Raw genomic sequence first — 141,212 nt, 5'->3', positions numbered from 1 at the left:
CTATGATTGGGACACGGGGGTTCTCCTCCTTGTTGTACATACCAGGGAGTTGGACACAAGTTGGGTTATCAGCAATGTTCATGAGTGTGGCGTTAACCATTTGGTTGTTAACTGTGTACTGGGTGGTGCCACCCATACGACCAGCTCCTGCATCAAGATCATTGATCATGAGGCAGCACATTTTTCCCTTCTTGATAATGTCAGCTGCCTCACGGTACCTCTGCCTGATCAACTTAGCGGGTTCTCCAGCATTGCCACTTTCCAATTCTCCGGCACTCATCATAATTGGGCTGAAAAATCATTATCATAACATCACAGAGTAAGTACGCACCAAAAATATCCTCAAACCCAAAAAAATGACAAGAGAGCATGGACTCACTTGATGCCCATCTTGGCGAAAACAAGCTCACATTGGAATGATTTTCCTTGTCCTTTGCCTCCCCAAATACCCAAGATGAGAGGAACCTGTAAAAATGTAAGTTTTGAAAAATTATTAATCACATTTCCCTAAATGTATTCATCACTACAGAAACTATAAGTAAATATACCTTGATGTTGGGCAGGGACATGAAGTTCTTGGTGATGTGAACAACAAGCTTGTCCATGAAAGCAGGGGCAATGTAGAGACCGTCCATCGTGTTGTCCAAGTTGTATCTAAATCATCAAATCAAATCAATCCATGATCGAAGCCAGGCACTGATAATAATCGATTAACGATTGATGAATAAGCATCATATATACTTACGTGCGGAGACCTTGGCTGATGTAGTCATAAGAACTCATGACAGCATAGTGAGTTCCGGTTCCCATGGGGGCTTGGAACAGAGAGTCCACAGCACCTTTTCCTCTGGTGATGTCTTGTTGGTCATCAGATTCGTCGTAGGCAAGGCCCTTCCATCTGTCCTTCTTGGTCTGCTTGTTCTCATCGACTTCAGCAGTAATCTTGAAGCTCGCAGAAGGGACCTTGGATGGGGGGATCCTTGAGCTTACCTTCTTCAAGCTGGTGCCAAAGAAAGATGAGCTTGGGACAGAGGTTGCAGCACCAGAGCCATTGAAGCTCAACTGTTCCCAAAAATGAACTTAGCCCGTAAGATTTAACCATCCAATATGAACACCAATCTCTACTTCTTCAATTTCTAGACAAATTAAGCTACTTTTAGTAAGATTAGCCCATGCAGACACAAAATCAGATACAGACTTTCCCTACAATTATATATACATGCAAAAATACTAAGATATACATGAACTTAGGTTCGTACTAATCAACAAGTTCCTAATCTCTAGTCAGTTAAGAGCAAAAGCACAAGCTTCTTTCATTAACTAATGATAAGAATACAGTCCAAATTAAACAAATGAAGCTAAATAGGCTAATTAATAAATAGTAACGAAGAAGCAAGCTAAGCCATGGAAAGATGGCGGGAAAAAGAAATATAACAGTACCGGTACAGCAGCAGCCATTAGGCTAGCGAGAATTGGACGGCTGTGATTGAAGTAGCTAAAGGGTCACGCTGCAATGCAGGCAAAGGAAAGCGAAGCAATGCGCTGGGTGCGTGTTGTGCTCTTTGAGGAGAGAATTGAAGATCAGAGTGAAAACTTATAGTGGTTTCTTTGAGTGTACCAAAATGGATCAAGCTTGAAGATTAGTGTATCCGTTATTAACGGCCACACAATGAAGATTGCATAGATGACACGTGGCAAACGACGAGTTGCTTAGCTATTGAGTCCGCGTATGGGTGGTTTGCTTTGGCTCCTCACCGCTTAAATTCAGCTTATTTTGTCACCACACAACCAGCTTAATTTGGAAACTTATTTTGTGCTTTGAAATTTTTTGTTGTGTAATTTTGTGGGAAAAAAAAAGGATAAAAAATGACACTTGAGGTGCAAAATTGTTCTGGGTTACGTATAATTTCTTAATCTGCTTGTTGTTATTGTTAAGAGGCCGGATGTGTTTTGTCCTAGTGAGCGATTTCTGGTCCCCCGCTGACACATTCCCTCGGTCACTTTCGGAAGCTACAATAATTTCTTAAAACATATCCGTTGGAAAAATAAAATTGCTGCCATATAATTTGATTGAAATTATGATAAGTTACAGATAATGTGGTTGATTGGGCCACGTGTCCAATATGACATGGAGTGGGCTCCACCATGGCTCAATGCAATGGATGGAGATGGGAGAACATAAAAACTAGGCCACTAATCACCATATAAACATAATAATCTCATTATTTTTTCTTTTTTCTCGTTCAAAGATCTCTTTGGGAAACTTTATTAAAAAAAAAAATTATAACAAGATCAAAGTCCTTACAATTATGGTACAGTATTACAATTACTTTCAATCATTGAATCTAATAAATATAATTATATAATTGTAGATTTAATAATTAATTATAACTGTAATACCATACTATAATTGTAACATAATTTTACCCAAAATTGATACACGTAATTTGATAACGGCAGCAATCAGAAAAAAAATGTAGAAACCAACTCAAAATTCAGTTTTTTTTTTTTAAAAAAAAAAACTTGTCTCTGGGATATTCCTTCAGGTTGATGTGCACATGAGCATCATCTTAATTTCTAAATATCTCTCCATCCACCAATTGCGTTGGTTCTTTCGATTGAGAAACATATAAATTAATAAATCTGCATAAACCGACAATTTAGAGGCCAAAATATCTAAAATCCAAGAGCTTTTAAACCCAAGAAAAAAAATTCAGAAATCATAAAAAATAGATAAGACATAAATGTAAAAGTATTAATTTTTAAATATTTTTTAATTAAAAAGATAAATTACTTTACATTGATATTCAGATATTTAAAAGAAAAAAAAATTTAAACATCACCTTTAGTTTTTCTTGGAAGGTAAATATTTGAATAATAGTTGAAAAATTAAACCCAAAAATTATAGCTTCAACATATTGAATCCCTTCAAACAAGGTCTGGGTAGATATTTGAATAATAGTTTCTCTCAAATATTAAGCATTTTTTTTCTTGGACGGAAAATATTGTGCATTAAACTAAAATGTAAACTCACTTCCATCCATTTCACGTTGATAAGAGCACATCATAAGGCCAAGAAATTTGAAAATTATATATCTACATATCATTCTGAGAAGATTTTGGGCTAATGCATGAAAATATAAAGCAACTAGTACAGAAATTTTGAGAAATCATTGTCCTCACATGGTTAAAAATCTATTATCTACTGATAAATTAAGTTGCATCTGCTATAAGAGTTGTAATGAATTGGAGTTGATGACAGCTCAAATCTGCACAAGTAAATATAAATGCATAAGAAATTAACCTAGCCATCGGTCTTAGACTGGTTTCTGTAGAAACCATACGTAGCATCAACAGGAGCTATATGTGAACACCTTAGCAAGAACTAGCTAGCAAGCAAGCAAACCCTAGCTAGCATTTATAGATGTTAATGGAAGAGGAATGATAATTGATCCATGATAGAGAAAGGCACTTTCATCGTTAAACTCGAAAGTGGGAAAGTTCTTCACTCATGCACATATCATTTTCATTCAAAAACAAAAGATTATACAGTTTCCGAAAAGACACAAAGTGGGAATGATCATGCTCATGTGAATGTAAAGGCACCATTCTGTTTCCCCTTCTCCTTTTGTTTTGATTTGCCAATTCCCACTTTACTTCTAGACCCAAGAAGCATATAATTAAGCACAAGTGATAAGCACTTGCAAGTTATAACTGTGGGTGATGGATATGTGACTTCTGCTTTTGCCTTTCCAGAGAATGGAACGACTCCCATTTGAAGTCTTTCACCATTTGTAAAGTGGCCAACAGCACAACCTGATTAAGTGCAAGAATAAAATATGCATAATAATGGAGGAAAATTAACACAACTAAGCTAATTAAGTATTAAAATTGCTTGATTCCGGGGAATTATCAGAAACCAGACAAATAGCCGTCATGAGTCATGCAGTCTATGTCCAATCTTTAAGCTCTAGAGTGTGCACGTAAAACAGCATAGATTTGTCTTCATTAGCTAAATGAGCAAGTTCTGAGCCGTAATGCACCAATCCCTGTAACTCGATTTTGACCTGAAAGCATAAAACTTTACACAAATTCCATCATTATTATTCCTTCATGCAACTACTGGACTTGATCTTGGATTCACTAAAGCAACAGCGAACTTGTGGAAACAATGAGAATAGATACTCGATATAATATAAGTCATCAAGCCTTCAAACTATGAAAAGAATACAGTACTTGCACAGAACAAAAGACGGATCGCTGTGTCATTTATAATTTGGTTCCTGGTGTTCAAAACCTATCCAAAGAGTTAAAAGATAACTATTCTTTCGTCATTTACTCCTTAGAAGCATTTTCAACTTTTGATAATTCCCTAGTGTTAGTGATGAAACCGCTAAAATTCAAGACAAACATCGCATATAGACCTGAAAGACGAGTCCAAAAATTAGTTTAAGAAATAGAATGATTTGAACAGAATTTACACATAGAGGGAATCGCTTAATGCAAAAACTAAAGCTAATAAGTAAGAGCACAATAATCATAATTAAAATGTCTTCTTACACAAGTAAAGGGAAAATTCAGACTGTACTCGTCTACCCATCAATAATATTATAAACTCAAAATATATTATTTAAGGCAAGTGTATCTCTCTTTTAGAGCCCAACTTTATGATAATGATGATTAGCTCTTTCTAGCAACTGTCTTATTTTATGAAGAATTTTTATTTTAAAAAATAAATTAAAAAAAAAAACCTTTTATGGCATAAATTAAGAAGCCTTACCAAATTTGAGAATGACAATGTACGCCACAAAGGAGACCCAAAAGAAACTAACTTTTTCAACTAAAGTGAGAATTGTCCCTTGCTCACAACAAAAAGTACTTTTAACCCTTTTACTCATTGTTATAAAGAGTAAATTTCTGACTTCTTATCCTAAACAAAGCAATTCAAAGTTTCCAGTACTAGTGAAATAACGTTCCCAAAGATAAGTAAAAGATCAGGACAATGACAGGGCTTGGCTCTTCATGTGGTGCATGCAAGTTCCTGAGAAGAAGGTGCACAAATGATTGCATCTTTGCTCCCTACTTCTGCTATGACCAGGCTGCAGCTCATTTTGCAGCGGTGCATAAAGTGTTTGGTGCAAGCAATGTCTCAAAGCTATTACTACACCTTCCAGTTCACAACCGCAGTGATGCTGCTATCACCATATCTTACGAGGCGTTAGCTCGCATGCACGATCCCATCTACGGTTGTGTCGCTCATATCTTTGCACTCCAACAACAGGTTTGCCATTTCAATGCTGCAGTGCAAAATTATGACATGACTAAATGAGTTTGAATCAACATGAACTCTCATATGTTGCCTTGCAGGTAGCAAACTTACAAGAAGAAATAGAGATGCTCGAAAATCACATGGCCAATAACTTGGTTGGAGCCGTTTTCAGTGGAGGTTCTCAAACACCTAATGAGCCTTGTAGTCAGTCATACTTTTCTCCACAACTTGAAGCCATGAACACACTTTACTATCCAAACCAACAGGCAGAACTGCTGCAGAACCATGCAGCAAACATAAACATTAACCAAGCTTTTGAAAGCCAAACGAACGCAGAGATCCATTGCTTGCAGGGCTGGGAAGACCAAAACTTTCTAACTGAGTCCAATCCAAATCATTTACTTGGAAACCTTGATGCAGTGGAGCAAGAGAATTTTGCAAATTATCCATCATTTGATATCAATGGCAATGCCATAAATTTACAGGGTCCAAGCTGGCAGTGAGAATTGCTCTAGCAATAAAGTATACAAAGAGCTTCTGCAAGATGGGATGTCCTTCAGCTTTCAAATGAAAACAAGCATCGTTATACCTATTTTGTCATATCAAGTATGTGTATAACCATGATTTTCAAGACTAAAACATAGGCATATTCTAGCTCCAGTTAAACTCCTGCAACCATACGTACAGCCTTTACCTTCTAAAATAACTTAACCATGCACCTGCATTAACTTTGATAATATTCAGTATCTAAAAAATACGCTTCATTTTAGCCAAAGTCAATATCTTACTTGGTTTGTAGAGAGATTACATATCAATATTTACAGCAATCTCAGATTATCTATAATTGAATCCTTTTGGGCAATTATCACCTACTTGTATTTTCTCCCCAAACCAAAAAAAAATCATGGCACAGGATATGGAATATTGAAACTTGTACAACCTAGACCCTTGCTTTTGAACCACAACCAATGAGCATGACCAAGACTTTTTTAAGTTTAAAGATGCGGCGACAGGGGCATCCAACATTGCCATTCATTATTATTGCCAGCCACTATATTCAATTACTGAGATTTTGATTAAAAAAACAAAGATCAAAACTGTCACAGTCAAGGTCTTAATTATTACACAAACCATATCATGGAAGAAGGTATCAAGTTCCGCAAAGCCAGTATAGCAAGATCCAGCTCAAGTTGATTCTGCAGTTAATGATCAGCATTTGATTGACAAGAGACAAGACACAGTTATGCAATGCCATATCAAATAGCAGCCTTGTTAATCCAGAACAGAGTAATAATATGAGGGCCAATATTCCTTTATGTGCAGGCTGCATTTATGCCCTTATAACAAAGAACTTATGCAACCAAAAATGTATAATTTTCATTTAAAAGTAGTTAAGTATCCTATATGATGAAATATGTCCATTTTTCAGTTATTGTTTGACGTAATTCTTGCAAATAAAATTATCAAAAGAAATTAACACATCGGATGTCTTCTAAAATTGGCCTAAATCAGAAGCCAAATACAACTCACTTCAAAATGTCTGCAGATTTTTTTTGTAGCAATCAGAGCCCTGGTTTCCCGGCATCAAACATACCATACATCAGCACAGAAATGAATCAGCGAGCAATTAGAGGCAGCAACCTTCCTGAAGGGAAAATGGAAAGGGGGAGTTACTAACCCATCTCAAGAACACCATTCTCTGGCATTTTGGAACATCTTTAACCATGGGCTAGGGCCCTTTTTGTCCACATTCCAGTTCTTGGGGTACCACGGGTACTGCCACATTAAGAAGCAACGCTCTGGATGAGGCATCATAGCAAGATGTCTTCCATCGGGTGAACAAATTGCTGCCACTCCTAAGGGAGAGCCATTCACATTAAAAGGGTAAACTTCTGTAGGATTTCCATCATCATCACAATATCTTACTGGAGCCAAATGTGAATGAAGGATACGATCAAGAACACCATCATCAGGGAAATACGCTCTACCCTCACCATGGGCAGCCCAGACACCTAATGTGCTGCCTTCCATTCCTTTCAACATTATAGCAGGTGAGTCCTCTATTGTTACACTCGAGAAGCGGCATTCAAACCGACCTGACTCATTGTGAACAAACCTTGGCTGTGATGGGTCCCCACCAGCGCCATGCACACCCCCGACTTGAGGCCCTGGGATCCACCCCAATAGAGCCATAAGCTGACACCCATTGCAAACACCAAGACTGAATGTGTCTGGACGCTTGTAAAACTCCTGAAATTGGTTTAGAAGAGGTTGATTGAACCGTATGGAAGCAGACCAACCTTTTGCAGAATCAAGAACATCAGCATAACTAAAACCTCCAACAAACACAATTCCACGGAACTCATCTAGAGAGATCGCTCCGTTAATAAGGTCCGACATTGTAACATCCCATGGTTCAAAACCAGCAGCATAAAATGCTGCAGACATTTCTCTGTCTCCGTTGCTGCCTTCCTCTCGAATCACAGCTACTTTTGGTTTTGAAGTTGCATTCATATACTTTTCATCTGTTAGGGAAGGAGTAAAGGACAATTTCCATAAAGGTTCACACCTTGACTTCAACCCTTCTTTCTCTGATTCCACACAAGAAGCCAACCTTTGGAACTTTTCCAGCTCAAAACTAGTTTCCTCCCACATGTCTCTAAGGAGAGAAGTTTTCTCGTTCAAATGGGTTAATCCATCGACCTTTATTTCTACTGAGTGTGAACTGTTCACTTGTCCAATGATCTCGGCAGAAACGCCTGCATCATGGAGTTTTTTGGATACAGTGTCCAAGTTTGACTTGCTTACCTCAAGAACAAGGCCAAGTTCTTCCGCAAATAGTGTCTGGAAGAGGCTATTACCTTCTGAATTCAAGTCCAAGGTAATCCCATAATTCCCAGCAAATGCCATCTCCAGGGTACACACCAACAGCCCACCATCACTAATATCATGACCAGTGGACACAAGTTCATCACCTACAAGGTCTTGAACAGTTTCAAATACTCTTTTCAAGTAAGGAACATCTTCTAGATCTGGGCTCTCATTCCCCACTTGGTCAAAAACCTGTGCAAGAGCAGATCCACCTAACCGGCGTTTCCCCTTTGCCAAATCAATGTGAAGCAAAATACCATCATCCCCCAGTTTCAAGTCCGGAGTCACAGTTTTTGTTATGTCAGGACATGTGACGTAGACACTAATTACAAGATTACCAGGAGCCTTAACAACCTCTCCACCTGAATACGCAGCCATGGAAAGGCTGTCCTTTCCCCCATCAATAGCAATTCCAAGTTCTATCATAGCTTCCGCAAGAGCTGTTGCAGCATCATACATGGCTGCTCCTTCTCCATCAAGCTTGGCAGCATACATCCAATTACCACTTGCTTTCACATGAGAAAGAGAAGTGACCTTTGCCCACACCAGATTTGTCAGTGCTTCTCCAACTGCTAATCTGGCCATTGCTTTTGGATTCAGCAAACCTTTGATTGGCTGCTCACCAATGGCACATGCTCCTCCAGTCAAATCAGTATAAGTTTGAGCAATGACAGCAACATCTGCAAGAGTAATCTGCAATGGACCAACAGTTTGCTGCTGAGCTACAAGTCCTGTCACACACCTATCCACCTTTGTTGTTAAAAAGCGTTTTGAACAGACTGATGGAAGTCTCAATACCCTCTTCAAAGAATCCATCACAGTAATCCCAGGAGCAATAGCAAGTGGCTCTCGAGCCTGGTCCACATGATGGAATTCAAAGGTTTTTTGAGGCATGTCTCCAAGAACTCTCTGAAGCTCAAGATCTACAGCGGCAGGAGGAGGAGGGAGTCCACTTGACTGACATTTTTGAACAGCTGCACTATCAACTAAAACAACACGCCCCTCGCCACTAATGGTTCCAATAACAGCCATCGAGACCCTTTCTCTTTCACAGATTGATTGTAAAAGATCACGGCTTTCCGGTTTCACCAAAATTGCATCCTGCTCCTGGTATTCAGCTCCCCATATCTCTAAAACAGACAGAGTATGATCACCAACTATAATCGCCCGGATATCAATCTCAGCACCCTTTGGGTATATGATTTCCTTGACAACATTACAATTCCCACCAGCTCCTTGATCATGAATGCTGATAATTGGGTTAGTTTCCCCCATCTCAATGCAGGCACGAACTACACGATACAACTTTTGTGCCATCTCAGCATCCCCACGCTGTACAGCATTAAAATCAAGATCTGCATCATTCTGCCCACTAACCATACTAGATGCTGCTCCACCTCCCATTCCAATACGATATGCAGGACCTCCAATCTTCACAACCAACATCCCGATGTCAGGCTCGCCTTTTGATATATGGTTGTGATCAATTTGCCCAATGCCCCCACTAAACATGATTGGCTTCAACCATTCTCGTCTTTCCCCACTTGGGAGTCTCATTCCAAATGTCCGCGTATAGCCCTGAATCAAAGGCTCTCCAAATTTGTTTCCATAGTCAGATGCACCATTGCTAGCATCAATAAGAATTTGGAGAGGGGAAGCCAAATTTAATGGATATGTAAAAGACGGATCTTCCCAGGGAGCATAAGACCCTTCTACATTCAGATTCCCAACACAGTAACCAGCTGTAGATGCCACTACAAAAGACCCCCTTCCAGTCGCATGGGTATCCCTGATTCGGCCACCTGCACCCGTCTCTGCTCCTGGGTACGGTGCCACTGCACATGGGAAATTATGGGTCTCTGCAGTAAATAAAACATCAAGGTCCTGAGAACTTTCACTTAGTGGACATGTTGAACCAGGCTGAACTGGTCGCAATTGCTTCACAGGGAAGCCCTTGATTGCGCTTGAGTTATCCTTGAAGCCGATGACGGAATTATTAGGGTTTGCCTGCAGGGTGCTCTTCACAATCTGCATGAGAGTCCTATCCATAGGTTTTCCATCAATCACAATCTTCCCAGTAAAAAACCAATGCCGGCTGTGCTCACTATTGGATTGTGCAATATCAAACAATTCAACTGTAGTTGGATTCCGCTTGATGTCCTCTTTGAAGAGCCGGGTGTAGTACTGCAAATCTTGCTCATCAAAAGCCAGACCCATCTCCTGATTGATTTCCTCCAACGCCTTTCTGCCATTCTCCATAACTGGCAAAAATCTAACTTCCTCTGGGACCACACTGGTCTCAAATGATGTCAGCTTCTCAGTATAAACACTCTCGGTCATCCGATCATGAACCATTGCAGCAAAATCATTAATTTGATTATCTTGTAGTGCACCTTTACTGAACAACAAGTATCTTCTTGACCTCTCCAACCGAGTCACCTCTGTTAACCCACACACACGACAAATAGATACACCATTAGCAGACCATGCAGTAGTAAAAGACAATCTAGGCCCAACCTCCACAATCACAGCTTTCAGTCCTTTTTGCTTTTTCTTCTCAAGAAAGCTCTCAGTGCCCAAATTCTCTGGCTCATATGTTTCTTGAAGAAGCCACTTCAACACTTCAAGTTTCTCAGTCAAAATCCTAGAATCAAGACCAATATTAAAACACTGCTCTGTTTTCAACCCAACAATCTGATTTGAAATCTTTGTCTGAACAGACTTGAGAAGCTCAGCAGCGGCACTGTCCTGAAGTAACGGAATCCGATAAAAATGAATAACCTCTTGAGCAGGCTTCTCAATCAAGTTTGGTTGCTCATCCACTGAAGTGGCCTTATCCCCAGAGACAACGGCTCTAGGCTTTGATTGAGCACAACATTTCAACGAAACACTTTTTCTACTAGAGATACCAAATTTCGAATTTTGATTGCTCAGCGCCCCCCATAGCAAATTCTTCCGCTTGATAGCAGAATTTCCATTCAGGAACAGAGTGTTCCTGTGGGTACCCTATAATCGAAATTCCAAGAAGAACAAAACGTCATCAAATTTGTGCTATTTTCGTTTTAGTAGATTAATCATAATAGTAACAGAAGAGAATCAAAACTACTTACTTGCAAAAAATCTGCTGCTGTAATTGCTGTAATTTCTTTTAAGCCCGACATTCTCCCAATCCACCTGCAAAACCAAAAAAAAAAAAAAACCAGAATTAACCAACCCGTAATCCATATTTTCGCATTAAAGGAGAAAAGTAAAAGCGTTTCAGCAAAACAGCAAAAACCCTACAAATTTAATCAAATTACAGCAGAGACGTGAACTGTCATTAAGTGTTAGATAAAAAAAAAAACCTAATAATACATGGAGAAAGAGAATGAAGAATGAAGAATGAAGGAAACCTTGTGAATTTCGTAACTCAAATCAAAAGCAAGTGGTTTTGTTTTGTAACCAAAACTCGGAGGCCGAGAGTGACAGCCGAAACCGAACTGGGCTTCGTTGGCCTTTCGTTCTGTTTCTGTACGGCAAAAGAACAAAACCCTACTTCTACTTCGTGGGTGATGACTAACGTGAGTGAGACTGTCTTTTCCCTTTTATTTTTTTTTTTACTATATTATTATTATTATTTACTTTTTGTAACCCCCTTTTTTTTTTTATAAGTAATCCCATTGCCTTAAATTAATTCTTGTTTAATTAGAAAATCTAAGTGGGAGATATGTTTTGGACCAAAGCGAGATTCTCGGACTTCTTATCAGCGGGGTCCCGCGTGCAATAACGTGGCAAGATCAAAATTTTGATTTCTCACATTTTTGCTATTTTATCTGGAAAATTAGAATCAAAATCCAAATATTTGCTATGGTATGAATGAATATTAATCATTTAATTTTTGGGTTGTATTTTCTTAATTTAAGTGTTTCTTACTCAATACGCTGCCCCCACTCACCATCACTTAATTGCATACCAATTATTTAAAGTAACTTTAGAACATATTCCATTGAAATTATTGAGCACGAGTTCACAATTTCATTTAGATCAGCTTTGTTTGAGTGAATTTAATTAGAAGAAACAATTTTATTCCTAATTTTCACAATTAATAGAAATCGAAGGAGGCAAACGAGGAGAGGATTGAAATGAGACATGTATCATCTTGAACGAATGTAACATGTTGAGGTGCACGTGTGGAGGATATATTGTTGTTTTGCATGTCTGGTTGTCTCTGTAATACTAATAATATCTTCGTGTGACAAATAAATTGAAATGCTTAGTGCGGTTCTTGTTGTTTGCTTTGTAAGGGCACGTGATGATTACTTTTGCTCTTTCAATTAGAGGAGATGATTTTGACAATTTTACTAAATCAAATCAATCTTTGGTGTCTCATGTTGAAGAATTTACGATGTTGGCAATGAAGCATATTATTCCCTTAATGACTCAAACATATCTGCAAAATAAGATTAATTTAGCTCCTCCAAGATTCATATACTCAATAACGACTACCTAACATAAAACTATAATGAGTGTGGCTAAGCCTAACCTATCTTCTTAAACATAAATATGTTTTCGGAGCCAGGACTCAGCACATGAGGAGTTAAAAAGAGGTGGATGCATCGGGTATTCAATGGGGTTATAATGCAGAAACTACAGAAGTAAACTGGGAAAAACATAAAATTAGTATAATTAAGAGGGTCAATATGACCTATAATCAACAAAACATAGGCATGATGAAAAATTGAACAAGATAAATCACAAAAAAAATAATAATTGATGGTTTGATTTATCAAATAGTCTCTCCTGCGAATAGTTAATTAGTTGTGCGGTCATGTTCCATTTGAAAGTTGACTTGCTGCCTACAAATAGGACTGTACTTGTCCGACTAACCCTAGAATAGACACCCCGACAACAAGGAATAAGACTGTAAAACAGGATTCTGAAGTAGAAAGAATTCAGCTGATTTATATATCCTATATGTGATAAGAATTAATTAATATTTATTTGTTGGTACATAGCCTCTGACTCAAATGAAATCCCTTAATTTGCTTAAAAGAAATAATTGATTGATTAATATGGGTGATCATATTCATCGTCATCGTCATGTTGAATTGAGCGATGATATCATTCTTGAAATCTTCCTTCAATTGCCTGTAAAATACATATTCCAATATAGATCATTGTCAAAAACATCGAACCGTTTACTCTTTGACCCCTCATTCTATGCCCAATACCAGCGCCGGCGCAGGCTCAATAGAGAATCACAACAGTTGCAATTGCTAGGATTTTTCCAGGGCTGCAAGTCCTGATACTGGACTACAATCGAACAAGAAGGGGCCCCTAAGCTCTCCTTCTTACCAGTCTGCAAACAAGGCATGCCTTTAACATCTCGTCCTTTTTTTTGAAAAGGATTGGTTTCATCTTGGGTTTCTTCAGTGGTTTGACCCTTTGCGGCCGCCATCCCGTGACATACTTTGTGTGCAATCCTGTTACTGACCAATGCTTCCTTCTCCCTCGTCCTAACAGGGGGTGCAATCCCATAAATCTTGTTATTGGTTTCCATTATCATCCCGAATCTCATGGTGGTTCGAATCGAAAGTAGGGGTGGTGCTTACAACAACTCTATGTACAGCAGAGTCGCAATCGATACCTATTCATTGCAAACTTTCGTTGCATACGACCCCAACACGGCCGCGGATAACTTGTGGTTGATCAGAATGCTACTTGCACGTATGACTGGTAGAGCTGTTCCGATTCTCACAAAAACTGAAATCGATGAGTTGCTTCAAAGTGGCTACCATAACGTTTTCGTGGGGTTTTGATCTTTTGTTCTTCGAAAGAAACTCACTAATTACAATAATTCTTTGGTGGTTCCTGAAACGGAATGGAGGCAGTGTTATGTGATAGATTTTAAACCAAGTGTTCCCTATTATTTTCTGGCACCTTTGGATTATCCAACAGTTATACCATTTCACTCGGAGAAGGATTATCCAACACTTATAGTATTTTTCCCAGAGAATTCACAAATTGTGTTTTTCAGAAAGGATATGAATATCTTCTATTATGTTATGTTGGTCATGCCTTCATGTGGAAGTACTGCCATTTGTTCCCTTACTTCAACCGCGAGTGCCGCCTTCTCCATTTCCTATCGCTTGATCTTCTTCTAAGTGTATCCAGTTTCAGTTTTTTATAGCCTTTGAATTGATACAACAACAAACGGTTGCATTAGTTGGACAAATTTTCAGGAATTTTGTCTCTTTTATAATCTTTTAGTCGAATGTGGTTGATGCAATAGGACAATTAGTTTCTACGATGATTGTTGGCAAATTTTTGAATATTTTTAGACAATTAAGTGTCCATGAGGGCTGCTGTCCTCGTAAACAGCCCTCACAGCATTTTAGAACTTAAAATTCCACTCAATTATTGTAGAAGCAGTTCGAGCCCCACACAATATTTCAGGAGTTAAAATTTATTCTCAATTATTGTAGGAGTTAACAAATAATTGAGTGGAGATAATTTTCTTTTTTATGAAATGTGAATCTCAAATAATATGAGTATAGTCTAATTGTAATCTTATATAATATGAATTATAATCGGTGTAAAAAAAATGACCATAAACCTTTGCCAGCAAATCATGACTCAAAAGTAACTTAATTCTTAATTAATCTACCAAACCGATGTTAGTCTATCATTTGCAGATACGTTTAAGAGCAGGTGCGTGTTTTGTGCGGTTTCTCTTACATCCACTTGTCATTCATCAAGAGTAAACAAACGCTGTTGTTATGTGTGAAAGTGCTGATTCACCCTCTTCATCGCAGCCGATCGAACGGCTCATCAATTTTGGCTTCGGTAAGAATTGGAACTGCTATGCCATCAGCCAGCAAGCGATCGAGCGTGTGTGGCATTCTTATTTTGATCCACCGTAACTTATTCCGAGTGTCGGATGATGAAAATTAGGTCTCGACTGGGGGCTCTCTCTGTTTATGCATGCCGTTGTAGAAAATCAGCTTCAACCAGCAAGTAATTGATGTTGAAATTCCTCACCATAATAGAGACCAATAACAACTCTTCAGAGAAAGAGGGAACGGTTGGTGTTCAATAAATGAAATCCTCATATCTATCTAGCTGTCCCAAACCGTGGAATAAAAACACACATCAAGTCATCAATCAATTAGATTACGACAAAATTAACCAATGAGATGTTTCAATCTGGCAAGAAATAACAAAAGCAAATTATTTCCAATTACAATCACGTTGGCACGAATTATTGGTTTAGACAATTGACCTTGAAAACCAATTATTAAGTGACATTCAACTCATGACATAACGTTATCAAATTGATTACTAATTCATTATAATTATAGTCAATTATTTTGTGTATATTTAGTGGAAATGGGTCCATCACGAATCCAAAATTCTATCTTTATGAAAGCGAAATCTGATCAGGGAGAATTTAATAGTAAGCCCCGACCTTTCAAAAATAAAAGAAGGTCTTATTACGGTCGCGAGTCTGATTACTGATGAGACAGGAGTTGAATGTTCTTAATCTTCTTATAATTTCTCAACAGGGAAGAAATCCTGATGAGAGTGGTTAAATGGCTAAATTATCTTAATGGTAATATTATGCTCCCAAAAGTTTGTATTTCATACATAAAGTGATAATTTGGCACCTCAAAACATCATTTTATATCACTTTATGAGTAGACATGATGATATATAAGATTTATAAGTATATGTTTACTCATGTGTGTTGTGTCTAAATAAATAAAATGAGATGTATCATATTTTGGGGGTTGGTTATATGAGTGTCCATTTAGTTTAATTAATAATAAAATCTCTCAAAATATACCCGATCTGCCTCTATTACATTATTTATTAATCGATAGTTAAAGAACACCTGTGTATTTAGTATTTACCAACTAATGTTATGCTTGGGTGTGAACCAAACGGATATTAATTTTTATAAACTTGCTGCCGAGTCATTAAATCTTGTTTACTCACACACACGCGCGCACAAAATATGTCATTTGATGAAACCAATTACACCCACACCCACATCACATCCCTTGAATTATGAATTGTGCTTTCCGCATTTGTGCATGTATGTCTCCTTTTTAAATTTCAATTGGTTTGAATAGAATATAATTTTTATATATTCTCTCGATGTCGATCCATGGAGGAATGACGAGAGAACATTTTCATTTGAAATTTTGAGGACCACGGTGTCGTGTAGAGGAATGAGGAGAGAATCTTTTTCTTTTATTTAAAAATAAAAAATGGAATTTGCCCTATCTACATATTCAACTTTGATATGTGTGAGGCATTGATCTGTATTTATCAGTATTTGTATAATTATTAAAAAAAAAACAACAAGAAGAAGAAACGAAATAAAACAAATGTATACATATATAACAAAAATTCAGACCAAACCCTCTATTTATAAAAGAGGATACATATTTATTTATCCTTATATCTTGAATTAAAATATGTGTTTGGTCCCTATATCTAAAAACATACTTCAAGATATTCATGTGGTTAAATATGTATCCTTAAAGACATTAATTAAAAGAAGAAAATAATAATCTATCAAATCAACCTTAAAAGTAATATAAAAATTTAAACAAATATTTTTATTATTATTTTACTTGTAGAATTAATTTAATAAATTATTTTTTATAAAATAATTATTAACAAGAATATTAAATATTACTTAAAGTTAGTTTATATTAATTATTTACAAATAGTTATTAACAAGATTGTTGCACAAGTACCAAATTACTACTTCTTTCACTCTATTATTTATTGATTAATTTGTTAATAAATAATTATTAATTAATCAATTAATATTAAGATTATGATTGCAAAGGGTATTACTGTAAGATAGGCTTGGCAAAATTCCGGGTCCGGTCCGAGTTTGGTGCAACCCGGGACCGGACCGGGCGCAAAAAATTGAAACCCAGACCCGGACAAAACCCGGCTTTTGCATGTCCGGTCCGAGCTTGAGCCCGGCGTGTCCCGAGTCCGGGTTTTGTCTTCCGGACTTCTATGCCCGCAAACAATTATTTCGAAAAGAAGACAAAAGGCACAGGGCTGCTAGCAGTGGCAGAACATGAAGATGAAGAGATGAAATGAAATGGCTGTCACAAAAACATGCATGGTGATGGTTACATCACTGCGTCTTAAACAAACAAAAGCACAAAAACAAAAGAACACAAAACACAGCCTTTTTTTTTCTTTTTTCTTTTTTTCCTTGAATCTTATTTTTGTTTCTTTCTTTCCTTCACCCCATTCCCATATATCTTTAATCAACAATGACGGTGATGGAAACAGTTCAATCGGAGCAACTAAAACAGCTCAAAGACATATTCATGCGTTTCGACATGGACTCGGACGGCAGCCTCACGCAGCTGGAACTGGCCGCACTCCTGCGCGCCCTGGGGCTCAAGCCAACCGGCGACCAGCTGCACATTTTGTTGGCCGACATGGATTCCAACAGCAACGGCCTTGTCGAATTCGACGAATTGGTTGCTCTAATACTCCCCGACATCAGCGAGCAAGTCTTGGTCAACCAAGAACAACTCATGGAGGCCTTTCGGTCCTTCGATTGCGATGGCAACGGCTACATCACTGCGGCCGAGCTAGCGGGCTCCATGGCCATTATTGGTAACTGGTTTTAGTTTTAGTTTTTTTTTTTTTAGTTTATTCTAAAAATGGGTCCGGGTCCGGGTTCCGGGTTTTGGTGCTGAACCCGGACCGTGGCCGGAAATGTCTGGGTTTTAAATTCGGAAACCCGGATCCGCTTTTTCAGTATATGCAGTCCGGGTTTTGCCCGGACCGGATTGGCCGGATCCGGTCCGGGCGGGTTTTTTTGACACCCCTACTGTAAGAGGAAAGAAAAAGATAAGAAAAAAATATAACATATTTAATTACAGAAATATTTCAATATATATTTTTAAATATAAAGAATAAATAAATAGTTAAATCAAAATATAAGAACAAAACAAATATTTATCCTTTATAAAAATTTAATCTAGGCCAAATTAAGTTGGTCCTGAGTATGGTTTCTATTATGGATCAAGGTTCTATCATAATTTAAATTCCTTCTGGACAATATTCACATGGGTATGGGTAATAGGTGGTTAATACATATATATATATATATTAACTACGTACAATTACGTGACACAAGATCTTAAAAAAAAAATCATAATCCTTCTATTATTTTATTTATTTACTACATTGGCTTAAAGTGTTTCAAACCCGAAATTTAGGCAAACTTGGGTTTAGGAATTAGGGTTTAAGCCTGAAAATGAATCAAGAGTGAAGAAAGACCGCATTTTTTCTATTCACGAAAATTCCAATGAACATCAACATTTTCTTAGTACAAAAATAAATGCAAAATAATCTAAGAAAATTAGGAGACTGCCCCATCTCTCCATCTTCTTCAACCAAATCCGAAAATGAAAATAATCAAATTAAAAAGAGCAAGCAATTACAGCTGCAGTACTGTAATTCTAATCATAAAAGCAAAAACATCCTGGCAAATGTCAAAGCAATAAAAACATATGCACGAGTCAAAAGTCCGCATGTAACTGCTGGGAATGCTAACTCCACAGATAAGAAATGAGGGATTACCCAGATGCAAAATTAAATTTATTCCAGTGTATACTACTACTTCATGCACAAGTTTAAAGGTGTAAAAACAATTAAGCAGCTCAGATGAATAGCCAAGAAATGACACAATCTGATTGCACCAACCATCTTATATCTAATATGAGGTAATATGGGATTCCTGTATGATTACCTAGCAGTTAAGATTTCATAGACATAAATGCCATCCAATCCAAAAAAAGAAAAACTTGGCTAAGGCTAATGAAAACCGATAGATCTTCCTTTTCGTATCACCCTGCGTTCTTCTTCTAATGCATATATCACGCTAATTATCTCAGCTCAAGCACACACGTTGAATAACAAGTGTCATTAATTTATATATAACAATTCTACTGATCATCAAGTCCCAAGTTTAAGTAGTACATACAATTACAACCAACATTCTTGCCAACAACCAAAGCTAAGATAAAATATTGTTCTTGAAACACACATTCGCGGAACATCAAGATATGGACACAAGTGCAAGCTCAAAGACAAACACTCTCAAATGAATCTGCAAGAGATGGACTTATACCAGTTTGGTAGATTAGGAATTGACTTTTAGACATGATTCACTATCAAAGGTTAAAGTGCAAACTCAAAAGATTGATGACACGAACAATACATATCAACTACCATTGACTAAAAGAGTGTAGAAGAGACAAAATTTCCTTACAATTTGTCAAACTAATGCAATCATTTGGTGTTGTATATGACTTACGCATCTTCTCAGCACAATCTATAAGAGTATGATGGATGAAGTTACAGCCTTCAAAAGAACTCATCCTTCTAAGTTGCAGATTAAAGAAAAAGCCCAAACTACGATATGAAATAGATAAAACTTAAGTCATCATATCATAACAAGTTAGCTTAACTGTTCACAAGACGAAGGTGTTGAATAGAGACTTTAAAATGAAAGGAAGAGATAAAATAAACAAGGCGAGTTCTTATTGCAAACAACAATAATTCCCACCAACAATTGGAAGTCCACTTGAATCGATTTGCCATTTTACTAAACAACCATAACTTCACTAATAGAGATGTAAACAATCAAGTATAAAAGCGAAATACCATAGCAAGCATGAATTGTTGAATCGGTCTTGGTCCGATGACAATTAGAGCTGTAAATAAATTTAACACAATAATTAAACTAGGTAGCCTATATCAACCTGTAAATGGACTAATGGAGATAAGGGTGATTCAATGGAATCTGCCCAAAAAGTGAGCATGCTTTACATGTACTGAGAAAGGCCAAGTACATCCTAGATGTTACCAGAAAGGTTTCCATATATATGCCAAATATCAAATAGCTATTCTTGGGCGTGGATTTCCGTTCATGTCTAATGTAGCTAGATCCCACACAAGCCCTAAAAGACCCAACATGTGTAAACTTTCCAATTCAACTTGCAGGGACACAAATCAAGTTGGGAACCAACCATTGCTTTTGTCTACCAGAAATAATGATGCAAATGCATGCACCATAATTTTAACTTGAAGTGAAAAGGGGACTTTTGAGAGAAAATGCCAATGAATCAAACCCCAACCATATCTGCCTTTCCCTGTCAGTAACAGCCCCGCGCCTCTCCCCCCCCCCCCCCCCCCCAACACCATGCTTAATTCAACTAGGTAGTTAATTATTAATTCAACTTCAATCATTACAAAAAAAAAAATTCAAATTCATTTCATATATTTTTTACCCTCACCACAGTAAGGGCATAAAATCACATAAACTTCTGAAAAGCTTACCGTTTATACAAGAAAGTGATTTCATTGATCCATCAAAAAAATTTCGGTATAGCAAGAACTGCATTTTGCTTGACTATTGCTTCTTTAATTTCCTATATCATCAGAAACTAAAGTCTACAACATAAAAAGTTGATTAGAGAGCAAAACAAGAACAATCCACAAGTTCCAAAACATTAATTAACAATAGAGAGAACTTGGTCAAGATTCACAAAAGATTAAAAAGGAACCTACCTTCCATAATTGCTAGCTATGCTTACAATAGATTATGATGATCAGTACATTTTTGGACAAAACCGGTCAGCAAAATGCATGCACTTTTGACCCAACTCTCTTCCCATTAGTTAAACGGAGGTGGTCGAGGCGGCGGCCCCCAAAATACGTCATGTGGCATTTGTCCATTGGGCATCAAATTTGGAGGCAAATTGTATATTGGCATTGGCATTGTTGTTGTACCACCACCTTGATGATCACCACCACCCAGAACCTGAGACTGGCCCCCACCAGCACCGCTACCTCCGCCGCCACTATTAGTCCCTCCATTTCCATTTCCTTGCTGCTGCAAACTCTGAGACTGACCCATATCTTCTTCATCCTCCATAGGGAGCCTCTCATATGTAGCATTAGTAAATGTAGCTGCTATCACCATAACCGGCCCTGATGCCATTAATGCCCCCATTACCGTCCCGCCAACCACCTGCCCCTGACCGCCCGCTAAGTACACTGTTAGCCCCGTGGCCCCCGGGGGGGATGGAGCGGGCAAAAACGCACCTGATAACGATAAAATCTCAAATCTTCCATGCAAAGTTATGAGTCCACCGGGTGCTGCCGGTTGCCGAAGACTCACATTGGTCACAATTCCACTCCCACTCAATATAGACACCCCACGGTGGCGTCGCTGAGCAAAATTGGCAATGCTCTCGACGATATCGGTGCCGCTGGTGATTTCAAGCACGTGGCTGCGGAGAGAGTTGGGGCTTTCTTTGGTGATGACAATAGGGGGTTTCGGTTTGTTCTTTGAACCGGGTGGCCGGCCTCTGGGTCGACGAGAGATTGAGCCGGAGCCGCCGCCGCCGCTGGAACCCGGTTCGACAGTTTCAAGGGTCAACCCTTGTTCTTCGGCTTCTTGGTTGTTGTTGTCACCTCCAAGATTTTCTTCTTGATCTTCTTGATTTTGGTGAGTGGCGGTAGGGGTATTTGTGTTGTTATTATTTGTGTCAACGAGGAGTTCTTGCTCTCTTTGGTGTGAACCGAGACGGCCGGTTAGACCGGAACGGTCATCTTCAGCCGGGTTTCTCAGATGAAGCGTTGGAGCTCCTCTCATTGCTATATTTCCAGCCCACCATCGATTAGCCATGCTTTTTGTTTGTTTCTTGGGAAAAGAAAATTTGAGAGATATACGTCTAGCACTAGCTAACTACGAATATGGCAAGAGAAGAGAAACTCAAATCCAACAGATACAGGCCAAATCCAAAACCTTATCTTCCCTTCATGTTGTTGTTGTTGTTGCTGCATGAAAAATACATTTGAGATATGGGTTCCTCTTGTTTTGCATGGAAGAAACCCTAGACCGCTAAATCAGATCCAACAAAACCCACTCCACATATACAGCTAAACCCTAGCTCAAATATCCAAAGATTTAAACTTGTACTATGAAAGCAGAGCAACAAAGTTGGCACAATTGTGGTACCTCTTCTGGTTCAGACAATAATCTGCAGTTTAAGCTTCTTTTCTGTTGGGTAGATAAGTACGGCGAGCTTTGGTCTGCTGCAGGTAGCTTGGCTAGAGATGCCAGTTAGTTAATTTCCTTTTTTGTGTGGGAGCGTACGATAACTCAAAAAAGCACTCGAGACTGGCGTACGATAAGGATTCGTGTATCATCTTGAAGCCAAGTTAGCGGTTTTACAGACTTTGGTTTTGGCTTGTCTCCCTGGTTTTGGTTTTGGTTTTTCAGTCTTGTGCTGAACAAGTTTCAAGCCCCCAAGTTGAATGAACTTTATTACTCTACGCTTGGGGACACATCACTTGGAAAAATGCACCAATAGTATGACATTGGTTTCTTATTGCAAAAAATTCATGAAAATAACCCAAAATTTTTAATTACTTGATAAAAAAAAACTCATGTGCTAAAATTGAACAATTGGACAATAATGCCCATAGATTACATGACCAACTGTCTGCGCCTGTCTCATCCTAATCTTATATAATTTCAATTACAGCCGTGTCTAATGTACGCAGGAAGGGTAACAGGGCGACTGGTGAGGAATGTCATTATCGACATTACTTAAAAATAAGTTCGAATTGGACAAGCATTATGGGTGGGTTTCGAACAATTATGTCATTTCTTGTTCTATTGATGACAACGATCTAAAACCCCAACCTCTGCTTTAAAAACAAATGTGAAAACTGAAAAGTTAGATCTCTCGCTCGATTAACATTAGGTGACAAGTACTTTCGGTTTCGATTCGGTTTGAATGGGAAGCCTCTCGTGACTCGTATACAAGTCCAGAACTGTAGAAAATTCTATCATCCGATGCCGGTAGTCTATATGCTTGTTGATCATGATAGATATAGCGCGATAAATATATTGTAACTTTTAAGGCATGGTTGGTGTATAAAAATAATAATTATGAAATAAAAATTAATAATATATAATAAATATAATTTTTAAATAATAATTTTAATAAATTTATTAAAAATATAATAGCTTTCAATTTATAATATCTAGTATTTACTAAACACTCAGAGATGACTAATGGGCCGGATGGCATATGGTACGGCACGGGCATCGGCACAACACGTGTCCATACAGCACGGCAAGACACGAGCACGTTTCGGTGGGACACGTGGCACGGCACGGCACGGCACAGCACAACACACACGTGGGCTGAGCTGGACTTAAAACTTTAGGCACGCGAGCCTTAAAAGCACGGCACGATTAGAGATGGGCTAAGCATGACACGATTAAAAAATCTACAATAAATACTTTTTATTTTTTGAAAGTAAACTAAATTTTATGATTTTACAAATAACTTGAAACTTGAAATTGAATTTGTTTAACTTCAGTTAATTCTTAGTTAAAAAATATTATAATTGATTTATATTTATAATTTATTAAATAAATAATTGATATCATGATTTTAATGAATAAAATTATAAATATGCATTAATATTATTGTAAACTGTGATTTATGACTCTATGTAAGTCCAAGTTAGCAAGTAAGTTAACCCTTAAGAAAATTTATTATTATTATTGTTGTTGTCGTCGTCGTCGTCGTCGTCGTTAAGTATTAAAAAAAATTATAATACTATAAAATCAAAATTAGTAATTAATATTACATTATCTTACTATTATTAGTTTATTATTATTAAATATAGACTTGAGTTTTGAATTTTCGATTTTATTAAATTTGAATAAAGGTATAAACCTAAAAAAAATACATAAACTTTAAAAAAAGCAAACCAACAGTTTGACATGTGCTCTTAAAATTTTTTTTTTTAAAAAGAAAAAAATTTATTGAATTTTTTTCTTAGGCACGGCACGACAAGACCCACAACACGACATGTGTGGGCACAACACAAGTGAACACAACACATGTATCGGGTCAGGCCTAAGCAAAAAAAAAAAAGATACGGTACGAGTACACATGAGCCTTACTTTGATGCCGATCTCGGCCCATTGTCCATCTCTGTAAATACTTTAGTGTTGTATCTTTTAAAATATAGTTGCACAACCTCATTCCTAAACACACCTATAATATCAATCAATCATAATAAATATAGTGTGTATGGTGATATTTCCTTACACTCTTACTCAACTATTATTGTCGAAAATATTTTCTTTTTCTAGTCATTTAAATGATAAAAATAGTAAGTTTTCTTTTTTAATAAATTAACGTATCTTTGGGCTATTTTCATGGGATAATGATGTATATTCAAAACTTAGTATAAGAACTAGTATAAATTTATAAAAGACAAAAAAAAAATGGAAAGAAAATTGTTCTCCTGTAAAATGTTTTTAGGGTTATTCTGTAACAATGGTGTGCCAACCATAACATTAAGTACAGCAAGCAAAGCATTCTTGATTTTGATAAGGTTGCCATGTCCTTCTTATCAAGTAATCAGAATGACCTAATTACCCTCGTGTTGATGACGTGGGTAGTTGTGGTTGGTGAAGACGGCGGAAACTTGGAGTGAATTGGCAAGCAATTTGGTGGTCTAAATTTCTCAATCTTTGAATTGTGTTGGGTAACGTGCGCATGAAATGGAGGGAGAGACAGAGAGAGGGAGAGGGAGTGGGTAGTCATGACTCATGAAAACACGTCGCTGTCTCAAGTCCCGACAAGGTTTTGAATGCCAAGGTCTGCAACATGTCACCATCTTCCAAAAACCGAGACCGAGCCCCCCATTCATACCATTTTTCAGAGCTAGCAGATTAGCTTTGCGATGCTGCTTTCTAAGAGAGTCCCATTTTCGGTGTGCAGCAGCCACCTTTATCAACTTTTTTGAATGGGAAAAACTTTTGTGTTACCAAAGCCACCGACTGAATTAGACCGCTGCCGCCTGTGGCCTTTTGCTCTGGGGCCTTGGCCTTGGCTTAGCTCCTGGGATTGTGACATTTATCTCTCTTGCTCTCTTCTTCTTTTCCTTTACTTGCCGCAATGGAAAGAACTAGTGCTGCTTTAGTACTTTTACCCCTAATAATAATAAATAACTAACTAGATATGTAACGATTCTGCAGTTTCAACTTTCAATGAGTAAGTACTGTGGAAAATTACAAGACATCTAGAAAATTACAAGCACGTGAGTTGGCCTCGTCAGAAGATATAAAAATTAAACAGAATATGCATATGTATAGGCAAAAAAACAAAAAAGACTAAAATCAAATGAATTGGACAATATTAGATTTTTCTTTAAAATTCTCATTAGATATTAATTGTCAAAAGCTTTGATTCCGTCAATTCAAATCACAATCGATAATTGGATTTTGTTGAAGGCTAAGTATGACAGAGGGGATGTATGCAAAGCCAATGGGCGTGAAGAAAAAGGGGGAGGCAAGACTGAAGATGATAACGATTACAATCTTTGTTTGATTACTCTTTATAATAATTAAAAAGTAGATGAGAAAACAGTTAACTTCCGTTGTGGTTTGTTAGTTCTATTTTAGTCAGCAACAAAGGGAGTTGTTTTTTCTTTAATAACGACAAATAAAATAAACTTTGAACATTATCCATAGGATTAATTAAAATAGCTGGTGTCAAAATCTCATTGAAACGTTAAGAAATGTTAGATTATGAGAGAATCTAATCTAAGGAGACATTTATTACTAATTGGCCATTCATAATTCATCATCTCCCTTAACACATGCAATAGATATTCGGGTCTTTTTATGTGTTTCTTATACAAACATTTTTTTTCTTATTTTGTTTTCCTTGCATATTTAAAGATAGATCTAGGTTGTTCTATACGAGTATACATGGTTATTTTGATTAAAGTAAGATTTACTTTTTTAATTGAAATCTGAAAAGGTATAAATACAAATGTGTGATATGATTATTTTTTTTTAAAGGGTAAAAGCTTGTTTAGTCCTTATATTATGAGGTTAGTGTCTATTTAGTCTCTGTATTTTTTAAAACACCTCAAAATGTCTCTGCTACTAAATATTGACACTTATGCCATTATTTTTTTTTTTAACTTACTTTTACAATATTACATTTTTACAATAATGTTTCTTTTTTGGATACTAATAAAAAATTAAATTATCAAATTAAACTCAAAAATAAAATAAAAACAAAAAAGGTATATATTAATTTTTGTGGAAGCTCACGTATGTCTAAAAAATTAATATCGTAAAAAATTACATTATCAATTTTTTTAGAAAAATTAATATTTTAACTCAAGAGTATGTTCCACAAAAATTAATATATTTTTTTTTATTTTTTTTTATTTTTTGGTGTTAAACTGGTAATTTATTTTTTTCTTTTTAATAATGTCTAAAAAAATTATTATAATAGGGTTATTTTTTTCTTTTTAATAATGTCTAAAAAATTATTATAATAGGGCAATATTATAAAAATAAGTTAAAAAGAACAAAAGATAATGGTAAAAGTGTCAATAATTTAATGGTAGGGATGGTTTAAGGTATTTTTAAAAATATAGGGACTAAACGGGCACTAACTTCAAAATATAGGGACTAAACGAGCTTTTAGCCTTTTTTAAAAAAATATTTGAATACAAGTGACATCTTATTTCTTTGTATCAATACAAAATATCTTAAACATGAATTTCATGTCTTTATAAATTATAAGCCAAAATGAATAAAGGAAATTGGGTTTTCTAATTTAGGAAATAAACATATTTAATAGAGATATTTTTCAATATAATTTTTATTTATCATTCAAACATTTCCCACTCACGTAGAAGTTATAAAAGTTTATTTTTATTATTTAAATGTAAATATATAAAGATTATATATAAGTTAAAAAAAATAAAATATATAAATCGTAAAAAAATCAAAATTAATGAAATTTCAAATTTTAAACATTTAACAAACAAAACCTTATATTTACTTTTGTCATAATTTTTTTTTTTCATAAGACAAATCTAGCTAGTTTTGTTCCGAGGCATTCGAATTACTCCATCAAAAAAATCAATTGCCATTTTTTTAATGTAAAAAAATATATATAAATTTATGCATTAAAAAAATCAAGAAAAAGGAATACACACAAATTCCACGATTAGAAATGTAAAGTAAAATGGACGGTGATAGCGACTTAAATTAACCGGAGTCGTGGTTCTCGTGGATCATTTTGCGTTAAGAGTCAAACAAAATTTGTTCTAAGTGGTTAAATTCTAGTCAGCTGTAATCATAACGTAACGACATTGTCTTATTGTTAATCAAATCTGTCCTAACAACTTTCACTCTTTTCTTTATTGAAATTTGTTTTTTTTTTCACAAAAGAGCTTCCTCACACTAAAAAAAATTAAAAAAATTAATTATAGTGTTAATATTCTAAAATTTTATCTTAAAATACCATATTGAAGGAAATGGTGCTTAATAAGATAATAATAAGATAATATAATGAATTGGGTGAGGTTATTTGAACCCACCAAAATAGTCATTAAACCTAATATTCAATAATTTTTTTAATTACTAAAATGTTCACATAAAAAATTACGATAATAGACAGGACTATATAATTAAATTAAATAAAAAAATTACAAATTTTCTCTTATATTCTTTATTATTCAATATATTGTTTTCACAATGTCTATGATTTTTTTAACCCACATATTAAATTTATTTTTCCTTATTTACACTTTTGACTTTTTTTAATGGAACGAAGTTTCAATGAATTTTTAATGTATTTGGATGAAAGCTTACTGTTAGTACAATTCCTCTTGACTTCCACCATCTAATTTCATCATTTTCAATTTCCTTGAATAAGACAACGAATCATCTTCCCATTTAGTAAGATTTCTTCTATGTAAGAAAATGACCAAAAAAAAAAAAAAAATTGCTACTTTGGCGCCCCCACGTACCCTATTTCAGAATAAAGACAATATAAATCGTTAATTAATAGAGCTTTCGACTGCATAATCCTAAAATAACAAAGAGTATTAGCATCAAATTAAAAAAAAAAGTATAACACCGATAACATGACATTTACTATCGAAGAATGAACAATATGGTTTAAGGAAAAGAGGGTAGTAAAATAATTCTTATATTTTACGACACATCTCAACTAAAAATATATTTATTTCAAGAACTTATGAAATCATTTTTTTAGTCACGAGTTTATGGTTCTTTAGATAGCCCAATACATTCATGCCCGACCCAACATAAAACCCAAAAACAGCCCATAAAATCAATACCGTCCACGTGTCATAACCCTACTCCTAAAGCACACAATATCAAATGTAAGGAGCAACTCACAAACGCTACCCCAGCTTGCTGGTTGCTCCGACAATCAGATTACGCATTACGCACTTTCATTATCCATTCACATTACACGAAAATAATGGCGCCTCTGAACGTCTCCATGTCTTCCAAATTCACGCAAATACCTCCAATTTCTTCCACCAAACCCCTCTTCACATTGACAAACCCACTTGTCTCCTTCCCAGGCCACTCTTCGCCTCAGGTTTCCACTAATTGTAATCTTTCGTTGCATACACAGATACGATCACATTGTTAATTCTCACTTGTTAGCTTAGCCAATGCAGTGCTCTTACTTTTGGTCTTATGTTTCGACTGCAGTTGCTGAAGTGTCAGATAAAGTCTCAGGAGAATTTTCTCTTTTCTTTATGTGAGTCGGTGACTAAAACCAGCTTTCTAGCTCTTGTTTCTGCTTCTTTGTTCTTCGTTGATCCTGCTCTGGCATTTAAGGTACAATATAACCAAAATCTAATCCCTTCTAAACCCGTGTGTGTGTGTGTGTCTATTCTTCTTGTTTTTGTAATTTTACTACTCTTTGATTTAATTTTTTTTATGGTGATGTTGTTAATTTTGAAGGGGGGAGGTCCATATGGATCTGAAGTGACAAGGGGTCAAGATCTTACAGGGAAGGACTTTAGCGGCAAGACTTTGATCAAGCAAGACTTCAAAACGGTCTTAATTAATCAAATTTTGTTTATAATGCATGTGCATTTTGCCATAATATGATGATTGATAAAATAATTTGCTTTGTTTGTTTCAGTCTATATTGAGACAAGCCAATTTTAAGGGTGCCAAGTTACTGGGTGCTAGCTTCTTTGATGCTGATTTAACAGGTGTATATATGTGCATTAACTTTTTATTTGTTTTATTGATGATTACTTGTATGCTCTGTCTAAAGAAAGAAATCTTCTTTAGTTGACTCTTGGAGTTCAAGTTGTGTTCCAATAAACGCCTTCTGGTCCTCTTGTTCAGGAGCTATTGTCCCACATAAGTTTCTGAATTCCATAATGATCTAGTAATGAAATGTAGGAAAACACACGTAGTGACCTCAGTAATTAAACAGTACAAAAGATTCGAATTATTATTACACTCTTTCTATGGTGGTAATTGTCACTAAATACGGCGTAGCAACTTTCATTTCTCCTTTTGGGGCTTCTACTCTCACATAAAGTTCTTGTTTTGCCAATTCAAAGGTAGGAGAAGGCTTTTTACTAATGAATCGACTTTCAAAATCATTCCGTTCTGGATATTAAACCAATGTTATATAGGGGGAAAATGAAAAAGGCAGCTGGCTTATAGCACACAACTCCAAATGAGCTTTCCACATGAGGGTTGTTGCATATATTACTCAGTTGCCTGTAGCTGCCAAATGGGGGAATATCTCGTATATCCACTGTTTATTGCTTTTTCCTTTATCAGGGGCTGATCTTTCAGATGCTGATCTCAGAAGTGCAGACTTCTCATTGGCAAATGTGACAAAGGTGATCTTTTTTTATTTTTTTTCCTATTTGTTTGATGTCCAATTCATGTTTAAAAACACATTTACATTTTTCCCTTTGTGTGTCAGTTTCATGGGAAAAGATTTCTTGGTGACTGGTAATCGTTTCTTACAGATTACATTAGTGGTAGACTGCGGTTCCTTTACTTTCATGATGAGATTAGGGAGGAGCATGTGTTATCAATAACAATTGCTTATGTTCGTATGTGACCACCAATATTTTTAAAACCAAAATGCTCTTAAATATAGTTTGCAGTTACTGTTTATGAGACAGACCAGGCCACAGATTTTGTACGTTCCATCTAGTATTAGCTTTTTGAGGTTTAAACTTGTTGTATCCTTTGTTGAGTTTCACTCTTACTATGCCAATATATAATATTAGAGGCCACTCTGAGGTTGCAATGTATGTATGTACTTTCAAATTTGGACAGGCAAACTTGAGTAATGCTAACTTGGAAGGTGCTCTTGCTACTGGCAACACCTCTTTCAGGGGATCGAATATAACCGGAGCTGGTATGTAGAAACTCCATTTTGTAACGATTTCTTTTGGTTACTAAAGCCTTTGTTTTAGGGTTCACGATTGCAAAATGCTTCATTCCAAATTATGTTTTGGAAGTGGTAGAAGCCAACTCCATTCTCATATTCATAAAATGCATGATCCTGCAACCACTCATTACATACATCTTATGGGTTCTCAGAGGTCCTAAGTATTCTTTTTCAGTAATATTTTAAAGGATGACTCATTTTAATCCCTTTAGTAGCTTGAATTTATTGGCCATAGCAGAGCTCTCTTTCTTGATTTTGATAATTGTATTTGAGATTTCATATGCTACTGAAAGCTACTGGCTGATTGCCCTAATATTGTCAGACTTCACCGACGTGCCTTTGAGAGATGATCAACGGGGATATCTGTGCAAAGTTGCAGATGGGTAAGACAAATTTTATTATATAAGTTGCTTTTGATACATCATTCATCTGTAATCGACGCAATGTTCTCTCATTAGGGTAAATCCGACAACCGGAAATGCAACCCGGGACACATTGCTCTGCAACTAGAATTTGATTTCCTTGGTACTTCCCCATCTGGCAAAGAGGAGAGCAACGTCCTTACTTTTGCTACATCAACAGCATCAATTTTCATTTGAGTTGAGTGACACAGTTCTTGTGCTGCATCTAATGTAAAACATGAATTTACCCATAAATAGTGGCATTGAGTCATTATTCAATTTCTACACAATTTAAAGAAGCTTATTTGTAATTTGCATGATGTAGTAAGCGGTAAACATGTATTACATAAGAAAAATAATTCTCAATTTCCTAAAACTTGGTTGATATACAATGAATAATTGCATTAGTGGAAAATTTCAAAGGATTAACCTAGTAAGTAAAATCGACTTCTAAACAGCCATAGTTTCCTTGGGTCTGCATTTTCTAACCCTAATCCTCATTGTGCCATCGGTTATGCTTCCACCGTCCATAATTTCACAGCATTGTCTCTGTGTTGCCTGCTCACACAATTATATACAGAAAAATTAACCCCAAAGTTAGTTCTACTTGACAAGATATTTGCTCTTATAACAAAAAAGGGGTCGAATTATTGCACCCACCTTTTGCCAATATTTGGGGTCCAATTTCAAGGAAGACACAATAATGGTCTTCACTTCCATGGCCTTAACAAAGCCTGGTTTATCACAGCTCTTGCCAAGCAAGGGCCCGTACTTGGTGTAAGTGGTCCGGGTTCCAGTCAGACCCACATTTTCCACGCTGTCAAGGAAATAAACGACCGGGTGATCACACGGGTCAGGACTAACAGATCGGGTGTTGAATATAAAAGGACCGTCTCTCCAGCTGCGCCAGGTCTTGAACGTTTGCAACGGCATGGCCAAGTTGTTCGCGGATAGAAACAACGGGTATATTTGAATGGTGTAGCCCCATGAGATGGAAATGGACCATTCTCGCTTGGTGTCGTAGCATAAACTTTGTTGTAGGATCCGGTTTGGGTCGATCCGGTATGCATGAATAAGGGTCTCTAATGAGTCTAATTGGGTCCGGTTGGGAAACAAGGAGTTCAAATAATCAATGTGGTGGAGTGTTACAAGTGGCGCGATAGGATGGGCTCCTAAAAGACCATAAGGATCCCCTCTAATGTCCAACTGCAAAAAGAAATTAAGACCATGAAACTTATTTAGTCTTATCAATACAAGTTCAACCACCATAAAGAATGAACATAAAATCTTATAAACAACACAAAGATGTCAATAATTCATAAAGAAATTTCGGGCACTACAAAAGTTGTCAACATATGACACATTATAATTTACAAAATCCTAGGAACAAAAGGCTTCATATTATATTAACCATTAAGGCTAACTTTGCATTCTCAAATGACTATGCCATCATGCATATAATTTTACGATTGCAAGAAATTCCCTTTTCAATTTTCACGATTGACCATCGATCCACGCATATAATTTTCTACAAACCAATCTCAAACATCTAAATATATTATTTATCACTCAATGGAATAAAACACATACATCTAAGATTTACTTCAACAAATAGCTAAACCCCACTGTCAGAAATTAACATTTAGATCTCATTTCGTTAGTAAATATCATCTATTTGGAAGAATATAAGAGCATCAATGAACTATATAATACCTAATAAGATGAATATATTATAATGTCCACTGAAGTTGATTATAATGCCCTTATCTTCATCCAAATAGATGAAACTTAATAACGGAAAAGGAGTATAAATATTAATTTTTCAACAATGAAGATTTAAGTTTAATTGTCTATTTTTAAAAAGTGGATTGAAGGAAATCAATGGAATATTTACTTATCTAGTTTCGTGGCTAAACTACATTCACAAGAATCATAAATAATATTTTTGGCCAGAGGTCTTTCTCAAATAAAGAAGTGCATTTCTGCATTATAACCAAAAAAAAAAAAAGGTTAAAACTTATATATCAAATAAAAACATTGTCACTAAAGTACTTGCTTTTATGCTAAGCAAAACATGCAATTAATTTCTTCTAATTTCCTTCACCTAACATGTTCTTCAATATCTAATTTCAGAAATAAAATATTCAATATCAATTCCCAACCAACCCAACAAAGGACCACGTAAAGGTTTTGGCCTGTGCTGCACGTTTCTGAGGTACGTGTCGTTTTTCCATGCAAAGACTCCGCAACGTTGCAGGCTTGCAGTACAAAGTAACGAAAAAGACGGGCAAAAGCGGACGGAAAAAGTGAATATGTCTATTGCATTGAGCAGGCAGCTATTAGACTTTTGTTTTCTTTTCTTGTGAAACTTTATCTCAAGCCACGAGAAGCATTGGCGCGTGGCCACAAATAATTCTTATTCAAAAAGGACTTCTGGGAAAGTGCTTAGTGCTTAGGATCCCTCTAAGTTACATGCATGTACCTTATAATTCTCTCACATGAATAGTAAGTGGACCCACATCATTCACTATTCATGTGAGAGGGGTGTAAGGTACATGCATGTAACTTAACATTAGCCTAGTGCTTAAGGTTACTAAGGTAAGATTACTTGTCACTTGTCACCAGAATGAATGTATGAAACTCTTTACCTCGATGCGGTGGGGCGGCAAGAGTACGTATAATATATCGAATGAAACCAAAGGCAAACTCACACTTAAACCTTAAGGATTTGCCCTAATCTACGTATAGACTTTCAATGGTTCAAAAATAAACACAAACACCCTCTTTTAGGTCGATGTTGTGTATTCATTTCTTAAGAAGTAGGAGTTTACTTGTACATTAGAACCAACTTCGGGGTCTTGAATGTCATTTTCCCGTCCAAGAATAACTTCTAGGGAAGTAGTTAGGGAAGGCAACTAAACTAATCGAATCCTGATTAAGAAATAGTTTTGAACTATTGACGGGGACAAAACTAGATGCCTTGATGATACGTGTATACCAATACCATAACAATGTATTTAAGTCCTACGGTTAGCTAGCTAGCCGCCGCTTTGTTGGTGGTCCTTGCTTGGAAGTTCACGATGCCAAATGATAAAATTTTGTCGTGTACACGTTGTGGGTTTCTTAGGACAGATCGCAGATGCTTCGTAAATTTCAAGCGGTGTTTGTTGAGCAGGTTCGCTTTCTAATCCGAAGCCGGCGTCAGAAACCCTAATTATCTGGAAGTGCTCCGTCATTTTAATCTAAATTTCAAATTCACTTCTCGAACTCATGCCACATGGCTTTCGTGTCCAAATCGATATATACGAACCAAAACGAGAAAGGGCCAAAAAAGAAAAAAATTGACCTAAGTCAACGACGGTGATCCACAGATTCAAAAATAAACGAACAAATAAACACGTGGCTCGTATACAGAACGCCACCAGATCTAAGTTTAAATAACATGCAACGTGGCAGAACAGAAAGAGATCAAATTGGAAACAAAGGTAAGTACCTGGTGGAACCCTCGTTCTGGGGTCAAGGACACGCCAATTTCGCTGATGCAAGCCCAGATCCTCTGATCAGAGCCGTAGAAATAATAGTACCGCTCAAGGCAACCGTCCAATGCGTTGACCAACTTCTCGGCCAAAGGATAGCTGACCGCGAATCCACCGCCACCAAACGCCATGTCGTACGCGTGCATCACATTTTGTTCCACGCTCTCGCTGTTACAACCAATATACCACATCTGATTGTGATCATACCTCGTTAACACCGAAAGTAAGTTGTCAGTGAAGAACACCGTATCGTCATCTCCCATAACAAACCATCTCACATTTGGCAAGTTCAGTTTAAAGCTGTCCCAAATAATCCGCGCAATCCGAACCGCCGATCTCGAACTCGAGTACCTGAACCGGGTCCAACCCGGATCTGACACCCTATACGGTATCGTATTAGCGATAGTACTACTCGCCCTGTTTTTTTCTCTGGGTTCCTCGTCCAGCCAGACAAAGCCACGCGTCCTGTTGGGTTTCCACCAGAGGTTGATGTAACGAGTCCGGTCGTGCCACGTGGCCGCGGAGCCACTGATGGAGAATAGAATGTGGGAGATGTTGGTGGGTTCCCGGTCGGGTGTGGACTCGGATTTGAGCCGAGGTAAGAAAATATGGTTGCCCCGAGAGTGATTCGAGAAGGCCGAGTAAAGAACGAAACAAATGGAGGCGATCAAGCAAACGATGACAGGAATTCTCGCAAGAAGAAAGAAGAAACGGCGGGGTTTGCTCGGGAAAGAAGATTTTAACGGGTTATGACTCGGGTCCTGAACTCGAGCTTGACTCATCTTCACCAAAACCAAAACAGGAAAACTATGTATCCTTGAATAATTCGAATTTTATGAGCTTACCCCAGATAGTTCAAGGCGTTTGCCTTTACACATCTGGATTCTCCGAAATCCTTCTTCTTCTTCATCATCAACCATCAACCCAGAAAATAAGCAAAACCCCACGAAGAAGAGATTCTAATGGCTGAACACACAGAGAGGCTTTTCAATGGAGCTCAGAAGAATTGAAACCGAATATGAAACAGTGAATACAATAAGGAAAATTTTTTGTTATTATTATTATTATTATTTTTTGGGAAGTTTTAACAAAAGAAGAAACTTTTTTTAAACCAGGGTAAAATGAGAGAGAAATCCCCTGGCAGCACATTTGCTTTCGAAGAAGATACTGTTGCCCTTTTGTTAATTATGGTCCTAGTTTAACGGGTGGCCACATGAGGCTAAAGAGCGAGTGATAATCATTACTGTAATTTTATAGTACGATAAATATTTAAATGAAAGAGGAAACCCCTTGACCAATGAAATTTCGCCACCTTGACCTTGATGGACATTTCACTTAGGTAATGCTTCCATTAGATATTTTCCCTCCCAAAAAAAAAATTATTTTTTCTTTAATTATTATGACTACGATTACGATATATGGCTACTTATGTTCCTCATAAACGAATATTTATTTCCCTATTAAATTATCTTAACGCGTCTCATTATAAGGATGGCAATCGATCGGATCTGATCCAAGATCCATGTGATTCAAATTCAATTGAATTGGATTTGGGTCGGATTAAAATGAATTTAGATCAGATTTAGATATTGATACGTGGATCTAAGGTAGATTTGGAGCAAATTTAGTTTTATCTTAATATCTAGATCCAAATCCATATCCACTCACCATTTAATGTAATTTTATTTAAAAAAATTCTTAACAATTATGTAATTATAAATGATGATAAAATTTATTCATTGTATTTAAGAATCTTAAAACTTAAAGGTACTTAATTGATAATAAGACAAAAATTTATTAAGTGTAAAATAAAATTAGGATAGTCTGCCCTCATTTTTTTTTAAGTTTTTCACTTTACAATTTAGTCTATTTTTTCCTCTTTAGTCTACTCTCACTTCTCCACTTTATTTAAATGCTTGAATAAGTTCTTTAATTGTTAGGAAAATCCATATGCTTGAGTTTATTTTTCTATCATTTTCTCATAATCTTATTTATTTTGTATAATCACTAATCAATGGTGGCTATCAACTATAAAATAATTATGTTAATCATATATTTAGTTAATATATGATCATAATAAAAATAATAACGCACGAAATATAATAAATCATTTTTAACTTATATGTTATTATTTAATGATATTAGAATGATAATGGTGTGCAGTGGATATCAAGATGGTAAATGAGACATTAGAATCTTTTAATGATTTTATTTCTACAATTACTTTTGATCGATATTTTATTATCTTTCTTATTTGTATATTTTGGTGTAAAAGTAGAAGCTACAATACTTATTAGATTTTTTTTATACAAAATATATAATTTAATTATTACCAATGCATTTTAATCTTAAATTTTCTTTCTAAAAAAAGATTGATCGCTTATTATTGAGATTTAGAATTCATGATGGATTTAGAGCATATTTGAATTTGAATTTTTCTTTTTAGATTTGAAATAGATATAAATCTTTATTTTTTGTTTCGGATCTAGATATAAAGCGAAAAATATAGATTCATGACGGATCTAAAGCAGATACGAATCTTAATTTTTATTACGGATCTAAATCTAAAGTAATATATATCCAATTCATATCTGCTCAATTGTCATCCCTACCTCTCAAATTTTTCATTGCACAAAATCGAATGTGATTAAAACGGGGAAAAAAAAAAGCAATATTCAAAATGAGTGGACCATAAATAAATAGTGGAAAATGGAACGCAATTTAGTGGCGTGGGTCATTCATTATTTAACATGTCCTTTTACGGAATATGGGACAATATCACGTGGGGTGTCGCACTCTTGCATTGACTTGGACGTGTCACAGTTTGTGTGTGTGTGTGTGACCAAGTCGAGCTTTTTTTCTGTTTCTAAAGAAGTTGGGGCTGGGCTTGAACCGGAAAGACACAGAGTTAAATAAATGGGCCAAGCCCAAAAGGGCAAAAAATAGGAGTGGCCCTTCAAACACCCTTTAAAATTTTTAAGAAACTCAATTTTTATTTTTTATATCTATTTTTTTATGAAATTATAAAAAGGATATAAGATTACAATGGAGTTCTATTTAAATTTTACTGTTAGTTATAAGAAATTAAATAATTATAAACATACCTTTTTCGTAATAAAATTATTTATTATTAGGTAATTTGCTTCTTTATTGTTTCAAAATTATTTTGATTTTATCAGCAAAGTTAATTATATTATATATGAGGGGTTCATGGTTTGTATATACATTTTAGTTTAATTAAATTGATATTTATCCTTTAACGCAATTCAAGTAATAATAGAACTATGTATGATTACAAAGAAATGGGGTACTGCAAGGATATTAAGGGGGTGCAAAGAAATATCAAACGAGGATAAGGGTTATCATAAGGAATTAATGGGCCTAAAATCCAAATCATTTCAACTCTTTCTATTTGTCTACTCATGATGCAAGTGTTTTTCCTTTTGTTTTTGATATTTTTGGAGCTTAAAATTCAAATCATGAACGTCGATTAATAAAGAATAATGTAAAGACAATAAATTTCAATCATACGCTTTTATTAATACACCCATGCATGCTTTTCCTGCTATTTCCCTCTTCCACATATGTTTATATATCAGTAAAAAGAATAAATTAAGCTAGGCTTTAACCACAACCAAGTTCTTCATCATCAAAATCAAAATCATAACCAAATTAATGATGTAGAGATGGTAAACAGAATATTATCAAAACTATAAAAAGGGTGAGTAGCAAAAATGCAAAAATTAGAGGACTTGTCAAAGAAAACTAGCAATACGAATTTAATAAGTGCATGATTTCAACGTATTATCAAGCCATGTATTCCAAATTCCTTTCTCATTTTAATACACAACAAGAAGTTTAAAAAATCTATGTATATAATATAATATGATCCATCGAGTCATTGAGTGTCATGTCACATACCTAACATCACATTTGTCGACTCAACCTCTCAGGCTGCAAAATCTTTAATTAATTCCGTAAACTCCTCCATTATCAGTTCACAAGAAACCTGAATAAGACTTTTAATTTTTTTTTAAATCTATACATTTGTTGGTTTGCATTGCAATCAAGTCGTAAATGTCTAGATGTTCCTTTTCACATTTCTTCTGCTACAAGTTGAGATTATTGAATGCATTTGAGGGTAGAATCTAAACAGTATAAAGACAATTTTAGCAGTATTTTTAAAGATGATTAAAGTCTTTAGTAGTCAATTATCTTCATATTTTAAGTATTATATGTGTCTTCTCTTCTCTTTCTTATTTATTAAGCTTTTGGAATTATGCAAAATCTCGACCTAATACAAAATATAAACAAATCACAACGTCTTGATTTATTACTTGAGCCAGTAAAGTTTGATCGGACTGTAGATCCCATAAATCTCCTTGATTGAATCCCATTTCATTATATATAAAATAAAAAGAGTAATAATATAGCCACAAACTCTTGTATAATTTTATTTTGTACAAACTGATGTGACATTAATTCATTGGTTAAATTAAATATCTCTTGGCCCACATGATTTATTTATACTATTTTATATTTTCATTCAACCAATGAATTAATGTCATATCAGTTTGTACAAGATAAGTTTGTACAAGAATTTGTGGTTGTATCATCACTCAAATAAAAATATGAATATCGATTAAATTTTCACTTTTTAACAGTAGGATCTTTTAGCATACAAATTCATGATTAGATTTAATTTTTTCACATGTCATATTGTTAATAATTTTTTTAAATCTAATATCAATTCCTAGGTTCAATTACATATAACGTTTAATCTTCATCAACGTGTTTTTTAAGTTGACCGTTTAATGTTAGGAACAAAAGAAGGAATTAGAAATTTATAAAGCATCTAACTTGCTTATTTAAAAAAAAAAAAATGAAGAAACGAAAGAATTCTTCTCCCTAAATTTCTACACATCCCACCTGCCTCCGATTAAAAAAGCTCATATTACAAATGTTGGAATTGATTAATTATTCAACAACGTAAATATAAATTAACTATCTTTAAATAATAATAATAAGAACAAGTGAACAACGACGACGACTATAATGATGCTCATGATATTGCCAATTTTGTGAGGATTCATCTTCTTAGAGTGAAATATATTTCATATAGTTGAATAGGTGTAGACTTTGATATATATTTTAAAGAGAGATGCTTGCCATTGCATACGTATTTGAAAAACAATTACTTTGATTGGAAGTGTTATGGAAGAAGCTGCATGTGCTTACAATGACATGTACAGTCAATAGAAGTATTGGTGAAAGTGATCAAGAATCGAATATGACATTTGTTTGCCTACAAAAAGGAATCATTAGATTTATGTCTTATCGATAATTTTAAGGAAATTTTCTTGTATAGCCACTTTCAAAAACTCAATATTAAAACTAGTCATAGAATAAAAATTCTTACAATAATAACCACACGCATTTTATGAACTAAATTACCCTCTCTCCAAAGACTATTGTCAAAATCGCTTAACTCACGCATCGCCCATCATCGCTCGTTATCTCGAAATTTCTTTCTACAGCCTCATCATCACAATCTCACCATCACAGCCCCTATTTGCACAACCTCCGTCAGCAAAAGGTTGTACATTGTCAACAGCATTAGGATTCGACCTAAAGGTATGCCTCCCTTACACTTTTACAGTAAGTTTTAATTGATTGGTGGATTATTAGTGATAGAAAAACACATTATGATATGTATTGGCATGAACAATTCAAATATTTTTAAAAATTAATGTTTGTAAAATATAAGCACATTATGTGTTCGTTAAAATGTCTCTAAGAAAAAAATTTCATTTATCTCAATAAATTTGCTAAACTAGTTCCTAGTAATCCACTCTTTAATACCAAAGCTACTTACTAGTATGAAGTTTACATTTATTTCATAAGTTTTTTTAAAAATTTTTTAAAATTTTTTTATTTATGTTGGGTTTAGGCACCCATCGCCCACAACATGGGCGGGCACTGGGAGCCATTGCTCGCAAATGTTGCGGGAGATGGGAGCCATCGCCACCTTCGCCCGCGCTTCTTGCTGGTATCGCCCGCGAGAAGTGGGGGCGAAGGGTGCCATTGACTGGGCGATGCATGCCTTCGCCCGCAATCAACCTTCGCCCGTACTTCCGGCCGGTATCGCCCACGAGAAGTGCGAGCAAAGGTTTCCATTGACCGGGCAATGCATGCCTTCGCCCGCACTGAGCCCACAAGAAGGGCAGGCGATGGCAACCATCGCCCACGATCAGATTTTCTTCTACAAGTCATAGAAATACATAATTTATTAGACTTTTTTCTAATTTTGGGATTCACACAAGCAAATATCTACTCACATTTTAATAAAAATTAATAAAGATATCTATTTCTTCAAATTTCTACAAAACCCATAGATAAAACTTAATTAATCTTACAATCTAAATTTCAAAAAACACTAACCTTAATGAGCTTTTTTTTGTTTTGTTTTTGGCTTGATTGATTTTGTCTTTAGTGCTAATTAAAAATTGTTGTTTGATGCATATGAAATCGGAGTAGTTTTGTGTTTACTTGTAAGAGGGAGTTTGAGAAGTGAAATAAGAGTAGTTTTCTAGAATTTATGTTTAATTGTTGAGGTGAAATAAGAGAGGAACTTTGTTGGGAGGGGGGGGGAGGGGGGGGGGGGGAATCAATGCAGTAAAAAATGAATTGATTATGAGCGTAAAGTTACACAGTAACTGGAAACTGCACTTAATTACTCGAAAGAAACAATAAATTCTATTTGTATTTTTCATAATGGATACTTCAAGTTTGAACGAGAAGCGTGTTGAAAATTATCTGGCCATTCAAACATGTTGCATGAAAAAAATATTTTAGCTAATTAAATCATAATGTAATGAAGTTTACTGAATATATAATGACAACATAGCTGGATACCTAAATTATCCAAGAACTAATTTCAACCGTTAGATTCTTTACGTCGAAGGATATTTCAGAATAGAAACAAAAAGCGTTGTATAGTATGGTATCACAGTTGTAATATAACTGGATCCGAATATATAATATAGGATACGAGTTCTTAGTTATTAATTTTCCTGTATATTTATAATGGATTTTCATTTCATATCATAAATAGCCATATATAGCTATTTCGTATCATATCATATCATAAATTTCATTTCACATCATAAATAGCTTGCATGGGCTTTGTATAAATTAAATTAATGCAGTAGTTCGGGCTTGGTCTTCATCAGTTTCCTGTGTTTGTTTTCGTTTTTAACAAAACTGAACTGATTCTGATCAATTAAAAACTCCAGACCAAACCGATGTCGGGACGGTTTATTGCAAAATGAGCACCTGCAACTCCTACGAATATCTTTGATTTATGCCTAAAGCTGCAATTTTTTTTAATACGAATATATTGTTGAGTGGTCTAATAAAATTATTTTTTAACACACTATAAAATTATACGATTTAATAATATTAAAATTTAATTCTATTAAACCGTACAATTTAAAAATGTGTTCACATGAAAAAAAATAAGGACGTCCCCACTAAAAAAATAAAATTATATATATATATAACCCTAAAAATTAACATGGGAATGAATGAGAGGAGAGAGAGATTAACCATTTGGCAATATATTAATAAATATTAATGCTTCATTTGACTTATCGTGATACAGAAGGAAAAACCTAAAGATTCTGAACACATTCACTAAACACACAAAATGAAAATATAATACTTTAATTTGAAGTGATCAAATCAAAGGTCAATTTTTTATCATAAAAATGTTTTTTAATTTTTTCTTTTGAATGGTTATAATAAACATGTATGATGACTATCAAAAAGGATATTGACAAGATTAAGTTAACAATTGATAAAGCATTACGTTTTTTGAATGAGATAGAAGATTGAAGAAAAGACAATTAGCATTTGGCAGCAATTATTATATCCTTTATTTAATAAAACAATTCGTTTTATCAATCTTCACCAGCTGCTTGTCTTTTCCAATAATAGTCTTCGTATGGTTCTCCACTTTTCCACATCTTACGCCATGTCTTTCAAAGCTAGAGCCAGAAGAAGATGAATATGTTTTCATCATTAGTTTAATCATATAATTAAATTATAGCCTTTTAATCAAAATATATATAGTTTTTCTCTTATGACTACACACTCATTTTTAACAAATTAAGAATGACACTAAATTTTTTAAAAGACACATATTTAAATATATTAGAAACAATATTGTTTAATTTGTTAATGTATTGAAAATTATATATGTATATTATAGTCCTTATATATTGATCAATATCAATGGATTCCTTCATGTATCTGAATATTAAGTAGAGCCTCCAATAAAAAATATGTGTTTCAAAATGGGAATTTGAGATGAGAATATTATTTTCTGCAACAATATGATCTAACTCAAATTTTTGTATATCCTGATATCCATTATTAACACTCTTAGAGGATATCATATGTATGAGAATTGACTAATTTTAAAAGGGTCTTATCAAAATCAAATCATATTCTTAATTACAATGTGAATATTTACACATTTTAATGTACAAATTTGAGACGGGATCTCAGTCTAATTCTAATAGAAAGTGGTCTCATTTCAAATATGTATTATAAGAGATGCATATATTTTCCCGCAATAATTTTATGTGTATATCATATAGATGTGTATGATAATTGCTTCAATGGGGCCTCTCTTCAGAAATTGCCAAAATAGTACCGATAACATTGACTGTCTATATCCGTCAAACCCCAGCTACAAAACATTGAAAGAGCCAAAGGAGAGAGAGCAAATTGATCATCACACCAAAAAAAGCTAGTGAGGAGACTTATCCATCTGAGCTCTTTCCCTTCCTCTTAGATTCTCAAGTAGCTTTCATGCATTCAATAAGAATTTATACAGAGCTGCTTCAGCATTACTCGTCTCTCTATATTAATAAACTGTCTTACATTTCTCTTTATTCTTGCTAAATTAAAGATATAGCTAGCACAATGGAGGCACAAGCTCAGTATTGGATGTGGATGAAGAGGCAAAGAGATCAGATTTTGAAGTACTCTTTTAGCGACTCATCATCATCATCATCATGGGAAGAAAAAGCTTTTGCAGAAGATGCAGCAGCACGGTCACTTGGTGGATGCATATGGCCACCGAGATCTTATTCTTGTAGCTTTTGCAGAAGAGAATTTAAGTCTGCTCAAGCCCTGGGTGGGCATATGAATGTCCATCGAAGGGATAGAGCTAGGCTTAAAAATTCTCTCAATAAATCAACACACCATAAATGTCCATCTGATCATTCTAGTCCTAGCAATAATGTTGTTGTTGTTGCATCATCACCTACTCTTTTAAATACTCGGGTTACAGCAGCTTTACTCACCACTGCTAAAGAAAATTCTTCTTCTTCTTTTGTCACCATAAATCACGAAGATGATTTTGTTGAAACCAACTTGTCTGTGGGATTGAAACCAGATATTTGGTGTGATAAGACAATTAGCTGCAAAAGAGCAAAGACAAGTGCTGCTGTTTCAAAATCAACTCAGCCTTTCTTCATGTCTAGCGATAAATTCAGTCTCCAAAAGGACAATTTGGATCTTGAACTCAGGCTTGGTGATCCATCAAAGATGAAGTAGAACCACTATAAAGCTCCAATGGACTCTACAGCAAGCTAGCTCTTAGAGAAATTGTATTTCTTTTTTCTTTTTTTTTCTTTTTTTAGTTTCCTTTTATGCCATCCCTCTAATGAAAAGCAGGCAAAATCAAATGCCTCTTGTTCACATTTTAACATATGAGTAGAATGAAAGAAGTATGAAAATGCTCTCTTATTTTGTTTTGATCAGTCTATACTTCTTGCTATTAATTTTTTACTTGTTCCATATGATTCAAATGTATATATTGAAAAAAAATTCAACTATTTTCTTTAGATGATTCATAATTAATCTCCAAATATATGTCAATGTAGCATGAACATATGATCGAAGATTGAAAGTAGCTAAGAATATTATTGTTAAATGGAGATTCAAGTTGTGCATACATTATACATTCTCCTTTCAAAAAAACGAAAACAGCCGGATATATTCATTAATGAGTAGTATATTTTGCATAGTGGAATTTTTTTGCTGAAACAGTAAGAAAAATGTTTTCTTTGGATTTTGCACAGAGAGTACAATTATTTTTTTCTTTAAGAATACAATTGGTTAACTACGAGTACAGACATAAATCAAATAGAGAGAAGGAATTTGACTCTAGGTTCATAAATGGGTTGAAAGAACTGACAGTGAGTCACTTCATACGAAATATTATAAGAAGATCTAATTAATAGCTTGTCATCTCACATCACAACATGTATCGCCTTTTTGACTACCTGCATAAAATCCGCTAGTTGCCTCCTTATAATTCCAATATATCACTGCTTCCTTTCACTCTTCAGCCATCCAATAATTCCACCCATTGCGTGATTACTGTGAGTTCGTGAAGTCGATATTGTTCATATTGACTAGCTTTTTTTTTAGATCAAGATTTGTTCAGACGTCTAATTTAGACTATGTATGATAAATTTAAATCGAATATTAATATGATATCTTGTGTGGGTCTTTTTATAAAGCTATGATTAATGGTTACTAAATTAGAAGTGTATTTACACCTATTACCAAATTTTAAAAAGCAAACACAAACTTAGATAATCACGGGATTAAATTCATGCTTAGAATACTTTGAACTACTCTAAAACTATATAAACTACTGCATTATCTAGTTATAATTTCAATCGATTGTAACATAATTTTCTTTGAAAAAAAAAAAGAAGGAAAGAAAGAAAAACATGCCATAACTCACCAACTCCATTGGAACTAGAATGAATTTAATTGAATAAACTATAATTTACTATGCTTTTGACATAATATATCACATCAATGCCACTATTTACGCGTTTACACTCTACAAAGCTATAGCTATTAAACCTTCAACAACCAAACCCTAAAAGCCTAAAATTAAAAATTCCAAAACCCTAGACCATGTCTGGTTTTAGTACACATGGGCATTCGTAGCTTTACAGTAAATTCCGAATAGGTAACCTTTGATACCGACGGTTCCTCCATAAAACACGGCGAGGTCTCAGTGTTTTATAGCTGTGCTTTTCAACGTTTCTTTATGAGGAAATTTGATGAAACATCGCCAATATTAATTTTGACTTAATGTATGTTTAAAATCTAACGCAAATGTATACTGTTGTGCCTACAAAGAATTTCTGTTGCACCAAGCAACTTTTTTAGCCATTTAAAGGATGTGAAATGAAGAATGCTTGCGTGGGTACTTAATTTTCTACGTGGGTTCTTGGAGATTGTGAGGGAAATTGAAGTTGGTTGCTTAGGGTTTCATGAAGTTTCCAATTTTGTGTAAAAAGCATTTAGAAGTGAGACTGACTCATCATCAAGAGACTCAGTGGGGTTTTAAGTGCATTAGTAGTGGCTGTATTGCTGAGCCACAGTGTGCACATGGTCATGCGGGGCTAATTGATGTGTCTGTAGTCTGTTTCTATGTTGCTTTCATGGATTGATTGTAGAATTATGAGAGGGAAGGATGTTATTATTCTTTAAGTTTTTGTGGGTTTCTTTGCAAAAATAGAAAAATGGATAGTGAGAGTTCATATATGTAGGATAAGTCTTGATAGAATGATAGGTTAATGGAAAGTTTAAAATGGAACTGTAAAACTATTACTATGAAGACAGTATAATTTCATAGAGATGTAGTAACATAACTTATTATTTTAACTTAGTTTTCCTTCGTGCAAGTTATAAAGTATGCACTATATTAATAGTTTGTTGATGGAGTAATTCAAATCTAATGTATAGATATTGATAAAAGAGATAGAAATAGTTCTAAAAAATTATTATATTCTTCTATACAATACTAGAAATATGCAGAGTTATCTTAAAATTATCTAAATTTTTGCATTCTCTTTAATTTTTCTCTCCTCATTATTTTACTGATTTTATGAGGAGGTATGTTCCTTGCGTAACATAACATTTATTTTTGCAATATATAAATAATTATTACTATGTAGAGGTAAGTTCCTTAAGACATGACCTAAAAAATTTATAACTCATTAAAATGTGAAATCTATTCTTATTTATAACTAGCCTAAATTGGGACCATTATTTTTTATGACTAGATAGAAGTTATTCCTATATAGAGTATCACTATTAAAAGATTTTACTTAATTATATGTTGCATGTTCATTTCTCCAGTATTTATTAGAGTAATTTTCTCATTTTCAAGAACGCGATCATGCTTTGATCATAACAAATTTCTAATATTGTAATATTTAAAAAAAATGAATAGTTTTCAATCAATTTGTTCGGTAACAAACATTTAAATCAATTTACAACCAATATACAAATAGGTGCCTAAATTATTGTAATCATACTATTCGAGCATAAGAGAAAGAAACTCTGTATGTGAGGTACTTGAAAAAGATACCATCACTCAACATGCATACAACACATAAAGCTTCTCAAATAATAATTCTTAGTAAAATAAAATGTAAAGAAATAAAAACCTTCATCAGTTATTAATTTTACCAACTACAACACAATAAGATATCTCTGAGGATCAAGTATCAACCCAGAACTTGTAATTTAATTCTGTAACTTGAAAGCCTCAATTCTAGCTTGCAAACATATTTCAGCGTACCCGGAAAAAATTAAATAAATAACGATGTGTAAGTCACATCATGGTTAGGAAAATGAAGCCGATCAACCCATCGGACCAAATATTGGGCCCAGGCCTAACGAATGAAAAATATTGGATTAGCTTAGTTTAATGTGGGTCCATTGGAGGTGATTCTTTTTAGATATTGAGAGGTGCTTTTCACACCCCTTCAATATACCGATAAAACCCTCTTCCAATATGATGCCCATTAATATTTTCTCTCTTCCGCCTCCCGCCCCCCCCCCCGGGCCCGGGGGGCGCTGTAAATTCCTTTTTTTTTTCCCCAATTTTGATTTTTATTTATTATTGAGAAGCTGGTATTTTTTAGTTTTGTAAAGAGAGAAAGTTTAAAGAAATAATAGGAATTTAAGAGTGAGAAAACTAATAAAAAAATTTTAAAAAATCAAATAAAAAAATTTCAATCAGAAATTAACATCTAAATTTCTAACCTTATAAGTGAATTTAATTTATTTAGACCGTGACAAGAAAATTAACGCACTACATAATACTTTTATTTCTATCTAAATCATATAAAAAAAATTCACTAATATAATTAAACTGCATGGGGGTCTTTATGTCTTTTAACCTTAAACCGAGGTTTTTGCTAAAAAAAATTTCACTTACCGACACTTCTGTTATTGAGAGCATTCCAAAATAGGACTAGAATTTTTCCATTGACCATATCGGGTTTATAAAACAAATCCCTCCACACAGAGTGAAGTAGAACAAAGCGGCCATGGCAAATGCAGAGAGCAGTTTCAAGAGCTCAAGATGGTCGCTCAAAGGAATGACTGCTCTTGTCACCGGTGGCACTCGTGGAATTGGGTCCTTAACAAAACGCTCTTTTTTATAATTAATTTAATCACTGAATTAAGCAAAACTCTTTTGGCTAAATGGCTTATTGGGTTTTATTTATTTATTTATGTAATTTTATAAATGTGTTTAGGCAAGCTACTGTGGAGGAACTGGCTGGGTTGGGTGCTGTGGTACACACATGTTCGAGAAACGAAGTTGAGCTTAATAAGTGCTTAAAAGAATGGCAAAGCAAAGGCTTCGTTGTTAGTGGGTCAGTTTGTGATGCTGCATCTCCTGATCAGAGGGAGAAGCTGATTCAAGAAGTGGGTTCCAAGTTCAATGGCAAACTCAACATTTTGGTGAGTGTTTGCATCAGAAGTGTTATTTTTGAAGGGTTAATTAGTAGTATTTGCCCATGTGCTTAAGTTTTATATTGATGCATAAAAACTTGAATTTTTCACTTTTACTGTTGGAATTGCAATTAGTTGATTAGTTTTAAGCTCTCTATTGATGATTTCATTTGGTTCCATTTAGGCCTTCTATTTTGGTTATCTGTTAGCACCTTGTAAGGCCTGCACTTTGTTATCAAACCAAATTGAAAATTTCATGTTTTGGTCTCTTACACAATTGACAAGAGTTCCCATGTTTGAGCATGCTCATATGGGTGGGGAGAGAATTTAGTTTTCTGTTATGTTTATACCTAAAATCGTTAAAAAAAATTTAATCATTTATGATATTTGGGAATTTAAGCATGTATTTATGTTGTATGACATAGATATTTTTCGTTTTAGAATAATTCAAATCCATGGTTGGATCAATAATACAAGTCTAGTTCATGTTGCCCTAGGTGATTGATTGACAAACTCATACAAAAATGGACTTTGATATGTAATTTTTGAGTTATCAGAATATGGACTTAGCCGTTTTAACTGTTGGCCAGCTTTCTTATGATTTTGATATAGCCTTGTAAAACCTGAAGTCATTCTGGATTTCACTACAATGGGACATTGTAAATTGGCTTTTGTTTGCAGGAGAAGTAGAACTTGATATGGTCCAAGAGCCGCTATTGTTCTCATTGTTATGCTACTTTATTTTATTTTCTATGTAGTGCTCTATGAATTTTTATCGGTTATAGGGGGTGGGAGGTGGCTAGGATACTTTACTCGTTACAACAATTTTTGTTGATACAAAGTTGGAGCCAAATTTTACAGTATTGGAATAAACTCGTGGCTACTTAATGGACTAATGCTTTGCAACAATACTTTAGCCATTCTTGAAATCAATCATGAAACGATGTTGGTTTTCTAAATCTATAATGGGGAATGTTTTCTTTCGTTTTTGGACCCAAACTTTAGATCATACTATTTCTTCTTTTTTTCTTTTTTTCTTTTTTAACAGTCCCCTTACCTTTGAGGGACATTTACATGATCTTATTGGTTTTTTAGGTAAACAACGTTGGAACTAATATCAGGAAGCCGACTATTGAGTACTCTGCTGAAGAATATTCGAAAATAATGACTACCAACTTTGAATCCACATACCATTTGTGCCAACTTGTATATCCTCTTCTTAAAGCATCTGGAGTTGGAAGCATCGTGTTCATTTCCTCTGTTGGTGGTCTCTCACATATAGGGAGCGGATCAATTTATGGAGCAACTAAAGGTCAGTTACTGATCTGGTGATAATAATATATAGGCATGAGTATCATGTGTGAAGATGTTGAAAGGCTTTTATTTACCACTTGTTATCCGCAGCTGCAATGAATCAACTTACAAGAAATCTGGCTTGTGAATGGGCAAAAGACAATATCAGGACAAATTCTGTTGCACCGTGGTATACCAAGACCTCACTAGTAGAGCATGTAATGTTCTCTAATCTTCTTGTGACTATTATCTTGAAATTTTGATTTACGGTAACACTTCTTTTCATCAGCTTCTCTTCTTTCCATTGATATTCTGAAAAGTATATTGAGAAAATTGTTCAAAACTTTGTATTTTGCTGTAGATCTTTGGTAGGAGTAACACTTGTCTTCTTTTATTCATGGACTAATCGAACCTCAGTTGCCCTGAATTTAAATCTAGAACAAGTTGAGGTCTTTTATTTGATTACTAGAATCGACTGAAGTTAGGATGCAGGCAGCAAGTACCAATTACTAATTGGCCAAAATTTACGAATTTAATATAATATCTTGTGCTGATTACCCTAAGGTGCTTAGGGGTTTCATCTTTCATGGTTTCACCTGATTGCAGTTCGTGAATATCAACAGTTATATTAAAAAAAATAAAAATATAAACCACCTTCATTGCCTGCATATTTCTCTTTCATGCAGTTGCTTGAAAACAAAGAATTTGTGGACAAGGTAATAGCTCGGACTCCTCTTCAACGTGTTGGAGAACCTGAGGAAGTTGCATCTCTGGTGGCATACCTTTGCCTTCCTGCCGCTTCTTATATCACGGGACAGATTATTTCTGTTGATGGAGGATTTACTGCGAATGGTTTTAACCCTGGGATTAGACTGGATTTCTAAAGATTAGCTGATTTTTTTTTTTTTTTCCGCACAATGAACTCAGAACTTGTGTTGATTGTTCATGCCCCTAAGGCCTTGTGGCCATTTTGGCATTTTTTAAACTTGTAGCTTCTTTAGTTTATTCTTATGTTGAATGTTGAGAAATTTAATAGAAATCCTCCTGTTGCTGCAGTTTCAATGATGAGAAATGAGCTATTGGTGACACATATACTCATGAGGCCGTAACACTCCCCACAAATTGTCATGCAAATATCAATTGCTTCGATAACATTATCGGAGCAACTGAGCATGAAACTGCAAGAGAAACATCCCCTCTGCCTCTGCCTCTGCTTCTGCGAAGAAAAAATATCGTTGAAAAAAATATTTAAAAATATTAATGATTGCATCCCGAGACAGAGTTTGCCAACTATATATACTGCAACCTTCCAAAAACCTGCAGAAAATATCCAGACTTTTTTCTTGAAATATTGATATATTACAATAGAACTTTATTGATACTTATAACTAAAAAGCAATCGGAACTCTTTTTCATGATGTTAGTATGGTACAATTCGAACAACGAATCTCACTTAATATTGAAGAGAAATATATTCTATCCCAAGCAGGAAGCCAAATAGTCGAGTCCCAACAACTGTTGAGACTCGAACTCATGCACAGAAAATATCTAAACTTGCAAAAGTTTTGGTGCATAACTTTTAAGGGAGATTGTTAATTTCCCCCTTACAGTAATCAATATATATTATTTTTTCTCCTATTGTTTTTATAATGGTAAAAAACCCCCTAATAGTATAAATTTACAATATTATCCTTATTTTCAACTACTCTTTTATTTATATTTATTATAAACTAAATAAATCACATGAATAGAAACTAAATAAAAAATTAAGCATTAAAAATAAGAAATATATGTTTTGATATGAACAAAAAAATTAATAATAAATTTTTTTTATACTTATTTATTTTGTGAAAATTTTCTTATAATAAATATATAAGAAAATTATTAGTAAAATGATAAAAAAATTATTATAAGAAAACTTGAACGACAAATAAAAATTTATTATAAGATAAATAATAAAATATTTTGGCTATACTTTTTATATTTAATTTTAAAATATTACAAAATGTTTATTATAAGAAAATGTTCACAAAATAAATAATTACAAGAAAAAATTTTATTATTTTTTTTGCTCATATCAAAACATATATTTCTTGTTTTTAATACTTAATTTTTTTATTTAATTTCTATTCATGTAATTTATTTAATTTATAATAATGTAAATAAAAAAGTAGTTAAAAATAATGATAATATTATAAACTTATGCTGTCATGGGGGGTTTTGGCTATTATAAAAACAAAAAGGGAGTAAATAGTATATGTTAATTACTGTTGGGAAAAAAGTGGCAATCCCCCTAACTTTTAATTACCTCGTAACATTTCTCTTTAGAGATGCTTCTTATTACTCTCACGTGGCATGCTAATCCTCGCACGTTTCATCTTCGGTAACTGGCGACTTGTACATCTCTATTTTTCGTTTTAAATTAAAGGGTTAATTATCATTTCGACGCATAACTATTATAAAATAATAAATCACTATATCAATTATTGAAATATAATATTTTTATTAAATTTCCGTTATTGTTATTAGTATAATGACGGTGCCACACTGACGTCATATGGACAACCAAAATTATATTTTCATCAAAGAAAAATTAAATTTATAATTAAATCTTATGGTTATTATCCTTTCAACTGTCGCATTTATTGTGAAATAATAAATAATTACAAAATTATTGAAAGATAATATTTCACAATATTAACTTTTTAAAAAATAACAATTTATTACATATCCATCAATTTACAATTGATCACGCCACAAATCAATTGTAGGGGCAATATTTTCATAATTATCGTTGTAAATATAAGCGACAATGATGTGTGTGTTTTATAAGTGAACTAACGAGTCAACTAATAAAAGTAGTGAAAATACAATAATTTTTTATTTATAAAAAGTTAATATAATACAATGTTACCTTTTAATAATCCATATAGTAATTTACTATTTTATAATACTTAGAGTATTGTGAAATAATAACCCTAAGGGTGCGTTTAGGATTGAAGTGTTGTTACTTTTAAACTGCAGCTGCTGTAGAAAAAAAATTGTAACTATAAAATAAAAGTTAATAATATGTAATAAATATAAATTTAAAATAATAATTTGACAAAATTATTAAAGATACAATAAATTTTTCATTAAACAAGTGAAAAATTATATTAATATTCCTTCCAAACTACAGCAGATAGTGTATAGTGTTTACCAAACACTTTAGTACTGTAACTTTTAAGTTACAGCCCAACCTCAATCCCAAACACACCCTAAATTTTAAAAAACCCAAATAATAACAATGTAAAAGAAGTGTAATATACATATATGTATCTATATGTATGTATGTGTGTGTGTGTATCGCTAGGAATATTAATAAATCAAGACCAGGGCCGAAGCTTTGAGGGGGCTAATCTGGGCTGTAGCCCAGGTTAGTTTCTTGAAAAAAAATTAATTATTTTAGATTATTTTTACTTGTCTAGTGTATTTTAATAATTTTATTTGTACAGAAAAAAAGTTTTGAGAAGTAATTGAATTTTTAAAAAAATCTAGCCCACCCCAAAAAATAGTGTTAGCTTCGCTACTGATCAAGACAAATGAAAAACAAAAAATCAAAGGGAGAAAAAGGCCTAAGCACTATTTGATTGTCCAAGTTCAACGATTTTGAGTTCCATTCAAAAATTTTTTTTTTACCTTAAATGCATTTACTTAGTTAAAAAATAATAATATTTATAACAAAAATGATATATGTAGTAAAAAATTTGTTACCGTTACTGGCTTTATGTAGAAAATGAATCCTGAAATTGGGCTCAGTATAAAAAAAATCTTTTAGAAGCACACATACCTCCAAGGACCGAATCTATTAAAATTTTTTTTTTACTGATTTTACCCCAAAAAAAATTAATTTATTAGTTTTGACTGTGGATTTTTGGTCCATACATTAATGTTGTATTTATTAAATCTCTAATGCTCACTTTCAGTCATTGGCGAAGTAATAGATATTTAATAAATATCACTAACTATCAATTTATAAGTTACTTGTGACTATTTTAAAGTTAAGAAATGAGATCAAGTTATGGTATAATTATGGTACCGTACTATAATTACATTCAGTTATTAAATGTAATTAAATTATTAGGGTCCATTGACATTTAATAATTGAATATAACTGTAACACAATATTACAATTATACCACAAGTTTTTCATAAAAAATAATATAGTTAGTTATGGTGCCAAAGTAACAATGCAACAATAATAATATTAATCAAACGCCTTGGCAATTAAGTTATAAAAGCTAAAATAAATGGAGCCAGGTGTCAAAAATGAAAATTAACAGGTCTTAGCTGGTGCAATTTGGCAACTAGCAATGTTGTTTGATTTGTGTCAAGCAACGAGGAGTGTAGTGTGTAAATTACCTTTTACCATTTACGCTGCCGAAAAAACAAAACTGTGGGGTTGGGTCAGCGACGGACGACGGGACTCGCTGACAGTAGCCTCCTCAGTCACGTGGCCTTTTTGTTGCGTCACATCATGGAGTACAGCCTTTGCTTTACAGCTTGCACCTCCAACGTGGCGGATGCACAGGACAGGCAGGGACTTAATTGAATTCCTTTTCTGTCCCACCTTTCGGATAATTGATTATTCATAGAGTTTGTGCGTGAATGCCCTTGGTAATTAAATTGTGACCCTACACGTGTACTTTTTAGTTCCCATCTCGTTTTGTCGTCAACTTTGAGGATTTTTAGCAAAGTACTCCTACACGTACTTCATTAATTTGAACTCCAGTTCTATTATATTCATTTATTCGTGACCTATAAATTTTATTTTTAAAACTTCTTCAAGGATGTTAAGAGATAATAAAAATAAAAAATAAAATAAAGAAGTTATGATCGTTTAATGAGAAACGCACCGTTAATTATGATTTTACAATAAAGGAAGTGTTGCAACAATTAATGCAGTAATTGAATTTACCTGTTCGGTTTTCAAAAATTGATGCCATAAGAAAAAAAAAACAATAGTATTAAATATTAAAAACGCTATACTTGCTAAATTAACATATGGTGGAGCAAGCATCTCACCAAATTGTCGCATGCTAAGAGATTAATTAACTCATAATCTCTCAAACTCTATGATTAATAATTGTAGAGGTGATAGAATTTGATGTGATTTTGATATAAATAACTAGGTTTGGGGTAAATGGATTGTGTCCATGTCATCCCCATCAATACTTGTATCAGATTAGAGTTTCAAGTTTTGACACATGAAAATGATGACATTTTTGCATATTTACCAAAACATCGAAAGATATATGTGACATTTCATTGTTTGAGCTAACATTATATGAGTTTGGATGTTATTAATTATTTGAATAAGTATAATTTTATCATTTCAATAGGTTTGATATAATGTATAAAATCTTATATAATATTGTTGATACATACAAATAAGTTAATGAATGGGTGATATTCATGTAAATTAAGATAAATAAATATTATGTGGGTTAGTGTCTCGTGTTACATGTGTAGCAATATTAGCTAGTTATTAAATAAAACATAATGTGTTATTTGTATATACTTTATTTCAAGTTTTTATTTATTTATTTTTTTCGTATGATTAATAAATAGATTGTGTCTGTATAAAACATAAATCTCACACGATCCAAATACAACTGTTAACACAATTTGCTTTCTTTTATTAAAGTATATAAGGGTCGCATGATTATAATTAGAGGTGTTCGAAATCCAATCCGATTTACTCAATCCGTCTGATCGGTAAAAATTTGATCTATAGATTGGTAAATTGGATTGGATTAAAATTTTAAAAATCCGTAGTCAGTGGATTGTATATGAATTTGCTTTTGTAAATTCATAAAAATCCGCGAATCAAAAAAAAAAGAAATACTTATTTAATAAAAAAATTAAACTTGTAAATGTGGCATTAGTACTTATTCATAAATAAATAAGTTAAAATATATTTGCATTAACAGAATATTATATTTTATCCGATAATAATATAAAATAAAATAATAAAATAAACGAATATAGTTTCTTAAACAGTTAATTTTCATGTATAGATAGATTTTTTCTTTTTGGTGTGTTATATTTTAAAATTTTGAATGTATTTTCAAGCTTTATTTAAGTAAATAATTTATTTAAATCTTATTTAATCTTGAATTTGATCGGTATGAAAATTATTTTTATATTAATTTTTTTATTTAGTTAGTTTGTGTTTAGGACGGAATTAAAGATTTTTAACCCACAAACTAATCTGTAAAATAATGAATTGGATATACATTGGGTCATATCTGCATTCGATTCGCAAACATATAGATTGGATTTGTATTGAATTTCACCAATCCGTATATTAGATTGGATTAAAAATTTATAATCCCAAAATCATAGATCAGATATAGATCAGTGTCCAATCTGTAAAATTCAATCCGCTAACACCCCTAATTATAATAACATCAATTAACATCAAATTTTGTGCGCCAATATTCTCATCGATTTATATATTTTATGTAAAGGGTAAGGGAGTAACGAGAAATAATAGAAGGGGTCACAATGTGAAAATAAGTTTAATTGGGGTAAAATAGAAATACAGAAGCTTATAAAGGTCGTTAAGCAAATTGTCAAAAACAGGGTCTCCTGTACAACAACTTTCTAATTTGTGGAAGAGGGGCGGTGAAATTTTATAATTTCTGGAGCAAGCAGTGGTTGAAACGTGTAAGAGCGCGAGGAACGATAGGCGCACATTCAGATCCACGTCAGAAGAAGACACGTGGCTAGTGAACAGCTACCGAACCTCAGATATTCTGCAACGGGGTATCGACTTTGACATGCGGTCCCACACGCGTCAAAATCACCTCGTTACGCTTACGTAGACGCCTTCATTACACAACTGGTAGCGACCAGAATAAAGCGGCAAACACTATTTCTCTTCCCGCCACACAACTATTGCGCGTCTTCTCACGCTCCACTAATGCCACTCACAAATAATATTTGTCCTTTATTTACTTTGGTGTTGCATAAAATGATTATCCTATTTATAAAGAGTAATATTATAATCATAAATTATTGTATAAATTTTATTAATAAAGATGGTATGATTCAATAAGTCAGATTAAATATTTTTAATTTATATAATTTATTTTTATTATTTAATATTTTTATTTAACTAATGCGAAATCAATTTATATAAAAATTTATGGTTGTATCATTACTCATTTATAAAATATTAAAAATTTTATTAGACTTAAAATGTGACAAGCATCAATCTGTGTCAAATTTTTTGAAAAACTATAAAAATATAAAAATCTACCAAACTTTAAAAATTTGATTTAGTATTTAAAAGTGTTAAATTATTTAGAAAATAAATTTGTGTATTTACAGGCTCAACATTAAGAATATCATATATAATTTAATAAAATGTAAAAAATTTCACAAGTCTTACAACAACAGTTTTTAAATCTTGAAATAATTTGTAGTTTTTTTATTGTATTGTCATTTAAAAAGGAGGATAAATGAAAAAAAAAATATTAGCAAAGCTAGTAATGACAAATATTTTTTCACTTCATTAATGAAATTAAAAATTTAAGTTTTTTTATGTATATTATGAAGTTTTTTCGGGCACAAATATGTGAAAATATATACAATTGATTATGAACTCACATATTTATATTGGAAACTATAGGATCACAAAATCAAATTACGAGGTCCTCCTAGATTTACGAATTATAATTTCCAAACAAAAAACAAATTGTGTTGCTACCACTCGCAACAGAAGCGTTTGGAGAGAAGAATCAAGGCCGAATCTCGTATTCCACGATTGCGCCACGTGGTGATATCGTATGCAACAGCTGCTTATTTTATGGACACAAAAATACGAACAATGAATACGGGGCCTTTTCTCTTCGACACAGAGCGAGGGCACTGAAAAGAGGAGCGAGAGATGACCACATGCGTGTCAGAAAAGGCCGGTCGTTTCAAGCCGGTCGTGTCCAAACCTCATTGGCTAACGTAAACAGAGCCCTAAAATGCCAATACACGTGTTGAGATGAAGGAAGAGAGAGAAAAATCGTGTGCTAAATGGACGGTTAAGATAGTATATTTCATTCAGTAAATCGACGTCACGACAACTGTACATGTCTGATACCTGCCCGTGACGGTGACGGGTAGGCTGCCCGCAATTACGTGGTGGGCCCCAGGTGAATTAGAGAGAGAGAAAGAGAGGGTCGGCTTCTATAGAAAGGCTTTTTAACGGGACCTCTCCAATTCAGCAAGAGATCTCTCATTTATCTTTTGTCTCATCTTTGTCTACGCCAAGGTATTATTCAGTAGCAGCTCTCTTTGATAGATAGCTACTTAGCGCTAAGGAAATTAGAATTGATTGAAGTTTTTTCATTTTTTTGGTCGATCATTTTTCTCGGAGCTCTTCACTTTAATGGCGGGGATTTGCTGTGGAGTAGGTTGTGAGAGTGAACCAGCGGTATCAGTTGAGCAAAGCTCACGAGCTTCTAGACGGAGGAGGCTAGAGCTCCGTCCGTTTAACTTGGTTGCAGACGTGGCAGTTTTGCCGCCGTCAGAAAACGATCGGAAACGAAAGAAGCTTGAACTTTACACTGCCTTAACAGCTGCACATGCTCGAGAAAACACCGAACAGAATTGTGAAGCGAAAGATTCAGAGCGAGGTCGTACCGTAAACAAGGAAGAATTAGTCGGGAATAATGAAGCGGCTGATGATTTGGTAAATGATAACCCCAAGTTCGGGATGACTTCAGTTTGCGGTAGAAGACGAGATATGGAGGATACTGTGTCAATTCACCCGTCGTTTTGCAAGCAAAATCGCGCTCACTTCTACGGCGTGTTCGACGGTCATGGTTGCTCACATGTAAGCACTTGGCGCTTAATAAATTAATATGCTCGAATCATTTTTACGTGTTATTGTTGTTATTATTATTATTATTACAACGTTTCTAATTTTGCTTGTTTTATATTTTCGTTTGTAGGTGGCGATGAAGTGTAAAGATCGGTTGCATGATATACTTAGGGAGGAGATTGAATCTTGTAACGTTGTTGAAGAATCGGTGAAGTGGAAGCAGACAATGCAGGCGAGCTTTGGGAAGATGGATAAGGAGGTGCAAGATTGGAGTGTGAGTTCCAAGATCTCTAACTGCCGCTGCGAGTTACAGACTCCGCAGTGCGACGCTGTTGGATCTACTGCCGTCGTTGCTGTCGTCACTCCTGAAAAGCTTATCGTCTCTAACTGCGGCGACTCTCGTGCTGTGCTCTGCCGAAACGGCGTCGCGGTTCCTCTGTCCAACGATCATAAAGTGAGTCAACTATTTGATAAAAGCTGAATAGTTATCCAATGAAATTATGACGCGTGGATTTGTTCTCTAACTAGTGTGCTACTTCTCTCTGTTTGTCCCAGCCTGATCGCCCGGATGAGTTGCTTAGAATCGAAGCCGCCGGCGGCCGTGTGATTTACTGGGACGGCCCGAGAGTGCTTGGCGTTCTGGCGATGTCGAGAGCGATCGGAGACAATTACTTAAAGCCGTATGTGATATCGGAGCCGGAGGTGACCGTGACTGAGCGTACGGCGGAGGATGAGTGTTTGATTTTGGCGAGCGATGGGTTATGGGACGTGGTGTCGAACGAGACGGCGTGCAGCGTGGTGCGCACGTGCTTCCGAGCTCAGAAGGCGGCGGCTGCAGCTTCACCACCCGGATCGCCGGGGAGCGAGGTGGCAGTGTCTGGTCAAAGCTCTGACAAAGCTTGCTTGGACGCGTCAATTTTGTTGACCAAGCTGGCCTTGGCTAGGCGTAGTTCGGATAATGTCAGCGTTGTGGTGGTCGATTTAAGGAGGAATCAAAAGTCAAAAGCAGGGATTAAGTAGTTAATTAAAATGAGTTATATATATATATAATACGCAAAATTAAGTGACTGATTTTCCTCGAGAAAGTTAAATCTTTAATATAGTTGTGTAACTTGCAGGGGTTGAAAAATAGTGTGATTGATTTGATGATGCGCAAGGCTTCTAATTTTTGTTTTTTTTTTCTTTTTTGGGGGGTTTCCTGTTTTTCGCTGGTTGTGGTTGTGGAGAAATGTTCACAAAGCTGCAAGAAGATTTGCAGAAATGGGGACACACTAGTAGTACTTAGATTGGTGAATACTCTTGTACAAATTACTTTAAATCCAAAATAGGATTGAATCTTAGTTTGTCAATTTTTGCCCAAATGATTTGGATTTGTTCTCCTGTATGCAATTTCTAGCCTGGTTAATCAACAAATCGGTGATCTAACTGACGATATTATGCCAACTAGCTTAACAAAATTGGTGTCTATTGTAAATTAAAATTTGTAATGCGCACTCGAAATAATCTTTCATTGCAAAGACAACCTTTTAGGTATCGATGTGCAGACTTAAATAGGCTGGTTTTTGGGTGAAAAATCTTTAAAAAACTGTGGGTGGAAAGGGAGATCGGGTGGTTTACTTACCGGTTTTTGCAGGTGTTTTGTCTGTTCACTTCACCTAGTGTTGACGTTTAAATAGGATGATGTGACAAAAATGAATTGTACAGTAAAATTTGTATGATGATATTTTCTATACAAGAATAAATCCTAAGTGGGCACAAAAAATTATGGTTATAACTTAGGCTAATTATCAATAACAATAAATTATATATTGTAATAGATAATAGTTTCTTTACATCATATTTTTGGAAACTTGCGTTTTATGTCGTAATAATTTTCTGAATTTTTTTTTTAAAAGGATATGTTACTTTTTTAAAATTATATTTATTCCTTTTATTACTATAACACTTGTATTAAAAGTAATTAACTTAAAATAATAATTTAGGATGTTAAAGGAAAGAGGATGAAATAATTATTAATATTGTAATATCACATAATATTGTATAATAGTTCATTCTATTAATACTCCGTTAGTCTTTTTTTTTTTTTTTAAACAAGAAAGGAGTTTTTTTTTTTCCTAATAAATGGATATTACATTAATTTTAGGTTATTTGAAGAATTTCAAAAGTTGATAATTTTTGCAACAAATCCCACGTGGTGCGTGTCCTTTTGGTTTCCCAATTTCGTAAAAGATGATGAGATGAAAGAAAAGAGTGAGGGGAAAAGAAAAGAAAGATAATCCAATTAAAAGAAAGAGGAGAGGTCAAGTTGACGATTATGAAGAACAAGAATAGAAGTCGTGAGATTGATAACTGATTAAATTACATGATCCGACCGAATTTGATTCTGACAACATGTGTAGGATTGTCAATATGTAATCGACACGTTGCGTTTTGGTCCCTACTTGCCTTCGCTGGACTCGATTTTGTAAGATTTTTGATGTTGATTGGGGGGGCGGTGGTGTCATCAATTTGCCAGTTGCATTTGCTTTTTGCATTTTGCCCATTTGCTTCGAAATTTTAATGATGAAGATTACTAGGATCACTGTTTTTGTGGCAATTATTGCTTGGTACGATTCGGCCAATGTGGCTAGTAAATTGACCCTTCGCTGGTCGGCCATTTTGCTCTCCCTTTCTGCTGCAGCTGCACTGCCCACCTTTTTTTTTGGTTCATTGCGTGGTGTGCCCCCTAGTACTTCTCCCATCATAAGTTTTATAGATCCCTTTTTTATTATTATTTTTATTATTTATTATTATTACGTGCTATGTTTTATTTGCAATACGTACAAAAAAATATTTGAAAGGTATGTACACAAGTTGGAGAAGGTTTTGGGAGATGGCCGTCGGAAAGATTTGTACCCAACTCTTTGAAAAGTGTATTATTCAATCAAAATATCTACATATGGCTGCACATAAATTATTCAATCGAAATTCAATTCAACAGTGGACTTTTTATTTGATTCAGTTCATTGTGGTAATTCAAGTCATTATCAGTTCAATTTTTTATTAAATCAAATCGTTATTTGACCATCGCTGGTCAGGAGACAAAGACATAACAATAATTGAATGAATAAATTGGAGAATATCATGCACAACAGAGGGATGATTAATTTAATTTAATCAGATGCTCATTTGTTTTGGGGGTCCGGCTATGGTAACCATACCATAATTGCTTTCAATCGTTGCATCTAGTTTATGGTAACAACTGTAGCTGAATCTAATAGTTAGATGTAATTGTGGTATGGTACTACGGTTGCACCGTAATTTTATCCTTGTTTTGGAGCCAAATTGAGACAGCAATCTTAGGGCCTGTTTTCAAACCTCTATTTTTATTCTTGCTTTATAAATACAATTGAAAAATACATTTGGTGGGCTAAACTCATAAATAGATTATAAAACAAAAAATTCGGATTCAGTTTCCCAGTTGTAAAGTTGAAAACGTGTTTAATGTGTTTTCAAATGAATTTACAGTTTACACTAAAGAACAAACTACATAACAAATCTCAAACATCTCTGGCTCGTATTCTCTTCGTCATCAGCTCCCAAAGTCCCCGATCTAAACTCTCCGCTCTCATTATCACTCTCTTCTTCCTCTTTCTCTAGATCTACAGCACATATCTCTCTCTCTAACTCGATCTGCCAGTCCGTTGTTGCTGCTGTCTTCAATTGGTATTTGCTCCAGCTACTTCCAGTCCATCGCTGCTGCTGCTGCTCTTCCAGTTCGTTGCATGTTGCGCTTTGTTTAATTATAGACATTCATCATTACGTAATGTAATTGAGCGATGCTTTGGTGTTTTAAAAGCGTGATTTTTAATTTTAAGGGACATGCATAATTATAGTTTATGTAAGCAACATCTAATTCCAATTGCATGTTGCGCTTTGCATAATTTTATTCGACGAGAAAATGCAAGTGATAGGTTATTTGGGGACTTTGATGTGCAAGATTTGGTTACCAACGATGAAGGAGACACTAGTAGGCCACTTACTAATATTGATTTATCTCCAACAAGTGTCGCAGAGATGAATGCTACAAGAGATGGAATTGCAGCTTTTATGTGGCATGATTACATATGTAATGCATAATGTGTATCATGTGTTTTTTTATAATTATTTTATTTAAATCATGTGTTGTAATATATATCTTAATTATATGGTGTAAAAACAATGACAATGTCAAACTTTTTTTTAATTAATGTTAATTCTTAAACTTTATTATCATGTAATTTTTTATATTAAATTTGATTAAATTATTTTGTTGTATTTGTGTGTATTAGCTAAATAATTATTTTATGACTATAAATATAATGTAAATGATTATTAAAAATTGTTTTTGAAAAAAACATTACCAAACGCATATTTTCTGTTTTTGTTATTTTCAACTGTGTCTATCAAACGCATATTACTGTTTTCAGTTTTAAAATATAAGATACAGAAAATGATACTAGACGCATATTTAAATTCAAAATACAGCAACTGCAAAACACCATTTTCATTTTCATTTTTATTTTCAAAAAATACAAATTAAAAAATAATACCAAACAAGTCCTAATGTTCTAAAAAGATTTCAAATTTCAAAACACCCGCAGTCTCTTCTGTGTTGTATAAATCTTAAGCCCAATTAAATTGCAGCCCACCCCAAATTGCAATCTTGTCTATGCTGCTCCTGTCATATTTTCAACGAATATCATTTCACGATGCAATTAGTTTTCAAATTTTCTCGTGCTGCATTTACTTTTCCAATACAAATGGGTCGTATTCCTCTATCCTGAGAAATGACCACAAGTAGGAGCTTTTACTAATTTAGAATGTGTTTGACATTGAAGTTGGATAATTGTAATTAGGGGTGGGAGCCAACTCGTTCAACCCGTGAAACCGACCCAACCCATATGATTTTTTACGGTTTAGGTTGAATTGATAAAACATACGGATTGGATTGAGTTGTTAAATTTTTCAACCCAACCAGTCAACCCATATATATATATATATGTAGTGTTTTGTATTAAATAAGATTTTAAATTTATGAACTTGTTTATTTCATTAATTATGTACTAATAATTTGATTGTTAAACTTTAAAATGTGGATTTGTTGTAAGAATTTTAATATTGTATTTTTTTATTTTTTTATTAATTTATTTATTTTTGCTCAATATTAAATTACACTATAAAAATGAGTTTTTTCAAAAGTCTAACTTAATCGACCCAACCCGCAGAACTGCGAGTTAGGTTGGGTTGAGATATATAATAGGTTGGGTCGGGTTGAATTTTGTCAACCCGTTCTATATGCGGGTTGGGTTGGGTTGTTTATCAACCTGACCCGTGTCCACCTTTAGCTGTAACTTTTAAACTACATTATTAAAGTGTTTAATAAATACTATCAACTGTAGTTTAGAAGTTATATTGATATGATTTTTCAGTTATACGATGGAAAATCTATTATATTTTTGTCAAAATTTCTTTTTAAAATTTATATTTATTACGTATTATTAACTTTTATTTTATAATTATAGATTTTTTTTTTCACAACAGTTGTGGCTTAAAAATTACAGTACTTCACTCCCAAAGAAAACCTTACTTGCTCTCCTTATCAAATTCAAAAAGATTTTGACACATAATTTTGGAACTCTAATTTTCTGACTTCCAATTCACTCGTGAATACCAAAACCGTAAGGGGACTGAATTTGAATGAGGTTCTTCCGGAATTAATTAAACCAATTTTTTTTTAATTTCTCATCTTAAAGTTATTTAGGCATCGATCATGTTTTTCATATTAATCAAAAGTAGGCAAAAAACTAAAGCAAAAGATAAAGACGAGTACACTTGTCATGTTTCTAAACAATCCACCAATGGCAATTGCTAAATAACCCCCCCCCCCCAAAACCCAAATTAAAAAAAAAAGACCACATTATCCAATGAAATTAACCCTAGCTACGCTTTAGTTTGTCTTTTTAATTTTAAAAACTTTACTTTAAAAAACCAAATAACAACAAAAGTTTTGATTATAAAATTAAATAAACATTTATAACCATAATATAAGTCATACAAAAAAAAACAACTTACTCAAAGAACTTTTATCTTAGTATTATTATTATTATTTGTTATTTGATATCTTTAGTTTTTTTTTTTTTTTTTGGGAAAAAATCTGGAGTAGTTTGCTGATCAACAAGCATGCGGTTCTTGCATTGGATCAATCAATCTTATAGGTATTCAACAATAACCAAGTAAATTTTCAAGGACATCATCTAGTTCTATATAAAACATTTAGATTAATCAAAATCTCACATAATGCCGGCCTTAAAGCATTAAAGTTTAATTAATTTGACATAAACTATGTATTCTTTGTTAATCTGAATCACCATACTTGATGTTGTACACATAGCACTACTTTACAGTATTTGTAGCGTGCCTAACCTTGAATGGTTTCTAATTGTGAAATAATCAAATAACGCTGTACAACAAGATTAGTTGAAATAAATTGTACATATATATGGATTATAATATTAGCATGCGACAATGTATAAAATTTCTATTAAATTAAGGGAGGGTAACTTACGGCCCTCTCACTATAACAATATCACTAATAAGACTAGATACTGTTGCTGTGAGAGGCGCGAGTTACGTTCAGCATTAAATCAATTCTCAACTTCAGCCCTCAAATTTATGATGCTTTGCTTTAGCTTTTTCCCGCTTCCTGTACGGTGTATTTATTTTGAGCAACGAGCAGTCCAGTCCGCGCACAAAAATACAACTACAATAAAAATATTAAAAGCGAAAGTGGAAAACCCTTCCCGCTAAGCAAAAAGCCCAATTTGTACGCCAACACACATTCTCTCTGGTCTTCATTCACACACCGTGTGCTCAAATCAATGCGACTATAGACTGTCGTTGACTCGATTTTACACTCCTTCTGCGCTCGAGATTCGTGAAGGCTTTCAATTGTGTTATTACATCCGGTAACGTTAAATATTTACAATTTCGGATGATTTTATTTATTTTTGGTTGATCTGGTTTCTTTCTTGATTATTTCTTTTGTGGGTTTGCTTCTGAATGTAATTTTGGGATTTGGGTTTGCGTGAAGTTCCACATTTTGTTTGATTTTGAGCGGTAGAGTTTGTGGTTTTTGTATGATGTTTTGATTAATCTTAACTGGGTCTTTGTAAATTTTAATTGAGAATTGTGAATTAGCAAGCTTTACCAGAAATTCTCGTTTCTGAATTCTGACTTGTTTAACTGCCTACTCCAACTTCTTTCAGTGAATAAAAATGGGCTCTTATAATGTGTTGGAGCCCATTCTTAAGGATATACTTGGCATGCTCAATCCTTTACGGGAGGATTGGGAGACACGAATGAAAGTCATCAGTGATTTAAGAGAAGTTGTTGAATCTGTGGAAAGTTTGAGAGGTAATTGTGTGTTTCATGTTTGCGTTTATTTGTTATACAATGTTCAGAGAATATGAATATTATGGTGCATTTCTTTTAGCTAAAATCCTTTATGTATGAATTACTTAAATTTCTTATCGTGGATGTTCAAATTATTTTCAGCTGTGATGGGGCTACAGTTCTTATGATTGTTGATAAATCCATAGAATTTCCAGTGATTTACCTCAGTCAAAGGAGTTTTGCCACCAAGGTTGATTTTGGGACACGTTCTGTAGGTTTTATAACGAAATGAATCTTTTACACTATTTTCTGCCCCTATATGCCTTGATTTATTTCCTAGGAGGGTAGAGAAGGGTGGGTTTTCTTTTTCTACCCCCATCTTTGTTGAGTCATTATAAAATTGTACTTCCTTTTTACATGATTTATTTATTTTTATTAGAAGTTTCTATGATTAGCATTATAAATGCAGTGTTTAATTGGTACAAATAGGTGCAACTGTGGAGCCATTTGGATCGTTTGTGTCAAATCTCTTCTCACGCTGGGGAGACCTGGATATCTCCATTGAGTTATCCAATGGTTCGTGCATCTCATCTACTGGAAAGAAGTTGAAACAAAGTTTACTAGGAGATTTACTGAGAGCTTTGAGGCAAAAAGGTCTTTTTGTTTTCTGTTATCTCCCTTGCACACATATTTTAAGAACAATCCATCCTGTACATCCATGTACTTTTTTGCACTTTCCTCGTTTTTATGCTTTTTATTGCATGTAACACCGTCTTGTCGCTAATGAAACAATATCTTTTAATTGAAAAAGGCAATACTGCATTAGCAGCAAGGAGCGTGACACCAGTGTTCGCATCATTTTTCCATTTATTCTTTCATGTGGAGAAGAGGGGTGGCTTTATGTTGCTTCTCTTTATGGCTTAGTTCTATCTTATAAGAATACCTCCTTAATTGTGTACTGACAGCTCTGAGCTGCAGGTGGATACCGCAGGTTGCAGTTTGTCGCTCATGCAAGAGTTCCCATTTTAAAATTTGAGACCATCCACCAGAACATCTCATGTGATATTTCAATTGATAACCTGTGTGGTCAAATCAAATCAAAATTCTTGTTTTGGATCAGTCAGATAGATGGACGTTTTCGTGATATGGTTCTATTGGTACGTTCTTAGGGTGCAGCAACAGTTGCTGCATTGGGCGGCGCTGATCTTCTGTCTCATCTATACCTTCTTGCTTATGTAGGTCAAGGAATGGGCCAAAGCTCATGACATCAATAATCCTAAGACTGGGACATTCAACTCATACTCTCTCAGCTTGCTCGTTCTCTTCCATTTTCAGGTGATGATTACTATCTTTATGTCTGATATCAATAGAAAGAATTTTTAAATCCAGGGGGTTTTCTGTTTAAGCTCTTCCATGCTATACATCTTTGTAAAATGTTTTATGTGGATTTTTTTTGCTGGAGGAACCATGATTGGTTATAACCAGAACTTCCATTTTCTTTCTTTTCTTTCCTTTTTTATTTTTTACCTTCTCTGGCAGACATGTGTACCTGCCATTTTACCTCCCCTAAAAGATATATATCCGGGAAATCTTGTTGATGATCTTAAAGGTACGTTCCGTCTTTATGTACTTATTTGAAATCTAAGCTAAAGCTTCTGATCGATCACTTCTCTCTTTGTTGGTTACAAAAGTAATCCTTAGAAGGTTATTCAGGTTTAAGGAACTAAAGATTCATCTGCTAAAAGGGGAAATGATGATTTAAGGTTTATAATACTTATGTCTATATGCTCAGGCTAAAATGCATATTTTCATATTACATTTCATGGTTACAATAGCTACATTTTGTTAGAAACAGCATTTGCAAACAAGCATAGTCTCCAGGCCTTTTTAGCATATTTGCATCCAACCACAGCATGAAAGCCATCCTGAGAATATATTTGAAATTTAAAAAAAAAGAAGAAATGATTGTGAAATACTGAATGTACTATTTCAAGGGATTCATTGCTAATAGGAATGATTCTTCCTATGTTCTTCATGCAGGAGTGAGGGCTAATGTAGAGAGACAAATTGCCGAAATATGTGCCTTTAACATAGCCAGGTTTAGCTCTGACAAATACAGAAAAATCAATCGAAGTTCCTTAGCCCATCTTTTTGTTTCTTTTCTTGAAAAGGTATTCATTCCTGTCATGTTCTTTCTTTTGATCTTTGCGGGTAATGCTAAGTGCTCACTGGATGAGTCGAGGATGTTATTGTATTCTTTAATGTTTCTATGATTTTGCAGTTTTCTGGGTTGAGTTTGAAGTCTTCCGAGCTAGGTATCTGCCCCTTCACAGGTCAATGGGAGCACATCAGAAGTAATACGAGATGGCTGCCCAATAATCACCCATTATTTGTAAACTCTCCCTTTCCTTTTCGATTGCTTCTTATCTTCTGTCTTCCCTTAACGATAATCACAACTCTCCCTTCTTACTGATTTAGTTATTTGCTGATTCTAATGGTTGGTTAGATTGAGGATCCTTTTGAGCAGCCAGAAAATAGTGCTCGAGCTGTAAGTGAAAAAAATTTGGCAAAGATATCCAATGCCTTTGAGATGACCCACTTCAGGCTCACCTCAACGAATCAGACTCGTTATGCTCTCCTTTCCTCATTAGCCAGGCCATACATATTACAGTTCTTTGGAGAATCACCGGTTAGGTACGCGAACTACAACAATGGGCACCGCAGAGCTCGCCCTCAGAGTCACAAGTCAGTGAATTCACCGTTGCAAGCTCAACATCAATCTCACAATGCAAGGAGAGAAAATCGTCCCAACCGACCCATGTCCCAACAGTCTGTGCAACAACATCAAAGCCAACCCGTGCGTCAGAATAACGGCCAAGTCCAGCGAATATGGAGGCCGAAATCCGATGGATCGCAACAGCCAAGTCCAGCAAATTTGGAGGCTGAAATCTGATAAATAGATGGCTTTTGCTGACGGTTTTTGCTGCATAAACACTTGTTAAACGCCTGTATTTGACATCCACAGGGAGAGATGAAAGTTTATTGAGACAAGGGCAGTGTATGCTCTGGACATGAAATTTAAGTTACATATGAAATTAGTATGTGCGTGTAAGCACGCGAGTGAAATTTTTTCTGGCAGGGGTAAAGTACTTGGAAAACCTAGCTTGGTGTGTTTTGTTTCTAGCAAGTCCAGCAGCGGTGAACATTCGCATTATGGCCCATAAACTCTTAACAAATGTAAGGCTTTTCACGAGTTTTCGCAGTATTTTGACATGAAATGGTGTTGTTGCTCACAGCAAGAAGAAGAGTAATTTCTCTGTACTGAAAACAAAAATGGAAATTAAATTTCACCGGATCCAATTAAGTTACAGCTGACTGCAACTTACTCCTCTTACGTGAATAATAATACAGGGGTAAGATTTGCATAATTTTTGTGAGAGAAATAAATTACGGTTTATTATAACTGAGCATTTGCCAATTTTAACAATTAAGTTGTTTATTTTTATCCACGTCAATAATAAAATCCTTTTAATACAGATTTTTTTTATTATTATAGACGTGTGTGAGTATAAATAAATGTACTACTTACATTATTATTTTCAACAATAGATCAACGAATGAAGAAAGATCATGGAATCACCGCCAAAAACCTCACTCACCCACACCACACTCCAAGGCAACGCTAACGATCCTTGAACAGCTCGCAATCACATGGCTTGGCCATCGTAATTGTAATTGCGAAACACCGTGCAATCTCTGCTGAGATCTATCGAACGAACAATGAAGAATCCGCTCTCGAACACGGATCTCTTCAAGCTCTCGGCTTTGCTCTTCGTCTCCTTTACGTTCTTCTACCTCGGAAAGCGTTGGTCCGATGGCAACCAACGGATCCTCTTCTTCTCCTCCTACACTTCATCACGCACCTCCCAACAGAACGGCTACGTTTCGCACTCCGCCAACCTCAACAAATCCTTCGACATTTCCTCTCTCATTTCGCAAAACCAGTCGCTAGCCTCACCGTATATAGTTCCCTCTCCTGCTACCGTCGATCCTCTTCCTCCGCCTCCTCCGCCGGAGAGATTTGGGATTGTGAATGAGGACGGAACGATGTCCGATGACTTTGAGATCGGAGAGTACGATCCGGATTTGGTGGAAACGGAGTGGAATGGGGACAGGAACGGGACGGAGGCGACCAAGAGCTTTAAGATTACAAGGTATGAGATGTGTCCGGGGAGTATGAGGGAGTATATACCTTGTTTGGATAATGTGGAGGCGATTAAGCAGTTGAAGTCGACCGACAAAGGGGAGAGATTTGAGCGACACTGTCCTCTAAACGGTACCGGATTGAATTGCTTAGTCCCTGCACCTAAAGGTTATAAGACGCCCATTCCCTGGCCCAGAAGTCGTAATGAGGTATTAAATTTGAAAATCGAAACTTTCTAGTGATTAATTACTTAATAATCGATCAATTAGAATGGGAAATTTAACTGCCTGCTTTACTTTAACATCTTCTCAAATTTTCCTTAATGTATGATTCTAGATATATAAATATCAAGTAAATTGTTTTGAATTTTCTGGATATGGTAGCCCTTGTAAGCATGGATAAATATGCACTTATATCAGATTGCAGATAAATTTTAAGAATATTTATACAAAAGCTAAATTTGGTGATTGGTATTTGAGATCTGGTTTGTTGATTACCTAATCTGTTTGCGTGGAGGTTGCTTAATTGGAATGCCACTTTTTGTAGGTATGGTACAACAATGTTCCCCATTCGCGACTAGTTGAAGATAAGGGGGGTCAAAACTGGATTTCTAAACAGAAGGATAAGTTTAAGTTTCCCGGAGGTGGTACACAGTTTATACATGGGGCAGATCAATACTTGGATCAGATTGCTAAGGTATTGAACTTTGAAATTTCATTTTTCTTGAGGAAAAATTACTGATTGGCTTAGTATATTGCTTGTTGAATTTCATTTTCTCATCTTTTATTTGTAGATGGTCCCTGATATTACTTGGGGTCATCATATCAGAGTTGTCATGGACGTCGGATGTGGCGTGGCAAGTTTTGGTGCCTATCTGTTGCCACGAAATGTGATAACTATGTCCATAGCTCCAAAAGATGTTCATGAGAACCAAATTCAATTTGCTCTTGAGCGTGGAGTGCCTGCAATGGTAGCAGCATTTGCAACCCGTCGATTACCGTATCCAAGTCAAGCTTTTGACTTGATACATTGTTCAAGATGTAGAATCAACTGGACTCGTGATGGTATGCATTTCCTTATGAACTTTTTTTTTTTTCCCCTAGTCATTAATTACCTTAGAACCGCTGCTTTCCTTTTGGCATAAAAATTCCCATTGGGCCATGTGAAGGTTGCTGGCAGCTTAACTATTGAATTCATGGTGAAACTGTTGATTTAGAATGTTGTTTTATCTTGTTTTTCTGTTAAGAACTTAAGAGAATGCCCCCCGACATTTAACCTTTGGTATGTACCGGTAAAAGTGTCTCTGTTGTGTCAAGTTCTTCATTTTTTTGACCCCACATGAGAAGGTTATTTGTTTCTTTTTATTTTTTGTTTTGTTTGTTTGCATGATGAAATTATGTTTCTTCTATAGATTGTATAACTAAGTTATTTGTACTTTATTACTGTGATATTTGTACTTATGCCATATCTTCTGATTCTACTTTGTGGTGAAGATGGGATTTTGCTTCTTGAGGTCAATCGGATGCTTCGAGCAGGAGGATATTTTGCTTGGGCGGCACAGCCAGTTTACAAACATGAAGAAGCCCAAGAGGAACACTGGAAAGGTTATCACCATTTGAAATCTCAATTTGTATTAAAATTGCTGGCCTGTTCTGGTGAATGAATAACTCAATAGGGTATTGCAAGCTCCAAAAGTTTTATGTTCACTGTTGTAATCTTTGCTTTCTTAAGGGACTGGAATCACCTTAATTCATAAGTTGTTCAGATGAAGCGTCGGTCATAGTCTCAGACGCTAAATTTTTCTTGCCCAATCTGGCTGCCAAGAAATTGGCAAGCCAAACTAAACAACCATCTGTCACTTTTCACTTTCTACAATCTGCAGTTTGTTTCCAAAGTTGAGCACTTTTGAGGAGTTGGAGATTAGGAAGAGTGTGAGTAATGTTTCTAAGTGTTATGCTAAATATCTTTTATTAGAAAAGAATATGCCGTGTGTCTTTTTCCTTACTAATGTTTTGTTGCCATAATCAGTTTTGCCAAGGTCAAACTCTGAAGCTTTTGCATTAGTTGGCCTGAGCACATAATTGTCCATACTATGAATACCAGTAATAGACAATTATCCAGGTGTTTGGAGTACCTAATTGTGTTTTCTCTTTTATTATTTTCAGAGATGCTTGATCTAACCACTCGGCTTTGCTGGGAGCTTGTGAAGAAGGAGGGATATATTGCAATATGGAAGAAGCCTACTAACAACAGCTGTTATCTAAACCGCGAGGCTGGAACCATACCCCCATTATGTGACCCAGATGACAATCCAGATAATGTTTGGTATACATGCTATTCTACTTTTTTGTTAATGTGAAGATGTGTGATAATCATCTCCTGTAATGAATGCCTGTACTTCTTCATGTTCCTTTCATGGTAGCTGGCAACCTGAAATAAACTTAATATGGATAGTGGATATTATGTTTAGTGTTGAACCTTATTTGTATAAACTAAATCTCAGAAACAATTCTTCTGTATCACCAAGTTGGCCTTCATTAGGACATTTTCTAAAGGTTATTCTGGTCTTTTTCTGCATCTAGCTGAAGAGTTGTCCTTTAGCAGTTTTTGCAATCAATTTGCTTTCATATTTGTTTTGAGGTCTTTCGTGTTATCTGTTAACAGAATTCTTTGCATGATTATTTAGGTATGTTGATCTGAAGGCATGCATCACTAGGCTTCCTGAGAATGGATATGGAGCTAATGTTTCCCTGTGGCCTGAGCGTTTGCGAACTTCACCTGATAGACTTCAGAGCATACAGCTTGATGCCTTTATTGCTAGGAAAGAACTTTTCAAGGCTGAATCAAAGTACTGGAATGAGATAATAGAAAGCTATGTTCGTGCTTTACATTGGAAGAAAATGAAGTTGAGAAATGTATTGGACATGAGAGCTGGCTTTGGAGGGTACTATTTTTGTCTCATTCTGGACACTAAAGAAAAATTTTCTTAGAAATGTTCAAAATTTTATTGTTTATTTTCTATTTTGGCAGATTTGCAGCAGCATTAATTGAGCAAAAATTTGATTGCTGGGTTATGAATGTGGTTCCAGTTAGTGGGTTCAATACCTTGCCTGTTATTTACGACCGCGGACTAATAGGAGTTATGCATGATTGGTAATATTCTTGATTCTTCCTTGAAACTAACTGATTATAATTGATCAGATTGTGTGATAGTTAGACAATACATTACAGTGGGCATGTATTCTCTCAAAATGCTTGGACCCTCACCTCAGCCATCTCCTCCATAAGACAAGTTCTTGACATGATGAGTTTTTTCTGGTTTTTGGTGGAATGCATGTCTTGTATCTGTTTCAACGCTATTTCATCATATGCATTTATATAATTGGATTGAGATCGTGAAGCTATCAGTGGTTGACCTTGATAATAACAAATTTCAGTATACATGAATTATATGATGTTTTTCAGGTGCGAACCATTTGATACGTATCCAAGAACCTATGATCTATTGCATGCAGCTGGCCTTTTCTCTGTTGAGAGGAAAAGGTACACCACTCCTGATTTAAGAATTACCTAAGTATGGTGCATTCTTCGTTATATGGATTAATAAGGAGTTGCATTTCCTTACTAGAAGTTTCGGTGTAATTCGGGAATTTGATTCTAGTTTTAGTTTGGTGGTTTTCTTACCTGATTTATCTCTTCATACCAGATGTAATATGTCTACTATCATGCTTGAGATGGACCGGATGCTCAGACCTGATGGGCATGTATATATTCGTGACTCAATTGATGTCATGGATGAACTTCAAGAGATTGGGAAAGCTATGGGTTGGCATGTGACATTGCGTGAGACAGCCGAGGGACCTCATGCAAGTTACCGGATCTTGACGGCCGATAAGCGCCTTCTGCATGCTTAGAGCAATTGGATTCTCTTCCAGACTTCCATCTGTTTTTGGGGAGACTGTAAAATTAAAATTAACAACATGGAGTCGTGTCTCTCCAATACCAAGATAAGAGAGCGAAGATGCTCTACCAAAAATTTATTGCACAGACGAAGAGATTGAAAAAAAGAGAGAATTGTTTCATTTGTGTATTTATATAGTGACATCTGATCCATTTTAGATTACGTCTTGTTTACTAATTATTTGGTAGGTGTAGACTTTGATATAATGAGAGATTGGGCAAGTGTTCGTGTAATTTAGCTGTAAAACACCAAGCTTGTAGATGCAAGGTTCTTAAATTGTTATGTTTGTAATATTTTTTTTCCTCACCTGTATTGATCGAGAATTACGCCTGAAGCTCAATTCTTGGCCCCCTCTCAGAACAAATATTTTTGGAAAATGGCACTTGGACCCAAATATTTTTGGGAAAGACATGTGCTGACTGGTAGGACGGCGTGTATAAGTTTTTCTTATAATTTTTAGACGGGTGGGGAACCTATTAAATTATTTATTAAATTTTTTTAATTAAATTTTTTATTGGAAAAATATAATTTTTATTGCTTTTTTTTGGTTAAAATTTAATAATCTACTTATTTCATAATTTTTGGTAAAAATAGTAAATTTTTAAAAGTTGTTTATTTCATTTTCTTTAAAAGTTGCTTAATTTTATAATTTTCTTTATTTTAATTGTAACTTTTAAAAGTAGGTAGAAAATTATTTTTTATAAACAACTTATTAAATAAGTCACTATTCTTTTTTAAAGTTTTTATTTTAACCTTAATATTTTAATAATTTTGACAACATTGCAATATTGCACAATTATGTGAGGCCTGCACAATGTGATCTTAATTTTGACGACATGGAAAATAATCCTAATTCAATCTTTAATAGATGAATAAAAAAAGATAATGACACTCAATAAGAGTGTCACAATATTGATGGCTATGAATCACAAGAACCAAAGATTTTGAGAAATATTATTACAACAAGTATAATATGAATGCAATGTATATTGTTTTTCATTTTATTTGAATTATGTATTAATATGAGTTTTTATCATATTATATGTAGCAAATTATGAAGTTTATTGGATTTTATTTACTTGAGCTTTTTTTTCACTTTATGTAATTTTATGTGTTTTTAAAAGAAAAAAAGGCATGTTTGAATAATTTATTAAACATTTTCTAAAAAATAAAAAAGTAATTTAAACTTATATATATTTTTATAATACTTTCATAATAATATTTACCAAATGCACATACTCTACTTATCAAACTCACAACAATCACAACAACACAATTTACGGAACATTAAATTACTTTTTTAATTAACAACTTATTTCATCTGTACATAATAAATAGCTTATTTAATCAACCACTGCAATCCCAAACTGACCATTTGTTCTCTCTCTCTCTCTCTCTCTCTCTCTTCATCTCCTTTCCTTATCAATATTTATCATGATATATAAGTAAATATTACATTTATGTAAACAAAAGAAATTGTTCAAAAATTAACAAATTGAACCATATTGTAATATAAACAAAATGAAAGGATCAATACCCATCATGTAAATATATATATATATATAAAAGTTTTTGTTCCACTTTTAATCTATTAATTTTTTTTAAATAAATCACAAAAGCACAAACTCTAAATGATAATAACAAGTCAGTATTGTTAATGTTATAGTGAAGAGTGAGAAAAAAGATAAATTTGATTAGGCGAGAAAGAATGAAAAAAGAAATATTGAATGAGAGAAACTAGTTTAGGTATTGACTATTATTATAGTAAAAAGAGAAATTAGTTGATTAATATTAATTTTGTAATTTTAGATAAATTAGTTAATTGACATTAATTTTGTGATGTTTGAGAATTAATGAATTAAAAGATAAAAACTTGTTTAGTCCCTATATTTTGAGGTTAGTGCATGGTTAATCCTTATATTTTTAAAGGTACCTTAAACCATCTCTTATATTAAATTATTGACACTCTTACCATTACGTTTGGACTTGTTTTTGCAATACGACCCTCTTACAATAATTTTTTTTACATTAATAAAAGAAAAAAAATTAAATTATCAATTTATCCCAAAAAAATAAAATAGAAACAAAAAGAATATATATTAATTTGTATAGGTAACTATGTTGAGAAGTTAATATATCAATTTTTTTATTAATATCCACAAAATTGGTAATTTAATTCTTTCTTACCAGTTACAATATTAATTTTTTGGTCATATGTGAGCTTCTACAAAAATTAATATGCATTTTTTTTGTTCTTATTTTATTTTTAGGGGCTTAAATTAGTAATTTATTTTTTATTAATGATAAAAAAAGTTATTGAAAGAGGATAATATTGTAAAAATAAGTCAAAATGAACGAAAAATAATGGCAAAAATGTTACTAGTTTAAGAGCAGAGATGTTTTGAAGTACAAGAACTGAACAAACACTAACTCGATAATATAAGGGTTAAACAATCTTTCACTCTAATTAAAATAATAAGTTATAATTTGATAACTATTTTAATTAAAAAAGTGATTATTAAAAGAAAATTAATACATTCAAATAGCTCAGCCTTACTCTTTTTAGACTTTCTTTTTTTTTTTAAGCGATAATGAGTTTCCTTTTGCGAACGAGAGCGATAAAGGGGCATTTTTAAATGTTGAAGGTCAACTTGTATATTAAAACAAATCTTGGGTCCAGATGATGATATTATGAATTTATGATCGTGAGTTGAATATACTACAGAAACCCGGAGTGTTGGGTATCACGTTAAAGATGATGGGAAGCGTGATATCAAGGCAAGCATTCAATGTTCACTTTAGTGCCACCGCCGGCCAGAGATTGAAATCGTGCAGCCCACCCAGGTACTTCCATCCTCTCACGTTATGGCTCAGGCTCATGGAGAAATAAAATGAATAAACCTTTAATTCGTATAAAAAGGCCATGGAGGTAGCTCAAGCTATTCGCTCAATATAGATCCTTCCACCTTTCCTCTTATGTTATAACTCCGTCATGGCTCTTAGCCGTTTCTTCTTCACAACCTCTTTGCTTATTCTCTTGTCATTTCTAATCCTTGCTTCTGCTAATTATGATTACAGTTATAGCTCCAAGCAGGATGTTAATAAGCCAGGGTCTGAGTACCATACTTACAGCCTCCAGGTAAATGCTGACAAATCAAAATCAGAAGATGAATCCCAGAAAGGAGAATATGGTTCTGGATTAACACCGGAGGATTACAAGTCAAAGCCTGAAAATGGTGAATACAACACTAAGCCAGATGTTGACAAATCGAAGTCCAAAGATGAGTCCAAGCCCGAGAATTATGATTATGGATCCATACCGGAGGAAGATGAGGAAAAAGAATATGACGAAGTGGAAGCATACCTTCACGAATCCGAATCTGAAGAGAAATCCAAGCAAGAGGTTAATGGCTATGGCTATAAACCAGACAATCGCGGGTCAGAGTCTAAGGGTAATGAGTATAGACCTCGGCTGGATGCTGACAAATCGAAGCCAGACGAGAAACCCAAGTCGGAGAATCACAATTACGGAGCCAAACCAGACTCTGACAAGTCAAAGGCCGAGGATAATCATGAATACGACGCTAAGCCAGATGCTGACAAATCGAAGCCAGAAGAGAAACCTACGTCGGAGAATTATGACTATGGCTCCAAACCAGTCGTTAACAAGTCAAAGCCCGAGGAGAATGGATATAGCCCTAGCCCTAAGCCAGATACTGACAAATCGAAGTCAGAAGATAAACCCGAGTCGGAGAATTACGGTTACGGGCCTTACGGCTCCAATCCAGACACTAACAAGTCAAAGTCCGAGGATAAGCCAGAAGAGAAACCCAAGTCGGAGAATTATGACTATGGCTCCAAAACGGACACAGAAAAGTCAAATCCTGAGCAGGATAAGTACGTCTCTGAGCTAGACTTTGAGAAATCCAAGTACGAAGAAAAATCCAAACCAGTTGATTATGGCCATGGCTCCAAACCAGAGACTAACAAGGAGAATGAACGCCACTCTAAGCCACAGGTAGAAGATAAACCCAAGTCCGAGAATTATGGCTATGACTCCAAACCAGACACTGACAAGTCAATGTCCGAGGATAATGAATACAACTCTAAGCCAAATGTTGATAAATCGAAGAAGTCCGAAGAGCAATCCAAGTCAGTAGATACTAGCTATGGGTCGAAGCCAGATGCCGAAAAATCGAAGCCCGACAATAATGACTTTAGCAACACCATTCCAGGAGATACCGAAAAGTTACTGCCGATTGGTATCCAAGGACTTGTTCTATGTAAATCCGGTTCCAAATACTTTCCAATTCAAGGTACGCATGGTTCCCTTTTTTTTCAAATTTTCTTCCCATAAGCATCGTGAATCTATTATATCTGGCATCTCGTTATTTTCCATTTGCACTAATTTATTTGATCACATGTACAGGGGCTGTAGCAAGAGTAACGTGTGAAGCAGTTGATGAAAATGGGTACGGATCAAAATCTTTCTTCAATTGCAGAGGCACAACTGATGCCAAAGGTTACTTCCTAGCTACATTAATGTCTCCATTACATCTCCAAGACAACTTGAAGATTAAAGAGTGCAAGGCTTTCTTGGAAAAGTCTCCATTGGAAACCTGTAAAATTCCTTCAGATGTTAACAAGGGAATTTCTGGGGCTGTCCTTACTTCTTACCAGATCCTGCATGAGAAGAAGATGAAACTTTATTCAGCAAGGCCTTTCTTCTTCACTTCATCAACCCCTGTTGGCTACTAATTAAATTAATTCTCTTCTTTATTGAGCATATTAAACAACCTATGTTCTATTTTTCTTTGATTTTTATTTGTTTCACAAAAAGGGAGTTGCATCATGTGCTTGTGCAACTCATGAGTCTGGTTGTCATCTTGTTCATTTTATGTTATGACTGATATGTTGTTGAGGCATTATTTGTCCTTTAGTGCATAATAACTCTATCAAAAAGCAGAATTTTCTCCTATATGAAATCTTATCGTTTGAGCTGAGAAAATTTATCCGTGATTGGTATTATAAATAAATATGGGAAAAGATTAAATTAGGTAAGATTAAGAAGGGTAAAAGCTCGTTTAGTCCCTATATTTTGAAGTTAGTGCTCGTTTAGTCCCTATATTTTTAAAAATACCTCAAACCATCCCTACCATTAAATTATTGACACTTTTGCCATTATCTTTTGTTCCTTTTAACTTATTTTTATAATATTGCCCTATTATAATAATTTTTTAGACATTATTAAAAAGAAAAAAAATAACCCTATTATAATAATTTTTTTAGACATTATTAAAAAGAAAAAAATAAATTACCACTTTAACACCAAAAAATAAAATAAAATAAAATAAAATATTAATTTTTGTGGAACACACTCTTGAGTTAAAATATTAATTTTTCTAAAAAAATTGATAATGTAATTTTTTACGATATTAATTTTTTAGACATACGTGAGCTTCCACAAAAATTAATATATACCTTTTTTGTTTTTATTTTATTTTTGAGTTTAATTTGATAATTTAATTTTTTATTAATATCCAAAAAAGAAACATTATTGTAAAAATGTAATATTGTAAAAGCAAGTTAAAAATAAAAAAAAATAATGGCATAAGTGTCAATATTTAGTAGCAGGGACGTTTTGAGGTGTTTTTAAAAATACAGGGACTAAATGGACACTAACCTCATAATATAGGGACTAAACAAGCTTTTACCCGATTAAGAAATATTAACTTAGGTGACGTTTGTTTTTTAACTTAATGACTTAAAGTGACTTAACTTAATTAATTAAGTTAATTAGAGGTGTTTGTTTTTATAACTTAATGAGACTTTTTAAATAATTTTGACTTAATAAAATAAGCTAATTTTTTTGGCTTTTTACTTAATGGAGAAATCTGAATTAAGTCAATTACTTGCTAATGTCAAAAATATCCATGTTTTATAATTTATTTTTTATGTCTATCCCAAAACTCACCCATAGATATTTACCCCACATAAAAATATCCATGTTTTTTCTTTCTTATATTATATACGATAAAATTTGAAATTTATGGTATTTTATATATTAAACTTTCAAAATAATTATGTATTCACTTGAATATAGTTTTACTTATAAATGTTAAAATATTGTGGTATTTAATATATTATTTATTTGACATTCAAATTTAATAATGATACAAATGTAAAAGTACATATTTTTAGCTTTTTAAGTTGAAAAAAACAAACAACTTAATAATTATTTTCCGAGATTCAGACGAAAAAACAAACATATTATTCAGATTCAGACATTCAGACCTATTCAGAATTCAGACTAATTCAAGTCTATTTAGATTTCAGATAAAAAAATAAATGCCACCTTAGCCCACGTTACCTTAATTTGGTATCAAAAACCCTTCAATTCTTGATTAGAGGAGACCCCGAACCGAAGTCTAGATATTCTAAGGGAACAGGCTTATAACAGGGATGTTTTGTAGAATTTTTTAATATAAAAAGATTAATTTTGTAATAAAAGGCAAATCTTAGGGACTAAAAAACTATTTTCTTCTAACGATTATGCCTTTCGTCACTTCAATGTAATGGTGCAGCCATGTTAATTGTCATATTCACTCCTAATGTCAATTATTAAGATAATTAAATAAACAACTTCTCTCAATATTAGATTCTGTAATTTTATTCATATTTTATAATATTCTAATGAAATCAATATTAGTTTAATGGACTAATATTGCTGCAGACAGACATGTTAGGTTTTATTATCATTATCAAGGGTAGATATGTAAAAACTTTAATAAAGAGCACTCTGTTAACTTCTGGACTTCATGAGGCGCATTGTAATTTGATGTGAAAAAAAATAGTGGGCAACTGGTAAAAGGGGAAATCATTAGGGGGAAATGTCCCTAATTCTATGTCATATATTTTAAGCCAAAATAAATTTGAGTAATTTATTTAAATCTTGATTACTTACTACAAATTAACTTTTAGTAATTTCTTGCTCCATATAATATATTAATGTCAAATAAATAAAATAAATAAAAAAGATTACCAAGCACAAAAGTTGTACGCTTTTTTATTATTTTCTGAGCAATTAAGTAGCAGGATTTTTTTTTTTTAGTTCATTATTCGAAAGTAATTCGATTCTTGAATGTAAATTTCCAGAGTTTTTTATTCTCTTTGTGATAGGTTTATGGCTTTTTATGCATATATACATGGCATATTGGGATTTGAGGGGTAAACATGCCGTCCCCTGAATAGATGTCCTTTTTTGGCTTTATTATTATTATTATTATTTTGAATAATGATATGCGAATCACCATCCCTTATAACAAAAATAAAATTAATTTTTCGCCATCAAACTGAAACATTTAACACAAATAGAAGTAATGACAGGATGTATCGGCTCATTTTTTAAATACGAAAATCAATTGAAAATTAAATGAAGTCTTAATGAATCAACCTAGGGTTACTGATGAGCAAAAGGATATTAGAGTTGAATGATCTACTTCGTCTGTAATTATTGATCAGCAACAACAAAGTCTAAAATTTTTGGATGTCACGTCGCCACACATAACTATGAAAGCCTTCCTCATAAGAGCCCAATAACTCAAGTTCGCCCATTTTACACCCACCTGAAAATCAATCATAAGCGCTGCCGAGTTACTTATACATTAGGGATCATCCATGCATATGGTGGCAGCTTATGACATGCATATCTATTTAATTATTTGTTTCTCTTGTAATTAATGGCTATATATCACCACATGCTTCAGTTTCAATATTGCTTCTTTGATTCTCTTGTCATTGCTAATCCTGAAGGCTATGCTTACAGTCCCAAAACGAAAAACAAAACCTGTTGATAATGGTTGTGTTTCCAAATCAAAACCTGAGGATGACGCTTCTGGATACCACCTTGATAAATCCAAATCTGAGACTGAACACCCTGATTCTATTGAGGGTCTTGTATTATGTAGATCCGGCCTTAAATACTATCCAATCCAAGGTACGTCTACAACCCATGAGAAAGAGACATATTCTAGTGTATCCAAATGGACGCCCTCGTATATATTTTTTATACAGTTTTTAATAGAGTCAAATATTAATATTATTAAACCGCACTGCATTATAATACATCAAAAAATAATTTTATTAAGTCGCATGACTTAATAGCATGTTTACATTAAAAAAAAAGATCGCTTGCATTTGAGAATGATTATATATGTGTGTATTCAACATGAATACTGTTCTCTTGAGACTCCATTGGTGCTTCTGCATTAATTAATTTGTTTGAATATAGGAGCTGTGGTAAGAATTACTTATTTGTCTAGCAGTTGATGAGCATGGCCACTGGAAAAAATCTCACCTAAAAAAGTTGTCTCCTTTATAGATCACACAGACAGCTTGAAACTTAAAAGAGTGCAAGGCATTTTGTGATTACTCTTCTTTTGAAACTGATCTTATCATCCTGAATATCTCAGGAAAAAAAAAAAATTATGTTATGTACATTGCTCAGAAATAAACAAACCAAAATAGTCTCTTGTCAATCTCAACTAATAATTAATTACAAACTTTTGTGTATAAAAAAGACTGAAGTTTAATTACGTTTCAAGAAAGTCAATGCCCCCATGGAATGAATTTGACCCTTTATCTATGATTTTACATTTTACTTTTTGTTTTATGTAGATTGAATTTTACATACTAAAAGATCTCTTCCCAAAAGTATTCAATAATAAAAATAAAGTAATACTACTTATTCTTACTAACAAATTACCACAAAATCTTTATGTTAAGCTATGGAATCATCAGTTATGAGTATAATAGTATACATAAATAAATCAAATCTTACTTACAAATTACAATTAACAAGAAGTTTAAGGGCAGCGACCTATTTGATTAAGGGTACTCGTTTTATCGCAATTTAAATACAATACATAAGAACTCAGGGGTGTAGAAGATAATATTCTAAAAATTTGGTTCTCTCTCTCTCTCTCTCTCTCTCTCTCTCGATATATATGTATATGTATATGTAAAATTGATTTGTTAATTGTATTAATATCGTGTGGGGGAGCGTAGTATCTCAACTGCCAAACACCGTCCGTTTTACCTATAAATATCGAGTCCATGACCACACTCGATCGAAACCCCTCTTCTCTTCATTACTCTTCGCTCTGTGTTAAGATCACAGCCATCATCGCCACCGCGCAAGAAATTCAATTCCAAATTTAGCCCTAAGAACCGTCCGATATTACACATACGAAAATTTTATTTTTCTTTTCGCGGGCTTCAATTCAGCTCCTTGAATCGCGAGTGTCCCCATCTCCGTAATCAAAGAATTAGGGCACAGATTTGTAAAACCCCGGATCTGCCCTTTTGAATTTCAATGAAATCATGGGCAATTCGGAGAAAGATTCGACGTCGAAGTCAATTAACGAGACGGTGAACGGGTCCCACCAGTTCACGGTAAAAGGTTACTCCCTGGCGAAGGGAATGGGCCCTGGCAAGTGCTTATCGAGCGACGTTTTTACCGTGGGCGGTTACGATTGGGCGATTTACTTTTACCCCGACGGCAAGAACCCGGAAGATGGGGCTTTGTATGTTTCGGTGTTTATTGCGTTGGCGAGTGAAGGAACGGACGTGAGGGCGCTGTTTGAGTTAACTTTGGTTGACCAAAGTGGGAAAGGAAAGCATAAAGTTCATAGTCATTTTGATCGAGCGTTAGAGAGTGGCCCGTACACCTTGAAGTATCGTGGAAGCATGTGGTAATTCTTTTATTAACTTCTTTTTATTCTTATGACAATAAATTTTGAATTTTTAGTGGTTTATGGTGCATCTGGTCTATTTGTTTGGTTGTTTTTGCAACTACCGATGATGGGTCTCTTTTTCGTTTTGGCTTTTCTTGATTGCTTCATGTCAGTAGAAGTGGAATTTTATAGGCAGAGCAGAGTAGTAGTATGAGGAGTGCATTTGTGCAGAAGTAGGATGAATTTTGATGAACAGTGGCGAAAGCAACTGTGGCTTTGAGCTTTTATGCGATTGCATAGTCGTTATCTATTTTCTGTGTATTTTTGTTGAATTCTTCTTTATCTGTCATTGTGGATGGATTTTTCATGACTAGAGGCACCGGAAAAAGTCTGCTTTCTCGACAGCTTATAGATGCTTCAGTGTGTCAGTTTAAGTAGGGTATGCATTACCAAAATTTTACTGTTCTAGTAACTGCTAAGATTCAGTGACACAGTTTATTGCTTATGTGTATCAGTTCGGATGTTTCATCATCAAGTTTGGTGTTTTTGCACGCTTACCAAAATCTATGTCTCTGTATTCTGTTTTCTTCATTTTGCTTCTTGAATGCATTTCAGGGGCTATAAGCGCTTCTTTAAAAGAACATCTCTGGAGACTTCTGATTATATTAAGGATGATTGTCTTCTCATCAACTGCACTGTTGGAGTTGTTAGAAACCGCCTTGAGGGACCAAAACAGTATTCCATACCAGTGCCACCGTCAGACATGGGCCAGGGTCTTAAGGATTTGCTAGAGTCTGAAATTGGATGTGACATAGTTTTTGAGGTTGGTGATGAAACATTTAAAGCTCATAAACTGATACTTGCTGCTCGCTCTCCTGTTTTCAGAGCCCAATTCTATGGGCTTGTTGGAGATCGTAACTTGGATAAAGTAGTTGTGAAGGATGTTGAACCCTCAATCTTCAAGGTAATGCTTCTGTTTTCTTCTTACTCAGCATTCATCAGCACATGGAAGAGGATTGAAAAAAACGCATGTGTATATATGCACTAAAGAAAACCTTTATTTCTATGTGCCTTGAGAGAAAAAAGAAAACCATCATTTACAATTGTGTCTCAAGAGAATAAAGATTTATTTCTGTGTGTGCGTGTGCGTGTGTTTAAAATTTAACGATCTACCATAACTTGTGTTGGCTTGTGACCAAGATGCTGTGGTGAATTTGAAGGGTTCTTAATTACGAGTAATAAGAGAATGTTATGAAAGGAATGCAGTTTTTCTGCAAATAGTGTATTCTTGGACAACAGTAACAAATGGGATGGTGTTTGAAGAGGGATTATGATTCCAATATGCATTTATTTTCATGCATGCAGTTCTCATATTCCAGCATAACCACTATTTAGGCTTTGTAAAATTTTGAATCATGAGTAAAAACCATTTGAAAAAAAAAAAACTCCCGACTTAGAGAGGGAACCTGTTAACTGTAGATCACTCAATTGTATGGTCAAGGCATCCTAAAACTAACAATAAAGGCACGGATGTAGATTTGTTCTTATATGTACAATTTATATTTGTGGTATCTTCATTTGCTTGTAATCTTTTTAAATGCTTCTTAGTCTGTAATTTTTGTAGCTCAATTGTTTGAGAGTCATACTTCTATAAATGCTTAACTGTTAACTCCCTTGTTTTTCTAAGTTACCATAGACCCCACCCAACCCCAAACTAAACTTATACCCCTTTGAATTGTAACCCTTTGATCTGTTACTTTTATTGCAAGAGGTTAAACCAAATAGGCTATACTACTCTTTTTCACTTTTAGATGGGTGTGTATAACTTGGCACTTTATCTGCATATTCAGTAGTGATCGTTCTGTGAATATCTGACTATAAGCTTTTATTTAGGCAAATTTGCTTATGTCATGAGCAGACACTTTTAACTTAAATGGGCCATTCTGTTATTCCAGGCAATGCTCCTGTTTATATACACCGATAAATTTCCTGATGTATATGAAATTACTGGCACAACATCAATGTGCACAACAACCAACATGGTACAGCATCTACTGGCTGCAGCTGATCTTTATAATGTAGATCGATTGAAATTGTTGTGTGAATCAAAATTATGTGAAGAACTAAATGCTGAGACAGTGGCCACAACACTCGCACTGGCAGAACAACATCAGTGTCCCCAGCTTAAGGCTATCTGCTTGAAGTTTGCTGCAACTCCGGCGAATTTGGGAGGTGCGTGTTGTTCGTAGATATTGAGCTGTACAAATTTCAGGTCATACCTGCTTCTGTTTTTATTGTTTAGTCTGTTGAAGTTTGCCTGATGCTTTCCCCTGTTGCCCTGTGTACATAATTCACTAGAGATGCTCAAAGATTCTAAATTCTTAGTTAATGTGATTGTTTAGATCTTTTCTGAAAATAATTTGTCTGTTTTGCACCATGCTTCCTAGATCTTGAAATAAGAGCACTCTCTCTCACTTTTGAGATATCCCACTCCTCCATATTCCTTCCTTCAGTTCTAGAAACAGTTTCTGATTTTATAAAGGGGAGGATAGAAGGTGTTCCTATTGAAGATTTTGACTTAAAAGGTTATTACAAGGTCAGGCATGCGAGTTTAGATTTTCATATTCAGCTCTTAATCTCCTGCCCCTGGTTGGAATTAGATACCCTTTAAGGAATATGGTTTCCAATAGAGTAAGTAGTATTGGTCTTCAATTGAATCCACTAGAATTTTTCTAGTTTTATAGCTTAGAATAGAAACAGTGCCCAAGCGGAGTACTTTGTATTTTAACAAGTTTTCCATATTCATTTGTTGATTGTTGTCCTTTTTTTTGTTAAAGAGCATGAAATCTAGGAAGAGCACAGCCCAAGTACTATCTATGTGAACATCTAAAAGTATCAAAATTTCTGATTGTGCAATTAACAGCTGTCAAAACTATGACATTCCTTTGTGTGGCAGTGATAATGCAGTCAGAAGGGTTCAAGCACTTGGAGGAGAGCTGCCCATCACTGTTGTCCGAGCTCCTGAAGACATTGGCTTCAGGTGATGATACCTCAAGTCTGTCATCAAATAGGAAAAGAAGTGGCAGCAGTATATATGCACTAGATCTAGCTGGAGATGGGGCAGCAGCAGAGTCAGCAAATCCCAATGGCAGGCGTGTACGAAGGCGGTTTTAGACCTTTTATCTCTTCCAAAATACTACAATGCTTAAAAGGTTTGAGTTGTTTGGCTGACACAGTCCCAAGTTATACTCTCCATGTTAATATTAGGAAGTGCTCATAGTGTTGCCTGTCCTTAGGTTTTTCACATAAAAGTAGTTATGTTGCCTGTCCCTAGATCTTTCATATAAAAGTAGTTATCCGCTGTCCCTCTTTCCCTCACTCCCTCTCTCATCTATACATTTTTGTAAATGTGAAACTGAACAACTCTCGTTCCCGAATGTCTTTTAAATATTTGATGCCATCAAGTTTATAGATACTCTTCCTTGCCTTTGCCAGTTTAGTTTTATTTGATATTTCGCCGTGGAGAATGTTCGCAGTTCCCTTACTTGAATATGTCTTACGCTGAATGGACAGAATCACTTGATCATATACATAGCTCACCATCTCTCAAATGGCAAGAATTCTTTTGTTCTTCCTTGAGACAACTTTGAAATCAATTAATAATCCACATTTGTTATGGAAAATCGTTAACAGAAGTTTTACAGCACTGGACTTACAGAGTAAGGTAACAATGAATAACAGAGGAACACGATTGGATTAATGGAACCTCAATACAACCGCGTGACTTCTCCTGGCAAATGACTACATTGGATGGTTCAAGCTGACTAACATCGAAATATACACAATGGACAAAATCATGTTGTGCATATTAGTATTATTCATATTTCAATATACCTAATCACGGCGAGCCCTCACCATGAATAAATGAAGAGGAAGCACACATTAATACATGTACAAGCTACTGTATCAAATATATGCAAACGACCAATATACCAATCAATCAGACTGCTAATCTAACAAAACTGTTGCCAACGCCTTAAAATAGGTAGATGCTCAAGTAGGGGGCACAGCAAGAAGTAGGGTATGCCACCAGCCACATGCCACGTTCCTAGGTACACAACCCTCGATAGTAACTTGAGATGGAATGTTGCGATCAATGACATCACCCAAGCCAAGCTGTTTCATGCACTCAGAAATTTACTAAGTTTAGTTACTTGTGACATTGTAAAGCTACACAAAATTTAAATAAAACGGCTTCAAAATACCATAGAGATCACGTCATTTGTGATAAAAACAGAGAAATGAAATTATCTAGTATCACTGGGTGTTGATCTGCCCTCAAATGAACTAATTGATCAGTACAAGGTAAAATACCTGGCCATACTTGTTCCATCCCCAGCAGAACACTTTTCCATCATCTTCAAGCAGCAGAGAGCAAAGAGTCAGCCAATTACAGCTTTATTAATAAAAGAGTATACAACTAAGAGGCAAAACATATACAAGTTTGAATCATCACAACTTTCGACGTTGGCTTTATAGCTTGGAAAGAAAGAAAAGCAGATTTGGAAGATTCACAAATGCTCTACCAGCATACCTGCAATTACAGCAGTGTGACGCGCCCCGCAAGAGACACTTTTTGAATGTACATTTTCCAAACTTGGAGCATCCAACAGCCTGGGGAGAGTCTGATTTAGAAATTCAATAAATACTAAAGTTAATGGCACAAATTTCATTGCAGTCGACAATCTTCTCAAAATTCAACTTATGAGGGAGTTGAAGAAGAGGTTTGAGTCTTCTGCCTTGTGTTAAATTTGCACATTCAATTCTAGTATATTATATACTAAAAATACTGTTGCCTAATTGGACTAGATTCTATAATGGGACTATCATCAAACTTGCATATCATGATTTGGCTAAGGAGAACATGCCAGCTGATAGGAGGATACATTTGACTGTATTAATAGTGGAAAGTAAACAACTATACCTCTGCTTGATCACCACCAGTTCCCAATTGCCCAAATTGATTCCCACCAAAAGCATACACGTCACCATCGCTGGAAATGCAAATGGTGTGCCATAGTCCTGCAGCCACTCCCTCGATCTGGATGCCCAGTAGTGAAGATACACAATTCGGGCTTAACTCATCATCTGTACTTCCTTGCCCACACTTGATAAAAATGCAGAAAAAATTAAAAACATTTTATTCACTGTAATAAAAGAAAAGGATAATATTGAAAAAGAAACAGAGTTAACTATCCCTTGTTACAGTGAACTTCATCTTGAACATCTACTGTGCTTTTTTCTCCACCAAAATCTACTTTACCTACAAATGGATCCTGAAAAACAGTTAAAAGGAGAAATTCGGGGCAGTCTCACGTGTGGGAAGATAATTAGAAAGTTGAACACCATCTAAAATTGTAGAACACATGGTTCAGATGTAATATTCTTTGGTAAATAAGTGCACAACTTAGATTTTGCAATCAAGAATTCCTAAGCGCACAAGCATGGAATGATATAGAACTCTGAGATTGGACTAATCAAGAAGAAACTGATTCAAACAGCTACCTTAATTATTAATGGTTGCTAAGTAAGAAATTTTCCAGAAACAAACTAGTTTGTGCAGGAAACTTATTGACACCAGCTATTTAAAATCAGGAGACTAAGAGGACTACACCCAAGAGGAATACCCGACATTATCAAGACAAAAGAGGAGGTGAAGAGATCTACCAAAACTTCCAAAATCCAAACTCCATTGTCCTCCATATTTTTTCTGATTAACTTACTGCTACTTAGGACAGAAGACTAAGATAGTGAATAGAAGATTTTGCCTTCTGCTTTTGCAGTTTTGCTTTCTTAATTAGAGAAAAACAAAACTGACTTTCACAATGAGACCCTGATCTCCACCCAAAACATGACCAGCCATGTCTAGGCGAAGATTCACAACTTAAGAAAAGACAACCAAATTATCATAAAAAAGAAAAAAAAACAATTAAAAATAAATCACACCAAAGGAAAGAAGCAATGAATGCTACTAGGCGATTACTTACCTGTCCATAGAGCCCCCAACCAAAAGTAAGTAGTGCTCCAGCATCTGTTAGTGGCAAAAATTATTTATGAATTAATGATATGAAAACATGTAGAAGTTAACCACAAATAAAGCTAGTAGATTGAGTTACCTAGAAAGTGCAAAGGAGACAAAAGCAAAGAGGCAAGTTGGAAAATTTTATGCTAAATTAAAAATGTCACTAAGCACAGATGCTGAAGTTTGAATGCCTAAAGTTGTAAATCAAACTGTCCTTTGAAATAATCCTGAGCAAACTTAGTTTGTTCTTCATATTCAACCAGTTAGAAAGAGCACCATCAAAACATACCGGTGATTACTGCACTATGCCGCCCTCCACAGGCAATCCCCTTCACATAGTTTCCAGGAACTCTAAAACCCGGTCCCTCAGAATTCACGCTTCCCCGAGAAAGTGCTGCAGATCTATCTTTCCCATAGGCGGACTCGATACAAGGTATAGGATGTGGAGAGGACACCATTCGTATTCGGGAACCCAAGCCTAGCTGCCCCTCACCGCCATAGCCCCAACCCCAGACCTGTCCTATATCTGAAAGTTCAGCAGAATTAGGATACATAAACCATACCCACAGGTCTGACCCCAGATCAACCTATGATCTGTGATCACAGTGCAGAGAAGTAGATGATAAAGTTGCTTTAAAAAGACTTACCTGACAAAGCTAAAGTATGTCTTCCACCAGCAGCTACAGTGGCTATCCTGACGCCTGGATTCAGAGTTACTAGACATGGAAAAGCTGAGAGATTTTCATCACCAGAAGATGAACTTTCAGCAGTTTGTTTTGCCAATGATATTCTCCTCCGTTTTGAACCTTCCTCTCCACTTCCTCTACCATCAGTACCAGACGAGGTTCCACCACTTGATCTTGAGACTTGAGAACGCGGGCTTACTGCAATAGTATGATCCTTCATCACGTAAGTCTGCAGCAAATAAAATCTATCCTGTGTAGTCCGTTCTCTTAATAATTTTGCCAAACTTGAATTTACCTTGCTCCGTCAAGAATGAACTTTGTCTTTCAAACACATCCTTATCTAAACCTGTCCCTGTGGATAGATCTCCGAAGACCCTCCCTGAAGGAACACACTCTTTCCATCCCCATGTATAAACTTCTCCACCCTCTGGAAAAAGACAGACGGAAGGCAACCACATTTAGATTTATTTACCTTCTCTTTGCTAACCCAAAAAATTCATTGCTTCCGGCTGTGTATAGCATAACATAATTTTACATACCTGTAACTGCAACACAGTGTGCCCAACCTGCAGCAGCTTTTACTATAGAGGCTTCAGTTGGGAGAGGGAAAGGCTCGGGAATTTCCTTAACAATCAAATTACCAAGAAATATAAGTTAATTCTGCAAATAAATGTTTGAAAATAGTAATGAACTAGCTGTACTATGTGGTGCTGCACTACCCCATGCTTCCCGGATGTCACATAGCTTTGACCTAGGTCATCTGTAGAACCCCAAGTAATGAGCTTTCTGGAGTCTGATTGAAAGAGAGACATAAGTAAAGAAAGAAAAAACTACCATTTCTAAATCAATTAATAAAATAAAAATTAACCGGGCAAAAACATGCTAGAATTCATATTTCTTGACCAAAACACATGTAAAATAAGCTTTTGAGCATAACAATAATTCAACACTGAATTGGAATCAAATGAAAGCTAGTATGAAAGTAATTAAATGACCTACTTAAGGCGGCTGAAATTCGAAGTTTTATCTTTGAAAAAAATTTCAGCAAAAGAAAGAAAAAAAAAATGAACAACATGTAAATGCAACCCCAACTGTTTGGCTACCTAGAAAACGCAGGAAAATAACCAAAATTAAACATAAATTGATAAAAGATTGATTGTTTTGAAGCCAACACAACATGAAAGAAGATAAGAACAGCAGCTAATTTTTCCACATTTCCTCAGCAACAAGCAACCGAAAAAAAAATGCAATTAAAAAATAAATAAATTTTCCTAATCCAAAGTAACGAAAACAAACAGTTTTTTTTTTTTTTTTTAGAACCAAAAAAAAAAAAGTCAAAAAAATTTAGAAAGTCAAAGATTAAAAAGAGCACCAGAAATGGCCATGGCGAATCCGCAACCGCCACCACAAACATCCCTCCAGGCGGACCCAACAGTAAGCGGCAATCTGACGACGAGCGGGGATAAAATCGGCGACCGCTGCGGCAACGCTCCGGGAAGATAGCCCCACATGAACACAACTCTCTCCATTTTCTCTTCTTGCCTTTCCCCATTCATCTCGGAAATGAAGAGAAGGAATGTAATGAAGTTTGAGATTTTGTTGCCAATGCTCTCTGTTTTTTTTTTTTTTTTTTGTTCAGTTGTTTGTTTTCTGTTCCTGTGCTTCGACTTCGAGTTAGGTGAACTTCTTAAGAGTCTGTAGACAAATAGAAAAGTGTTCTGCTACTGCCCGCCCTAAAGCGTATCATTTTCAGGAGAATGGGGGTGCCACGCCGGATACTGACGTGGAAATTATTACACGTGGCTTGATGTCGCCCGCTAGATCCCTCAGTGAATGCTAGCCAGGAGTTCCCGGGAAGTTTCTGGAAGGTCACTCCTTTTGTAACCTCGTGGTCTCTCTACAGCTCGCCACGTGTAAGGATACTGGGATTAGTGCAATCATTTGTATCGCCACGTGTCTCTTTCAGGGGTCCGTCTCCGGAGTTGTGAAAGTGTCGTGACACATCAGGCGTACGTCCACCTTGCCTCAATCATAGTGTTTGGTAAGAGGACAATGCCCCTTTTTTTTTTTTTTTTTTCCTCTTAACATTTAATTACTTTCTCATCTCAAAAAAAAAATAATTTAATTACCTTTGCTTTTAATTTAATTTTTAACGTGTTACATAATTGCCTGCCAAAAAAGTTATAGCAAATATGTGCGGTAACTCAATAATATTACTTGAGTTAGTGTGGACCTATTTTATAATGTGATTTTACATTAAATGTTGATAATTTTAAAGATGGAACAATGTCATATCACTCACTAGCTTAGAAGCAATTCCTTCAATATAATTTGAAATTATAGGACCAATTCCACTCACCTAGCAAAGGTGCGCGTTAGGAGTTTTTATAAGCCTTAGTTTTTCTAATTAAATAAAAATAAATATATGAAAGTGAATGATGTGTGTGCATTAAGTATAACGTTGGGGATATTAAGTCAAAGGACATGGATATTTGCACTATAAAAATTATTCTAGACACTTTAATTTTAATAAAATTTTATTATAAAAATACCTATTATATGAATTACTATTAAGAATGATTTATTATGAGTCGATATTATATAATTACTATAAAAACCTATATGGTAGAATTATTATTCAATGTATAAATTCTCATGACTTAAACCTTAAAACTTTTATTTCTAACGTCTTAGCCGATACTTAGATGAACAATAATGAAATCAATATTTTGAAATAATTTTTACTACAAAATATATGTGATAATTTTTATTTTTTAAAAATAAAAAATAAAATCATTGTAAAACTATCATATTTTTGTGTTTCCTTTTGGCCCTTCTTCTTCTTCTTCTTCTTCTTCTCGGTCTTCTACTTCTTCTCCTCCTCCTTTTTCATTTTTATGATTGTATTTACAAAATACTTGTATAATGATTTTCTCATTGCAAGTTGTTTTGGGTGCAAAATTCAATAGTGAACATAAATAATAAAAAAAATTAATATTCAAAATTGTTTTAAATAATTTGTTTGCAACTTGACTTGTTGACGCATATAGGTTACAAAATCAAAAGCTGACAGCATCGAACAGAAATTGTTACATTTAATCCTCGAGCCCCATGATAGTTTTTTTTTTTTAAAAAAAAAAATTCTTATGCTTTTTAACTTTTAAAGATGTGTACGTCTTTTATAGAGGACGAAGAGTATTTTCTTTGTATGATTAACTTTTGGCCAAGAAGACAAATTGAAAAAGTATAAGTAAAACAATCCAAGGTGTATGTTGACGCATCTCTTTGTTCTAACACTCCAATAAATGAGCTTCACATCACTTCTCCGCTTAACTGAAAAGCTTTATCTTGACTTAGCCTAATGCTCCATAACTACTTATTACTTAAGCCTAGCTATTCCCACAACTCAAAGCCCCTTTCAAATATCACAAACATTTAGGATCATACATATCTTTGATTTTGATTTAGTAGACGAATACTTACTTTACGTTGAGTAATAGTATCGCTCAACAGACTATTATTTATTAGAACTCAATCACATAATTTTTTAAAATTATTGTTTGATTTGTTATAACAACTATATTATTTATCGTGAAATGTGAATGAAGTCATATTAAAAGTGACACAAAGTATCACTTAGTGTATCGTAATTAAGATGAATTTAGTTACATACCTAATATTATTTTGTATATCTTTTTTTTTAATAAATTTCAAAAAATAGTAATTGTCACCGTCATTTTTCTCGACTAGATAAGTGATGAAGTTTATATAAAAGCCTTCAATATACATATTCCTGTTCAAATTGTACAATCACACTTCACACCATATCTGAACCGTTTTTTTTTTTAACATGTATAAACTCTTTTTCAAGGCATTTTTAAAGAGTATATTCTCTGTATTTTTTTTTTTTTTTGTTTTTCTCGTTATGGAAACTACGTAATTTTTTCCTCCGAAGAAATATGCTGTGGCCTGTGAGGCCTCGTCCTTTGCATGGCTGCCCCACAAGCCCACCTCAGAAAGCAAACTGTAATATACTTCAACGGCTCAGATTCTGTCAACAACGACCGAGCATCAACCGAATTAACTGCAGTCCCCAGAGCCACTCATTTATAAGTGGCCTTTCGGGTACGGACCCGTAAGGCCACTCGTTCAGGCCTATGTGCTTAGGGAACGCTCGCGTTTGGGCCTCAATTGGCAAGAAGCACACTGACTTGAATGTTTAACGAACCGGGGCCCCCTCTAATTATTTGCGATGTCACATCTAATCATTTGATCAAGCTAATCGTGTGGTGACGTTGATGATTGATCGTGTAGGCCACATCATCTGGTGGTTAATCTTCGGGTGGCCACCGTTTTGGATTGAAGATCGTGTGGTGACATTAACATGTCCAATTATTTGAGCATGTGGCAAAGTGATCATCGTGTGGTAAGACGATTAGGCCCAATGATTGTGATCATTTCGGCTAAGTAGATGACCATGTAGTGAGAAAATGAGGCCCAATTATTGTGATCAAGGGCCCCTCGTCGAGTGGTGTATCTTTGTAGATGTTGAGTCCAACAGTGGAACATGTTGGACCTTCGGATATTTGATTAGAGTAGTGCTACGTGGCGTTTCGCGTTCATCAATTTATTAATGTGATAGTACAATTAATTCACTTGTATATGATAAAAAATTACCAACTAGTCAATTAATGACACATCACTTTGAGATCAAACTTGAGATTAAGAAAAAATTGAAATGTCTATCATTACTCATTTGATTACGTGGGTTACTTGAATAACACATGTTGCTTATGTATGTATATTGGGGTTGGCAAAAAAGCCGGGGGGGCATGGGTTGAGCCTGAATATGGGTTGAAAAGTTGCAAATCTTGCATAGATTGAGCCTGAATAAGGGCCTAGGAATAAAAACTTTTTTAATTTATAAATAAAAAATAAATTAAATTTAAATAAAAAAGAAAAACTCAAAATATTAAATTAATATAATTTTTTATATTAGTATTTGTGATTTATTATATTGTGTTACTAATATTTTGTATATTAGACTATTATTCTATTATGTATTGGATAATTATCTTTCATTTAATTTTTTTATTTTATTAAAAATTTATTTAATAATTAATGAAAAAGCTCAGGCCCAGCCCATCCAAATTTGGACAGACTTTTGAAAGGTTTGAGCTTATTTTCAATAATATAGGCTTAGAAAAGCCCGACTCAATCCCACAATTTGCTACCCGAATGTGATGGTTGTTAAGTTACATCATTATATAACATACATCAACCTAACAGTTGTTACCAGTAACACAAAAACATAATCAACAAAAACTAATTATGTGTTACTGGTAGTAACTATTAGGTTGATGTATGCTACATAATTATATAACTTAACAAGGTCCCCCTAATGTATATACACTTTTTTGTACTGATATCTACAGATCTACTATGTTCAGTACAACTGCAACTGGATTAGGGCTCTGTTGGATGTCATGGAGCTGATATGCTATTATAGCTAATGTTGAAGAAAAGTTTTAATTGTCAAAAAACGACTGGTTAAAAGTACAAAATAAACTGTTTTGTTATTAGAACAAGCTGCTACGGGTATTTGCGAAATATTTCGGCCTACGGTTACAAAATTTTTATTGTATCGAATGTGGGTAATAGCACTAATTAATGACTATCAAATATTATGTGGTGGTCGATTTTTTTATATCATTATTAATTTGGTAAATATAAAATACCACCAATCAATGAGTAACACATAAAATGTATATAATTAACAACTCCAACTTTGTATCTCAACTTTAGTCATAAGTCGAAGCATTACTCATACTGCGGTACACATACTATAAGTAGTTATATTATTACAGATGAATCGGTACGTTCCGCCACTTTGAGACCATTATTTAAATAATTTGAGTAAATTTTAAAATGTTGTGTTAATTCTATCATAAATGTACTGATATTCCCCCAAAAAAAAAAAAAAAATGTCAAAACCAAATTTCATTAGCACATGGGCGGAATCCAAAAATCAGCTTCGCATTGAGAAATTACCTAAAATAGTCTTCTTTTTCAGCAGAGCAACTACAGGTCGAAGTCAACAGACGACTCCGAATACAAGAAGACTATCCACTGAAAATAAATTGTGAAAAACTCCTAATTACCATCAATTAATTAATAATATTCCCACTACCAAGTACCAACTAACCCACAAAGCACGGTAACTAAGAGAGATTTTATATGTAACGATGCATTTAGATAATATAAATTACTGCCAGGAAGCAATCTCATTGCACATTGATGATCCAAGAAAGATTACCAGGAGATGCCCGAGTGGGAGCTCGACAGGCTGCTCAATGAATATGGATTATCGACACGCGGCGACTTGGCTCACGAGAGAGATTTCGCCATCGGTGCCTTTCTTTGACCTGATTTCGATCATCTTCGTCTTCATTAAAAATCTTCTTCTGCTTATCATGGATTTATCAACAAAACGCTTAAGTAGCTAGTATATATGGCTACCGCTTTCGTCGTTAAGTTTCTTATAAAGTTAAATATTTTTGTGTCTTCACTATATTGAAATAGCTACCATTTCGAATAAGAACCTAAATCAGTTCTCAATAATTAAGTATACCTTTGACGATCTCTTCATTTTCACATATATAATCTATCTTGAAATTATGTAGTAGTTTAAGAAAGTTTGCCATTAAATTATGTATTGGCTCTAGTTTGGTCGTCTTGAATTGAGTGTGTCGATGATTACATCCACGCAATACCCTAGTCACTGTACTTTTGTTACCATAGTGAACCAAAAAAAAAAAAAAAAAAACAATGGAATGCGACTATTTGCATCTTATAAAAAATACTTTGATTGCCTATATTTTAACGAAATTTTATAGGCAACACCCTAATTATTATATTTTATTATGTAAAGATCCTCAAATATTCTATTGAGTCGTGTCCTATATTGATTAGTAAAGAGGAGTTACTTTGAGTTTATAAATAAGATAAGTCTCTCCACTCGATAGACTAATATGTTAGATTGGATGTTTAAAAATTCTAAGTCCAACCCTGTAACATATTCACATGGAATGAGATGAGATTTTTATTTAAAAGATGAACAAGTTCAATGATCAATTGAACTAAGTCCTTCTGTTTTACCTGCCTTGATCGAGAAGCTACGGAATACTTGTATGGTAAATGTGTTGCCATATATGCTTGCCGCTCAGAAGGAATAAATGCCAATTAAACTAGAATAAAACTATGGGCGGGGGAAGGGAGTCAAAGAAAAAACTGTTTTATCTTTATTGGCTTATTGCAAATTTGCATGCATTCATGTGGATGATTCCTAGCTAGGACCAGGAAATAGAAAAAGACTAAAAGAAAGAAAAATTGATGAAATGTGCCTTTCATAATCAGCCCCAAATAAACAAAGAGAATATATTTATGATTTCCAATGGTGGTGATTGTTAAATTGCATAGATGATATGACTTAAACCCAGAAAAAAAATATGTTTAATCTTATCTGAAATCTATTGGCGGGCTGTACATTTAGCATTATATGATATAGAGAAGACTTTTACATTCATTTAACTTGCAAAGGAGGAATTCATTGCTGTTAATGATGGTGTCATTTGACCAACAGCAATAATAAATAAAGATGACATCTAGCCATTATTTTTAAAGAAGATTTTCTACGTCTTCTAGATAAATGCAGCTTCTATATACTAATTTAATTTAGTTTTCGTCAAGTCTTCGTTTGTCAATCTTAAAACATGAGTTTCTTTAAGTGAAGATCTTCTTTCAGAAACACTGGGGATGTTACTTGATATTTACATTATTTTCCTCCAGAATGCTGAGAGGTTATTATAGTGCTAATGAATCAACCACTTTATCCTTGGTTTTATTTTATCTCTCTAATTTCCCTTCTTCAAACCATATTGTAAATTAACCACTGATTATCTCTAAATAATAACTAATCAGTTGTTTGTTCTCTTGTTATGAAAATAAGAGGTCAATGATTCAAATTTAGAGGAATATATTTAAAGTATGGTATATAATAACTAAAAAGAAAAATTAACCACTAATGATTGAAGTAAACTATTTCATCCATTGAAAAACCACCAAATTCTCTTGCTTAATCTTGTTGGAAAAAAGAAAAAATACAATTATTTTTTTTTACATATGTGAGTAAATTTTTTAAAATTAATTTTTGAGTTACACTCATTCCATTAAAGATCTTAAAAGTGTTCGTGCAATCTTATGCCCAAATTTTGCTTGGGGATATTGTCATTTTTTCATATTGGGATCAATATATACCAATTACCTTCGTAATGCTTTCATAATATCCAATAAAATCTCTAGCTCCATGGTTTTAAAATATTGTCATTACATTTAAATACACTTTTATTCATATTTGTCATTAATTAAATAAAAGTGTAAAACATATAAACAGAAACTAAAGTAAAAAAATTAAATACTAAAAATAAGAAATATAGATTTTCATATAAATAAAATGATTAATCATAAGATACTTTTCTTGTCCTTTTTGTCATTTTTAAATATTTTTCTTATAATAAATATATTTTTATATTCTCAAGATAAAATACCGATGGTCCATTTACCCCTATTGTGATAACAATATATACTAATTTTAGTAGATAAAACTAGCGATATCCCTTTTATTTAAAGTGTTTTAAATAACAAAATCTAAATTCTTCTCAAAATTAATCATTAAATGATCATTTTTTAAATAAAAAAATTGATACGTCTTCTAAATAATTGCACCATTTTATTTTGGAAAAGTTGTAAGTAAGAGGAAAGCACCAGGAAATTTACATATCTAGCTATTTTCATAAAATTATTGTCAAAACTTATCATGTTACAAAATTTCTTACCCATATTAGCCATATTTACCCATTTTGAACCAATTGCCCTTAGAGTAAAAATAAAGATTCTGAATCCATAAGTACAACATTGCCCACACCACCCTTAGCTCTTTTTCACGGTTTTGTTAGCTTCGACAACAACTTTCTTTGACAACGACGACTTCCATCGATGGCAAGCTTGCTTCCTTCGATTCTTCAACCTAAGTTTGTTAAGATTAGGTTGCGTCACATATAACGCATTAGGTGTAAGTAAGAAGATTATTTAAATTATGTTGTTTAGTGTGCGACAAAGAAATCAGAGCGTGCCAACGGGGCGTTAAGCTCCACTCACATGGCATTGGGCTCCATTGCCCATAACTAACCTGCAATGAACGTGCCATCGCCCACAACAAACCAAACTCTTTTAAAGGGTAATTTAGTCCAAAATAGGTATAAGTGGCTGGTATAGTAAGAAATTTTGTAACATGATCAGTTTTTGTAATAATTTTATCCAAATGACTATATAGGTAAATTTCCATTATGGTTTTATCTGATAAATTTTTTATAATTATACACATTCAATTAAAATTTGACCAATCCTGAATTTACGCCTCCCATTTTGCAAAATGGACATGCTATACCAACAAAATTTTTGACTTTTTGGAAATTAAAATATACTATTATTCCCGTGATTACGTGTCAAACTTGCAAGCTAGTCCGAAAGTCGTAATCAAAGACCGCAAGATAAGTACAACAACAGTATTATAATGTATAAAGACAATAGAAACATTGGATGTAAAGAATTTTCAAGGAAAATAGCACTTATCCCCTCGAAAGTGTTTGAAGTTGAAGATTGGATGCATATACCTTTTTCTTTTATTAATTCTTTTTGTTAAATTAGGAACATAAAAATATATTCTCGATTTCTGTTTTCATGATTTATATGGAATAATAAAATCAATGCCCAAACTACATCTACAACCGTACAAAGGGGTTAGTGTGAACATCTTAAAATATGTTGACAAAAAATCGTTACAATATAAAAAGAGGGTGTAGGGTGTTATTTTCCCTTTATTTAATATTCACAATATTACAGAAGTCAAGCCGGCTATAATTTCCTCTTCACCAACATTTGACGAAAAACCTCAGTTTATAAACAACATCGAAATCCATCTTCACATCACACGTACGGGCTCGTGTCTGAAATGGATCCTCCAACCAAGCTCCTCCTCCTCGTGGTGTCGCTACTAACATACGCCGGATGCGCACTCTCGGCCATCCGCTGCCCCAACTGTGGCACCACCCCAGTCCCTTACCCGCTCAGCACGAGCTCCTCGTGCGGCGACCAGGACTACAAAATCCGCTGCGACTCATCCGGGAACCTCCACTTTGACACCCTCAACAACTCCTATCCCATCACTGCCATCAACCCCTCAAGCCAACGGCTTGTGATCAAGCCCTCCAGTCTCTTACCCAACTCTTGCGTCACATCCGATCTTATGTCCCAAGGCATCCGGCTCAACGACAGCTTGCCTTTTAACATCACCAGCAGCAACACCATCATGTACATGAATTGTACCCCCACTTTGCTCAGTTCCCCCTTGAACTGCACCTCCTCCAGCTTGTGCCACGTTTACATTAATGGTACTAGCAACGCGGCGCCTTGTGAGGATGGGATCTGTTGTACGTTTAGAGCTGGCGGGTCCTCCACTTCCTATATGATAAGGGTCAGGCAATCCGGGTGCAGGGCTTACACGAGCTTTGTCAACTTGAACCCCAATTTGCCGCTTAACCGGTGGGGCGAACCGGGTTTGGAGCTGCAGTGGTTGTCGCCCAGGGAACCGGTGTGCGGTTCGCAAGCTGACTGTGACAGGAACTCCACTTGTGGGCCCGACGCAAGGGAGAGTGGGGTCAGGAGATGTTTCTGCATGTCTGGACTTTTGTGGGACCCAATCAAGGGCGTCTGCGCTGAAAGTGGGTCTTTCTTTGACGTTTTGACTGATTATTTTTCTGACAATTAGCACTTAAAAAAATAGGGTCCGCCTATGTTGCAACAGTTACAACATATAACAACTTTTGTCATTTTGTGTTTGATTACATTATACTATCTTATATTTTTTAAAAAATTCAATAGCCACTAAAAATTACAAACTTTTACATATAAGTCTATTTTTTTGGAATAAAATGACATTTGAAAAGAATTTTAATTTATTATTATTATTATTAATATCATTATTATTATATAAGATTATTTCTATTAAATTTTATTATTTTTGTTTTTTTAATTATTTTTATTTATGATTATTACTGTCATTATTATTATTAAAATTTATTTCTTTTATTATTTAATTGTTATTATACTGTAATTAATTCATTAATATTAATATTTATCTTGTTATGATTAAAATTATTGTTATTAAAATATATTAACTTTATTATTTTAATTATTGTTGTTATTATTATTAAAACTTATTAATAATTTTTATTATTTTTATTATTATCATTATTAATATTATTATTTCAGTTAATTTTGTTGTTATTATTGTTATTGTTAATTTTTTTATTAACATTATTGTCATAATTATTATTTTTAGTTTTATTATTATTATTGTTTAATTATAATATATACAAATAATATTAGGAACACAATTAACAAATGATATTTTAATAACTTATAATAGTCTATTCCAATTATAAAATAAAGTAAACACATCAATGAGAATGTTGTTCATTCCAATTCCAATTCATATAGCTCAAGTAAATAACTTATTCTAATTTAAATTCATTATTACAATTCTAGCTCATTTCATTCTTATTTAGTAAACACACCATTAGAATGTGTTTAGAACATAATATTGTATATTGTTATAATACTGTTCACATTAATTTATTACTTACTTATGTTTGGAAGTTTTAAAAGTTAGATTGTAGTCAATTATATAATTCACTATAGTGTGCTAACTTTTGTCTTAATTGAAATATTAAATATATTTAAATTATTTTTATTTTCACTATAATAATTATAATATTAAAAATAAATTATATTATAATATTATTTTGTTATATTATATTTATTTATTAATAATTAATATAAAAATAATAATTAATAAATTTAAATAATGAGAGTAGATCTAGAAATGATAGTAATAATTAATAAATTATGAAATATTTATGAATTTGTGGAATAAATAAACGGGTATTAAATCATGCATTGTAATTGCCTAATATCAATAATAAAAGTTCTCTTAAATTTCATACTTATTCCTTATTCATATCATTAAACAACCAAGCTAATAAATAAAATAATAATAATAATATTTTTTCCTGGTATTTTAAAAAATAAGAGGGATTGCAATGAAAAAAACCAAAATAAATACACCCTGCCGTTGGATTTGCTTTTACCATTCTTGCCTTGGATCCAATGGTTAAATTATAAAATGACAAAAGTAGTGGTACGTTGCAACTGTTGCAACATAGGCGGCTCCAACTAAAAAATAATAATAATAAAGAAACAAACGGGTAAATTGATTTGATTGGGCGTGACTTCTGATTTTTTTTGGTCCGGCAGAGATTACGTGTCAAGATCCTGGAGGTTGCGGAGGTTCATCTGATAAAACTGCACTCATAGCCGGTATGATGTTAGAGTATCGATTTGCTGACTTGCCTTCGTTATTATAATAAAATCTACTGCATATTTGTCTAATAATTAGATGATTTTATGTTTCCTTAATTATTGTTCTCGAATGATGAGCTTTTTAATCTTTTTCATTAGTTGGAAATTGGGGATTGATATATAGTAAACAACTTAGAAAAGCACTCCCTCGAATTGTATGATCAGCCTAATAATGGATTTTCAATGTTTCTCACATGATTGATAAAAAAAATATTGTCAATTGACAACGTAGACAAATTTAGACATCTTTTTTTTTACAATGATCTAAACCTTATAGCGTTAAAATTGATCTTAAGGCTAAGCTCCTTTGGCATATATACACGTCTAGGTTTAACTACTGGCATTGGAGCAACGCTCATCGCTGCTGCCATTGCCATTTTACTCTACAAACGCCATAGACGCATCAAAGAAGCACAAGAACGTTTGGCAAGAGAAAGAGAAGAGATCCTCAACTCCGGCGGCGGAGGCAAAGCGTCAAAAATCTTTACCGGCAAAGAGATAAAGAAAGCAACGAGCAACTTCTCCAAAGATCGGCTTCTTGGGTCCGGCGGCTACGGTGAAGTGTACAAAGGCATCCTTAAAGACGGGACTGAAGTAGCTGTCAAATGTGCCAAGCTTGGAAACACCAAAGGCACTGATCAAGTCCTCAACGAAGTCAGAATCTTATGCCAAGTGAATCACCGGAGTCTTGTTGGCCTCCTCGGCTGTTGCGTAGAGCTAGAACAACCGATTATGGTCTACGAGTACATCTCTAACGGAACCCTTTTGGAGCATTTGCAAGGTCTGAAACCTGGAGGCAGAGGCAAACTCACTTGGCCTCGCCGTCTCCAGATTGCTCATGACACCGCAGAGGGTCTTTCTTATCTTCACTCATCGGCTACTCCTCCGATATACCACCGGGATGTCAAGTCCAGCAACATACTTCTTGACGAGAAGCTCAATGCTAAGGTTTCCGATTTTGGGTTGTCGAGGTTGGCTCATACCGATATGAGTCACATATCAACTTGTGCACAGGGGACTCTGGGCTACCTGGATCCCGAGTATTACAAGAAGTATCAGCTGACTGATAAGAGCGATGTGTACAGCTTCGGGGTTGTGCTGTTAGAGCTCTTGACGTCTCAAAAGGCGATTGACTTTAACCGCGCAGAGGATGACGTGAACTTGGCAGTTTATGTGCGGAGGATGGTGGAGGAAGAGAAGCTAATGGAGACGGTTGATCCGGTGTTAAAAGAGAAAGCAAGTGAATTAGAACAGGAGACAATTAAGGCATTGGCATTCTTAGCAGTCGGTTGCTTAGAGGAGCAGAGACAGAACAGGCCTTCAATGAAAGAAGTAGCTGAGGAAATTGAATATATTATCAGCATTGCCAAAGCTGAGACAGCAAAGAACTAGTGTTACTTATGGGTTTTAATTGCCGGTATTTTATAGCTTAATTTTGGTTTGCTTGTTGCATGTTGCTTGGAATGTACAATCAGTACTGTTTTACAGAAATATGACGGTGTGTTTCGTTGCATCTCACAATAGTTCTCTGTTATTTGATGCTGGTAATAAATTGAGTTAAGGTTGTTGTTACCCAACCCATGTACAAACAATTTCAAGTTTAATCAAAATGTAACACAAACTGAGAAATTTACATACGTTCACATCAATTTATTAATCAAAACCTTTATAAATTGAGGATCGTACCAAACTATTCAGGATCGAATGGTCGCTCTAGGATATTAGTATCGCAAAGCGTGGGAATGTAGTTAATGGCCCGAAAGTGAAAGCAGATTTTGCGATTCACCATGAAAAGGCCACAAACACAGCGTTGATGTTGGTGAGCTTACTGACCATTCACACAATAACAACAGCACTTAAGCCGTTTATGTGATTGGCTAATTAGCCACCGCTGATGGAAGTTAAAACCACCTTTATTCATTTAACTGAACCAATATAATATATTTGAACGAACTCCGTTACATATGCATACCTGAGGCTGGGGCCGCGAGGGCGGCGGCGATGAGAGTGTGTGTTTCGCTTGGAGTTGGGAGGAAATGAGGCGAAGGGACAAAAGGGTTTGGGGTTTGATAAAGATGAGGAGTTAGCTCGATACGACGTCGGAGTAACGCGCAGATCAACTTAAAGCAATGTGGGTTCTCCATTAAAAGAGAATCGGGCCTATGGCGTTAACAAGGAATTTGGGCTTTCATGGACTATGTTTTAGTTTGTTACATGTGCATGTATACTTTTTGCAACCAGTAAAACAATTCTGTATAACATGGCTTATTTCAGGTGCGACCCCCTTATTTTTATTTTTATTTTTATTTCTGTTATGCAAGCATACTATTTGTGATATAATTTTTAATAGGGTCCATTTTAATTTACTATTAAATCATGTGCTTTAATAATAGTCATTGTTTAGTTAATTATAAAATTATATGTTTTAATAGTGTGTCTGTATTAAAAAAAAAATAATGAAAGTGTTCATATTTAATAATACATGTACACACATATATAGAAAGAGAGAGAGAGAGAAGAGTTATATGATTTGAGTCAAACTGGAAGAGGTGTTCCATCCTTATTAAGACACCAATTGAAAGTAGGTGATGATGGAAAATAAAGCCTAAAACACTTACTTATCACAATATTACATCATGTCTTAGCCTCTTGACCGGTCCACTTTTGAATTCTGATAATAATATTCTCTTATTTGGTCCATCTTCCATTTGATTTATCATCTTACCTATATGCATTGTCTATAAAATCTTCAAAATATATAACAATTTTTTTCCCCAAAAGAATAAAAAAGCAAGAACAAACTATTTTCAACTCATTTGAATTGTTGAAAAAATAGCCGATGCCATGAATCATTCCGAGCTGTCCTCGCGCAGCTTTAGCAAGATTTGTAATTTTATAGTAGCCATGATATATGTATATATAAAAGGAATTAATATTTATTTATTTGCTTGCTGGGTGTGCAAAGCAGGAAAGACTTGCATATGACGAGATTCTCACATGGGTTTTCTGTCATTGATCTATTTGGTTGTGGCATAATTCGAATACTCCAAACTACCTTTTGTTTTTTGTAAGTTCATAAAAGAGAGTCATTGAAAATAGAAGTCTTTGATTCTGTCACGCATTCGCTTCGTCACTCCTCCTCAGTTGCTTGCATCAACAAAAGATTTATGCCTCGCTGAAATTTTATATCCATGGTTTTTGCATTTTGATCCTCAATGTTCCGTCGAGAATTCCTGTTCTTTTATTAATTTTAATGTCACTTCAATCAAGTTCAGGTACGATGTAATGTATGATAACACAACGTCCACGTTATTTTTTTTTTTCAATTAGAATGGTGGTACTTTTAACACTAGGCCATAATGAAATACAAGTTTCTAAAATTAGGCCGCCCAATTGCTTAATAAATGAGCATGAATATTCAACTGAATATTAAACATTTGACTTGCTTTATTATCAATGGGAACCCCAACATGTCAACTTCAAAATATAAAAATACCCAGAATTGAATTCAGACCATAGGTCGATTGAATGAACTATTAAAAAAAAAAAATTCCTTAATTATTTCTGTTTTCTTTATTTATTGGTGGTGCTTCTTGATCGGCTTTTGCGGCCGACATCTAGGCTTTACTGAAATCGGTTTTGATGCAAGATTGTGTTTTCTTTAGGCATTACTGTTCATTAATCGGAAAGCTCTATTGATTTCATGCATATGAATCAGTCTCAATTAATTATCCATGATATATTAATTTTTTTTAATTTTTATTTCGAAAGAGTTATTAAATTATTGTTTTTATCATACTGTACATTCTAAATTTTTTATCTCAAAAAATTATCCTAAAGCATTCATCAATTAATTTGTGGGATTATACAATTAATTCACTTGCATCTTATAAAAAATTGTCAACCACTCAATTAATGACGCGTCATTTGAGATCAAATTTAAGATATCTATCATTACTCTTTTACCTAAACATAATTTCATAATTTTAATAGGATTCAATGTCTTATTCATGTGTTTAACTATTTTGTTTTTAATCATTTTGGTGCATTAATGGTGATTTGTGCACCGGTTTACTATCTCATCAATTTTGGTATAAATTTATATTCGAGCTATGTAAAGTACAATATTATTATATTTTTATTTCATACTATTATTTATTTCATTATTTATAGATCTTGAGTCTATTCTTTGATCTAGTAAACATGAATTATAGAACTGCTCACAACATATAATATATATATATATATATTTCTTTCAATTGTTTTGAAGATTGATCCAACTTGTTTTATGTTGTGACATAACTTATTAAAATCCGTATTTATACAAGTCCCACTAGAGTTAAACTTACTATTTTTCATAATACAAAAGTATAAATGTGGAGTAAAGAATCTAAATTTGGAATATTCTCTTGTAGTCGCTGCAAGCTTCCAACTCCCAGCTGTGAGATGGTACATGATAGAATAAATAAACCTTCGATGTGATTTAATTGATCTTCTGATATGATATCACACATTTGCATTAATTTGGACACTAAGCACTTTATTTAATTAAAGAGTGTCTATTTTCCCAATTTCTTTTTGAACAGAGACTTGCATGTCAAAATTTTAATTATTTTACTTTAAATCTCGAGTCCTTGGAATTCAGCAACAGACACTTCAGTGTGGTTACAGTACGAAAGTACAAATTTATCAGAAACCTGAACCTTCCAAAAGTCGAAACGACGACGAAATTACACTCGAAATAAAACTCTAAAAAGCCTAACCCAAAGCGGACGTCACCCGCACCAACAAGAAGCAAGATTTAAAATTTTAATAATTTCTAATTTCAGATCCGCTAATCACACGTTAATTATTCGTCATGAATGTGTGCGCGTCTGTTCAGATAATATGTATAAATAAATAACCAATCAGCTTGTTATCTCAGACAACAAAAGCAAAACAAAAGCGAAGCGCGCGAAGCTCGCCTCATCCGTTGACTGAGCTGTCGGTCCCGAGTCACGACTCGCGACTCTTGTTTTTGAACTCAGTTGTTTGCCGTTCGGATCCGGTCTTAATTAAAGGTAATTCTTCAATTTTGCGTGTCGTTTTGGAGATCCGTGGTGGATTAGAAGCAATGTGGATAGGATTTGATTGAAATTTGGAGTTCGCGTGTTTTTATTGGATTGATTTGGTTTAATTATGATGTTTTTGGTTTTAAATTGTTGTAAAAAGGAAAAAAAAAGATTTTTGGGGGTTAAATCATGTGAATTTTGTTAGATCCGAAGATTGTCTGTGTTATTGCTTCCATTCTTATTTCTTTGTTATGTGTTTGTGTGTTGGTCTTATTTCATTGAAAAGAAATGATAGCAAGTTTGAATTTTTATGAGCCATTGAGGTCTTCCATTGACGTGCATTTTTGTACCGATCATTTGCAAAACTTGATTACTTTGTTGAGTTAGTATTGTCTTTTGTCATTTGTTTGATAAAATCATAATAAATGTTTCCAATTCTTTTCACAATCTTCTCTTTTTTGGTAAGATTTTTGGGGTTCTATTGTCTGCTAAATGATTCAAAAGGTGGTGATATGGCACTACGTTCAATGGCAGAATGTAACCACTTAAATGCTGTCACTTAGAAGTTGCTTTTTGTTCCCGTTGGTGATTATTTTTCGTGCTCTATCACTGATGAGTTTAAGAAAAGGAAACGTTTTTCTGGTTTCCAGGCTGTTAAAGTAGGGAAAATCTCACGGTTAGTGTGAAGAAAAATGAAGCAGTTCAAAACATTTTGTCGTTTACTTGATGCGATGGTTATCTTGAATTTGGATTCTCTATGTCCTATATGGAGTAACCGATCATAAAATAAGAACTGATTTTGTCGCTCTCATTCAATTCTCCAACCTGTTGTATAGCTGGAATTTGTGTCCTGATACCAGCTACTCCATTTGGAAGCATTTCCGCTAACTCTACAAGCGTTAGTTTTCATCTCAAGACACGTATTTGAATCTTTTGGTTGTTTTCTGTGAAATCGGCTTTAAATATTTGATGTTTGTTTTTCCTTGCATGTTTTGAAATTGTTTCAAGCTCAATTGTATACCTGTTGGTTCAGGTATGGCAACTTTCCCTGAAGGATGAGCTCTGTCTCTTAAATTGTTTCAGATCTATAAATGTTAATGTAGATTACTTAGGGAATTCATTGTTGTTTTCCTTTTTGTCACAAACAAACATAAGAGGGGCTGGGTTTCATCTTTTAATAATATGTTTCCATGCATAATCTGTGAGCTTATTTTAACTAGTTACCTATGAAACTGATTGTGCGATGTACAGGATAAAGCAGGCTCCGTATCACAATGAAGGCACTTATTCTTGTTGGAGGGTTCGGAACACGGTTGAGGCCGTTGACGCTTAGTGTCCCTAAGCCACTTGTTGAATTTGCTAACAAACCCATGATCCTGCATCAGGTATAACTTTGCCAGCATGACCTTTCATCAATAAATCTGAGCTATGTTTCTTATGTCTTTGATTTGGAAGCACCTTTTACGGTTACTTGTCACATCTTTAAATTGTTCTTACTATAGCAATCTTTATCATCTTGGCTTCATTTTTTTTTTTTTTTATCCTGGAAGCTATAATAAAACCTGCTGCTTTTGATTTTTCTGTTTGAGATCCCCAATCTAGAAGCAATCCGCTGATAAGAGAACCTGTAAGATGGTGGGCTCTAAGAAAAAGTCATCATTTTACCAACGGTTCTAAGAAAAATTCAACATTTTACCAAGTATAATATGTTTAATTGGTTGCCATGATGCACTTTGTCAATCCCAGTTTATAGAATTTTGAAATTTGACCTTTATATTGGCATTGTGCTTGCTTTTATCGTTGGATTTGAGGGGTAGCGTGTATATTTTCCTTCTTACTTCTCCTTTAGTGCAGACCAAACTGTTTTCAAGAAAAAGTTAAAAGAAAAAAAATGAATTTTATTTTGCTTAAAGGAAAAAAAATAATATTGGAATACACCCTTAGAATTACCAGAGATCTTATGACAGTGTTTTAATTTTATTTTTCTGAGAAGCTATGACAGTGCTGCTAGTCCAGTTCTTTGTTCAATATGGTCTATATGTGCTATCATGGGCTGACATGTGTTACTGAAATTTCCTCAGATAGAGGCCCTTAAGGCAGTTGGAGTGACTGAAGTAGTTTTGGCTATTAACTACCAGCCAGAGGTGAAGGAACAATGCCATTTCTTTTGAACTCGAAAGTTGATTTAATAGTCTTCAAGGATCTCCGAGAGTGCTTATGGTGCTATTCCTTGTTTTCGCAGGTGATGTTGAACTTTTTGAAGGAATTTGAAGCAAAGCTTGGGATCAAGATCATCTGCTCACAAGAGACTGAGCCACTGGGCACTGCTGGTCCTCTGGCTCTGGCTAGAGACAAATTGATTGACGATACTGGTGAGCCATTTTTCGTCCTTAACAGTGATGTTATTAGTGAGTACCCATTTGCAGAAATGATTGAATTCCACAAAGCACATGGAGGAGAGGCCTCCATCATGGTAACCAAGGTAATCTTGATTGAAATGTACTTTTAGATTATTTTAATTCCCCTTTGTTGGAAACACTGTGATTTTAATTGAATGACTTAAGCTATTTTTGCCCCACTTATCTTGTAGGTGGATGAGCCATCAAAATATGGTGTGGTGGTTATGGAAGAGTCTACTGGAAAAGTTGAGAAATTCGTAGAGAAACCTAAATTATTTGTTGGTAACAAAATTAATGCTGGAATTTATCTTTTGAACCCTGCGGTTCTTGATCGCATTGAGCTGAGGCCCACCTCCATTGAGAAAGAGGTCTTTCCAAAAATTGCTTTAGAGGGAAAGCTCTTCGCGATGGTTCTTCCAGGTTTCTGGATGGACATTGGACAGCCGAGGGATTACATTACAGGCTTGAGACTCTATCTGGACTCCCTGAGGAAGAAGTCCTCATTCAAGTTGGCCACTGGTGCTAACATTGTAGGCAATGTCTTGGTGCATGAGAGTGCTCAAATTGGGGAGGGATGTTTGATTGGACCCGATGTTGCCGTTGGCCCGGGTTGTGTTGTTGAGTCAGGAGTTAGACTCTCTCGCTGCACAGTGATGCGTGGAGTGCGCATCAAGAAACATGCTTGCATATCCAGCAGTATCATTGGATGGCACTCCACTGTTGGGCAATGGGCTCGCGTAGAGAACATGACCATTCTCGGGGAAGACGTTCATGTCTGCGATGAAATTTATAGCAATGGGGGTGTGGTTTTGCCGCACAAAGAGATAAAATCAAGCATTTTGAAGCCAGAGATAGTCATGTGAGCCACTGATCAGATTGCAAGTAGAGAATGTGGTCGGAGAGTAGCAAGTTATCCAGTCATTGTGCCCGGTAATGTGTTCTTTATCCTTTCTTCATCTTCTTTACAATTGTAAAACTGTGTGTGTTTTAGTCTTTTGAGTCGTGTGAGTTCTAAAGTTGAAGGCTTTTTTAGTTTCTCTTGTAAAATGCTCAAAATTATCATTGGTGTGGGAAGTGAAATTGTAACTTTAGTGTAGATAAAGATATGGCAATAAACCATCAGGTTGGTTTCTGTGTCAGTAATTGTCAATGATGTCCGTATAAATGCATTTATTTTTGTAATATATAAATTTTTTTCTCAACTTTATCAAATTCAATTGTCGGTGTGCTCAGGTTTCAATGATGTATCATTTTTTTTTTGTGGACCCTTATGTATAAATTGAATTTGAAAATGGGTCAGGATTTGGTGGACAGTCGACTTAAGCAAAAAATAGAAATGGATGAGTGCCTCAGCAGGTACATATATGGACCCTATTGCGCACATTTTTAATTTCATGAATGGGTAAAGTTGTCATACCAAAAGATACAAGCCATGGTGTCCAAAATTGATAGAATTGGTTGTCTTTTTGTGGTGGAAAATCATGCAAAGGCATACTATATACTATTTTGATGTTGAGGTTGAGTTTCACAGCAAAGCATAGCATGTGGGGGTTGCCAGTCGTTGGCAGCATTGATTGGCCTTGTCTAATTCCATTATCATTTCATTTAATATGTTGGGGATCCAAAGCATATTATTTTAAAAATTGTGGAGATTAGCACGAATTGATCACAATAATGAGATTTCACAATAATGAGATGGCGATTGGTTAAGTGTCCATTGCCTTAAGACTATAGCTTGTGGCTCAAGCTATATATTTAACAATCAAAATCTTCTTCCTTGGCGAAAAGAACATATGGGTATTGAGATGAATAGATGGTTCCTTCCCATAGAGATGTAGTAAAATGATAGAATAAGGCATAAAAACAACCACAGAGGAAAATGGCCTCTCCCGAGTGCTGATCTGTCTTTGGCTACGTTGTTAAAATGCAGAGTCGGTGAGAGAGATGTCTTCATCTTCGTTTAGGCTTTCTCTTTGAAATATTCTGTGAAATAAACTCCCTCACCCACACCGATTCAGCTAACACGTCCACAGGCATTTCATATCCGTATTTGAAGCGAAACTCGGCAGCTTCATTTCTTTGCCTGCTGAACCGAAGTCCTCGCATAGGTCAGCTGTCATTAATTCCGGTTGCTAGCTAGCAGTAGCAATAGCAATCCAAGGTACTTAAATATTTGTGATGGGAAAAATTAAGGAATGGGACACGTTCTACAGCTGAATCATGGTGCCATTTTGTCAGAAATTTCTCATCTTAAATCATCCGCGAAGCTTCATTGACCTCAGTACCTTAGTCTTCCATGATATTTATATGAGATTCCTCTTTTTCATTCTTAAGCAAGTCCCCAGGGGGCTTAGTTGATCCATATTTTATGTTTCATCGTTGGTTTCCTTCTTGTATGTTACAAGAAATATATCGATTAATTCTGACTCTTTCTTTTTCTATTGATTCTTTCCCAGTTGAAATGTATGGATCCATGTATTTATGTGTTTGTATAAACCCTGTTATAGATAATGCCTCAATTGAGCCAAAAGTTGGCACAAATGCACGACAATGCAGCTTCTGAAATTATCAAATATAGGTAAGTAATAAATTAATCTGAACAATAATATGTTCTACACACACTTTTACTTCATCGGTCTAAAAAGGGCTGCCAAACTGGCTCGCTGGGGTGCCATTTATGTCACCATTGTGTTGCCCTTTGGGCTGATCATATCATTACCGATCATCTTTATACGCTTCTTTGTTTCTTGATTTTGCTTTGCCATAAACTTCTTTTCTAGGGCTCCATCTTTGTCCTGCTATTAACTTTTTAATTATTTCAGTTTTCTTTTCTCCAAAAAATTTTCCTACTAATTAGTTGTGGATTTGCACCCAAAGAAGAAGAATAATAATAATAAATCAACGATTTAAAACACAACAATTTTTTTTTTTTAAAGAAAATCTAAGTACATGGATATATGCACAAAGAAAATCTCTTCAAAATCTCAAGAGATTATCTTATTTATTGAATCAAACTGACTGACAATAACACTAAGGTGGCGTTTGTTTTTTTGTCTGAAATCTGAATAGATCTGAATTAGTCTGAATTCTGAATAGATCTGAATGTCTGAATTTGAATAATATGTTTGTTTTTTCATCTGAATCTCGAAAAATAATTATTAAGTTGTTTGTTTTTTTCATCTTAAAAAATTGAAAAATATGTACTTTTACATTTGTATCCTTATTAAATTTGAATGTCAAATAAATAATATATTAAATACCACAATATTTTAACATTTATAAGTAAAACTATATTCAAGTGAATACATAATGATTTTGAAAAAAATTTAATATATAAAATACCATAAATTTCAAATTTTATCGTATATAATATAAAAAAGAAAAAAACTAATAAGATGCTTGAAACAATTGATTTGTCATTTCATCTCAAAGTTGTCGCATGTAATTTTGATCTTCAATAGTTGAGGAGTTGATACCAAAGTGAGGAGGGATTTCACGACAGCTAAAAAAATAATGATGAGATTATTATGTTGGGTAAATATCTATGGGTGAGTTTTGGGATAGACATGAAAAATAAATTATAAAGCAGGGATATTTTTGACATTACAAAGTAATTGACTTAATTCAGATGTCTCTATTAAGTAAAAAGCCAAAAAAAATGGCTTATTTTATTATGTCAAAATTATCTAAAAAGTCCCATTAAGTTATAAAAACAAACACTTCTAATTAACTTAATTAATTAAGTTAAGTCACTTTAAGTCATTAAGTTAAATAACAAATGTCACACCAATTTTTTTGGCTTTTTACTTAATGGAGAAACCTGAATTAAGTTAATTACTTGCTAATGTCAAAAATATCCCTGTTTTATAATTTATTTTTCATGTCTATCCCAAAACTCACCCATAGACATTTACCCTACATAATAATCTCATCATTAGTTTTACTTATAAATGTTAAAATATTGTGATATTTAATATATTATTTATTTGACATTCAAATTTCATAACGATACAAATGTAAAAGTACATATTTTCAATTTTTTAAGTTGAAAAAAAACAAACAACTTAATTCTTATTTTTTGAGATTCAGACGAAAAAACAAACATATTATTCAGATTCAGACATTCAGATCTATTCAGAATTCAGACTAATTCAGATTTATTCAGATTTCAGACAAAAAAACAAACGCCACCTAAGTCCTTTTGTTTATTCGTATAAAATTTAGAAGAGTAACATTACGCTTATTAAGTAAGTACTTTGTATTCCATCTATAATCTTTCATACAAAGTGATATTAAATGGCCTTTTGAGGTGCCATATTGACACTTTGAAGATGAAATACAAACATATTGAAACATTACTCATCAAACATAAAACGACTCAAATTTTACCAATTAACAAGTTATTTTAATGTTTCTTCCATATTGAGGAACTTCAAGAGAATCAATATTGTAATTTTCTGTCTCACTAATAAAAAACTAACCCAATTCAGTCAAATAGGAACATTCTCTTTCAGAGTAGGCATCTGCGACCATTGGTTTTTACCTAAAAATTTCTTATTAAAAGACTTAATCATTGTTTTGGGCTAGAATTTCACCCGGCTATGCGTCACAAGGGTTGGCTCCTTGATTGAAATAAGGCCCAAAAGCAGATTTAGGCTTTGGTATGACCTAAATAAATTCCTATTACACCAATTACAATTTTAACTATGGTTATTGTTTTATTGAGTAGTGTATTTGCACCTAAAGAGTAATTGCACATGTTATAAATAGTAGTGTATGAGCTGAGTGTACTAGTAAATAATGAAGAACCAGTAACTTAATGTTAATGTTTTAAGATTGTTATAATCTAGAAAGTGTAATTAAGAAAAATATGAGAAAATGAAATGTTTTTTAAAAAAATTGAAAATATTTTCTCAAAAATGTGCTTTTAGGAGAATACTAAAAATATTTTCTCAGTTGTTTTTGGGAATCATTTTCAGACTAAATCTAAAAAATATTCTTTTGAAGAAAAATAAGTTTTGAAAATATTCTTAACTTACTTTAATTCTCTCTTGAATTACTTTAACTTAAAACAAAAAATGAATGCCCATAAACGAATTGTGAAACTTATTATTTATAGGCTTCATTTATCCCTTTACATTTATTTATATGCATACTCATTAAATTTCATGCATGCTTAGCCATTCAATATCAACGCATACTTTGTCCATGGACTGAAGGTGGTGCATGTTTCACCATTATCAGCAACATGCATTTAATTGTGAGACATGCTTATTGACTTTGCTAGCTGTTCTTTCATTGGAGGAGCTAAGATGACAAGAATTAAACATCTGGTACGAATGCCCTTATCGGAATGAAATCTGCGTAAGTCGCACACGGATAATTACCCTTATCTTAAGAGAAAAAGTAGTACTCGATATCCTCCATATCCGAAAGTCACTGCGTGATACTCGTGTCGTAGCCCACTATTTTCGCACGATTAACTGTTGGCCACTTTGAATGTGTATAATGCATATATACTATCTAAAGGCTGAGGCAAAAACTCGCCTCACTCAAGTCTCTCAACTACTTGCTTTCTATTCTATTATCACATATGGTTTTATAACTATGGAAACCATTTATAGGACAAGTTCAGTTTCGTCCGTAATAATACATGTCCTTTTCTAATTTAATTAATGTTAAGTCTAAAGGACTAGTCTAACTCATAATATACATATTTTATAGTGGATCTAAGTCGTTGTGCTGGGACAACCGTTACAGACCGTAATTTAGAAGGTATGGATACACGAAAATGAAACTCAATTTGTATTGAACCCTTAAGCTAAACCGATTTGGAGAACCTTACCCCATAACGGAATGCCTTGTGAAATAAGACAATGGAGAACAAATTATTCTTAAAAAAAAAAGAAAAGAAAGAAAGTCTACTTTGAAATATTAAATTTTAAATCATGTACATACATTGCCGATTCACATGCATCTAGGGGTGGGCACCAACCCGCCCAACCCGTGAACCCGACCCAACCCGTATGAATTTTTGCGGGTTGGGTTGGGTTGATAAAATTTACGGGTCGGGTTGGGTTGTTAAATTTTCAACCCGCACTGTTTGCGGGTTGGGTCGGGTTGTAAATTTTTAACCCAACCCGACCCGTCAACCCGTATATATGAATATATATTTAGCAACTTCTCTGAACCCTAAACTCAAATTTTCTTGTTTAAAGAACAGCTGCAGCTGCTCATCTGCTCGCGCATAGAACACAACAACATCACAACTCAACGTTTCTTGAAAAGCTGCTCAAATTGCTCAAACTACACATCGTCACATGCTTAGGTTCTTTCTTCTTTCTATTTTACTAATTTATTATTATTTTGAAACAAGTTGGTCATTTGATTTCATGATTTGGTGCTTTATAATATTTTTTTATTGATAAAAGTTGGTCAAATTTTGGTTGTTATGATGGTGTCAAGCTTAATCAACAATCGGATTAACATAAATAAAATAATTGTTATTATTACAATCTTAGGGAAAAAGCTTTTCGACAAACATCTCCTGGGCATTGTTCTGCAGAAATATATTCAGTATTACTATTAACTAGTCATGCTCTCAAATTCACATATGTATTCTATCTCCGATGGATTTTTTTTTCATAAAATTATTTTAATCATATTTATTTATTGTAGTATCCAAACATGGTTAAATGTATTAATAAAAGAGCTTTAAGCTTGCTGTGACCACTATTTGTTATTTTTTTGATTATTTGTTAATTATTAATAGGATAATAACAATATTCTTGGCCTGGAATTTTTTCCTTGTAGATGGAAGCAAATTCATCCAGTAATCCAGGAGTTAATATCTCTACACCTTCAACAACTCAAAGTACAACTGATAGTGCTATTAATACAAATGCAGGCAATGGAAAAGGTGGAAAAGCGTCAAAAGTATGGGAACATTACACAAAATTAGAGAATGATACAAAATGTAAGTGTAACTACTGTTCAAAAGTGTATGCGTATCATTCTAGATTTATTGGGACCCGTACTTTATGGAATCACTTGGCAGCATGCACAGCCTATGCTGATAGGAAAGTTGATTTAAAACAAAAAACCTTGGTGTTTGAGGATAACACAACTGGTGGTGGCAGTAATCTTGTGGCAATATCTTGTAGCAAAGAGGACATTAGAAAAGCATGCATTGAGATGATAATTATTGATGAATTGCCCTTTAGTTTTGTTGAAAAAGAAGGGTTTCGGAAATTTATGAGCAAAGCTTGTCCAAAACTTGATCGTTTTTCTAGGAGAACTGTTGCTAGAGATGTGTATCAGTTGTACTTAAATGAGAAGAATAATTTGAAAAAAGTGTTTGCTCGTAATAAGTATAGGGTTTGTATAACAACTGATTGTTGGACTTCAATACAAAATTTGAATTACATGGTTATTACAGCCCATTTTATTGATGATGAGTGGCAACTTCATAAAAGGATATTAAACTTTTGCCAGATCGATGATCATAAAGGAGATACAATTGGAAAATTGATTGAGTCTTGCTTGCTTGAATGGGGTATTGATAGAGTGTTTACAATTACTGTTGATAATGCAAGTTCGAATGATTTGGTCATTTCTTATTTAAAAAAGAAGCTAAATAATTGGGGTGGGCTTGTGTTGAATGGTGATTACCTTCATGTTAGATGTTGTGCACATATTATAAATTTGATTGTGACTGAGGGGTTGAAAGAGATGAATAATTCTGTTTCTAGCATTCGCAATGCTGTGAAATATGTAAGATCATCACCGGCTAGATTAGTAAGGTTTAGAAAATGTGTTGAGCATGAAAAACTTGATTCTAAACGTATTGTTGTGATGGATGTTCCTACTAGGTGGAATTCCACATATTTGATGTTAGAGAGTGCTCTTGTATATCAAAAAGCTTTTGAACGATTGGAGGATGATGATGGATTTTATAGATCCTATTTTGAAGAGAAAGAGGGTGGAAAAAAAAGGATTGGGCCACCGGAACATATAGATTGGGTGAATGCAAGTGTGTTGAATAATTTTTTGGAGAATTTCTATGAAATTACAAAAAAATTTAGTGCTTCTTTGTTTGTTACATCACATTTGTATTTTCATGAGATGCATTCTATAGAGTCAAATTTAAAAGGATTGATAGTAAGTGATGATTCTTATTTCAATGCAATGGCCAAGAAGATGAAAGAGAAGTATGACAAATATTGGGGTTCCCTCAACACTCTAAATAAGTTGTTAATTGTTGCTGTTGTGCTTGATCCGCGTTATAAATTGAGTTTTGTGAAATTTTGTTTTGAGGAGTTGTATGATGAAAATGTTGTGTGTGAGCTCATAAAAGTGATTAAGGGCTTATTATCTTCTTTGTATGATTTTTACACAAATAATAACTCTAGATGTGATAGTGGTAGCCAAAACCAATCTGTTAATGCTGTCATTTGTCCATCCGAGTTAGAGAAAAAAAGTGATATTATTGATTATAGACTAGCCAAGGTAGCAAAACTTTCAAAATGGAAAAAGAAGCAGCTGGAAGAGGATGGTGTAGAGTTGAAAAATGAAGTGGACAAATATTTATTAGATGATTGTGAAAATTGCTTTGATGATTCATTTGATTTGTTGAACTGGTGGAAGGTAAATGGTGGGAAGTATAAAGTTTTGTCTAATATAGCCAAAGACATTCTTTCAATCCCAATATCTACAGTTGCTTCTGAGTCTGCATTCAGTACAGGAGGACGCATTCTTGATCCATTTCGAGCTTCTTTGAGTCCTAAAATGGTAGAGAGCTTAATATGTGGGCAAAATTGGCTTTGTTCTTCTCGTATTGCCGTAGAAGAGGATACATCTTCGGTTGAAGATATGGCATTTTATGAATCAATTACATCAGGTAAATATTTATATTATGATTTTTATTTTTATTCTATTTATATTTTCCTTGTATTTATTTGTTATAACATATATGCCTAATATTTTTATTTTTATTGTTATATAGATTCAAGATTGGCATCAGATTTTGATGTCATTAATTTGGATTGATCTGGATTTTGATGTCATTGGACTGATCTTCATTACACTCCTATTGGTTGGTGTAGCAATGGTTTCGGGAAAACTCTCTTCCTATGTATGGAAGACTTATAATTTCACTCTTTGGACTTTAATGTTTTGTATTAAACAAGATTTTAAATTTATGTACTTTTTTTTCATTAGTTATGTACTAATAATTTGATTGCTAAATTTTGAAATATTGGATTTGTTGTAAGAATTTTAGTATTTGTGTTTCTTTTAATTTTTTTTAATTATTTTTTTATTTTTATTTAGACAATAAAAATGGGTTTTTTCAAAAGCCCAACCCAATCAACCCAACCCGACCTAACCCGCAGAGTTGCGGGTTGGGTCGGGTTGGGTTGAAAAATGTAATGGGTTGGGTTGGGTTGAATTTTTTCAACCCGTTCTATATGCGGGTTGGGTCGGGTTGGCTATCAACCCGACCCAACCCGACCCGTGCCCACCCCTACATGCATCAACTATATTATTTGTTTTTAAATTAAAAGTCAAAAAGTTAGTGGATAATTTGTAGTTAAAGAGGCTTGTTCGACGAGAATGCATTACTAGAGGTGGGTATGGGTTTGGTTGGATAGAGTTTGTGAAAATCTAACTCAACCCATTATTAAATGGGTTGTCATAAAATTAACCTAACCCAATTAAATAAACATGTTTAACCCAATCTAACTCAATCCTTAAATTATCGGGTTGGGTTGAGTTGATTGGGTTGAAGACTTGAAGTCAAATTAAAATTAAAAATTGAATAAAGAAAAAGATATGAAAGTTGAAATGAAATTTATTGAAATCAAATATAAATATATTATATTATGAAAATTATATTCACTATTTAGTATTCGATCAAGAAAACTAAAAGAATATAGAATGAATAAATAAGAAAAGTACTTAAGTTGATTGAGAATTGAAATTTAAGAGAATAATTTTAGTTTTAGAGTTAGAGTCCAGAGTAGTAGATACAAGAATAAAATAGTCTCTTTTACAAAAGAATAAAAAGAGGATTAAAAAAATAGATTAGCCATTTCGACTTTTAGGATTTTGCAATTGAGAATTATCTTATTATTATTATTATTATTATTATTTATGTGTGCTGGATTGTGTTAGATGGGTTCATCATAATTAACCCAACTCAACTTAATTATTAATTGGATTTGAAAAAATTAACACAATTAACCCATAATAACCCATTCAACTTGTCAAAATTAAATTGAGTTGGGTTGGGTTGAGTCCGTCGGGTTGGATTGGGTTTGCCCATCCCTATGCATCACAATTGAATACATATGGTTGATAATGTGAATTGCATGCTCGAATTTAATGCATGAACAAAGCATGCATAATATTAAACGCAACTTAGTAGATGTTTTTACAAAGTCAATTACTGTTGACAAGTTTGTATGAGATAGATTCTCATATGGCCTAATAGAAGTACCATAATAATGGAAAAGTATAAAGGATAGACTAACAACAATATTCACTTCACCATTAAAATTTTATTTAATAATGATTTAATGGGTGAAAAGAGCGACGCGCTTGTAATTCTAATTAATCCACAGCTTCAACTTTTTTCATAGTCACAAAATTTTACCATGTGTTTAATGGTGGACACTGATGCTCATTAGATTATCTACCAAACCTCACGTATGCTAAAATAACATGGTGGATGAGTCCCTTTGCTTTACTAAACGTGATACTTGAATTAATCTTTGCTTTACTGAACGTGAAACATTATTAATTGAAGGACCTGTGAGGCCCCCCTCTAATGCTTTAATTACTTAATTAATCATCATCATCAGTTGTATTTTTAATTTAACTAGCCACATATACACTCCTAATTTGGATCGACAACCTAACAGTCTATATATGTGAATGTGAAACACGTTTTTTTTTTTTTTTGGGGGTCTGGATAGAACATGTGAAACATGCATGCTCAAAATGCAAGTATACAGAGAAAATTAGAAGCCACTAAGACTAATTAAGCATCATTAAAAATTTAATTAATGTAGCGCTTCTCCTTTTTTTTATGCCCTTCTTATCTTTTGTAAGCTTGTTGTTGAGTGTTAGAAAATTTATATTTATAAAGGAGAAAATCGTCATTTTATACTACAAGTTTTACTAACACCTTTACTTTTATGAATTTAACCTTCTTTTGATTTAATTCCGTGTGTTTTATTTTAATTAAGTATTTTATGTATTTTAGGGGCATCATAGTCATTTCACAATAAACGAGAGATCAGATGGCAAAACGGACATCACTTTTGAACTCAAGACGGTCGAAAACCTTAGGAGGAGCATAAAAGGAAAAATGGCACTGTTCACATGTACGGTACTGTATACGTTACTGTTCACGACACTGTTCACATAGACGGACGATGACGTGGCATTGACCGATGATGTGGCACTGACTGATGAGGTGTCACGATCCTGTTGGGCTAAAATTCTTATGTACTGTTGATGGTGACGTGGCAGCATATTAGTGGACGAAAAATCTCGCGTACGGTACATGCATCACACAAGATTATTTTCAACCAAACTGCGTTACTGTTCATCCGGGTCAAACCATGTTACTGTTCATCCATGCGGTCAAACCGCATACTGTTGACTGATGACGTGGCGCAATCCTAAGCGTCCAAACTGTTTTTAATCCGATGGCCATGATTTACTCCATGTATCTATAAAAAGGGGGCCTTCCCCCCCTAATTTGATACCTCTGAATCCATTTTTGGACTTTATTTTCTGTAATTCCCTCTCCATCTTGTATTTTTTTTCGTATTTTAATAAATTCCCATTTTGCCCCTAGTTCAATTATGAGTGGCTAATTTTCTTTCAAGCTTGGGTTGAAGGTGAAGTCTCAACATGTGTCATGGGCTTAATTTGGTAAATTTATTTTCTCTTCCCCTCTAGTTTTTGTGGATGTTTTGACTTCTCATCGACAAATAATACTAATCTTGTCTAGTACCGCCTTGGTTTCACCGGCCCTCTAGTACAAGGTTATTATTATTTGGCACGATAAGCCCTTAGCACCATATTGATTAGAGCGTGGTTCATTATGTGTGGATTCCTCCCTCATGATTTAATTGGTATTAATACAGATTATTTAGCCCATGATGCATGTTGATACGGATCCAGATGCCCAAGCACGTCATCTCAATAGAATTCTCTTCAATTTATTCTTGTCATTTCAATTACAATTTTAGAATTTATTCTCGCCATTTTAATTTAAGTTTTAGCATATTCCAAACCATTTCCACCACAAATCCAACCACCCATTTACAAAACTAATTCTACACATAATTAAAATCCACCTTCTCGTGGGATCGACACTCGTCACCATTAGTCTATACTACAATAGATTCGTGCGCTTGTGAGTACATTAAAATTTGCACAACAAGTTTTTGGCACCATTGCCGGGGAGGTAAGTAATTTTAATTAATAGAATTAATTTTTGTGAATAATTTCTTTTATTTGTTTTCTTGTATTTTTTTTTGTTATTAAAAAAAAAAGAAAAAAAAAGAGTGAATCTACATTTAAAGGTTAGTATTTCTTTTATTTTTCTCTTCTTTAAAATTCTGTAGTTTAATTTTTAATTTATTTTTCTTTGTAATTTTTTTATCTTATTAATTTATTTTTCGTTAATTTATTTCATGTATTTATTTTTGTGTATTTTTATAGAAAGGTTGTAATAGCGCAATAAGGTTAGTATCGTAATTTCTCCCTCTTCTTTATTTTTATTTGTTTTGTTCCCATCTTTATTTTTATTTTATTTGTTTTTCATGCATGGTCGTAGGTCATTATTACCTAATCTTGAACCTATAGACCTTGAATTAGAAAAAACACTTCGCACACACAGGCACGTTAAAAATAAAATGGATTTACAAGCACCACATGAGAGGCCATTTAAGGATTATTTCAGTCCTTTAGCAAATTTGAGCACATCATACATAAGATACCCAAATGTAGCTGCTAGGAGTTTTGAATTAAAACCTAGTGTGCTAAATTGTCTCCCCACATTTTATGGCCTAGAAAATGAGGATCCATATAATCATCTGAATGATTTTCATGCTATTTGTCAAACTTTTAAATATGAAAATTTTTCAGATGATGATGTAAAACTTAGACTATTCCCATTTTCTTTAAAAGATAGAGCTCGTTCATGGCTTAATACATTGCCTGCTAATAGCATTGCATCATGGGAACAAATGGTAACAAAATTTTTGAATAAATATTTCCCAGTGCATAAAACCAATGCTATTCGCAGGGAAATCTCGGAATTTACCCAGAGAGAGGACGAGCAATTTTTTGAAACATGGGAGAGATTCAATGGGCTACTCTTGAAGTGTCCACATCATGGGTACGAGAAATGGCACCAATGCCAATACTTTTTGGAGGGATTATTGCCGAATGTGCAAGAATGACTAATGGCAACAAGTGGAGGAGAGCTAATGTCAAAAAGTGCATAAGAGATTTGGGAATTCTTCCAGCGACAAGCGGATAATTCCCAACAACGGAGTCGATCACTCAGGAATACTAGAAGAATTATGGGAGTAAATGAGGTTCACATTGGCGAGTCAACTTCGGGAATCGAATAAGTCAAGGAGATGGTTGAAGGTCTTGCTCGACAAATAGCATCGTTATCGACTGCTAACTCAACAGAACCACATGACCATGACTCATACTCAGATCAAGCCAATGCCATAGGTGTAATGAGAAAGCCATCAAATTACAACCCATACTCCAACACATATAACCCTGGATGGAGAGACCACCCCAATTTTTCATGGTCTCAAGGACTCCAACAGAATGGACCAGCAGCTTCAGCTCCACCAATGCAACCAATTCCTCAAATTCCTCAAGCCTCTCAGCCCCCATTTAGACCATACAATCAGAACCAGAACTACTCTCAACCCAGACCATGGGAGGATTCATTCCAGAATCTCAAGAATCTTACTCACTCTATGATTGAGCAACAGAACCGCACCATTGATGGACTACGAAATGAGTTGAGAGCAGGCTTCAATTCACAAGCCCAATCAGTTTCAAGCCTTGAGAAGATGGTGGGACAACTTGCTTCTTCAGTTCAGACCTTGGCAATGACCATTGAAAAAGGTAAATTTCCAAGTCAACCAGTGCCTAACCCTAAAGGAGTGCATGAAGCAAGTACCAGTTCACCACAGCAGCATGGAGAAGTCAAAGCCGTCATGACCTTGCGAAAAGGAAAAGAAGTCGATAACAAAGTGGAGATGCCGGTGATAAAAGAAAATCAAATTGTACCTGTGAATGTTGAAGACTCATCACCGGAGGAGAGAGAAGAAACCAACCCACGGGAATATGTTCCCAAAGCTCCATTTCCTCAGAGGTTAGCTAAAGGAAAAAAGGGAAAATCCACAGGTGAGATTCTTGAAATCTTCAAATAGGTAAGTATTAACATCCCTTTGCTTGATGCTATTAAACAAGTTCCATCTTATGCTAAGTTTCTTAAAGACCGTTGTACTAAAAAGAGAAATATGCATGTTCAAAAGAAGGCATTTTTAACAGAAAACGTTAGTTCTATACTCCAACATAAAATTCCTTTAAAATGCAAAGACCCAGGCTCCCCCACTATCTCATGTAGTATAGGGAACCACATAATTGAGAATGTTTTGTTGGATTTAGGAGCTAGTGTAAATTTGTTGCCTTATTCAGTATTTGTGAAACTTGGACTGAGAGAATTACACCCAACTCCAGTGGTGTTACAACTCGCAGATCGGTCCACGAAAATACCTCGTGGTATTGTGGAGGACGTGCTTATCCAGGTAGACAAGTTTTATTTTCCTGTTGATTTCATTGTAATTGACACTCAACCAATACAGGATTCAAGGAAGCACATCCCCATTATTCTAGGCCGACCTTTCTTGGCGACTGCGGATGCTCACATTCAATGCAGGACTGGAAATATGCAGTTGTCCTTCGACAACATGACTATGGAGCTGAACATCTTCAACATTGCCAAACAACCTCACAATGCAGATGATGGAATTGTTGATGTGGATTTAATTGAAGCATTAGTTGATGACACTTTTCTTTCAAACTTTAGTGATGATCCTTTACAAACATGCTTAACTCACTTTGGTTTGGATTTTGATATTGACAGATCAGTCGATGAGGTCAACGCCCTACTTGACTCAGCACCATCCATGGACACTAATAAATGGAAGTCAAGAGTTGAACAACTAGTACCATCAGAGAAGAAACTCATCCCATCATCAGAATCACCACCGAAACTCAAGCTCAAACCATTACCCAACACTCTGGAATATGCATTTTTGGGAGAAGAAAGTAGTCTGCCGGTAATCATCTCATCATCCCTAAATGACGAACAAAAAGGTAAGTTGTTGGATGTTTTAAAAGAGCACAAATGAGCATTATGATGGACCATAGCAGACATTAAAGGTATAAACCCAGTAGACTGCATGCATTACATTCACCTTGATGAAAATGCTAAAACTACTAGGGAGATGCAACATCGGTTAAATCCTAACATGAAAGAAGTTGTTAGAACTGAAGTCCTTAAGCTATTAGATGCATGTATCATTTACCCAATTTCTGATAGTTCATAGGTCAGTCCTGTGCAAGTTGTCCCCAAAAAGTCAGGAGTCACAGTAGTTACGAATGCTGATAATGAATTGGTACCCACTAGAGTAACTACATGATGGCGTGTATGCATTGATTATAGAAAGTTGAATTCCGTCACACGTAAAGACCATTTTCCTTTACCATTTATTGATCAAATGCTTGATAGATTGGCAGGCCATGAGTTTTATTGCTTCCTAGATGGCTACTCAAGATATAATCAGATTCCCATAGCACCAAAAGATCAACAGAAAACTACTTTCACTTGCCCTTTTGGCACATTTACATATAGGAGAATGTCATTTGGATTATGTAATGCACATGCTACATTTCAACGATGCATGTTGAGCATTTTTTCTGATATGGTTGAACGATTCCTTGAAGTCTTTATGGATGATTTTTCTGTCTTTGGTGACTCGATTGATCAATGTTTACATCATCTAACACTAGTTCTGCAGAGATGTATCAGAAGAACTTGGTCTTAAATTGGGAGAAGTGCCATTTTATGATAAAACAAGGTATTGTTCTCGGTCACATCATTTCGAGCAAAGGTATTGAGGTTGACAAAGCCAATGTGGATCTCATTTCTAATCTTCCTCTACCCAAAACAGTCAGAGAAGTAAGATCTTTCCTTGGGCATGCTGGTTTCTATAGACGTTTCATTAAAGATTTTAGTAAAGTTTCTAGACCTTTATGCAATTTACTTGCTAAGGATGTACCTTTTATCTTTAATGATTCATGTCTTGTGGCATTTGAAAAGTTAAAACAGTTGTTGACATCATCACCCATCATTCAGCTCCCAAATTGGAGCTTACCATTTGAGCTCATGTGTGATGCATCTGATTATGCAGTAGGAGCAATATTAGGACAAAGAGTTGATCGAATTCCCCACGTTATTTACTATGCTAGTATGACATTGAATGATGCACAATTGAACTATTCAACTACTGAAAAAGAAATGCTAGCAGTAGTGTTTGCATTAGAGAAATTTCGATTTTATCTCATTGGTTGTAAAATAATCGTGTTCACAGATCATGCTGCTCTTAAATATCTTCTCACAAAGAAAGATACAAAAGCTAGACTAATTCGTTGGGTGTTACTTTTGCAGGAATTTGACTTGGAATTCAAAGATAAGAAAGGGACAGAAAATGTTGTGGTGGACCACCTCTCTCGTCTTCATTTTGACACAATTACAGAGCCATTAATAGTGAATGAGTCATTTCCAGATGAACAATTAATGAGTGTGGAAGTATTACCATGGTATGTTGATATAGTTAATTATCTTGTTACATGTCAACTTCCAGAGCATTGGACCAAGCAAAACAAAGCTAAATTCTTTGCGGAAATAAAGAATTTCTTTTGGGATGACCCGTATTTGTTCAAGTATTGTGCAGATCAAATTGTTAGACGATGTGTCCCAGAAAGTGAAATTCAGAATATCCTTTCATTCTGCCACGAACAAGCTTGTGGAGGCCATTTCAGTGCTAAGAAAACAGCAACTAAAATTTTACAATGTGATTTTTATTGGCCAACTATATTTCGAGATGCTTACACTTTCTGTTCTTCATGTGATAGGTGTCAACGAATGGGGAGTATTACACGAAGGAACATGATGCCACTAAATTCAATTTTAGTGGTTGAGATTTTTGATGTATGGGGTATCGACTTCATGGGACATTTTCCCCCTTCTTTTGGCCATCAATACATATTGGTTGCTGTTGACTACGTATCGAAATGGGTAGAAGCAATTCCATGTAGGACCAATGATCACAAGGTGGTGATAGGATTTTTGAAAAGCAACATTGTTTCGTGCTTTGGATTCCCTCGAGCAATAATCAGTGATGGTGGTGTCCACTTTTGTAACAAAGTATTAAAAGCTCTTTTGACAAAGTATTCAATCACACACAAAGTGGCGACTCCGTATCATCCGCAAACCAGTGGCCAAGTTGAGATATCCAATCGAGAAATAAAGTACATATTAGAAAAAACGGTGAGGCCAGACATAAAAGATTGGTCATTAAGACTTGATGATGCATTATAGGCATACAGAACAGCTTTCAAGACCCCGATTGGGATGTCACCCTACAGGCTAGTGTATGGAAAAGCTTGCCACCTACCCGTGGAACTCGAGCATCGTGCATATTGGGCCATCAAGAAATTCAATTTTGACATGCAGCAAGCCAGCTCAGAAAGAAGATTATAGCTGGCAGAACTTGAAGAAATTCGCAATGATGCATACGAAAATGTCCAGATTTACAAGCAACGAATGAAAGTCTTCCATGATAAGCAAATTATGAGAAAATCATTCACTCCAGATCAGAAAGTGCTTTTATTCAATTCTCGCTTGCACCTATTCTCAGGTAAGTTACGCTCTCGTTGGTCTGGCCCATTTATTTTACATACTGTTTTTCCACATGGGGCAATTGAAATTAAGGACCCAAAGAATGGTGTCACGTTTAAAGTTAATGGTCAAAGATTAAAGCCATATCTAGAATACCAACCACATGGAGAAGACATCGAAATAAATTTGAGTGACCCACCAAATTTGAATTGATTTTTTTTCTTTTTGGTGATTTGATTTTTTCTTTCTTTCTTTCTTTCTTTATATTATTCTTTTGCTAATTGAAATTATTTTTACATAAGTGTGTTTGTTTAACTATTAAGTTTTCTCTTATCATTTTTAATCATGAGTACCTTACTTAGACCGTTCCTCCTGAACATTCTTAAACCACTTCAACGTGTCAAAACTCATCTCAAAAGGCAGATTCAATTTTGTAAAACACATCGCATTTGGGCTCTACAACCACCAGAGTTAGTATCCTATGTTGAGGGTCTAGAAAGCCAACTCAGAGACATTAAGAGAAGTGTTTACGACATCCAGTTGGAGCTTGAGGTGAATTCAATAAGAGGACGATTTTAATTTTCTTTGTGTGTTTTAATTTGTTTTTCTGTTTGTGTGCTTTAGTTTGTTAATCGAGGAATAACATACCTGCTGACATCCGTTGGTTAATCGAGGCTAAAGTATGATCGGCAGATGAGTTACCTCCAAAATTTATTGCATACATGCCTGGTTGTGGTAAAGGAAATTATGCAAGAAAACGACAAGCTCGAAGAATTTCTGTTGCTTGTCATAAGTGTGCCAGAATGAGTTGCAATAAAAATCCATGTTCTTTAGGAATGGTGTCTGATAACAGGGAATATAAGATTCAATTCATTAGGAATGGCTTGAATAAGGAGTCATTGGATGATATCCTTTTGTCTCTTGAAACACATCACAGTGGATATGTGCAAGGAGCGATTCTCCAGTTATAACCATTATTTCAGAAAGAGCATGCACGATATAGTCTCGGGAATCTGACTATAAACGACCCTGTTTGCCAGTTTATAAGAAAACTAGATGGGAAGCCTATCCTCGACCCATAGAGAGCGTTCAAGCCATTTCTGGACGTAAAACCAGAGGAAGATGTGAGCCACAGTCGCAACTACCTGTAAATATCCTTTCACTTTACTGTTATTTTATTTCACTATTGTTTTATTGTGTGCATTATTTTCTTTAATAATTTTATTATTGTTTGCTTTTTCCTTTTTACTGTTTCCTTTTTGACTCACGAGCCACGTGCTTTACGCGTTATTTGACACTGACATGTTACCTCATATACAACTGTGACCCACTGTCACCAAGACTCTTAAATGTGATTTTTTTGTCAAGCACTCACAAATTATTTTTTAAGAAGTATCACAATGGCAGCTACTCCAAATAGACAATTCAAGAACATTTGTGTGCTTTCTGGATTTACCTATGGCAAACATAAAGAGTTCGTTGAGACAACCATCGATCTTGGTCGAAGTATAGCAGAGAGAAAATTACACTTGATGTATGGAGGAAGTAACCGAGGGTTATCAAAAATGGTCTCAGAAGCAGTTTTTATCAGATGAAGTCAAGTGTTAGGCATCATCCCAAGAGTCCTAAAACCATTGGGCAGTTCGTCTGACTCATCAACTGGAGAAGAGTTAGTCGTCTCAGGTATGCAAGAAAGAATAACTGAAATGCTTAATCATGCTGATGCTTTTATTTTTCTTCCAGGAGATCTTGCAACACTAGAGGCACTTATCACACTAGCATCTTGGGCCCATCTGCACATCCACCAGAAACCCATCGGTTTGTTAAATGTCAACAACTTTTATGATGGCTTTATCGCATTTCTTAACCATGCAATAAAAAACTATTTCATTCCCTCTAATGCGAAAAAACTCTTTATTTGTGCTCACACTGCTAATGAGCTACTTGATATGTTACAAGTTTATAGACCGGAGCCAGACCCCTGGACCTTTGTGTTGGAGCATCCAAATAATGATGGTAACAGTAGCCGCAGTAAGAAGTACAAATTAAATTTGACTCTCCGCTTGTAAATATTGTTTTCTGTGTTGCACCACCCAGGTGATGTCTTTTAAACTCTACTTCTTTCCTTTCAAACATTGAGGACAATGTTTCGTTCTGGCTGGGGGGAGGGAATAGTCGACAATTGTGAAATTTTGGTTAAGTTTTTACTAATTTTTTGTTGTAGAAACTAACTGTTGCTAACTTTTTATGTTGAAAATGGCCGAATATGGAGTGTAGTGACTCTAGAAACGCATTTTCATCGTTAAAAAAAAAATTCAGACATTTTTTTTCTTTATTATGTTTTTATGTTTATTTTTCTTCTTTTTAATTTCTCCTCTATAAATATACATTTTCCAACTTGTGAGTCGAAGATGGCTGAATATGGAGTGTAGTGCCTCTAGAAACGCATCTTCTTTAAAAAAAAAACAAAACAAAACAAAACCATTTTCGTTTTCTATCATTTTACGTGTAACTTTTCTAATTAATTTTTCTGCATCATTTTCACATTTCTGCATGCATATTTTCCTTTCATGTTTAGAATAGGTTGGGGGGTAGAATGTTGTTTAAAAAAAAAATTGTGTGATTTGGTTTAACATTGGATGACATGATTAATTTCAAATTTTAGTATTTGTATTATCTTTGGTCTTAAGTGATGTTACGCTATGTTTGCTACTTTACATGTTGATGTCGGAGACAAATATGAGTTGCTTGAAGGAATGAACATGTCATAAATAAGTACCAAGTGAGTTGTTGAGCCTATCATTTTCTTAGAGAGTAACCCTTTTGCCCATTCTCTATACAGCTTAGCAGTTTATTATTTTATACACGATCTCTAGATTTCTTTTGAGTTAACCCTTAAAAAAATGGTAAAAAAAAAAATGTGTTGCTACATTGGGAGGCCCATCTAACTAGTAGATATGGATGATTATTTAGAGGCCTAAAAGACGATGGAAATGCCATCTTTGATCCGTTTGAGCCTTTCTAGCCATCCATTTTATTAAATATCCATAATTACCCCTTTTGAGCCTTAAAAAAAAAAAACTTTTTCTTTGTCAACTTATCATCTTGACCCACTCTGATTTGGAGTATTACCCAATGTCTTATAAGTTCCATCACCTATTTATGTTTGAGAAAAATGTAAATAATTATTTTGTTCAGTGACGTTGTGCCAAGCAAAAGCAAAAAAAAAAAAAGAAAAAAAAATAATAGGTGAAATGCACCTTGCAACTTCCAAAAAAAAAAAAACATACCTCTACATTTTTCTCAAACATATACTTTGTTTTTCTTATTTTCCTTCTTTGTTAACCATGTCCCTAGCCTATGCTTTGTCCTAATAAAAGTCCTTCTTGATTTTAGGGAACTATAATCTGAAGTAGAAGCTAGTTATATGGGCTAAAAAGATGTAGTGATGCATAAAAAAAATAATAATAAATTGGGTTGACTAGCATTTTTATTTGATTGGAGATCGTATTATTTCTAAGCTGAGGGTATATTTCTTTCATTTTGGTGAGAGCATGTGAGATCACTTCTTTATTATTTTCTCTCAATTACCATTCATTGGAGTGACTATTTTTATTGGGTTTAACTTTTTTTTTTGTGAGAGTGTCACTATTTCCAGTGAGATTTTGGGGTTTGACATGTCATTCTTGAAAGTAGCTATAACAAAGTCTACTGGGCTGATTCATGTGGATGGTTGATGTGGGTGTGATGTTACTTTAGACTGGAGATAATGCTTATACTTTTATTTGATTGCTATCATTAATCTGATTGAATAAACACGAGTGTTTCTAAATAAAATAAAATAAAAAAAATCATTTTGGTTTTGAATTTTGTTTTCGCTTTATTTGCTAGGGACTAGCAATAAGCTGGTTGGGGGGTGTGTTGAGTGTTAGAAAATGTATATTTATAAAGGAGAAAATCGTCATTTTACACTACAAGTTTTACTAACACCTTTACTTTTATGAATTTAACATTTTTTTGATTTAATTCCGTGTGTTTTATTTTAATTAAGTATTTTATGTATTTTAGGGGCATCATAGTCATTTCACAATAAACGAGAGATCAGATGGCAAAACGGACATCACTTTTGAACTCAGGACGGTCGAAAACCTTAGGAGGAGCATAAAAGGAAAAATGATACTGTTCACATGTACGGTACTGTATATGTTACTGTTCACGACACTGTTCACATAGACGGACGATGATGTGGCATTGACTGATGATGTGGCATTGACTAATGAGGTGTCACGATCCTGTTGGGCTAAAATTCTTATGTACTATTGATGGTGACGTGGCAGCATATTAGTGGACGAAAAATCTCGCGTACGGTACATGCATCACACAAGATTATTTTCAACCAAACTGCGTTACTGTTCATCCAGGTCAAACCGTGTTACTGTTCATCCGCGTGGTCAAACCGCGTACTGTTGACTGATGACGTGGCGCAATCCTAAGCGTCCAAACTGTTTTTAATCCGATGGCCATGATTTACTCCATGTATCTATAAAAAAAGGGGCTTTCCCCCCCTAATTTGATACCTCTGAATCCATTTTTGGACTCTGTTTTCTGTAATTCCCTCTCCATCTTGTATTTTTTTTTGTATTTTAATAAATTTCCATTTTGCCCCTAGTTCAATTATGAGTGGCTAATTTTCTTTCAAGTTTGGGTTGAAGGTGAAGTCTCAACATGTGTCATGGGCTTAATTTGGTAAATTTATTTTCTCTTCCCCTCTAGTTTTTGTGGATGTTTTGACTTCTCGTCGACAAATAATACTAATCTTGTCTAGTACCGCCTTGGTTTCACCGGCCCTCTAGTACAAGGTTATTATTATTTGGCACGATAAGCCCTTAGCACCATATTGATTAGAGCGTGGTTCATAAGGTGTGGATTCCCCCCTCATGATTTAATTGGCATTAATACGGATTATTTAGCCCATGATGCATGTTGATACGGATCCAGATGCCCAAGCACGTCATCTCAATAGAATTCTCTTCAATTTATTCTTGTCATTTCAATTACAATTTTAGAATTTATTCTCGCCATTTTAATTTAAGTTTTAGCATATTCCAAATAATTTCCACCACAAATCTAACCACCCATTTACAAAATTAATTCTACACATAATTAAAATCCACCTTCTCGTGGGATCGACACTCGTCACCATTAGTCTATACTACAATAGATTCGTGCGCTTGCGAGTACATTAAAATTTGCACAACACTCGTCACATTGGTGCATATCAACTAGAATTGAGAATCGAATAATAGATTGTTTGTTGGCAAATAATTTTTTTCTACCATTTCAGTTATTCCTGCTATCTTGGTTCTTACAAACAAAGAATGTGATTCCTCACTTCCCAATCACTACTTATAGGGATTATTTTGATTTGGGGAAAATATTACATTAAGCAAACTAGAGCAGTGAAATATAAATTTGACTTGCAGATAAGTATCAGAATAAATTATTATTACTATTAACTGATTAATAGATATTATGAAATCGGAATCTCTAAAACATGATAGTCGTGTGTGCCAATTGCCACAGGCCCCACATGCGGGGCCTACCGCTTTCACGCAATTGGCCGTCGCTAATTGGATGTGTATAAATACCATCTTAAGGCGGAACCAAAATCTCACCTCGCTCAAGTCTCTCAAACTACTTGCTTTTCATTGCATTAACAGGAAGAGTTCTTTAATTTTCTGATTTGAAGAATATGGAAGCTGTTTTTGCAGGTACATTTTAGGACAAGTTAACTTTGACTGCCGCTTCGAATTCTTATCTTCTCTCTCTCCCCCCCCCCCTCTCTCTCTATATATATATATATATATATAATTCTTTATTAATTAAATTATATATGCATTTTAAGATTATGTTTTTTAATAAAGAAATTTTTATCAGGTAAGAACCAATGGTCAGAGATGTTTGTTATGAAGGAGGGTGTTCCTATTTGGCCGTATTGGAATAGTATTCTTGCTGATGAGATAAGAAATGATAATCTTGATCTTCTTGAAGCTCCTCAATACGGGCGAAACCTTAATGAGACTGGTTGATTGGCTAAATACGAGTTGCTTTATGTTGAGTAATGTTATGCTTTCAAGAGTTTGTATTTCATAAACAAAGTGTGGATTTGGTACCTCAAAATGCAATTTTATATCACTTTGCATGAAAGACATATATGAAATACTTAGTATTTAATAAATAAGCATAGCGTTACTCTTTTGTATTGAATAAATAAAAGACTTGTACTATTGCCAGTAGTTTAATTCAATAAATAAGATGATCTCTTCAGATGTAAGAAAATTTCCTTTGATTGCATCATGTACTTTAGTTTTCCTAAAAATAAAAAAGGTTGATTGTGTGTTGATTTGTTATTATTATTATTATTGAGCAAAATCACAACTAAGTACGAATTTTTTTTTTTTTGAGAAAAGGGAAAAATATTAGAAATTTAAATGGGAGGACAAAGATTGAGCCTAGAAAGAAGCTCAACAAAGTAAAAAATTAAAAAAAAAAACAAAGAAACAAATAAAGATGAGTCATGATATGAGCGCAAAGGGCAACACAATGGTGGCATAAATAAATGGGGTCCTAATACTGAGGTAACTGAGGCTTCATACATTATTTAATATTGAGATTTTTATAAATGATTATTACTACTTGAAAATTGACATTAGGTTCAAAGGTCCTAATTAGTCCATTAGATATGTATTTTATAAGGGATCTAAGCTACTATGCCAGGGTAACCATTGTGAGCTATGGTTTGGAAAGTATGAATGCACTAATTTGAGGATTAATTCACACAAAATTCTTAGCCAAGCCTACTTGGGGACCTTTCTCATAAGAGAATGCTTTATGGAACGGATTAATAGATAACCAATAATCATAAAAAGCTCATAAGAGACCTAATACTGCCTAATGGTATGTAGGCCCATTATTGAGTCTATGCCAAGGTCAGTATTTTCGATCTAGTAGTTAACTCTAGCTTAAGCCCATAAACCCTCTTAGAATACTTATGAAACCCTGAGAATCTATTCCTCCTTTGAGATTCTTGATTACTGCCAATTAGGTTTACCTTCAAACCTTATACACTATTCAAGCATGCTTAAACGACCATTAAGCACTCACCAACATCCTAACTATTATTCAGTAGCCTAAACACCCTCTAAAGAGCAACCTCTGCAACCATCCACCTTCTTTGTTCAAGGAAAGGTCTTCTTGTTGACCAAATAACCATAGTTGAGATTTCTTTATTCTTAAAAAACCCTAAACTAGTCGTCCTCACCATCATATCACTATTAAAACACATTCCTTGACTATGAACAATCCTTCATTCTTAGTCAAACATGTTTCAACCCTCAAGCATTGACCTTAAATCCAACGAACTATTACAACAATATTCTTAAATTCAACACTCAAATACTTTTATTCTTATAACTAGTGTCAAAACCACCCTAAACACCGTCCAATCACACTTTAAGGTTTCAATTATCTCAAAATTCCACCTTTAACCCTTAAATCACATTACGACTTTTTCCTCGTTTTTTGTTGTATAAGTCCCTAAGGCATGATCTTAAACCCTGGTTGTCTGTTATTCATGGCACTATATTATTATTATTCAAACCCAGATGCACCTGTTCGACAAGCAAGCCATGCTCAAAGTTTTAACACGAGTTTATTCAGACCGCATCAATACCCAAATAATCTTATGAACCTTAATCCTCAAAATATCATCAAAACAGCTTTCATAGACCACATCCAGACCTAAGTCATAGAATAGGCTCAAATCCTATTTCTAATTGAAGAAGGATTGTCTCCAACCAATATAGGGGAGACATTGGACGGATTAAAATCCCAACAAAATAATGATTTTGCAGTTAGTTTTGTTTATTGTTTCAATAAGGATATTTAGCTAAATTTGAAATCGCCAATGATGCTTCAGTTCATTTTCTTTTAAAAAAGGATTGAAGATGAATTGTTGTGATGAAGATAGTACGTTTGTCATTTTTAAAATTTCAAAGTTAAAATTGTGCCTATGATAAACAAAAGAGTAAATATGCATTTTTGCAAATTTAAATTATCAGGTATAAAATAAATTTTAGCATAAATTTTTAAACATATTTAACAAAGTTAATTGAAAAATGACTACTTGATGCAATTTAAAAACTATAGGTGGTGCACAATTATTGATTGAAATTTTGTATGACTATTTGGACTTTCAACATCTGTCACGTGATTTTGAAAGCACGTATTCTCAAAGGCTTTAGTTATCTTATGTGATCATGTAAGATACATGATTCTTCCACAGCTATTAAATGAAAATCTAATAGTTGTAGAAATAATATGATTTTATTATATTATATTTTTATAACCATTGAATTTTCTTCATCAAACGACTGTAGAGAAATCATGTATCTAACATAATTACGTAAGATAACAATCTCCATTCTCAAAATGAAAAATGATATGGAGACTATAAATCATGACAAACTTATGACAAAACAGCACTGTGAGCGTCGTTTTCAGCTTTTTTTTTTGGAAAATGCTATATTCCCCGGGTCAAACCCCGGGTCAAACCCCGAATTAGTAAAACGGCGTCGTTTTGGTCAATTTTTTTTTTCTTTTTGGTTGCATGAAGCGTCGTCGTTTTGGCTTGTAAAAACAAAACAAACTAAACGAAGAGGAGGGCAGAGGAAGTGAGGAACGAACAGATCAAAGTTTCAACAACGAAATCAAAGTTTCAGCAACGAACGAACAGATCAAAGTTGTAGCAACAAACGAACAGATCAAAGTTTCAGCAACGAAAACAGGTCTTCATATTCGATTTTTCAGTCACCATTGTTAAGTGAGGAACGAACAGCAACGAAGACGAACAGCAAGTTTCGGCATTTGCACAAGCTAAGGTACAGATTTTTCAGCACCTGTTGAAGCTCTCATTTTTGTTGTCAAGTTTGTATTAAATTTTCTTTTCGATTTTCTGTAACATTTTCGATTACGAAGATATTTGAATATAATAATTTCAGTTTCGATTACGAATACAAAATTTCTATTCGAATTTCTTTTATGGTAAGTCATGAAATTTTGCTCAAAAGAACAGTCGATAACATGCCCTCTAGTCAATGAATTTTGCTCAAAAGAACCGTGTATGTGTAACCAAAAGGGATGCCTACGGACTTGTATTAGCTAGTTCGCGGCTTGCCGTTATTTGACAATTTCAATTTCCAATTGCATGCTTTTACAACAGGCTTGAATTGTTTAAATTTGAATCATGACTACGGACTTCTATTAGCTAATGTTTGCGGCTTGCCGTTATTTGATAATTTCAGTTTCCAATTGCGATGCTTTTACAACAATCTTGAATTGTTTAATGAATTTGCAATAAATAAATAATAATATACTGCATTGTTTAAATTTACAGCAGTTAATGGATAATTTGGAGCAAGTGGAGGAGGTTGATGAAGTTGAAGAATTGGAGGATTTACAGGGGGTTGATTTGGAAGGAAATAATGAGGAATTGGTGCCGGAAATAATTGTTGAGCCAACAGTTGGGATGTTTTTTGATAGTCCTGATGAAATGTTTGAATATTATAAGGGTTATGGCCTACAAGAGGGGTTTCCAGTTATGCGGAGATCTTGTAGAAAAGGGGATGATGGGAGTTTGAGATATGTGACATTTACTTGTGGGCGAAACGGCAAGTCAAAAGCCAAAGACACTAATGTTTTGCGGCTTCAACCAAACCAAAAAATTGGATGCAATGCTAAACTTGGAGGACGTTTGGATTTGGTTACCGGAAAATGGGTAATTGGAAATATGATTCTTGAACATAACCATGCCGTGAGTCCGAGCAAGAGTAGGTATTATCGATGCAACCGTACCATTAGTCCATTTGTTAAAAAGCAACTTGAGATAAACGACGAAGCTGGAATTAGAATGGCTCAAAGTTTTAAGTCCGTTGTTGTCGAGGCTGGTGGTTTTGAAAAAGTCTCATTCTTAGAAAAAGATGCTAGAAATCATATTGACAAGGTGCGGCGATTAAGGCTCGGAGAAGGGGATGCTGTTGCAATTCAGAGATATTTTAAAAAAATGCAAACAGAAAATGATGAGTTTTTTTTCAGTCTTGACCTAGATGAGGAGGGCCGGTTGAAAAATGTATTTTGGGCAGATCCAAGGAGTAGGGCAGCCTATAAAGACTTTGGAGATGTGGTCACATTTGATACCACATACCTTACAAACAAATATGACATGCCATTTGCTCCTTTTGTAGGAGTTAATCATCATGGTCAATCAATTTTGTTAGGATGTGGGTTGATTTCGCATGAGGACACGGAGACATTTACGTGGTTATTTGACACATGGCTATCATGCATGTCTGGCTCTCCTCCCCTTGGAATCATTACAGATCAAGACAAAGCGATGAAAAATGCGATTGAGATTGTTTTTCCAAACACTAGGCACCGATGGTGTTTATGGCATATACTGAAAAAAGTGCCTGAGAAGTTGGGAAGGTACGTTGAATATCATGCCATTAGAGTTTCATTACATTCCGTTGTTTATGATTCATATACTCCTGTCCAATTCGAGGAAGCTTGGCATGGTATGGTAGACAAATATGATCTTATTAATAATCAGTGGTTAAATGGATTATATGAGGAAAGAAATCGTTGGGTTCCATGTTTTGTGAAAAATTCTTTTTGGGCTGGAATGTCAACCACTCAGCGTAGTGAAAGTATGAATGCTTTCTTTGATGGGTATGTTAACTCGAAAACAACTTTGAAACAATTTGTGGAGAAATATGAAAAAGCAATGGAAAGTAAAATTGAGAAAGAATGGCAAGCGGATGCTAGGTGTTTTGGCCAACGGATGCCATGTCGTACCAGTTTTGCAATGGAGAAGCAAGTTGAAGCAGTGTACACTATTTCCAAGTTTCAAGAATTTCAGCAAGAGTTGGCGAATAAGATATATTGTGAGGTTTTCAGTTGTGGGGGATCAGAATATGAAGTTATTGAAAACGATGAACAAAGTAGAGAAAAAACTTTGAAAGTCTTTTTTGCCAAAAATGAGGGTGAAATTCATTGTGTGTGTAAAATGTTTGAATATAAGGGCATTCTTTGTAGACACGCCATCGCAGTGTTGTCACGTAACCGTATACAATTACTGCCTGAAAAGTATATCCTACGAAGATGGAGGAAAGATGTGCGGAGATTCTACAGTAAAGTCAAAGTCAGTTATGATGCACGAAATTCAAGCATTGAACATCAACGGTATAGAGAGGAGTGCACTGCTTTTTATGATGTTGCTGAGGTAGCTTCAAAAAATGAAGAAAGCCATAAAAATATTATGGGTTGGATCGAGAAAGCAATGAAGGATGTATCTCTGAATGTTCGCAGTGATGGTGACGATACATGCAGCTATGGTGGATCAGGAAGTTATACCGAAAACATACAAGATCCAGTAGTAACTCGGCGTAAAGGTCGTCCACCTACTCAAAGAAAGCAAAAGCAATTTAAGAGGCCAAAACAGAAATCGAATAATGCTTCGACTAGCACAATTGTGGAGGTAATTTCGTTAATACATTCATTTTACATTAATTTAAAATATATATTTTAAATGTGTGTTAACCACATTTCTAGGACTCGGAGATACATGGATTTTCTTCTCAGGTGGCTACTACAGTCCCAACACAAGAGAGCCATATGGCACTGGTAATATTTTTTTTAATTTGTTATTTCCATTCATTGTCATATGTTTGATAATTTGCATTTAATTTTTTTGTTGGTTGTATAACAGCTAACACAACAAGCACCCTATGAACATGCATTTTTCCCCCCTTACTATCAATCCTGGATGAATTATGGCGGAGTCCATCACGGAAACTTCCAATATTTTCCGCAACAAAATTTGGAGGAGACCAATCGAGGGGAGTTTTCAAGCAATGAACCAAGCACATGATCGAGGTTAATTGAAGTTAGCTTATGTTTTATGTATTAACTTGGTGTATGTGTATTTGGACATATTTTTTTTTAGATTTTGTAAGTTAAATTTGGATCTTTGTAAGTTAAATTTGGATCTATTTGGAACATATTGAAATGAGTTGGGCTATATTATAATTTTGAGAAGTTTTATTGGGGCAAATTCTAAATTCATAATACTTTAAATTAATTCAACAATCGGAAATTTATATTTAACATTAAAATGTTATTACATATCGTGCTCAAATTGTACAATACAAGTCTTTTCCAATAACATAGTACAAATAGAAACAACTTAAAAACAATACTTAAATAGAAAACATAATACAACAATCACGATTAATTTAATAAAATCACTTCGTGGTGCCTCTCTCTTTCGAAGTTCGTCGTCCAACAATCGCCTCTGCACTTCACGATCTCGCATGTGCTCAAGTTCTTTATGCAATAATTGAAATTTTACGGACAAACACTCAATCTCCAAGGCCAGCTTCCTAACCTCATCCGCTAACAAGTTTATCTTCCCTTCACTATGTTTACGATCTTCTGCCCACTGAAAGTTGTTACATCCTCTACAAATCCAAAATTTACGATTTGGATTTTTTTTTGTGTGTGACGTTAAGATCTCCATCGGATCACCACATCCATTACACATTTGCAATGAGCTTCGATTCTCGCTTGTGTTGGATGACA

The 141,212-nt window shown here is 34.4% G+C and overlaps 18 protein-coding genes and 1 non-coding gene across 26 annotated transcripts in view; 13 read left to right on the top strand and 6 right to left on the bottom strand.

Moving 5' to 3' along the window:
* LOC18045463 (ribulose bisphosphate carboxylase/oxygenase activase, chloroplastic) overlaps positions 1 to 1,695 on the bottom strand; it is a 2,660-nt gene extending 965 nt beyond the window's left edge. Inside the window, exons 1-5 of one of the 2 annotated variants that reach the window (XM_006435579.2) lie at positions 1,441 to 1,695; positions 746 to 1,062; positions 549 to 654; positions 380 to 465; positions 1 to 290 (exon numbers count right to left, since the gene is read on the bottom strand). The exon at positions 1 to 290 is cut by the window's left edge and continues 183 nt beyond it. In XM_006435579.2, coding sequence (XP_006435642.1) covers positions 1 to 290; positions 380 to 465; positions 549 to 654; positions 746 to 1,062; positions 1,441 to 1,458 — 817 coding nt within the window. In that variant the 5' untranslated portion in view covers positions 1,459 to 1,695. The remainder of the gene's footprint in view (positions 291 to 379; positions 466 to 548; positions 655 to 745; positions 1,063 to 1,440) is intronic. The other variant, XM_006435577.2, reaches the window with a different exon arrangement.
* A 3,084-nt stretch (positions 1,696 to 4,779) lies between these two features.
* Positions 4,780 to 5,382, top strand: LOC18045462 (LOB domain-containing protein 33). The gene has a single exon (XM_024185373.1). The coding sequence runs from the start codon at positions 5,003 to 5,005 to the stop codon at positions 5,327 to 5,329; it is 327 nt and encodes a 108-aa protein (XP_024041141.1). The 5' UTR covers positions 4,780 to 5,002; the 3' UTR covers positions 5,330 to 5,382.
* A 1,163-nt stretch (positions 5,383 to 6,545) lies between these two features.
* LOC18045461 (probable phosphoribosylformylglycinamidine synthase, chloroplastic/mitochondrial) lies at positions 6,546 to 11,705 on the bottom strand. Of its 2 annotated transcripts, none has more exons than XM_006435572.2 (3): positions 11,533 to 11,705; positions 11,251 to 11,314; positions 6,546 to 11,146 (listed from the first exon to the last, which is right to left on the bottom strand). In XM_006435572.2, the coding sequence occupies exons 2-3, from the start codon at positions 11,299 to 11,301 to the stop codon at positions 6,953 to 6,955; spliced, it is 4,245 nt and encodes a 1,414-aa protein (XP_006435635.1). In that variant the 5' UTR covers positions 11,302 to 11,314; positions 11,533 to 11,705; the 3' UTR covers positions 6,546 to 6,952. The 2 variants fall into 2 exon arrangements, with proteins under 2 accessions (XP_006435635.1, XP_024041140.1); XM_024185372.1 differs by lacking the exon at positions 11,533 to 11,705 and adding an exon at positions 11,485 to 11,517 and having other exon boundaries at positions 6,880 to 11,146.
* Positions 11,706 to 17,427: 5,722 nt separating this feature from the next.
* On the top strand, positions 17,428 to 17,793 carry LOC18045460 (probable calcium-binding protein CML16). Its single transcript, XM_006435571.1, has one exon. It carries the CDS (start codon positions 17,428 to 17,430, stop codon positions 17,791 to 17,793), a length of 366 nt encoding a protein of 121 aa, XP_006435634.1.
* Positions 17,794 to 20,547: 2,754 nt separating this feature from the next.
* Positions 20,548 to 22,475, bottom strand: LOC18045358 (AT-hook motif nuclear-localized protein 15). Its single transcript, XM_024185316.1, has 2 exons — positions 20,744 to 22,475; positions 20,548 to 20,626 (listed from the first exon to the last, which is right to left on the bottom strand). The coding sequence occupies exon 1, from the start codon at positions 21,864 to 21,866 to the stop codon at positions 20,850 to 20,852; it is 1,017 nt and encodes a 338-aa protein (XP_024041084.1). The 5' UTR covers positions 21,867 to 22,475; the 3' UTR covers positions 20,548 to 20,626; positions 20,744 to 20,849.
* Positions 22,476 to 28,461: 5,986 nt separating this feature from the next.
* Positions 28,462 to 31,269, top strand: LOC18045359 (thylakoid lumenal 15 kDa protein 1, chloroplastic). The gene is made up of 8 exons (XM_006435564.2): positions 28,462 to 28,653; positions 28,770 to 28,898; positions 29,025 to 29,120; positions 29,209 to 29,281; positions 29,868 to 29,929; positions 30,378 to 30,459; positions 30,815 to 30,875; positions 30,951 to 31,269. Exons 1-8 carry the CDS (start codon positions 28,531 to 28,533, stop codon positions 31,000 to 31,002), a joined length of 678 nt encoding a protein of 225 aa, XP_006435627.1. The 5' UTR covers positions 28,462 to 28,530; the 3' UTR covers positions 31,003 to 31,269.
* On the bottom strand, positions 31,252 to 35,617 carry LOC18045357. Its single transcript, XM_006435569.2, has 3 exons — positions 34,387 to 35,617; positions 31,554 to 32,099; positions 31,252 to 31,451 (listed from the first exon to the last, which is right to left on the bottom strand). Exons 1-3 carry the CDS (start codon positions 35,209 to 35,211, stop codon positions 31,344 to 31,346), a joined length of 1,479 nt encoding a protein of 492 aa, XP_006435632.1. The 5' UTR covers positions 35,212 to 35,617; the 3' UTR covers positions 31,252 to 31,343.
* A 7,803-nt stretch (positions 35,618 to 43,420) lies between these two features.
* LOC18045356 (probable transcriptional regulator RABBIT EARS) lies at positions 43,421 to 44,056 on the top strand. The gene has a single exon (XM_006435562.1). The coding sequence runs from the start codon at positions 43,421 to 43,423 to the stop codon at positions 44,054 to 44,056; it is 636 nt and encodes a 211-aa protein (XP_006435625.1).
* Positions 44,057 to 47,778: 3,722 nt separating this feature from the next.
* Positions 47,779 to 50,711, top strand: LOC18045355 (tropinone reductase homolog At5g06060). The gene is made up of 5 exons (XM_006435560.2): positions 47,779 to 47,957; positions 48,079 to 48,286; positions 49,373 to 49,589; positions 49,682 to 49,788; positions 50,257 to 50,711. The coding sequence occupies exons 1-5, from the start codon at positions 47,869 to 47,871 to the stop codon at positions 50,452 to 50,454; spliced, it is 819 nt and encodes a 272-aa protein (XP_006435623.1). The 5' UTR covers positions 47,779 to 47,868; the 3' UTR covers positions 50,455 to 50,711.
* A 7,103-nt stretch (positions 50,712 to 57,814) lies between these two features.
* On the top strand, positions 57,815 to 59,879 carry LOC18043434 (protein phosphatase 2C 37). The gene is made up of 3 exons (XM_006435558.2): positions 57,815 to 58,445; positions 58,564 to 58,887; positions 58,989 to 59,879. Exons 1-3 carry the CDS (start codon positions 57,999 to 58,001, stop codon positions 59,451 to 59,453), a joined length of 1,236 nt encoding a protein of 411 aa, XP_006435621.1. The 5' UTR covers positions 57,815 to 57,998; the 3' UTR covers positions 59,454 to 59,879.
* A 5,326-nt stretch (positions 59,880 to 65,205) lies between these two features.
* On the top strand, positions 65,206 to 69,252 carry LOC18043433 (protein HESO1). 2 transcript variants are annotated; one of them, XM_006435557.2, is made up of 9 exons: positions 65,206 to 65,419; positions 65,720 to 65,867; positions 66,336 to 66,500; positions 66,825 to 67,003; positions 67,086 to 67,181; positions 67,386 to 67,455; positions 67,887 to 68,017; positions 68,128 to 68,238; positions 68,353 to 69,252. In XM_006435557.2, exons 2-9 carry the CDS (start codon positions 65,729 to 65,731, stop codon positions 68,797 to 68,799), a joined length of 1,338 nt encoding a protein of 445 aa, XP_006435620.1. In that variant the 5' UTR covers positions 65,206 to 65,419; positions 65,720 to 65,728; the 3' UTR covers positions 68,800 to 69,252. The 2 variants fall into 2 exon arrangements, with proteins under 2 accessions (XP_006435620.1, XP_024042561.1); XM_024186793.1 differs by having other exon boundaries at positions 65,710 to 65,867.
* A 192-nt stretch (positions 69,253 to 69,444) lies between these two features.
* Positions 69,445 to 74,418, top strand: LOC18043432 (probable methyltransferase PMT11). The gene is made up of 9 exons (XM_006435556.2): positions 69,445 to 70,259; positions 70,597 to 70,746; positions 70,844 to 71,114; positions 71,544 to 71,654; positions 72,216 to 72,375; positions 72,737 to 72,994; positions 73,081 to 73,203; positions 73,516 to 73,593; positions 73,757 to 74,418. Exons 1-9 carry the CDS (start codon positions 69,627 to 69,629, stop codon positions 73,962 to 73,964), a joined length of 1,992 nt encoding a protein of 663 aa, XP_006435619.1. The 5' UTR covers positions 69,445 to 69,626; the 3' UTR covers positions 73,965 to 74,418.
* Positions 74,419 to 76,836: 2,418 nt separating this feature from the next.
* LOC18043431 (stress protein DDR48) lies at positions 76,837 to 78,802 on the top strand. The gene is made up of 2 exons (XM_006435555.2): positions 76,837 to 78,327; positions 78,441 to 78,802. The coding sequence occupies exons 1-2, from the start codon at positions 77,004 to 77,006 to the stop codon at positions 78,767 to 78,769; spliced, it is 1,653 nt and encodes a 550-aa protein (XP_006435618.1). The 5' UTR covers positions 76,837 to 77,003; the 3' UTR covers positions 78,770 to 78,802.
* A 4,251-nt stretch (positions 78,803 to 83,053) lies between these two features.
* On the top strand, positions 83,054 to 87,250 carry LOC18043430 (BTB/POZ and MATH domain-containing protein 3). Of its 2 annotated transcripts, none has more exons than XM_006435551.2 (4): positions 83,054 to 83,763; positions 84,361 to 84,709; positions 85,701 to 85,977; positions 86,702 to 87,250. In XM_006435551.2, exons 1-4 carry the CDS (start codon positions 83,393 to 83,395, stop codon positions 86,917 to 86,919), a joined length of 1,215 nt encoding a protein of 404 aa, XP_006435614.1. In that variant the 5' UTR covers positions 83,054 to 83,392; the 3' UTR covers positions 86,920 to 87,250. The 2 variants fall into 2 exon arrangements, with proteins under 2 accessions (XP_006435614.1, XP_006435615.1); XM_006435552.2 differs by having other exon boundaries at positions 85,701 to 86,017; positions 86,702 to 86,784.
* A 144-nt stretch (positions 87,251 to 87,394) lies between these two features.
* LOC18043429 (ultraviolet-B receptor UVR8) lies at positions 87,395 to 92,221 on the bottom strand. 4 transcript variants are annotated; one of them, XM_024186789.1, is made up of 11 exons: positions 91,886 to 92,221; positions 91,233 to 91,306; positions 91,053 to 91,137; positions 90,809 to 90,940; positions 90,475 to 90,711; positions 90,117 to 90,353; positions 89,793 to 89,836; positions 88,730 to 88,912; positions 88,340 to 88,430; positions 88,120 to 88,163; positions 87,395 to 87,921 (listed from the first exon to the last, which is right to left on the bottom strand). In XM_024186789.1, exons 1-11 carry the CDS (start codon positions 92,067 to 92,069, stop codon positions 87,799 to 87,801), a joined length of 1,434 nt encoding a protein of 477 aa, XP_024042557.1. In that variant the 5' UTR covers positions 92,070 to 92,221; the 3' UTR covers positions 87,395 to 87,798. The 4 variants fall into 4 exon arrangements, with proteins under 4 accessions (XP_024042557.1, XP_024042559.1, XP_024042558.1 ...); XM_024186791.1 differs by having other exon boundaries at positions 87,874 to 87,921; positions 88,340 to 88,419; XM_024186790.1 differs by having other exon boundaries at positions 87,904 to 87,975.
* An 8,249-nt stretch (positions 92,222 to 100,470) lies between these two features.
* On the top strand, positions 100,471 to 104,571 carry LOC18043428 (wall-associated receptor kinase-like 20). The gene is made up of 3 exons (XM_006435548.2): positions 100,471 to 101,351; positions 102,946 to 103,008; positions 103,379 to 104,571. The coding sequence occupies exons 1-3, from the start codon at positions 100,583 to 100,585 to the stop codon at positions 104,440 to 104,442; spliced, it is 1,896 nt and encodes a 631-aa protein (XP_006435611.1). The 5' UTR covers positions 100,471 to 100,582; the 3' UTR covers positions 104,443 to 104,571.
* A 3,147-nt stretch (positions 104,572 to 107,718) lies between these two features.
* On the top strand, positions 107,719 to 111,753 carry LOC18044636 (probable mannose-1-phosphate guanylyltransferase 3). Its single transcript, XM_006435547.2, has 5 exons — positions 107,719 to 108,110; positions 109,353 to 109,486; positions 110,183 to 110,245; positions 110,344 to 110,583; positions 110,692 to 111,753. Exons 2-5 carry the CDS (start codon positions 109,376 to 109,378, stop codon positions 111,361 to 111,363), a joined length of 1,086 nt encoding a protein of 361 aa, XP_006435610.1. The 5' UTR covers positions 107,719 to 108,110; positions 109,353 to 109,375; the 3' UTR covers positions 111,364 to 111,753.
* A 12,063-nt stretch (positions 111,754 to 123,816) lies between these two features.
* Positions 123,817 to 123,920, bottom strand: LOC112099360. The gene has a single exon (XR_002906164.1). It is a non-coding gene; the product is annotated as a small nucleolar RNA R71 (small nucleolar RNA).
* Positions 123,921 to 137,976: 14,056 nt separating this feature from the next.
* Positions 137,977 to 140,502, top strand: LOC112098893 (protein FAR1-RELATED SEQUENCE 5-like). The gene is made up of 3 exons (XM_024185537.1): positions 137,977 to 140,109; positions 140,184 to 140,255; positions 140,341 to 140,502. The coding sequence occupies exons 1-3, from the start codon at positions 137,977 to 137,979 to the stop codon at positions 140,500 to 140,502; spliced, it is 2,367 nt and encodes a 788-aa protein (XP_024041305.1).
* The last annotated feature ends 710 nt before the right edge of the window (positions 140,503 to 141,212 follow it).

The sequence above is a fragment of the Citrus clementina genome, unplaced genomic scaffold (genome assembly GCF_000493195.1).
Source record: "Citrus clementina cultivar Clemenules unplaced genomic scaffold, Citrus_clementina_v1.0 scaffold_4, whole genome shotgun sequence".
Lineage (NCBI taxonomy): Eukaryota > Viridiplantae > Streptophyta > Magnoliopsida > Sapindales > Rutaceae > Citrus > Citrus x clementina.
This window is presented reverse-complemented; position numbering and strand designations above follow the sequence as displayed.

Bases quoted from the DNA above. Each gene is read 5' to 3' on its own strand.
- LOC18045462 (XM_024185373.1), top strand. From the start codon at position 5,003: ATGACAGGGCTTGGCTCTTCATGTGGTGCATGCAAGTTCCTGAGAAGA.
- LOC18045461 (XM_006435572.2), bottom strand. From the start codon at position 11,301: ATGTCGGGCTTAAAAGAAATTACAGCAATTACAGCAGCAGATTTTTTG. The intron at 11,147-11,250 runs GTAAGTAGTTTT...TTTCGATTATAG, and splicing joins CAGCAGCAGATTTTTTGCAA to GGTACCCACAGGAACACTCT.
- LOC18045460 (XM_006435571.1), top strand. From the start codon at position 17,428: ATGACGGTGATGGAAACAGTTCAATCGGAGCAACTAAAACAGCTCAAA.
- LOC18045358 (XM_024185316.1), bottom strand. From the start codon at position 21,866: ATGGCTAATCGATGGTGGGCTGGAAATATAGCAATGAGAGGAGCTCCA.
- LOC18045359 (XM_006435564.2), top strand. From the start codon at position 28,531: ATGGCGCCTCTGAACGTCTCCATGTCTTCCAAATTCACGCAAATACCT. The intron at 28,899-29,024 runs GTACAATATAAC...TTAATTTTGAAG, and splicing joins ATCCTGCTCTGGCATTTAAG to GGGGGAGGTCCATATGGATC. The intron at 30,460-30,814 runs GTATGTAGAAAC...TAATATTGTCAG, and splicing joins ATCGAATATAACCGGAGCTG to ACTTCACCGACGTGCCTTTG.
- LOC18045357 (XM_006435569.2), bottom strand. From the start codon at position 35,211: ATGAGTCAAGCTCGAGTTCAGGACCCGAGTCATAACCCGTTAAAATCT. The intron at 32,100-34,386 runs GTACTTACCTTT...TTCTTTTTGCAG, and splicing joins CAGAACGAGGGTTCCACCAG to TTGGACATTAGAGGGGATCC. The intron at 31,452-31,553 runs GTGGGTGCAATA...TTGTGTGAGCAG, and splicing joins ACCCCAAATATTGGCAAAAG to GCAACACAGAGACAATGCTG.
- LOC18045356 (XM_006435562.1), top strand. From the start codon at position 43,421: ATGGAGGCACAAGCTCAGTATTGGATGTGGATGAAGAGGCAAAGAGAT.
- LOC18045355 (XM_006435560.2), top strand. From the start codon at position 47,869: ATGGCAAATGCAGAGAGCAGTTTCAAGAGCTCAAGATGGTCGCTCAAA. The intron at 48,287-49,372 runs GTGAGTGTTTGC...TTGGTTTTTTAG, and splicing joins ATGGCAAACTCAACATTTTG to GTAAACAACGTTGGAACTAA. The intron at 49,590-49,681 runs GTCAGTTACTGA...TGTTATCCGCAG, and splicing joins AATTTATGGAGCAACTAAAG to CTGCAATGAATCAACTTACA.
- LOC18043434 (XM_006435558.2), top strand. From the start codon at position 57,999: ATGGCGGGGATTTGCTGTGGAGTAGGTTGTGAGAGTGAACCAGCGGTA. The intron at 58,446-58,563 runs GTAAGCACTTGG...TTTCGTTTGTAG, and splicing joins ACGGTCATGGTTGCTCACAT to GTGGCGATGAAGTGTAAAGA. The intron at 58,888-58,988 runs GTGAGTCAACTA...TGTTTGTCCCAG, and splicing joins CTCTGTCCAACGATCATAAA to CCTGATCGCCCGGATGAGTT.
- LOC18043433 (XM_006435557.2), top strand. From the start codon at position 65,729: ATGGGCTCTTATAATGTGTTGGAGCCCATTCTTAAGGATATACTTGGC. The intron at 67,004-67,085 runs GTACGTTCTTAG...TTGCTTATGTAG, and splicing joins TTCGTGATATGGTTCTATTG to GTCAAGGAATGGGCCAAAGC. The intron at 68,239-68,352 runs GTAAACTCTCCC...ATGGTTGGTTAG, and splicing joins CCAATAATCACCCATTATTT to ATTGAGGATCCTTTTGAGCA.
- LOC18043432 (XM_006435556.2), top strand. From the start codon at position 69,627: ATGAAGAATCCGCTCTCGAACACGGATCTCTTCAAGCTCTCGGCTTTG. The intron at 70,260-70,596 runs GTATTAAATTTG...CACTTTTTGTAG, and splicing joins GGCCCAGAAGTCGTAATGAG to GTATGGTACAACAATGTTCC. The intron at 73,594-73,756 runs GTACACCACTCC...TCTTCATACCAG, and splicing joins TTCTCTGTTGAGAGGAAAAG to ATGTAATATGTCTACTATCA.
- LOC18043431 (XM_006435555.2), top strand. From the start codon at position 77,004: ATGGCTCTTAGCCGTTTCTTCTTCACAACCTCTTTGCTTATTCTCTTG. The intron at 78,328-78,440 runs GTACGCATGGTT...TCACATGTACAG, and splicing joins CAAATACTTTCCAATTCAAG to GGGCTGTAGCAAGAGTAACG.
- LOC18043430 (XM_006435551.2), top strand. From the start codon at position 83,393: ATGGGCAATTCGGAGAAAGATTCGACGTCGAAGTCAATTAACGAGACG. The intron at 83,764-84,360 runs GTAATTCTTTTA...AATGCATTTCAG, and splicing joins AAGTATCGTGGAAGCATGTG to GGGCTATAAGCGCTTCTTTA. The intron at 85,978-86,701 runs GTGCGTGTTGTT...TTTGTGTGGCAG, and splicing joins AACTCCGGCGAATTTGGGAG to TGATAATGCAGTCAGAAGGG.
- LOC18043429 (XM_024186789.1), bottom strand. From the start codon at position 92,069: ATGAATGGGGAAAGGCAAGAAGAGAAAATGGAGAGAGTTGTGTTCATG. The intron at 90,712-90,808 runs GTAAATTCAAGT...ATACTATTGCAG, and splicing joins TTCATTCTTGACGGAGCAAG to TAAGCCCGCGTTCTCAAGTC. The intron at 88,164-88,339 runs GTATGCTGGTAG...TGCTGCTTGAAG, and splicing joins TCACACTGCTGTAATTGCAG to ATGATGGAAAAGTGTTCTGC.
- LOC18043428 (XM_006435548.2), top strand. From the start codon at position 100,583: ATGGATCCTCCAACCAAGCTCCTCCTCCTCGTGGTGTCGCTACTAACA. The intron at 101,352-102,945 runs GTGGGTCTTTCT...TTGGTCCGGCAG, and splicing joins CAAGGGCGTCTGCGCTGAAA to AGATTACGTGTCAAGATCCT. The intron at 103,009-103,378 runs GTATGATGTTAG...ATACACGTCTAG, and splicing joins TAAAACTGCACTCATAGCCG to GTTTAACTACTGGCATTGGA.
- LOC18044636 (XM_006435547.2), top strand. From the start codon at position 109,376: ATGAAGGCACTTATTCTTGTTGGAGGGTTCGGAACACGGTTGAGGCCG. The intron at 109,487-110,182 runs GTATAACTTTGC...AAATTTCCTCAG, and splicing joins AACCCATGATCCTGCATCAG to ATAGAGGCCCTTAAGGCAGT. The intron at 110,584-110,691 runs GTAATCTTGATT...CTTATCTTGTAG, and splicing joins CCTCCATCATGGTAACCAAG to GTGGATGAGCCATCAAAATA.
- LOC112098893 (XM_024185537.1), top strand. From the start codon at position 137,977: ATGGATAATTTGGAGCAAGTGGAGGAGGTTGATGAAGTTGAAGAATTG. The intron at 140,110-140,183 runs GTAATTTCGTTA...CCACATTTCTAG, and splicing joins CGACTAGCACAATTGTGGAG to GACTCGGAGATACATGGATT. The intron at 140,256-140,340 runs GTAATATTTTTT...GTTGTATAACAG, and splicing joins AAGAGAGCCATATGGCACTG to CTAACACAACAAGCACCCTA.